Genomic DNA, 144,179 nt, shown 5'->3' with positions numbered 1-144,179 from the left:
ACTGGAGAAGGTATGGATAAGAACCAACACCATTAAACATTTTGCAACCAGATCCATGACTATGATATGAGAGCCAAAATGAAACCAAAAGGGATTAAAACACCTTCTTCCATGGTAATTTTTTATTTTACGTGCTGCACTTTAGGCCAAATGCTGTCTAGAGGTCTGTCTGCCTCCACTTTCTTTCTTTCCTTCCATGGTTGTGGAACTGAGCCAGTTGAACTAGCCACTGTATAAAGGAGTGATGCTTGTTTACCCCTCAGATAAACTACAGCAGCAGCCAGATTTGTTAAATCTTAGGTCTGCCCACAGGAGGCTGTCTTTTGCTCCTGTGCGGGTTTATGAGACTCTCTTAAAGAGACAGTAATTTACCTGGGAGGTTTTAGGGTTTAAGTTTTTTTTTTTTCCACTGGGAGCTTATTCCTCCACCAAATTATAATAAAGTGTGATATAAGGGGTGTGAATACTTTGATTTGTTTGACTATTAATATTTACTATTGATTTATCTCCTGGTAAAGCTGCTGTTAGTCCTAAACAGCTGTATAACCAAATCATCACACAGACTGCATTTGTTTACTTAACCTAGAACACAATGCTGGGCAATAGTTACTCCCTCCTAAATCTCCAAGCCCTCATAGTTTCCTAACATTTAGATTTTACCCCTTTTAATTACCCTTTGTGATATATTAGGTCCAGTCCATCTCTAGGTAGTTCCATGCTCTGTCCTCCAACTCTCTTTGCAAGCTCTCTCACCCTTTTCTCCCACTAATTTCTTGAACTCTGGCTCCTCTCCTCTTTCCTGTCCTCTGCCTCCTCCTTTGCACAACATTATGGCAAGGTTTTTTTTTTTTTTTTTTGTCATGTTTATCACAAGGCAATATTTTGATTGAACCCAGAGGCTGGGGGTGGGTGGGAGGTATAAATCAGCATTTGAATAAATAGGATATATACATTTCAAAAGAACATTATACCAAAAAAAAAGTTCCACCTGAAAGAGGGAGTGGAAACTGGAGGGAAGAAAGAGATGTGAAGAATGGAGACAATATAGATTCCTGGTCAAGTCCCAGTTTACTAAACAAGCAAACAACACTTATAAAGCAAAGGGTAAAAGCAAATTTTTTTTCACATTAGCAAAACATCTGTGACACTTGGCAAGGCATCAAGGAATTTACTCAAGGTTACACAAAGTTGGAAGTCTGGTTCACAATGTTGAAGGAAGCTTGCAATCTTCTTCTCAGACTCAGACCCTTTGCAAAGACCACCAAGGAAAGTGTCTGAGACATAGAACTTAGAGAAGACCTGCATCTTCCAAGACCAGGAGGCAGAACACCAATTACCAGACTCCAACAAGAAAATTCCTGATACTGGTTTGGCTGAAAATTGAAAATCTGTGAGTGTAAAGGGAGAAATGAAGGGGGAAAAAACCTATTTGACAGTTCGTTCTGTTCAATACTAGCATTGTAAAACCTCTATAAGCAGGGTTGCCTTCATTGACCTGGTTGGATTGGTAGCTATGTCCTACTCACTGGTAAGTGAGAAATCCTCCTTGTAAATTTAAATTTAAAATTGGGCCTTCAAGCCAGTGAAATGAGTCCATGTTATTCCCCTAGAAAATAAGAGCAGCAGTGTTTCCTGTTGTCTTCCTCCAAACAAAACCTTTGTTATGTTAGGGCCAGGACTGCTAGTTCAGTGGTACAGCATGAGCCCTTAGGGTCTGAGGTGGCTGAGTAACCACTAGTGCATGGACAGGATTCTCTGCTACATAATGAGTTCCTGGAAACCATGCCTTACACAGTCAAACTCTGCCCTCCTTTAGCTGAATTTTTGTCCATGTTAAAAGTCATTTTAAAAGTTGTCTACATATTATTTTTACTGATTATGTGGGAATTTCATAAAACAAACATTACACTCCATTTTTATTGCTCCAGGTTCAGAAACTTTCCTATGAGACATTCTAAATTTTTTTCTATAATATACTTCAATTGAAGTATGTGTGGTTCATATTATCATTGGAATTTATTCAGATTCTCAGTTCCAAGGCCGTTAAAGTAAAGGAGTTCATCCTTGCCGTACCCTGGCACCACCCCCTAGAAGGAGATATCAGTCATTAAGAGCTCATACTTCATCATCTTGATCACATTTTTCTTATATTTATTTATTATGATTTGTTCACATTGTATCTCCTCTGCTTCCCCCTTCCTCTTCTTCTTCCAGTCCTACACACATTCCTTCTTCTACCCCTATGCCCTTTCTTTACTTTCCTGCAGGGGAGGTCTTCCTCACCCTTCTAAATGATCCTAGCATATGAGGTCTAAACAAGGCTGGCTGCATCATCTACCTCTGAGGCCTGATTCTCAGGGCATTGTTTTCCTTGTGTCCTCAATTCCCCCTCTTTATGACAGCCTTTATGGCTCATCTTCTGCTGACATTGTAGAGCTCTGAAGGGAGGGAGAATTCCATAGGGAAATCCCATTTAGAGCTGGTTGTTTTAAGGTCTCTCTCTCTGACTATTATAGGACTGTGTGTCATCTCTGTAAGTAATCCCATTTGATGCAGAAGGAAGAATCTCTGTGGATAAAAGGACATGGCACTAATAGACCAAAGAGCAACATATTTTTAATAACAGCAGAATGTGTTGCTTTAAAAATTCTGTAGGATGCCCTGGCCCAACAACTCAATTAACTAACACCCAATTCCACTAGTGGAAGACTGATTTGTTTATAATTTATGGCCTTTTAGAACCTTATCCACACTGTTATGATACCTTCTAATAAATTAATACATACCATATTTGTCTTTCTTAATTTTAGTTACTTCAACCAAGATGATTTTCCTGGTTCCATCTATTTGCCTGAAAATAACTTGATGTCATTTTCTTAGCTGAATAATATTCTGTTATGGAAATATTCCACATTTTCCCCAAAGGAATATGTCAGTCCTGTTCTTTAGTCCTTGGAAGTTGTTGGGAATTTAATCTAATTTAAACTATGAGGACAATTATGTTCTTTTAGCCTAGAACTCCCTCCATCTTCTTCCATTACTGGTGATTTGAATTCCAAATTCCCTTGAAGCTCATCTATTTACATGTTTAGTCCCAGTGAAGAAATGTCTGGGAAGGGTTATGTGTATGGCCTTGTTAGATAACATAATTCCTTTTATTTCTCTACCTTTTTCCTCAGCCCTTTTTTCTTTTGTATACAGGAGGGCTATTGATTTTCTTTTTGAGTTAATTTTGTATCCAGTCATTTTGCCAAAGGTGTTTATCAGCTGTTGGAGTTCCCAGGCAGAATTTTTGGGGTCACTCAGGTAATATCATATCATTTGCAAATAGTGATACTTTGACTTCTTCATTTCACATTTCTATCTATTTGATTTCCTTCAATTGTCTTATTGTTCTAGCAAGGACTTCTAGAACTATGTTGAAGAGATATGGAGAGAGTGGGGAGTCTTGCCTTCTCCTGATTCCAGTGGAATTGCATTAAGTTTCTCTTGGTTTAGTTTGATTTTGGCTATATGCTTACTGTATAATGCCTTTATTATATTTATAAATATGTGCCTTGTATCCCTGATCTCTCCAATACTTTAAACATGAATGGATGTTGGATTTTGTCAAATTTTTTTTCAGCATCTAAGGAGATTATCATATGTTTTTTTTTCTTACATTTTTTTAATATGGTGAATCACATTGATGGATTTCTATATATTGAACCACCTCTGCATACATGGGATGAAGCCTACTTGTTCATAGTGGATGATATCTTTGATGTGTTCTGGTATTCAGTCAAAGACATAAAGTATCTTGGTGTGACTCTAACCAAGCAAGTCAAAGAATAGCATGAAAATAATTTCAAGTCTATGAAGAAAGAATTAGAAGAAGATATCAAAAAATGAAAGATCTACCATGCTCATGGATTGGCAATATTAACATAGTAAAATTGGCCATCTTACTCAAAGGATCTACAGATTCATTGCAATTCCCATCAAATTACCAACACAATTCTTTAAAGAAAAAAATTGAAAGAAAATTCCCCAACTTCTTATGGAAAAACAAGAAACCCAGAATTGCTAAAACAATTCTCTACAATAAAAGATTTTCTGGACGTATCTCCACCCCTGATCTCAGGCTGCAATATAGAGCAAGAATAATAAACATTACATGGTACTGGCATAGAAACAGAATGGTGGACCAATGGAACCAAACAGAAGACCCAAAATTAAACCCACACACTTATGGACACCTGATTTTTGACAAATATGCCAAAACCATACAGTGGAAAAAAGATACCATCTTCAACAAATGGTGCTGCTCTAACTGGATGTCTACATGTAGGAAAATACAAATAGATCCATACTTATCAGCCTGCACTAAACTAAAGTCCAAGTGGATCAAAGACGTCAACATAAAACCAGACACAATAAATAAGTTAGAAGAAAAAGTGGGGAAAATCCTTGAACTCATTTGTCACAGAAGACAACTTCCTGAACACAACACCAACAGCACAGGCTCTAAGACCAACAATCAGTAAATGGGTCCAGGTGAAATTGAAAAGCTTCTGTAAATCTAAGGTCACTGTCATCAAAACAAAACAAATGAATATAGGTTGGAAAAGAATCTTCACCAAGCCTATATGTGACATAGGGGTATTATCCAGTATCTATAAAGAACTAAGTGGGTTGAAAAGCACCACATGAAGTAATCCAATAAAAAAAAATGGGGAACAGAGCTAAACAAAGAATTCTCGATAGAGGGATATCAAATGGCAGAGAAACAGTTAAAGAAATGCTCAACATCATTGTCATTAGTCATCAGGGAAATGCAAATCAAAATGACCCTGAGATTTCACCTTACACCCATCAAAATGGCCAAGATCAAAAACTCAAGTGACAGTACATGCTGTAAAGGTCGTGGAGAAGGGGAATGCTCCTCTTCTGCTCATTAGAATGTAAACTTGAACCATTGCTTTTTGGAATGTAAACTTTTACAATCACTCTTGTAATCAATCTGTATCTTTATCATATACCTAGGAATAGTGCTCCGTCAAGTTCCAGTTATCCCAGTCCTAGGCATATCCAAAAGAGTTTCAAGTACAGAATAAGCACATTTGCTCATAATGTTTGTCGCAGTTTTATTTGCAATAGCCATAATCTGGAAACAACCCAGATATGACCCAACTGAAAAATGGATACAGAAATTGTTTAACATCTACATAATGGAATATTACTCAGCATTGAAAAACAAGGAAATCATGAAATTTCCAAGTAAATGGTGGGAACAGAGAGTCAGCTATCCCAGAGGCAGAAAGCTACACATGGTATACACTCACTCATATAAACAAGTAATACAGAATAAACATATTAAAATATGTACACTGAAAGAAAAGAATCAATAAGGAGGACTCTGGCTAAAATTCTCAATCCCCATCCCAAAAAGCAAAGAGGATGGATGTCAGAAGAAGAGGAAAACAGAGAAGAAGTTAGGAGCCTGCCACAGAGGGTGTCTGAAAGGTTCTGTCCTGCAGACTTTCAAAGCAGTTGCTGAGACTTATGGCCAACTGTTGGGAAGAGTGCATGGAATCTAATGAAAGAAGTGGGAAATAGTAAGATCTGGAGAGGACAGATGCTCCACAAGGAGAGCAACAGAAACAGAAAATCTGAGCACAGGGGACTTTCCTAGAACACTTACTCCAACCAAGTTTCATACATGGAGATAACTGAGAACCCCTACAAATATGTAGCCCATGGCAGTTCAGTGTCCAAGCAGGTTTCATAGTAATGGGAACAGGGACTGCCTGTGAAATGAACTGATTGGACTGCTCTTTGAAAACCACATCCTGATGGGGGAGCACCCTTACAAGGCTACAGAGGTATACAATGCAGACACTCCTGATGATTTGATAGACTAGCGTCAGAAGAAAGGACAAGAAAAACTCCCCTATCAGTGGACTTGGAGACAGGCATGCATGGACAGGTAGGAGGGATACTCGGATTGGGACTGTAGGAAAGAGGGGTTTGTGGGGGTATACAAAATGAATAAAGTATAATGAATAAAAATTAAAATAAAAATATTGACAATGTAATTCCTTTTGGTGTTATATTATACTAGGGTATGCTTGGAGGTTGTTATGCCAAAAAAAGTGACCAGATAGAACGGAGTTTCTGTCTCTTGATCTCTGTCAATTTATATTTTTGTTTCTGTTGGTCTTGGTCTTAAAATTACTGAATCAGTTTCTCTAGCTCTTTCACTCTGTTGCTCTCTCTGTAACCCTCTCTCTGCCAGCCACTTGTGGTTCAGTATGAAAATCCCTCAGTTCTGCTGAAGCACTACAACAAGCTGACTGCTTGCCTATGTGACATCATTGATGTTCTCTGTAAAAATATAAGCAAGGTCCCAATTAAATGGTTTTTGTTGAAAGATTTGCCTTTGTCAAGGAGCATTTCCCAGTTGGTGAATCAGTGACTAAGGACATATCTGTGCATTTAAAAAAATAATAATGGAATCTGTCATAATCTGAAAGTCACATGTCAAGGACACGTGACCTTATTAATGTCACTTGAAAGCAATATGTGACACCTTTCCTGAACTAAGAGTCTTAGACACAGAAACTGTCATCTCTTGGTTGTGTGATTTCAGCTGCTCAGACTGAGGCTTGTATTGCTTTTCAGCCTTTATCTCAAGCAGGCTGTCCACTGACCCTTTTAATAACTGGTTCCTGAAAAACTTACTGGCTTTAATATAATCCATAACATCATTCTATCTCTCAGCTGCTCCTGAGAGAATCTTAAGCTTTCTGTAGAGATGAGAAAACAAACTTTCCTCACTGTCCAGTATCTCTGATCCTGTGCACACAGAACTTTTTCTTGTGAAACCCAATAAGCCTTTTTCTCATCCCTTTATCCATAACCCACACCTTTAATCCTGTTTACTTCTGTGACAATATCAGGTAGAAAATGAAACTTTAATGTTTATTCAACTGGACAGCTTCCTAAGTATGCAAGCTTCAAAGTGATGTGGGATTAAGAGGAAGGTGCAGAATGACAAGGTTGTCTCAAAATGTGGTCTTGGTTCTGATATTTCCTAGTTTGTGACTTTGGACTGAGCAGTTACTCACATACTCACTAAATGTTCCTTCACAGGGTACAGGCTGTGTACCTGTTTAGGGTTCCCTGGGATTAGTGCAGCATTAAGAGCAGGGAAAACAGACAATTCCTGGCACTGGTTTGAGTGAAATAGAAAAAGATCTGTGTATGTAAAAGGAGAACTGAGGGGCTCTTTGACAGAACTCTTTGACAGTTGATGCTGTTCCACATGAGTGATGCCAGACCTCTATGAGCAGGATTGCCTTGGCTGACCTGGCTGGATTTGCAGCTGTGCCCAACTCAGTGGTCAGTGAACAATCCTCCTAGTCCTAGGGTTTACAATTAAAACTGATCATTTAGGCAGAGAAATGGGTCCATGTTATATGTCTAGGACACAAGAGCATTTTGATCTTGTCTTTCAGACAAAACATCTAATCATAGTGTTGGTGCCAGAACTGCTTGTTCAAAAGTGATATCTTAGCTCATGGGGTCTGAAGTAGCTGGGCAACCACTAGTTCATGGGTAGGATAATCTGCTACATAATAAATTCCTGGAAAGCATAACTTACAAAGTCAGAACTGGGCCATTCTTTAGCAGAATTTTTTCTTCATGTTAAAAGCCATTGTAAAAGTTGTCAACATATTATTTTTATTGATTATGTGTGAATTTCACATACTATACATTATACTCCTATTCCATTGCTCCTACATTCAAATTCCTACACATGAGTCACACTATTTTTTTTCTTTAAAATACATCAATTCTAGTATGTGTTTTGTATCTACTCATTGAAACATGATCAGAGTTTCAGGGCCAAGTCCCTGAAAGAAAAATGACTTCATCCATGTCACACCCTGCGCCACCCCCAAAAAGAAGCCATCAGTCCTGAAGAGCTTTATAATTCATCACCTTGTTCACAATATTTCTTATGTATTTATTTATTATGATTTGTTCACTTTGTATCCCCACTGCTGTCCCCTTCCACTTCTCTTTCCAGTCCCAACCACTCTCCTTCTTCTAACCGTATGCCCTCTCTCTAGTTCCCTGATAGGTGAGGCTCTTCTCCCCCTTCTATCTGACACTAGCTTAACAGGTCTCATCAAGGCTGGTTGCATGTTCTTCTTCTGTGGCCTGATTATCATGGCATTGTTCTCCTTGTGTCCTCAATTGCCTCTACTTATGACAGTCTTCCTGCCTCTTTTCCTGCAGGCTTTCCAGAGCTCTGAGTGGACAGACAATGTCATACAGGCATCCCATGTAGAGCTGGGTGTTTTAAGGTCTCTCTCTGCATGATATTGGACTGTGGATCTCTTTATGCAATCTCATTTGATGCAGAAGGAAGCATTTCTGCGGATCCAAGAACATGGCATTTATCTATCAGTTAAGGGGAGAGAGCAGCATATTTTAATAAAAACAGCCTGGGTTGCTTGAATTTACTGATGATGCCCTAGACCAAAAACTCATTTATCTGCCACCCAATCCTCATAGTGGAAGCCTGGTTTGGTCACAATAGATGGCCTGTTGGAACTTTATCCCCCACCTTTAGGAGAACTAAAATTAAGTGATTACATACCATATTTGTCTTTGTACATTTTAGTTACTTCACCCAGAATGATTTTTCCTGGTTCCATCCATTTGCCTGAAAATATTATGTCATTTTCTTAGCTGAATAATACTCTGTTATGGAAATATTCCACATTTTTTCCAAAGGAGATTGTCAGTCCTGTTATTTAGTCCTTGAAATTTGCTGGGACTTTACTCATTGTATTGAGTGACAAACTATGAGGATAAGTTTATTCTTTTAGCCCAGAAGTCCCTCCATCTTCTTCTACCTCCTGGTGATTTGAATTGCACTGTCCTTTTGAAGCTCATCTATTAACATGTGGAATCACCAGTAAGAAAATGTCTGGGAAGTGTTATGGCCTGGTTAGATAATATAATTCCCATTGGAGTTATATTGTAATAGGGTGTACTTTGAGGTTGATATGCCAATAAAAGTGACTTGACAGAATTGTGTCTATGTCCCTCAGCCTCTGTCAGTTTTCTTCTTTGCTTCTGTAGGTCTCAGTCTCTCTATTTCTCAATCTGTCTCTCCAGCTCTTTCTTGCTCTGTCTCTCTCTGTCTCGCTCTCTCTGCCTGACACTTTTCATTCAGTATGAAACTGTTTCAGCTCTTTTGAAGGACTACAACAAGATGACTGCTTGCTGACATGACATCCTGGATGATCTCTGTAAAAATATAAGCAAGATCCTAATTAAACGTTTTTTTGTTTAAAGATTTGCCTTGGTCGGGGATGATTTTCACAGTAAGTAATTCACCTACTGAGGACATATCTAAACATTTAACAAATGATAAAATAATTTGTGAAAGTCATTATGTGACTTTTATTAATGACCACTTGAAAGAAACAAGTGACACTTTTCCTAAACTAAGAGTCTTGGACACAGGAACTGCCATAATGGGTTTGTGTGCTTTCAGCTGCCCAGATTGAGGCATGTAGGGCTGCAAACCTTTCTCTCAAGCAGGCTATCCATTTGGCCCTTTTAATAACTGGCTTCTGAAACACTTACTGGATTTCACCTGTTTCATGAAATCATTCTTTCTCTCAGTCTATCAGCACCTGAGAGAATCTTGAGGTTTCCATGAAAACGAGTAAACAAACTATTCTCAGTGTCCAGTATCTCTGATCCTATGCACACATGTCTTTTTCTTCTGAAACCCAACAAGCCTTTATCTCATCCCTTTATCTAGAATCCACACCTTTACTCCTGTTTACCTCTATAACAATCTCAGGTAGGAAATGAAACTTTAATCTTGCTTTATTTAATTGGACACTTTCCTAAGTAAGGAAGCTTCAAACTGATGTGGCATTAAGTGGAATGTACCAAATGACAATACCTACTGTGGTATTGGATCTGAAATTTTCTAGGTTGTGACTTTGAACTGAGAAGTTACTCTCTTATTCACTAAATGGAACTTCACATTCTTATTGATATAATAGGATGGCAGGTTCTAGGGTTCCTGGGGTAATGAGTCTTTAAGAGCAGGGAAAAGAGAAGGAAACCAGATAATTCCTGGGATTGGTTTGGCTGAAATGGAGAAGATTGATGTCTGTAAAACGATAACTTAAAGCAAGATATTATATGACAGATGGTGCAATTCCACACTAGTTTATTCAACCCTCTATGAGTAGGGTTGCTTGGCTGACCTGGCTATATGGGAAGCTGTATCCTAATCAGTGATCAGTGAGTAAGTTTTCTGGTCCTGGGGTTTACAGTTAAAACTGAGATTTCAAGACAGAGAAATGTGTCCATGCTATATGCCTAGGATACAAGAGCAGCTGTGTTTCCTGCTGTGGTCTCCAGACAAACACCTTAAATGTAGTGTTATTGCCAGGACTGCTTGTTCAGAGGTATCACCTGAGCTCATTGGGTTCCAGGTAGTTGAGTAAACACTAGTTTATGGCTAGGATTCTCTGCTACATAATGAGTTCCTAGAAAGCATGCCTTACCCTTTTTGTGAATTCTTTTCTCCATATCAAAAGTCATTGTAAAGTTGTCAACATATTATTTTTCTTATTTGAATATTTCATATAATATACATTACACTAATTTTCCATTACTCCAGGTTCAAATTCCTACTCATTTGTCACACACAATATTTTTTCTCTGAAAGACATCAAGTGAAGTATGTGTTGTTCATATACTCATTAAAACATGATCAGAGTCTCAGTGCCAAGTTACTTTAAGAAAACTGAGTTCTTACTATTTCCGACTTCTTACATAAGATTTCATGCAGGAAACCCACAAGGAGAGCAACAGAACCAGAAAATTTGAACACAGGGAACTTCCTTGAAACTCATACTCCACCCAAGTACCAGGCATGAAGATACCTAGGACCCTTGCACAGATGTAGCCCATGGCAGTTTAGTGTCCAAATGGGTTACATAGTAATGGGAAGAGGGACTGACTCTGACATAATCTGATTGGCCTGCAATTTGATCACCTCCCCCTGACGGGGGTGGGGGGAGTAGCCTTACCAGGTCACAGAAGATGACAATGCAGCCACTCTTGATGAGATCTGATAGACTAAAATCAGAAGGAAGGAGAGGAGGACCTCCCTTATCAGTGGACTTGGGGAGGGATGAGGGATGAGAAAGGAAGGAGGGAGGAGCTTATGGGGGGGATACAAAGTTAATAAAGTGTAATTAATAAAATTAAATTAAATTTAAAAAAAGACAGAAAAGAAAACTGAGTTCATCCTTGCCACACCCCGGCACCCATAAAAAGACCATCAATCCTGAAGAGCTCTATACTTTATTACCTTGTTCACAGTTTTTCTTATGTATTTCTTTATTAAGATTTGTTTACATTTTATCCCTTACGCTGCCCCCTCCCTCTTCTCACTCCTATCCCAAACATCCTCCTTCTACTCCTATGCCCTTCTTCTAGTTCCCAGATAGGATTGGGTCCTCTCTCCCCTTCTATCTGACCCTAGCTAATCATGTCTCATCAAATCTGGCTGCATAATCTTCCTCTGAGGCCTTATTCTCAGGGAAATGTTCTCTTTGTGCCCTCAATATTCTCTACTTATGATCATCTTTCTGCAGGCTTTCCAGACTTTTGAGGGGAGGGAGAAATTCATAGGGAATTTCTATTTAGAGCTATGTGTTTTAAGGTCTCTCTGTGAGTGATATCAGACTGTGGGTCTCTGTATACATTCCCATTTAATGCAGAGGGAAGCATCTCTGTGGATCCAAGAACATGGCACTGTTCTATCAGTTGAGGGCAGAGAGCAACATATTTAAATAACAACAGCATGGGTTGCTTGAAAATCAACATAGGATGCCCTGGCCTTACAAATCAATTCACTGCAACCCAAACTCCCTACTGGAAGACTAGTTTGGTCACAATAGATGGCCTTTTGGAACTTTCTTCCCCACTATTAGGAAAACTAATAATAAGTGAATAAATACCACATTTGTTTTTCTGCACTTTAGTTACTTCAAACAGGATGATTTTTTTCCTGATTCCATACATTTGCCTGTTTACCTCTGTGACAATGTCATGTAGGAAATGAAACTTTAATGTTTATTTATTTGGACAGCTTCCTATGTAGGGATGCTATAAACTGATGTGGGATTAAGGGGAATGTACCAAATGACAAAGTGGTCCTCTACAATGTTCTTGAATCTGAAATTTCCTAGGTTGTGAATTTGAACTAAGTAGTTACTCCTGTAGTATAAATGTACCTTCAAATTCTTATTGATTTCATAACCTGGCAGAGCCTAGGGTTCTCTGGGGTATTGAGACTTTAAGAGCAGGGAACAGAGAAGACCAAACAATTCCTGGGACTGGTTTTGCTGAAACAGAGAAATATGGGTGTATGTAAATGGAGAACTGAGGAGCAATAAACTATTTGACAGCTAATGCTGTTCCAAACAAGTGTTGCCATCTCTCTCTGAGCAGGATAACCCTGGCTGACCTGGCTAGATTGGCAGCTGTGTCCTACTCATTGGTCTATGAAGAACCCTCCTTGTCCTGGTGTTTACAGTTCAAACAGGGCCTTCAGGACAGAAAAATATGTCTGAGTTATATGCCTACGATACAGGAGCATCTGTGTTTCCCTCTGTGTTCCTTCAGTCAAAATGTCTGAAAGCAGTGTTAGTATCAGGACTGCTTGTTCACAAGTGCCACCTGAGCTCACGGGGTCTGATGTACCTGGGTAAATACTAGTTCATGGCGAGGATTCTCTGCTACATAATGAGTTCCTGGAAAGCATGCTTTAAAAGTCAAACTCTGCTGTCTTTTAGCGTAATACTTTCCCCATATTAAATTTCATTGTTAAAGTTGTAAACATATTATTTTTATTGATCATGTGAGAATTGCATATAATACATATTACACTCCTTTTTCATTGCATCCAGGTTCAAATTCCTACCCATGTGTCAGAATAAAATTTGTTTTTCTTTAAAATACATTGATTGAAGTATATGTTGCTCATATACTCATTTGAATATAATCAGAGTCTCAGTACCAAATCTCTCCTTTTTTTTAGAGTTTAATTAGTTTCCTTTTTATTCCAAATCTTTATCAAAAGTAGCCGTTGGCTGTGGTTCTTGCCACCACAAGGATCACCTAAGACTTCATTGAAACTTGACTAATCAAAATGATTGTCTCTTTTATAGCACTCAAGTACAAGCTGTGTATTTAGCTGTCTTTTACATCCTTCACTCATTTCTGCATTTGGCAAACATTTAGTGAGCATATACTGTGTGCCAGGCACTGCTTCAGATATACATTTTCAGAACTGAACAACCTCCTGTTCCTACCTGGAACAAGTGGGCTCCTCGCCACCCCCACTGGTTCTTATCTGTTCGTAGCCCTGCTCCTTCTACAAGCTCCTGCAATTGCCACCATCGTGCCATGAGGGGAGGCAAAGCAGTGATGGATTCTATAGAAAGAGAAGGATGAGATTGCTTTACTGTTTCTCCGTGTTTAAAAAAAAAAATTTTAAGGCTGGTCTCTTGTCTTTCTTCATATATGGATCAGACTTCTTGATGGCTTTGACCATTGCTGTGCATCACGGTTCAAGCACAGTTGAACTTAGATGACAGTCTAAATTATTTTTTTTTCAATGCAGTTTATTCAGGAACATTGAACAATCCTCTGACACCGGGGAAAGCCAGCCCACAGCTTAAATAGCCTCTGGGTAGCCAACCCAGGCGTGCCACGGGGCAATGCAGATAGGTCCACATACATGGAAGCAAGCCAGATCCTCGGCCTTAGTCAAATGTGGAGTTGTTCGTGACAGAGAGCACTCACCATCGAGAAGGTGGGAGGCGGAAACCAGCTCCATCTTTAAGGCATAGCATTCCGCAGCTCTCTACAGTTCCCCCTTTTTGTTTTAGATGCATCATGCAAGAGTAGAGGTCTGATCTCTGATATTAGAAATAAATTGGGACTTTGTACAGATGTTCATTTAGGTGTCATCCACCCAAAGAGCATCAGACCCGTCCGATACCTTTTTCTCAGAGGCGGGACCTGGGGCATCAACCCGCATGCAATCAGACATGCTCTTCTCTGGGTCCAAAGCGGCTGACCCTGAGTGCAGTGCTTAGCCTCGCATCCTGAGCGTATCATTTTAGCTTTTTATGGTATCCAACCATGCTTGGGGAGAATGTCCTGCTTCAATGGCTGTAAAGGCCTGAATGATCATGGCTGCATCACACTGTTGTGAGACTCTAATCTTGCATATATACCACAGGCAAACCAAGGAGACCAACACCAGAAGGCCTGCTAACACTCCCATGCCCGCCCATTCCTTCAGATGATTCATGGCTGCAGCAATCCATGTTGATAATCCTGTGGCTAGTCCTGCGTCCACTCCGGTAGAATTTACTGTGACAATGGCCACTCTCAGCTGCTCCATCGTAGTATCGAGTTCTCCAGTCCAATTACCTAAAATTCCATTCTCCTGCCCAACAGTTGCCCATCCGGCTCAGCATCTGCTTTGATAGTCTGAAGGGCAGAGGCTTTCAGAGGCCCTCTGTGGTAGGTTCTTAGGTTGTTTCCTGTTTTCTTCTTCTTCTGATGTCCATCCTCTTTCCCTTTCTGGATGGGGATTGGACGTTTTAGTTAGGGTCCTCTCTGTTGCTTAGTTTCTTTAGATGCACAGGTTTTAGTGGGTTTGTCCTATGTTGTATGTCTATATGAGTGAGTTTATACCATGTGTGTCTTTTTGCTTCTGGGACAACTCACTCAGGATGATCCTTTCCAGATCCCACCATTTACCTGCAAATTTCATGATTTCCTTATTTTTCATTGCTGAGTAATATTCCATTGTGTAGATATACCACAATTTCTGCATCCATTCTTCAGTTGAGGGGCATCTGGGTTGTTTCCAGCTTCTGGCTATTACAAATAAAGCTGCTACAAACATGGTTGAGCAAATGTCCTTTTTGTGTACTTGAGCCTCTTTTGGATATATGCCCAGTAGTGATATGGCTGGATCTTGAGGAAGCACTATTCCTAGTTGTCTGAGAAAGTGCCAGATTGATTTCCAGAGTGGTTGTCCAAGTTTACATTCCCACCAGCAGTGGAGAAGGGTTCCCCTTTCTCCACAACCTCTCCAGCATGTGTTGTCACTTGAGTTTTTGATCTTGGCCATTCTCATGGGTGTAAGGTGAAATCTCAGGGTTGTTTTGATTTGCATTTCCCTAATGGCTAGTGAGGTTGAGCATTTCTTTAAGTGCTTCTCTGCCATTCGGTATTCCTCTACAGAGAATTCTCTGTTTAGCTCTGTTCCCCATTTTTTAAGTGGATTACTTGGTTTGCTGCTTTTCAGCTTCTTTAGTTCTTTACATATACTGGATATGAGTCCTCTGTCAGATAAAGGGTTGGTGAAGATTCTTTCCCAATCTGTAGGTGGTCGCTTTGTTTTGATGATGGTGTCCTTTGCTTTACAGAAGCTTTTCAGTTTCATGAGGTCCCATTTATTGGTTGTTGCTCTTAGAGCCTGTGCTGTGTGTGTTCTGTTCAGGAAGTTTCCCCCTGTACCAATGAGTTTTAGGGTATTTCCCACTTTTTTTTCAAGCCGATTTAATGTGTCTGGTTTTATGTTGAGGTCTTTGATCCACTTGGACTTAAGTTTTGTGCAGGGTGACAAGTATGGATCTATTTTCATTTTTCTACATGTAGACATCCAGTTGGACAAGCAACGTTTGTTGAAGATGCTATCTTTTTTCCATTGTATGGTTTTGGCATCTTTGTCAAAGATCAGGTGTCCATAAGTGTGTGGGTTTCTTTCTGGGTCCTCTGTTCGGGTTCCATTGATCCACCATTCTGTTTCTATGCCAGTACCATGCAATTTTTAAAACAGTTGCTCTATAGTACAACTTAAGATCAGGGATGGAGATACCTCCAGAAGATCTTTTATTGTAGACGATTGTTTTAGCAATTCTGGGTTTCTTGTTATTCCATATGAAGTTGAGAATTTTCCTTTCCAGGTCAGTAAAGAATTGTGTTGGTAATTTGATGGGCATTGCATTGAATCTGTAGATTGCTTTTGGTAAGATGGCCATTTTTACTATGTTAATCTTGCCAAGCCATGAGCATGGGAGATCTTTCCATCTTCTCATATCTTCTTCTAATTCTTTCTTCAGAGATTTGAAATTTTTTTCATACAAGTCTTTGACTTCCTTGGTTAGGGTTACTCCGAGGTACCTTATGTCATTTGTGGCTATTGTGAAGGGTGTTGTTTCCTTAATTTCTTTCTCAGCCCTTTTGTCTTTTGTATACAGGAGGGCTACTGATTTTTTTGAGTTAATTTTGTATCCTGCCACTTTGCTGAAGGTGTTTATCAGCTGTAGGAGTTCCCTGGTAGAGTTTTTGGGGTCACTCACGTATACTATCATATCATCTGCAAATAGTGATAATTTGACTTCTTCCTTTCCAATTTGTATCCCCTTGATCTCCTTAAACTGTCTTATTGCTCTAGCAAGGACTTCCAACACTATGTTGAAGAGATATGGAGAGAGTGGGCAGCCTTGTCTTGTCTCTGATTTCAGTGGGATTGCTTTAAGTTTCTCTCCATTCAATTTGATGTTGGCTATAGGCTTGCTGTATATTACCTTTATTATGTTTAGATATGTGCCTTGTATCCTTGATATCTCCAATATTTTAAACATGAATGGATGCTGGATTTTGTCAAATGCTTTTTCCACATCTAGGGAGATTATCATGTGTTTTTTTTTTTCTTTAAGTTTGTTAATATGATGGATCACATTGATGGATTTCCACATATTGGACCACCCATGCGTACCTGGGATGAAGCCTACTTGGTCATAGTGGATAATATATTTGATGTGTTCTTGGATTCGGTTTGCAAGTATTTTATTAAGTATTTTTGCATCAATGTTCATAAGGGAGATTGGCCAGAAATTCTCTTTCTTTGTTGAGTCTTTGTGAGGTTTAGGTACCAAGGTGACTGTGGCTTCATAGAATGAATTTGGTAATATTCCTTCTGTTTCTATTTTGTGGAATAGTTTGAAGAGAATTGGTGTTAGCTCTTCTTTGAAGGTCTGGTAGAATTCTGCGCTGAAGCCATCTGGACCTGGGCTTTTTTTTGGATGGGAGACTTTTGATGACCGCTTCTATTTCTTTGGGGGATATAGGTTTATTTAGTTGATTTACCTGGTCCTGGTTCAGCTTTGGTAAGTCAAATCGATCAAGAAAATTGTCCATTTCATTTAGATTTTCAAATTTTGTGGCATATAGACTTTTGAAGTAAGTCCTAATGATTGTTTGGATTTCCTCAGTGTCTGTAGTTATATCCCCCTTTTCATTTCTGATTTTGTTGATTTGGGTGGTGTCTCTCTGCCTTTTAGTTAGCCTGGCTAAGGGTTTGTCGATCTTGTTGATTTTCTCAAAGAACCAGCTCTTGGTTTCATTGATTCTTTGAATTGTTTTATTTGTTTCCAATTGATTGATTTCAGCCCTGAGTTTGATTATTTCCAGCTGTCTACTCCTTCTTGGTGTGTCTGCTTCTTCTTTTTCTAGGGTTTTTAAGTGAGCCATTAGGGTGCTTGAATGAGCTGTCTCGAATTTCTTCTTGAAGGCACTTAGTGCTATGAACTTTCCTCTTAGCACTGCTTTCATTGTGTCCCACAAGTTCGGGTATGTTGTGTCTTCATTTTCATTGATTTCTAGAAAGACTTTAATTTCTTTCTTTATTTCTTCCCTGACCCAGCTGTCATTTAGTAACAAGTTGTTCAGTTTCCATGTGTGTAGGCTTTTTGTTATTTCTGTTATTGTTGAGGTCCAGCTTTATTCCATGGTGATCAGACAAGATACATGGGATTATTTCAATCTTCTTGTATCTGTTGAGGCTTGCTTTGTGACCCACTATGTGGTCTATTTTGGAGAAGGTTCCATGAGGTGCTGAGAAGAAGGTAAATTCTTTTGTGTTTGGGTGTAAAGTTCTGTAAATGTCTGTTAGGTCCATTTGATTCAAGACCTCTATCAGAGACATTGTTTCTTTGTTTAATTTCTGTTTGGTTGACCTGTCCTTTGTTGAGAGTGGGGTGTTGAAGTCTCCCACTATTAATGTGTGTGGATCTATATGTGCTTTAAATTTTATCAATGTTTCTTTCACAAATGTGGGTGCCCTTGTATTTGGGGCATAGATGTTCAGGATTGTGCTGTCTTCCTGGTGGAATTTTCCCTTGATGAGTATGAAGTGTCCTTCCCCATCTCTTTTGATTAATTTTGGTTGAAAGTCTATTTTATCAGATAGTAGAATGGCTACTCCTGCTTGCTTCTTGGGTCCGTTTGCTTGGAAAGTCGTCTTCCAACCCTTCACCCTCAGGTAATGTCTATCTTTGTGTCTTAGGTGTGTTTCTTGTATGCAACAGATTGCTGGGTTTTGTTTACGTATCCATTCTGTTAATCTGTGTCTTTTTATTGGAGAGTTGAGTCCATTGATGTTGAGAGAGATTAATGACCATTGGCTGTTAGAACTCTTGATTTTGATGTTGGCTGTGGTCATCAGGTTGTGTGCTTGGTTGCTTTTGTTTTACTGAAGTGAGGTTATTTATTTCCTGTTTTTTCTTGAATGTAGCTAGCTTTCTTGGGTTGTATTTTCCCTTCCAGTGTCTTCTGTAATGCTGGATTTGTTTGTAGGTATTGTTGAAATTTGTTTTTGTCATTGAATATCTTGTTTTCTCCATCTATGAGGACTGAGAGTTTTGCTGGGTATAGTAGCCTGGGCTGACATCTGTGTTCTCTTAGGGTCTGCATGATATCCGTCCAGGCCCTTCTGGCTTTCATAGTCTCTGTTGAAAAGTCAGGTGTGATTCTAATGGGTTTGCCATTATATGTTACTTGGCCTTTTTCCCTTGCAGCTTTTAGTATTTTTTCTTTGTTCTGTATACTTACTGTTTTGATTATTATGTGGCGGGAGGACTTTCTTTTCTGGTCAAATTTGTTGGGTGTTCTGTAGGCCTCATGTATTCTAATTGGCCTCTCCTTTATCTTGGGGAAATTTTCTTCAATGATTTTGTTGAAAATATTTTCTGGGCCTTGGAGAAGGGAGTCCTCTTTTTCCTCTATACGTATTATTCTTAGGTTTTGTCTTTTCATATTGTCTTGCATTTCTTGGACGGTCTGTGTCAGGAATTTTTCGGATTTAACATTTTCTTTGACAGATACATCGATTTCTTCCATTGTATCTTCTACACCTGAGATTCTTTCTTCCATCTCTTTTAGTCTGTTGGTTATGCTTACCTCTGTAGTTCCTGTTTTCTTCCCTAGATTCTTCCTTTCCATTATTTCTTCCATTTGTGTTTTCTTTAATTTTTCCAATTCTATCTTCAGGTCTTGAGTTGTTTTGTTTACTTCCTTCACCTGTCTGATTGTACTTTCCTGTTTTTCTTTTAGTTCCTTCAACTCTGTTTCTATCATTTCATTCAGTGTTTTAAGCATTTCCTTTTTAAAGGCCATAAACTGTTTTGCTGCAGCTTCCTCTATTTCTTTACGGATGGCAATATTCTGTTTGAGTCTATCTTCCTCTATGTCTTTACGAATCTTATTTGTTTCCTCTGTTATCATCTTCATGAGCATACTTGTTAGGTCATCTTCTTGGATTTCAGTTATGGTGGGGTGTCCAGGGCTATTTGCCCCTGGGTAACTGGGTTCTGGAGATACCATATTGCTCTGTCTTTTGTTGCTTGAGCTTTTACGCTGGCCTCTACCCATTGTGTTATCTTAGGAGTTTGGGGTTATTTTCTGGTGGTTCCTGGGGATCATGTGGTGGAGAGAATCCCCTTTGCAGAAAGCTGGTTTTTCCTGAAGGATGTCTTCTCAGCTTTTTGGGTATAGTCCCTGGATGGCTGGTGTTTTTTCAGGAGTTGCTCACCTCAGGGATATAGACCTGAGTGGTAACTGTGGTCTTTGTTAGTCGAGAGGATTCTCCTCTCACCCAGGGAAGTCCTGAGGGCAGCTGCCCTGTTTCTGGGTTTCTTGTTGCAAATTTAATGATCAGCTGCTGTGATCCAGTTGGACATCAGGCGTGCATCAACTGTTTGTGCTTGTGTCTGGAGCACAGCTGAGTGCTGGCGCCTTGGCCCCACTAGACTGCTAGACTTTTTCTAGGGAAGGATTGGGTGATTTAGATCAGTACAGTTTCCTTCCTTCCCCGTGGATTCTCTGGAGACATGGACTCCTAGTGTCTTTTTTTGCCCTGGTGCACACTGCTCAGTGTCTGCCAGCTGGCTGGCCACAGAAATTTGCCTGTGCCTGGAGCACAGCTGTGTGATGGCGGCTCAGTCTCTGCCAGCTGTCTGGTGCGCAGAAACTGCCTGTGTCTGCCTTTGCGGCTTTTGGGAGCCCGAGTGGCTCCCTAAGCTGGGTAATTTTCCGGGGACCTTTTCAGTTTAGGGGTGAGCTGAGTGCTCTGAGATCAGACCCGCCGTTTCTATCTCCGGCGGCGAATCAGGTGCGCAGGCAGGCAGGGCTCTGTGCCGGAACCTGGGTCCCTGGCTCTGGCTCTGGGCTGGCTCCTGGGGAACCCGCCCGAGTCTTTTCCAGGGGATGTCTGGGTGACCTAAGGCCGGTCCCAATCGTTTCCTGTACCCTGGGGTTATCTCTCGACTGAAGATTCCAGTCTCTGATAGTTTGGTGCCCAAGGTTCAGTCTGGGACCATGACCAGAGACACTGGCTTGTGGCTCTGGGCTGGGGCTGGGGCTGGCGGCCGGCAGCCAAGCGTCTGGCGGAACTGGTATCTCTTCCGCGGCTTAGCCGGGTGAGTTAAAAGCTGATTGAATCCCCCACCGTGGGGTATCCTCTCACCTGGGAAACACAATGACTGTGTTTTATGGCCGAGAGTTCTGATTGTTGTTCACTGTGCTGATTCTGCTGTGCTGCTGCTCAGAATGAGAGTGCTCCCAGCGCTGCCATCTTGCCCCTCCCCCGACAGTCTTAGTACCAAATCTCTTAAAGAAAACTGAGTTGATCCTTGCTATACTGTTGTACCACCCCCAAGAAGAAGACATCACACCTGAAGAACTGTATACTTCATCACCTTGATCAGTTTTTCCTATGTATGTTTTATTATGATTTTTCACTTTGTATTCCCACTGCTGCTCCCTCCCTCTTCTCCTTCCAGTCCCAACCACAGTCCTTCTTGTACAACTATGAGCTTTCTCTAGTTCCCTGATAGGGGGGTCCTTCTCCTCCTTTTATCTGACCCTAGCCTATTAGGTGTCATCAAAGCTGGCTGCATCATCATCTTCTGTGTCCTGATACCCAGGGCATTGTTCTTGTGTACTAAATTCCCTCTACTTATAACACAAGTTATGGCCATGTTAGATAATATAATATCTTCTGTATCCCTTGTTCTTGTGTACTCAATTCCCTCTACTTATAACACAAGTTATGGCCATGTTAGATAATATAATATCTTCTGTATCCCTAAATTCTTTCTCAGCCCATTGGTCTTTTGTAGACAGGAGGGCTACTGATTTTTTTTCGAGTTAGTTTATTTTTTTTAATCCAGCCACTTTGTGAAGGTGTTCATCAGCTGTTGGAGTTCCCAGGTAGAATTCATGGGTTCACTCAGATTTACTATCATAAAATCTGCAAATAGTGATACTTTAATTTCTTACTTTTTGATTTCTATCCCCTTGATCTTGTTCAATTTTCTTCTTGTTCTAGCAAGGACTTCCAGAAGTATATTGAAGAGATATGGAGAGACTTGGCAGCTTTGCCATGTCCCTGATTTCAGTGGGATTTCTGTAAGTTTCTCTCTGTTGAGTTTGATTGAGTTTGAGTTTGGCTATAGGCTTGCTGCATATTGCCTTTAATATATTTAGATATGAGCCTTATATCCCTGATATCTCCAATTTTTTAAATTAAGGGAGGTTGGATTTTGTCAAATGTTTTTCAGCATCTAAGGAGATAATTGGGTGTGTGTTTTTTGTTTTTTTCTTTCTTTCATTTTTTTAATATGGTGGATGACATTGGTGGATTTCCATAGACTGAACCACCCCTGCATTCCTGGGATGAAGCCTACTTGATCATAGTAGATGATATCTAGGATGTGTTCTTGTATTTGTTCAAAGACATAAATTACCTTAGTGTGACCCTAACTAAGCAAGTCAAAGATTGGTATGAAAAAAAATTTTCAAGTCTCTGAAGAAGGAATTAGAAGAAGATATCAGAAGATGGAAAGAACTCCCATGGTCATGGTTTGGCAGGATTAACATAGTAAAAAATGGCTATCTTACCAAAAGCAATCTACAGATTCAATACAACTCTCATCCAATTACCAACACAATTCTTTACAGACCTTGAAAGAAAAATTCTCAAGTTCATATGGAAAAAAAAGAGACCCAGAATTGCTGAAACAATGCTCTACAATAAAAGATCGTGTGGCGGTATCTCCATCCCTGGTCTCAAGGTGTTTTAGAGAGAAAAATAATAAAAACTGTGAGAGGAGAACTTCCCCTATCAGTGGACTTGGGGAGTGGCATGCATGCAGAAAGGGGAGGGAGGGGGGGGTTGGGAGGGAAGAAGGACGGGGCTTATGGGGGGATACAAAATCAATAAAGTGTAATTAATAAAAAATTAAAAAACAAAAACAAAAACAAAAACTTCATGTTACTGACATAGAAACAGAATTGTGCATCAATGGAACCAAACAGAAGACATAGAAATAAACCCACATGCTTATGGACACCTGATTCTTGACAAAGATGCCAAAACCATAAAATGGAAAAATGATAGCACCTTCAACAAATGGTACTGGTTTAACTGGATGTCTACATGCTCTTTGAAAAGCACAACCTGATGAGGGAGCAGCCTTAACAGGCCACAGACGAATACAATAGAGCCAATCCTGATGAGATCTGATGGACTAGGATTGGAAGGAAGGAGAAGAAGAACTGCCCTCTCAGTAGACTTGGGGAGGGGCATGCATGTACAAATGGGAGGGACGGTGGGATTAAGAGAGGAGGGGGGAGGGTTTAATGGGGGATACAAAGTGAATACAATGTAATTAATAAAATTAAAATAAAAATTAAAAAAAATTAATTCCTGTGTGTGTTATATATAGGAAGGTATGCTTAGAGGTTGATATGCCAATAAAAATATCCAGACAGGATGGAGTCTTTGTCTCTCGGTCTCTGCCAATTTTTATCTTTGTTTCTGTAGATCTCAGTCTAAATATTTCTGAATCTGTTCCTCTAGATCTTTCACTCTCTGTCACCATCTCTCTGCTTGCTGCTTATGATTCAATATGAAAGCTCTCAGTTCTGCTGAAGGACTACAACAAGATGACTGCTTGTAGAAGTGACATCCTGGATAGCATCTGTAAAAATATAAGCAAGGCCCTAATTAAACAGTTTTTGTCGAAAGATTTTCCTTTGTCTGGGAGCATTTTCCCAGACAAACCTAGTGTTAGTGCCAGGACTGCTTATTCGGAGGTGCCACCTGAAGTCATGTGCTCTGCTTCGTAACTAGTAGTTCATGGCTAGGATTCTCTGCTACATAATGAATTCCTGGAAAGCATGCCTTAAAAAGACAAACTCTGCCCTGCTTTAGCAGAAATTATTCTCCATGTTAAAAGTCATTGTAAAAGTTGTCAACATATTATTTTTAATTTCTTATAACATACATTACACTTCGTTTTCCATTGCATCCAGGTTAAAATTCCAACCCATGTTTCACACTTATTATTATTTTTAAATACATCAATTGAAGTATGTGTCATTCATCTACTCATTGGAACATTATCAGAGTCTCAGTGCCAAGTCTCTGAAAGAAAACTGAGTTCTTCTTTACCATACCCTGGCCCCACCCCCAAGAAGAAGCCATTAGTCCTGAAGAGCTCAATACATTATCACCTGATCACAGTTTTTCTTATGTATTTTTTATAATTTGTTCACATCCTATCCCCTCTACTGCCCTCTTACTCTTCTCCTTCCAGTCTCAAAAACATTCCTTCTTCTACCCCTATGCCTTTGTCTAGTTTCCTGATCGTGGAGGTCCTCCTTCCCCTTCAATTTGACCCTAGAATATTAGGTCTCTTTAAGGCTGGCTCCATTATAATCCTCTGTGACATGATGCTCAGGGCATTGTTCTTGTGTTCTTAATTCCCTCTACTTATGACACTCTTCCTTCCTTTTCTCCTGCAGGCTTCCCAGAATTCTGAGGTGAGGGAGAATTTCATAGATAAATCCCACTTAGAGCTGGGTATTTTAAGGCCATTCTCTGCATGATATCACACTGTGGTTCTCTGTATACAATCCCATTTGATGCAGATGGAAGCATCTCTGTGGATGCAAGAATATAGCACTGATCTAACATTTGAGGGCAGAGAGCAATATATATTTAAGAACAACAGCCTGGGTTGCTTGAATTTTTCCATTTGATGCCCTGGCCCAACAACTCAATTAACTGTCACCCGTTCCCCCTAGTGGAAGACTGGTTTGGTCACAGCAGATGGCATATTTGAACTTTATTCCCCACTATGAGGAGACCTCCTAATAAGTGAATACATACATTATTTGTCTTTCTGTATTATAGTTGCTTCACACAACATTATTTTTCCCTTGGTTCATCCATTTACATGAAAATATCATGATTTCAGTTTCTTTGCTGAAGAATACTCTGTTATGGAAATTTTCCACATATTCCCCAAAGGAGATTTTAACTACTGTTTTTTAGAACTTTGAAGTTACTGGGGCTTTAATCATTATATTGAATGACAAACTAACAGGATAACTATGTTCTTTTAGCCCAGAAGTCCCTCCATCTTCTTCCAGTTCCTGGTGATTTGAAGTGAAATGTCCACATGAAGACATCTGTTTACATGTTGGAGTCCCCAATGAAGAAATGTCTGGTATGGGTTAGGAGGTATGGCCTATTGGAGTTATATTATAGTAGGGTGTGCTTTGAGGTTGATATGTCAATGAAAGTTACCAGATACAGTGAGTCTCTGTCTCTTGGAAAATTTCCAATTATGTATTTGTTTCTTTTGGTCTCCATCTCTCTATTTCTGAATCTGTGCCTCTAGCTCTTAGCTGTGTCACTCTCAGTCTCCTTCTTTCAGCCTGCCACTTGTGATTTAGTATGAAAAACTCTCAGTTCTGCTGAAGGACTACAACAAGATGACTGCTTGCTGATTTGACATCATGCATGATCTATGTAAAAATATTAGCAAGGTCTCAATTAAACGCTCTGTGTTCAGAGTTGCTTTAGTCACAGAGCATTTTACCAGTAAGTAACTCACTGACTGATGACATATCTGAGCATTTAACAAATAATAATGGAATCTGAGATAATGTAAAACTCACATGTTTAGGAAACATGACTTTATTAATGACCACTGAAATAAATATATGACAACTTTCCTGAATTAAGAGTCTTGTACACAGGAATTGTCATTTCTGGGCTGTGTGCTTTCAGAAGCCCAGACTGAGGCAAGTAGTTTTGCTCAGCCTTGCTCTCAAGCAGGTTGTCCGCTTGGCCCTTTTAAAAACTAGCTTCTGAAACTCTTACTGGCTTGAACTTTTGCATGGCATCATTTTTCCTCTCAGCTAATCAGCATCTGAGAGAATCTTGAGGTTTCCATGGAGATGAGTAAAAACGTTTTCTCAGTATACTGTTTCTCTGATCCTGTGCACACCTAATATTTTATTGTGAAACCCAACAAGCCATTATCTCATCCCATTGTCTACATCCTACACCTTTACTGCTGCTTACCTCTGTTGCAGTGTCTGCTAGGAAATGAAACTTTCATGTTTATTTAATTGGACAACTTCCTAAGTAGGGAAGCTTCAAAGTGAGGTAGGATTAAGGATAATGTACCCAATGAAAAGGTGGTCTCCTACTGTGGTCTTGTATCTGATATTTCCTAGGTTGTGACTTTGAAATGAAATGTTACAGCATACTAACTAAATGTACCTTCACATTTTTATTTATATAATAGGCTGGCTGAATCTAGAGTTCCCTGTGGTTTTGAGCAGGGAAAAGAGAAGGTAACCTGACCAGTCCAGTGGGCTAGTCAAACAAGGTCCTCCTGAAAGAGGGAAAGTAAATGGGGAGACAGAGATGCAAAGAATGGACATATGAGAGATTCTTGATCAAGTCTCAATGTACTGAACATGAAAACAAGACTTGTAAGGAGAGGGTACAATTATTTTCACAGTAGCAACACATTTGTGTCATCTGGCAAGGAACTCACTCAAGGTTACACAAAGTTGGATGTCTGATCCCAAGGATTTAGGGAGCTTGCTATCTACTTCTCAGAATGCCCCACTTGCACAGACCACCAAGGACAGTCTCTGAGATATGGAACTTAGATAAGACCAACATCTGGCAAGGACAGGAGGCAAAATTCCCATTACCAGACTCTTTCGGGTCCCCCTTCTTGGTTTTATGGAGAGCCTATCTTAGGTTGGCAAAGTTTTTTCTTACTCATCATCAAGGACTTGAATGGGATTTTTTTAAAGCCTCCGCCTTAGGTTGGAAAAATAAAAATTTTAATCTTACTCATCATTTACTTACCTACATATCAATTGGGGTTGTTAGAGATCTTTAATTTAAATTCTTGAAACTGAACTTGCATGTATTGGAGTTGTTGAAGAAGGAACTGAAACATACAAGGAAGACAGGCACAGACCAACTAAATCATACCTGCCAGGGTGGCAAGTGTCAGTCCCCACTTAAGCACAGAGTCAAAGGATGGAAAGAACCTCCTGAGGCAAGTAAATATATCCCAGGCTGTACTGTACAACTCTAACCTAGGTTTCTTGGTAGATTCTATGTCCTGGATCTTGATCTTATTTCTCATCGTTAACATGTCCATTGAGAAGTTTTTGCTATGACCAAATACCAGCAAGGTGATTCTGAACTTGAGTCTAATTAAATTCTGATTCATCATAACAAGAATCACAAACCCTAACAGGAATCATAACAAAAGCAGGTTGCTTAACAATTAATACTGAAAGAGCATTATTATCAGCACTAACACAATTGTAAGATTGGAATGTTCACATTCATTTGAATAGGTATTATTGTTCTTAAAATGTCTTACTACAATGTTTCCAATTAGCAGTCAACAAGGAGAATTAACACATGCCAAAACAGAAATATACTTGAAAACTTAGCAAAGCTACTTGCATTCCCAGAGAGAATGCCTATATATCCTAACACAGTCCAAAATTTCCATACATAGGTTTGCCAGTTTTTATTTGAAGTCCTCCAAAGTTGACCCCTTAAAGCTTTTTCTAAAATAAAGGAATTTTTACTGCATTTACCAGAAGCCAAGTTCTTAATACCCTTAACTATAGACTAGTCTAGTCCACAACTGTAAATGCAGTGTTATTGTCCCAGGTGTAGATAGTGGGCTTTTCCCTGATGTAACTTGTCCAAAGAACCATCAATCAAGGACAAGTATATTGATACCCTTTCTCACAGGGTGGGTAACTCATTGGAGATGTAAGACTTTCATTATTAACTCCTGTAGGAAAAGACAATAACATCCCTCCAATGTTCCACTTTGCCTGGTTGCAAAGGGAGGCTTGAGCTGCCAACCCAACTTTAGAGTAGTAGGCATTCCGACCTATGACCTGGATAGGGGAAACTGGTAAGCAGTCATGATGAATAATCTCTCTGGTAAAGCAAAGATGATGACCTTTTCCTATTCCTGAAAAGTTAAGAATCCATTTTACTTTAGTTCCTTCTGAAGCAGAAGACGCCAGCAACAAAGTGTTGTTGACATAAACAAGGACTTCTGGATCATCCTAAGAAAATGAATGTAGTAGAGATGGATTAGGAATGTAGTAGAGATGCCCAATAAACAGTCATGTTGACCACAGGGGTCTTCGTTGACATCATTATCATTGTCAGAAGAAAATTCCTCATCCATTTGTCACACCAGACCTTCAGGTAGCCATTGAGCTGCATTATTTTCCTGCAAAAAATCATAAACAGATCATCATACCATTATGAATACAGGGTCGGGTCCATGCCATTGATTTGTTAAAAGATCCCTCCATTTTACTGTAGCAGAATTTTTCTTGATTTCTGTATACCAAAATCTACCTGCTGCAGACTTACCATGCTTACTCAAATTTTAAAATTTCAGAATGAAAAGAACATGAGTAAGAGGATTTTTAGGTATCCAGTGAAGTAGCTCCCCTTTCTTTGAGATTTGCAAATAAATCTTAATTTTTTAGTGGGGATACTCTACCGTGCCTTGTTCTTGAGGATTGTAAGGTATTTTAGTTATATGAGAAACTTGAAACTTTTGACAAAATTTTTTAAAATTTAAGAGTTGCTAGTATAACCTGTTCCATTGTCAGTTTTAAATTGTTTAAGAACTCCTAGAACATTAAAAGCCTGTAGATAAGGAACAATAACATTCTTTGCAGCTTTTCCTGGTTGAGGAGTGGCAAAAATAAATTCAGAATAGTATCTATGCAAACATATACGTTTTTAAATTGTTTAAATTTAGGAATATGAATAATATTCATTTTCCAAATCTGATTTGGAGCCAATCCTTTAGTGTTGACGCCTAAAGGAACAGGCTGAAATTGAGGATAAGTACTGCAAGCCTTGACTATTCTATGGGCCTGTTCCTTAGTCAATCCATATTTAAGTCTCAAGGTTTGACTATTAAGATAATGCATACTATGGGCATCAAGGGCTCTTTTTATTGTGTATAATAAAATTTGGTGACATTATTTGCCAATGCTTTTCCTTTAGACAGGGGTCCAGAATGAGCACTCATATGTCCTTAAAAAAAAGGAAAAGGTTTGTTTTGTATCAAAGTTTGAATTTTTAAAAATAAAATTTCAGCAGAAGATGTCTGAATTTGACCTGCAGTCTCTAACCTAGAGAAAGACTGAGTTACATATGCACTAACTGTAAAAATGTTAAAAGACTTATTATTATAACTTTGAAACACAGCCAATACTGCAGATAACTCTGCTATTTGCGCAGAGGTGTTAGACACCTGAAAATATCGTTTTTCTTTTATAAACATAGGCAGCAACAGCAGATAATGAACCATCAGTAAATACTGCTGAAGTATCTACATTTGGGCTAACTTTGGTTTTAAATGGAAAAACTATTGGTTGTACCTAGAAAAATTGAATTAATTTTTTTTTATTTTTTGTGCCCCTACAGGTTGGACTCTGTCATAATAAGCTTACATATGTTAAAATATCATATTTATCAGATCTCTGACAAGTATGATGGCCAGCATATTTGAGTTATTCTTTGTCTACCTTTATCATCTGCTCTGAACTTCATCCTATAAAACATGATGTTATAAACTCAATTTAGGCCTTTTTTTAAATGTATATTTTAGAACAAAATTATAGTACATAGGTGAACTTTATGGTTACCCATTTTAGATTTAACCTTAAAAAAAAAAGCTAAACAAAAAAACCTCAATCTTGTACTCAACTTTAGCATAACTTTAAATCTGTTGTTTTAAACTAAAATCAAAACCAAACTTTTAATTAAACCTAATTTATAAAAGGGCTAGCAAATCTTAATAATCCTATCATATTTTGTTAAAACTTAATAGCCAAAAATTAAAGGACAAAAGTCTTATTTAACATTAAACAGAGAACTAAACTTAGCCTGTACCAAATCTATGGGACAAAAAGAAACAACATTTATGTACTGGCAGCCAGGCATATATTTTATATAATGGATGCCAATGCATAACCTGAGCTAATATGGAACTGTGATACTTTTTTCCTGTAAAAGAACTTTAGCAAAACATTTTGCATTGAAGTATCTCCAGCCATTTTAAACGAACAACAACATATATTATAGTTTTTTTTAACATGATATATTGTAATAACTGCAGTTTTTGATTGACTGGTTTTAACAGCATGGCTTGTTTTTATTTTGTAAAATTAATAAAATAAGTATCAAGGTTTTTTATTTCCCCCAAAAGTTTGAGAAACTGTTATAAGTTCTTTGTTAGACTGCCCAAGGCTTACTATTTTAAAATACCTGATAAATTTTTAAATGTTTTATAGAATTTAACTCTGATGGTCCAGGATCAAGTTCAGAGGTGTTGATTCAGATGGTCTCATGTCTAAAAATATCCAAGTCTACAGATAAACATACACACATACACACACACACACACACACACAAATACATAAGGAATGTAGAAATTGACATTGTCACCTTGGAGTAACAGAAAACCCAAATACCAGGACTTGACCAGCCCTTTAAGGACACAAGTCCCCCAGATTCCAGAAGGAGTGGACCCTCTCATGGATCCCCTCCATACACATAGATTCCAAAAGGAAGAGAGCCCCCATGGCCCTTTCCATAGCTTCCAGATGGAGAGCCAGCAACAGCAGCCCTATTACCACACAAAATAGGGTGCCAGAGACCCTCTCTCTTGGTCCCAAAAGAACCTTTAGGGGACTCTTTCCAGGAATTTGAGCATCCTCCAGATTCCCTTGATCAGATTGGAAACTCTCCAAGTTTTCCAGACCTCACAAGCAAAACAAAACCAGGAACCAAATCAGAAGCCAGCAGACAAAAACAAAGAAACAGAGACAAAGACAAAAAAACAATTGCAGTTACCTGCCTTTTCAACATTTAAATATTTTTTTAAAACCTGTTTTTGTAATATTAAAACAAAGCATCATTTTTAGGAGTGAAATCATAAAGCACATTTATAATTTAAAAAATTCAAAATCAGACTTTAAAATTTACCAGTGCAAACAATCCAATTTATTATTATTATTATTACTATTATTTTATTATTATTTTGTAATCTTAATTTTTCTAATTCCCTTAATATGTGAACTTGTTTCCTTTTTAATTGTACTTTGTCTCAGAGAACAGGAATATCCTCCTACAGTGGTCTCCTATCTCCTGTACATATCGCAGGGAAATCCATGGGGGCAGAGGGAGAAGGAGGACAGTCTGAATTATGAGACTTGAAGTTTTTTTTTTCCTCTGACTCAATTTCATCTTCACTATCTAGCTCCTAAATTATTTTCTGCTCTCAAATTACACAAATCTGTATGAGCTCCTTTACAAACATTTGAAGTAACTTTGGAAGTACTCTTTTTCTGCCTGTTTGGTTGCTCTAATTTCCCTAAGTAACTCCTTAGCTTGTGAGATTCCTTTTTCCAAGTCTCCAGGTTAATGGTACCCTCGGAACTAGGGACAAACTTCATTTACAAACTAAGGGGATAAGGGGATTTCTCCTAATTCCTCAGTTTTATTAGCATTGACTTTAAAGTCCTCATAAACATCTTCCTGATATTTCTCTGCCCCATAATTTCTCTGAATGCCTACCTTGTTGTCTTCCTCCATGCAATGGGCAGTAGTCAGGACGCACTTTTTTTTCATAGACATCTGGAGCACCAAAAACCAGCCTTTCTCACTTTGTCCCTAGTTTTCAAGTCCCTTTTTGGGTGCCAACAGACCTGTCCTGTGGGCTAGTTAAACAGGGTCCACCTGAAAGAGGGGATGGAAATGGGGGGATAGAGACATGAAGAATGAAGTCAAGACAGATTCCTGATCAAGAATCAGTTTACTGAATGTGCAAATAACATTTATAAAGCAAAGGGTTGCAAAATTTATTTCACAGTAGCCAAACATCTGTGCTACTTGGCAAGGCATCCAGGAATTCACTCAAGGTTACATGTTTTAGGTGATTATTAATATTTACTATTGATTTTTCTTCTGGTAATGCTGCTGTTAGTCCTAAACAGCTGTATACTCAAATCACCACACAGAGACTAGGTGTATTTGTTAGGCCCAGCAAGAGCCTAAATATAAGAAGGTATGAAGAGAACTCAGGAAACTAATCATCCATCGATGCAAAAATGCAAGAGACTCTTTTTAACCATTGTACAATGGGGTCACCCCTGCTGGTCAGCTAGGAGTGGCACTGGGAGACAAAGAGCTTAGGCTTTTAAAAGACACAAGGCTGAAATCTCCTGGGGTTGACTTCTTAGCAAGTTAGGATTGGATGAAGTGTCTAAATAAAATTATTTTATTTTAAAATAATTGGTTTTAATTGGTTTAATAATTATTTTAAAATAATTGGTTGGTTCTGGGCACCCTTAAGTCTAGTCAGCCTTGTCATAAATATCTGATCTTCAAGTCAGTTTGGAATTTCCTGCCATCCACAGTTAAATGTGGGGGGTGATTAACTCATCCCATGTCTGTTCTGAGGAGTGGGGGTTACAGGCTTTGGATCAAAGGTCAGGAGAAGGATTGGGGCCATTTGGCCCAGTTTCCAAACAAAGCCCATCTCACCTGCGCCAGCCGGTGATTTTTTCTCCATTTAGTAGAGATCTCTGCTTGTTCTCTTCCTTATCTCTGCCCTCACAGATGGCTAATGTCAGGAACTTTTACATTCCTTGGTTCTGTGGAGAAGCACTAAGAGGCTTTAATTAACATGGGCCTAAAACTTGCAAATGTAAGTTATAAGGCAATTAAAAGAAACATAGGTTACAAAGTTAGTCTGATTCTTTCATATTTAGTTAACCTAGAACACAAAGCTGGGCAGTAGTTACTCCATCCTAAACCTCCAAGCCCTCATAGTTTCCTAACATTTAGATTTCCCACATTGTACTTGCTTTTTAGTGTTATCTTCTGTCTGGTTCATGCTCCATATCTTCCAAGATCTCTCCACCAGCTCCCTCTCCAAGCTCTCCTTGCCCCTTCTCCTCCAACTCATTTCCTGCCCTGTAGCTCCTCTCCTCTTTTCTGTTCTTTGGCTCCTCCCTTTGCACAACATTGGGGCTAGTTGTTCTATTTTGGCCTGTTTACACACAGTTGTGACAGGATGCTTAGAGTAAGTATCACAATGCAATATCTGGATTGACTCCAGAGAGTGGGGGGAGAAATCTGCATGTGAATGAACAAGGGTATGATGTATACATTTCAAAAGAATGTTATACCAACAGTAACACAAAGTTTGCTGTCTTGTTTCCAAGGTTGCAGGAAGCTTGCTATCTACTTCTCTGGCTCTGAACATCCGACATGCAGAGACCACCAAGGACATGGAATTTAGATGAGACCTGCATCTGCCAAGGCCAGAAGGCAGAATTTGAATTACCAGACTCCTTCAGAAACCAGACTATTCCTGGGACTGGTTTGGGTGAAACAGAAAACCTGTGAGTGTAAAAGGAGAACTGAGGGGTAATAGACTATTTGACAGTTGATTCTATTCCACACTAGTGTTACCAACACTCTATGACCAGGGCAAAAAAAGACACTGGGAGTCTGTATCTCCAGAGAATCCACAGGGAAGGAAGGAAAATATACAGATTTAATCACCCAATCCTTCCCTGGAAAAAGTCTAGCAGACCGGTGGGGCTGAGGCACAATCACTCAGCTGTGCTCCAGACATAGGCACAAATAGTTGTTGCTCGCAAGATGTCCAACTGGGTCTCAGCAACTGATCATTAAATTTACAGCAAGAAACCCAGAAACAGAGCAGCTGTCTTCAGGACTTCCCCAGATGAGAGGAAAACCCTCTCGACTAACAAAGACCAAAGTTACTACTCAGGTCTATATCCCTGAGGTGAGCATCAGCAACTCCTGAAAAAACACCAGCAATCCAGGGACTATACCCAAAAAGCTGAGAAGACATCCGTCAGAAAAAAAACAGCTTTCTGCAAAGAGGATTCTCTCCACCACAGGATCCCCAGGAACCACCAGAAAGTAACCCCAAAAACCTAAGATAGCACAATGGGTAGAGGCCAGTGTAAAAGCTCAAGCAACAAAAGACAGAGCAATATGGCATCTCCAAACCCAGTTACCCAGGGGCAAGTAGCCCTGGATATCCCAGCATAACTGAAATCCAAGAAGATGACCTAACAACTATGCTCATGAAGATGATAACAGAGGAAACAAATAAGATACCTAAAGACATACAGGAAGATAAACTCAAACAGAATATTGCCATCCAAAAAGAAATGGAGGAAGCTTCAAGCCAAACAGTTTATGGCCTTTAGAAATGAAATGCTTAAAACACTGAATGAAATAAAAGAAACAGAGTTGAAGGAAATAAAAGAAAAACAGGAAAGTACAATCAGACAGGTGAAGGAAGTAAACAAAACAACTCAAGACCTGAAGATAGAATTGGAAAAATTAAAGAAAACACAAATGGAGGAAATAATGGAAAGGAAAAATCTAGGGAAGAAAACAGGAACTACAGAGGTAAGCATAACCAACAGACTACAAGAAATGGAAGAAAGAATCTCAGGTGTAGAAGATAAAATGGAGGAAATCGATGTATCTGTCAAAGAAAATGTTAAATCCAAAAAAATTCCTGATACAGACCGTCCAAGAAATCCAAGACAATATGAAAAGACAAAACCTAAGAATAACAGGTATAGAGGAAAAGGAAGACTCCCTTCTCCAAGGCCCAGAAAATGTTTTCAACAAAATCATTGAAGAAAATTTCACCAAATTAAAGGACAAGCCAATTAGAATACAAGAGGCCTACAGAACACCCAAAAAATTTGACCAGAAAAGAAAATCCTGCCACCACATGATAATCAAAACAGTAAATATACAAAACAAAGAAAAAATACTAAAAGCTGCAAGAGAAAAAGGCCAAGTAACAAATAATGGCAAACCCATTAGAATCACAAGTGACTTTTCAACAGAGACTATGAAAGCCAGAAGGGCCTGGACAGATATCATGCAGACCCTAAAAGAACACAAATGTCATCCCAGGCTACTATACCCCGCAAAATTTTCATTCCTCATAGATGGAGAAAACAAGATATTCAATGACAAAAACAAATTTCAACAATACCTACAAACAAAGACAGCATTATAGAAGATAGTGGCAGGGAAAATACAAACACAAAAATTTAGCCTCTTTCATGAATACACAGGAAATAATTAACCTTACTACAGTAAAACAAAAAGCAATCAAGCAAACAACCTGATGACCACAGCCAATATCAAAATCAAGGGATCTAACAGCCAGTGGTCATTAATCTCTCTCAACATCAGTGGACTCAACTCTCCAAAAAAAAAGACACAAATTAACAGAATGGATACATAAAAAAAAACCAGCAATCTGTTGCATACAAGAAACACACCTAAGACACAAAGACAGACATTACCTGAGGGTCAAGGGTTGGAAGACGACCTTCCAAGCAAAGGGATCCAAGAAGCAAACAGGAGTACCCATTCTAGTATCTGATAAAATAAACTTTCAACCAAAATTAATAAAAAGAGATGGGGAAGGACACTTCATACTCATGAAGGGAAAATTCCACCAGGAAGACATCACAATCCTGAACATCTATATCCCAAATACAAGAGCACCCACATTTGTCAAAGAAACATTGATGAAATTTAAACCACATATAGATCACCACACATTAATAGTGGGAGACTTCAACACCCCACTCTCAACAAAGGACAGTTCAACAAAACAGAAATTAAACAAAGAAACAATGTCTGACAGAGATCATTAATAAAATGGAACTAACAGACATTTACAGAAACATACACCCAAACACAAAAGAATTTAACTTCTTCTCAGCACCTCATGGAACCTTCTCCAAAATACACCATATAGTTGGTCACAAAGCAAGCCTCAACAGATACAAGAAGATTGAAACAATCCCTTGTATCTTGTCTGATCAACATGGAATACAGCTGGACCTCAACAATAACAGAAATAACAAAAAGCCTACACACACATGGAAACTGAACAATCTGTTACTAAATGACAGCTGGGTCAGGGAAGAAATAAAGAAAGAAATTAAAGTCTTTCTAGAAATCAATGAAAATGAAGACACAACATACCCAAACTCGTGGGACACAAAGAAAGCAGTGATAAGAGGAAAGTTCATAGCACTAAGTGCCTTCAAGAAGAAAATCGAGACAGCTCATTCAAGAAAATTAATGGCTCACTTAAAAACCCAAGAAAAAGAAGAAGCAGACACACCAAGAAGGAGTAGACAGCTGGAAATAATCAAACTCAGGGCTGAAATCAATCAATTGGAAACAAATAAAACAATTCAAAGAATCAATGAAACCAAGAGCTGGTTCTTTGAGAAAATCAACAAGATTGACAAACCCTTAGCCAAGCTAACTAAAAGGCAGAGAGACACCACCCAAATCAACAAAATCAGAAATGAAAAGAGGGACATAACTACAGACAATGAGGAAATCCAAACAATCATTAGGAGTTACTTCAAAAGTCTATATGCCACAAAATTTGAAAATCTAAATGAAATGGACAATATTCTTGATCAATTTGACTTACCAAAGCAGAACCAGGACCAGGTAAATCAACTAAATAGTTCTATATCCCCCAAAGAAATAGAAGTGGTCATCAAAAGTCTCCCATCCAAAAAAAGCCCAGGACCAGATGGCTTAAGCGCAGAATTCTGCCAGACCTTCAAAGAAGAGCTAACACCAATTCTCTTCAAACTATTCCACAAAATAGAAGCAGAAGGAACATTACCAAACTCATTCTATGAAGCCAAAGTCAACTTGGTACCTAAACCTCACAAAGACTCAACAAAGAAAGAATTTCAGGCCAATCTCCGTTATGAACATTGATGCAAAAATACTTGACAAAATACTTGCAAACCAAATCCAAAAACACATCAAAGATATTATCCATTATGACCAAGTAGGCTTCATCCCAGGTATGCATGGGTGGTCCAATATGTGGAAATCCATCAATGTGATCCACCATATTAACAAACAGAAAGAAAAAAAAAACACATCATAATCTCCCTAGATGTGGAAAAAGCATTTGACAAAATCCAACATCCATTCATGTTTAAAGTATTGGAGAGATCAGGAATACAAGGCACATATCTAAACATAGTAAAGGCGATATACAGCAAGCCTATAGCCAACATCAAACTGAACGGAGAGAAACTTAAAGCAATCCCACTAAAATCAGGGACAAGACAAGGCTGCCCATGCTCCCCATATCTGTTCAACATAGTGCTGGAAGTCCTTGTTAGAGCAATAAGACAGTTGAAGGAGATCAAGGGGATACAGATTGGAAAAGAAGAAGTAAAATCATCACTATTTGTAGATGATATGATAGTATACAGGAGTGACCCCAAAAACTCCACCAGGGAACTCCTACAGCTGATAAACACCTTCAGCAATGTGGCCAGATACAAAATTAACTCCAAAAAAAAAAATCAGTAGTCCTCCTGTATACAAAAAGACAAAAGGGCTGAGTAAGAAATTAGGGAAACAACACCCTTCACTATAGCCACTCATGACATAAGGTTCCTCAGAGTAACTCTAACCAAGGAAGTCAAAGACTTGTATGAAAAAAATTTCAAGTCTCTGAAGAAAGAATTAGAAGAAGAGATCAGAAGATGGAAAGATCTCCCATGCTCATGGCTTGGCAGGATTAACAGTAAAAATGGCCATCTTACCAAAAGCAATCTACAGATTCAGTGAAATTCCCATCAAATTAACAACACAATTCTTTACAGACCTGGAAAGAAAAATTCTCAACTTCATATGGAATAACAAGAAACCCAGAATTGCTAAAACAATACTCTACAATAAAAGATCTTCTGGAGGTATCTCCATCCCTGATCTTAAGTTGTACTAGAGAGCAACATTTTTAAAAACTGCATGGTATTGGCATAGAAACAGAATGGTGGATCAATAGAACCGAACAGAAGACCCAAAATTAAACCCACACACTTATGGACACCTGATCTTTGACAAAGATGCCAAAACCATACAATGGAAAAAAGATAACATCTTCAACAAATGGTGCTGGTCCAACTGGATGTCTACATGTAGAAAAATGAAAATAGATCCATACTTATCACCCAAACTGATGTCCAAGTGGATCAAAGACCTCAACATAAAACCAGACATATTAAATCGGCTTGAAAAAAAAAAAGTGGGAAATACCCTAGAACTCATTGGTAGAGGAGAAAACTTCCTGAACAGAACACAAACAGCACAGGCTCTAAGAGCAACAATCAATAAATGGGACCTCATGAAACTGAAAAGCTCCTGGAAAGCAAAGGACACAGTCATCAAAACAAAGTGACTGCCTACAGATTGGGAAAGAATCTTCACCAACCCTTTATCTGACAGAGGACACATATCTTGTATATATAAAGAACTAAAGAAGCTGAAAAGCAGCAAACCAAGTAATCCACTTAAAAAATGGGGAACAGAGCTAAACAGAGAATTCTCAATAGAGCAATGTTGAATGGCAGAGAAGCACTTAAAGAAATGTTCAACCTCACTAGTCATTAGGGAAATGCAAATCAAAACAACCCTGAGATTTCACCTTATACCCACGAGAATAGCCCAGATCAAAAACTCAAGTGACAACACATACTGGAGAGGTTGTGGAGAAAGGGGAACCCTTTTCCACTGCTGGTGGGAATATAAACTTGTACAACCACTCTGGAAATCAATCTGGTGCTTTCTCAGACAACTAGGAATAGTGCTTCCTCAAGATCCAGCCATACCACTCCTAGGCATATATCCAAAAGAGGCTCAAGTACACAAAAAGGACATTTGCTCAACCATGTTTGTAGCAGTTTTATTTGTAATAGCCAGAAGCTGGAAACAACTCAGATGCTGCTCAACTGAAGAATGGATGCAGAAATTGTGGTACATCTATACAATGGAGTTTTACTCAGCAATGAAAATAAGGAAATCCTGAAATTTGCTGGTAAATGGTGGGACCTGGAAAGGATCATCCTGAGTGAGTTGTCCCAGAAGCAGAAAGACACACATGGTGTATACTCACTCATATAGACATACAACGTCGGAAAAAACCCACTAAAATCTATGCATCTAAAGAATCCAAGCAAGAGAGAGGACCCTATATAAAATGTTCAATCCCCACCTGAAAAGCAAAGAGGATGGAGATCAGAAGAAGGAGAAAACAGGAAACAACCTAGAAACCTGCTAGAGAGGGCTTCTGAAAACCAGAAAAAGAGAGCAGGAAACAAACTAGGAACCTACCACAGAGGGCCTCTGAAAGCCTCTGCCCTGCAGACTATCAAAGCAGATGCTGAGCCTGATGGCCAACTGCCGGACAGAGTGAATGGAATTTTATGTAAGAAGTGGGAAATAGTAAGAGCTGGAGAGGACAGGAACTCCACAAGGAGAGCAACAGAACAAGATAATTTGAACACCGGGAACTTCTCTGAGACTCATACTCCAACCAAGGACTATTCATGGAGATAACCTAAAACTCCTGCACAGATGTAGCCCATGGCAAGTCAGTGTCCAAGTGGGTTACCTAGTAATGTGAAGAGGGACGGCCTCTGACATAATCTGATTGGACTGCTCTTTGATCACCTCCCCCTGAGGGGGAGCAGCCTTACCAGGCCACTGTAGAGGACAATGCAGCCACTTTTGATGAGAACTGATAGACTAAGATCAGAAAGGAGAGGAGAACTTCCCCTATTAGTGGACTTGGGGAGGGGCATGCAGGCAGAAATGGGAGGGAGGGTCGGATCTGGAGGGCAGGAGGGAGGGGCTTATGGGGTGATACAAAATGAATAAAGTGTAATAAATAAATAAATAAATACATAAATAATTTTTTTAAAAAAAGAACATTTTGACTTTTCTTGGATTTTTCAGGCAATCAAAATCTGAGTGGCCCTTACTCATTGTGCCCCATAATAGAGGCATTTTGGAGTGGAGTGTAATTGATACAGTGTATCTTTAGGGCTAACTATGCAGTTTGTTAAAATGCAAATGTGAGTACTCTCCTTTTGCCTAATAAGTTTGAAACAAAGCGCAGGGCCCTGGAGCTCTGGTTCAGCGGTTAACAGCTCTTGCTGTTCTTAAGGAATACTGGAGTTTAATTTCCTGTACAATGCTATAGGGCTCACAGCCATAAACCCATAAGGTTCCAGGGGGATCTGATAACCTTTTTTGACCTTCATAAGAAGCTGTATTCATGTGCAGATGGACAAGTGTGTGTGCTTATGCCCTTGCACATGCACACACACACGTTAATAAAAAAAAATCTTTAAATCAAGCATAGGATACTACTATGCATAGTGTGTCAATGTGGAGCTTGAGTTGGGAAAACCAGTCCTGACTGATATGATACTCTATTGTTGTAAGAAGGAAACAAGGCACAATCTTGGCTTCAAATTCTTCAGAGTATTATTTGTCAGTTAGTCTACATTGGTTCAGGGTAATTGCTCCATATATATGATAATTATGTTAGCTCTAATATCCTAATTATTTAATAAAAGAGGTAGGGTCTAATCCTTATATAGTAATTTTTTAAAATATCTTAGTACTAGTAGGTTTAATTACTGATCTTAGTGGGAAGGATTGTATTAAAATTTTCAAGTAGATCCAGCTAATGGCAGGAATGGTCATGTCAATATATAAGCCACCTACAGGAACAGAATAGAAATGTGTGTGTGTGTGTGTGTGTGTGTGTGTGTGTGTAGGGGCAATGGGAGATATGAGGTCTCAAAGTATTGGCACATCACTGTAACATCCTTTGTGTTTGGACCCACAGGTACCAGTCTGCAGCAATGGCTGCCAAAGTGATCGGACACACCCAGCCCCTGCCCCCTGACCAGAGGCTTTTGGGATGGATTGACCACATCCTGCTGACAGCGGATGCAGCACACCTGAAGCCATATGTTCTTCAGAGGCCATGGTAGGGGCTGTACTTCCTGGACGTCATCCTTTTCTTTTTAGGACTCTTTCTGGGAAGCTTATGGCTTTGTGAAAATGTTCTTGGCGCTGTGACCAGGTATCTGAGTGGAGCCAAGAAGATGAAGAAGATATGACATTAAGACGTGACTGATGGCACGGGGTGAAGCTGTTGTTGGGGGTACTCTGAACCATCAAAGGTTTCCCCACTACACCACAGAACTCTTTTTTCCCCAGCATAATATAACCCTTACATTTTTCTATACATCTGTAGAAATCCAGTGTGCCGCACTTGGTCATCTTGACCCTCTTGTAACTCAGGATTCCCTGCTCAGAAACAATTTCCAGAAAATCTTGCTCTCTAGATACTGTCTTTTAGACACAGTCTTGATGGTTTTGCCCTTCTCTGCAGAGGAATACTTTATTTCATTTATTCTACTACTTTGTGTGTGTATCCTGCCAGTAAATAGCAATTACCCCCACATTCTTTAAAATGTGTGATTTAATGACTGAGACAGGTTAAATTCAATATGAGCATCACGTACCAGCGAGAAGGGAAATGTTCTAAAATGATGAAGCATCTGCTGGGGCAACATGAAAAATAATTATAGCAGATTGTATTTTATTTACAATATGATTTTAAATGTAAATACTGGCTTATTATGAAAGACAAATGCTTTTAACCTGCTCAAATAAAGCACTGAAAATAATTTTCAGCTAAATTGTGCACATTGCACATCCTATACATGAGTTTTTGCAAAAATGTTTAAAGCATATTTTTTACAGGAAAAAAGACCAGAAACTAGGAATTTGGAGCAGCCCTGACAGGATTCATCCTGAAGGATGTTGAGACACTGAGACATGTTTGTTACATCCAGCATCCTGCTCAATAGATGTTTTCTCAAATATCTGCATCCAGAACAACTTTCAATGGCTAGCTGGATTGTTGAGTATCATTTACTGTTCCAGTAAGGGCTTCAAATAAGCCAGAACTTTCACAGCACACAAAGACTGTGCAACATATCATACAGCCAGCTCTTCACCATTGTGTCAATTTTCTTTGGGCCATCAAAAAGGAAATGGCATTCACAGACAGCAGGATGTAACTCTAAGAACACAATGACCCCATTCTCAAGAGGTGGAGTGGGTGTTTTTTGCTTTTGCTGTGCCTGATGAATGTTTGTTGCTTTTTAAAGGGGGATGGATGCAATTTTTTAATGGCTTTTGGTCAGGGAGAAAAAAAGGTACAGGAGCTTAGACTCAGGGATTTCTCTCTTGTTTTCTTCTATCATTCTTTCTCTCTTATCTAATGTTAAAGGGAAAAAAGGGAAATAGGAAGGATATAGGAATAATGGAGTAAAACGGTAAATCATTGAATCTACTCTTTAGCTAAGGAGTACTCTTAAGCTAAGCACTAATCTAAATATTGTTACGTTGGTATAGATTACTGAATACTGATACAAATTTAAAGTTATTTTTGTTACAACATACTATTTGAATGTTTCAACTCTTATATAAGGTATTTTGCCTATTCAACTCATTTAAAACGGCAATGTAAAGTGTCATTTAAAAGCTGCTTTTACAAAGTGTTAATAAAAGGATCTTTTGATAGAGAGACATGTTAACCCTGGCAGCATCCCCAACCTACCTTAATAAAGATGATGAGCTTCAAAGAACCTCCATATGGAGTTTGCTTCAAAAGTGGCAAGCCAGCCAGCCACTGGGCAAGAAACTGCTCTTGCTTCAACTACAGACAATATGCTGTCCAAAATTGGACAAACTATACAAGGAAGCCACCTCTGAACTTTGCCAAAACAAGGGAGGCAATCTTTCATAATTCCTGCTTCACAAAAAAAGTCTGTCATACACTGAGCTAGAAGGCTGAAGATTATGCCCCAGTGTTGCAGAGAAAATTTGGGTGACTGTCCAGGCAGCCAGGTATCTTTGTAATTTCTATATTTAAGAAGCTGCTCTCTACACACTTCCTATCTATTCATTTATTCATTCTATTATTTTTCTCAGATTCTCTGATAGAGTTGAAGACTAGATAGTCTCACAATTAAGCTTTAAGTTGTTTAAGATTTAAGAAAATATTTTAAATGGTGTTTGTAGGTTGATAAATGCAAGCTATGACAGAAAGTAGTTTGGCTAAAGAACTCTGAATTCACCAAGATAGGAAAGATAATGGAGTACTTTCTTCTAAGTTGTCAAATATGAATGGATTGGACATTGTGAATGTAATTCTTATATGATAGTTTTCATAATTGCTCTTCTTGTGTGTGGTTTATTAGTGTAAAATAAAGAGCCTTTTTATTTATAAAAATGTGGGGAAATGCTGGGAGTTGGTCTGTTGTTCTGTGTATATAGATGCCGATTTCTGTGCCCTGAGATCTGATTGCATTCCAGACATGGGCATTTTCAGGTACATTAATAAATGCTGTGTAAACTTTTCTCTCCAAAAAAAAAAAAGAAAAATAATTATAGCAGATTATATTTTATTAAAAATAATAGTGTATTCTTAGTACTGATATCAGGTAAACGTATGTCCATAAATGATGAGGAGGCAATGGAAGAATAATGCAGAAAATGCAATGGATTTAAATTATTCATCAGTCAACACCAAATTTGGAGCTATCTCAGTGAGGGAATTATGGCAAGATGAAAATGAAACCGGGTAAAGACAATTACTTGATACATAATAGTTCATGAGGGTTCAATATGGTACTATGGAAATTATTTACCGAGCATGGAAGGTTGCAAATTCTGTACACAAAATCAAACTTTAACGACAGTTAACACTATTGATAGAAAAATTGAAATGTACCCCCAGCTGTGAAGCACAATGCATAATCAATATTACACTCATAGAGCACAATGCATAAACAATATTATGCTCATAGTATTCCTGCCCAAACACTATAACCACATGGGTAGTGAGAAAATACCTGTCTTCACTTTATTGACCCCAGCTTCTGGACTTCCATTCTACTCACCAAAGTAATTTTGAGGCAACTTTCTTGCTTCATAGCACTTTTGTAATCATTGGGTTGTGTTTTTTAGTTCCCCTTTTTATTAATGGCCCACTGAATTGTTAGTATTGCTGGCATGAACATGAGTGCAGGGTTATTTACTAGACCATGGGCAACCTCCCAGTAGTTACACCGTGGAAGCTAGCAGCCATTAACCACCAACAGCTCCTCAGTTGTGGTGGAAGCTCCCTAAGCACCACCCCTGTGCATGTGGGAATGTTAATGTAATGGCCTGTCCATAAGACAATGTTTATGGCACTCTCACAGGACTCCTAGTTCTCTTCTGGCTCTTAAGTTCTTTCAGTCCTTTTATCCATCCCTGAGCGTGTTCTCTCTCTCTGTGGTTGATATAGGTCATTTAAAGTTGAGCACTCGGTACTCACTTATTTTCAGCATGTGACAAGTTACCAGTCCCTCTGCATTGATCATTTCTCATCAAACAAACTCTTTTATTGAACAAGTTTGATAACACCATTAATTTATAGAGTAAATTCTTGATATATTTTTAACATCTATCATTTTTAGAAAATAAACAAAGGTTAGGTGTTATAAGAGTTATTAATATTTACTATTGATTTATCTTCTAGTAATGCTTGCTGCTAATTTTCAGCAGCTGTATAACCAAATCACCACACAGAGACTGGGTCTTTAGTTAACCTAGAACACAATGCTGGGCAATATTTACTCCCTCCTAAACCTCCAAGCCCTCAGTTTCCTAACATTTAGATTTCCTAACATTTATACTTGCTTTTTGTGAAATCTTAGGTCTGGTTCATGCTCCACATCCTCCAAGATCTCTCCTCCAGCTCTGCTCTCCTTGCTCTCCCCTTGCCCCTTCTCCTCCCACCCTTTCCTGCTCTCTAGCTCCTCCCCTCTTTCCTCTCCTCTGGCTCCTCCCATTGCACAACATTGTATCTAGTTGCTTTATTTTGTCCCGTTTACACAAGAGTTGAGACAGGATGCTTATAATGAGTATCACAATGCAATATTTGGATTGAAACCAGAGAGTTGGTGGTGGGGAAATCAGCATTTGAATTAACAAGGGTAAGGCCTATATATTTTAAAAGAACATTATACCAACTGTTAGGATAACAAGGTCATAACATACAGGACTGACAGGTCTATGAGATTTTCTGACATGGGGACCAGAGGCTCTCTCTCATGTCTTAATACATTTCTAGGTTTGCTTTGGAAGAACGCACCCACTGAAATGTGTTTTGCTAGGAGGACCACCTGCTCCAGGCCTCCCAGATGAGATTCTTGAAAGGTCCAACGAAGGTGCCTCTCTAAGAAATTTAAAGCATGTCTCTGATTGTCTTCCTTCTCTCATGTTGGAAGCGGAGGTACTGAAGTTTTAAGTCTATATAATTCTGACACAAGCCTGTGTAATGGAGTCCCGAGAGCAGCTTAGAAAAAGGGAAATGGCTCCATTTTCTCGGGAACTTGCTCTACTTTCTGGCTTTTGTTGTTGGATTCACTGAGGCTTCCAGTCCCTTGAACGGCTTCCAGTCCAGTTCCCTGTAGACTCATTTTGCCCTCTGATACCTCATAAGCCAGGTGTGCACTGTCTGCATTCCTCGCTGACCTTCTGGTCTATACTTCCGGTATAATGGCCAGTTTAACTCTGCTTACAATATTGCAGAGATTCTCAAACTCTTTTATATCCCTCTTGAACACCAGTTGCAAAGTGGATGAATCACATAGCCAGGTTTTTATTATGTGCCTTGGCACTGCTTTCTGTAAACGGTTTGTTGCCGTGATAAAATATCTGACAGAACAACTCAGGAGAAGAAAGGGTGGTTATTTGGGTTCACAGTGTGAGGACTCTTTTAACATGGCCGGGAAGTCGTAGCTGCTGAACCTGATAGATTACATCTACAGTCAAGAGGCAAGAAAGGTGAATACTGTTGCTCAGTTCAGCCCATAGAATGGCGATGCCCACAGTTACGAGGAGTCTTCATACTGTAGTGAACCCAAACAAAAAAAGTCTTTCACAGAGATGCTCAGAGCCTTGTTTTTGTGGTGATTTTAGCTTCTATCAAGTTTTCAATAAATATTAGCTATTGCAGACACAGGTTAGAGCAATAATAAAGACTGCAAAGAAATGCTGCAAAAATGGTACGTGGACAAGTTAGACCACATAGAAGAAATGGAGAAGTTCTGAAGAGGACACATGCAAACACCACGACTCTGAGAACAATGACAACAACAACAAATCTGAATAAACACAATCAGAAGTAGATGGAATGAATCAATAATAAAAAACCTGTCCATAAAAATAGTCCAGATCACCCAGCTGAACTTGTGAGTTCTACTCAATATCTAAATAGTAATCGACACCAGTCATTCTGAGAACTTCTAATGAAATGAAAGATAGGCATGCTTCTTAACTCATGTGAAGCCTTCATTACCCTGCTGAGTAATGAGCTCAGTACTGTTATGAATAGAAAATAAAGCAAAAGCTGCTGAAAACTGGAGGTCAGTCAAAAACTTAAGGTTCATTTGCTATGTCACACAATCATTAAAGAAAGCAGTTTAGACAGGATCAAAAGGTATTCTATAAATGTGTGAAATTCTCAGAGAATAAATAAAATACATTTTAAATTTTATTTTATTATCTATATTTTGTTTGTATGTGTGTGGGCACCCTAGCTATGGGGAGCTCAAAGGACAATTTTGCAGAATCAATTCATTCTACTTTAACATGGGCTTCAGGGATAGAATTCAGGTCACCAGGCCTGTACAATAAGCAGCCTGGCTTACTGAACCATCTCACTGGCTCATCTCATAACTGTTCCGTCTTCAAGGATATACTTTCAGCAATTGGAGTTACTCAATTGCATACTTGTACACACATAATCATGGGACTATTATCATGTAGCTCAAAGACAGAAACAGCCTATATTTCATTGCTAAACAATTTCTATCATATATTGATTTTTTTTTAGCTATTTAAGAGGGGTAAAGAGGTAATGATACATTTTATAATTGGCTATATTTGAAAACACTCTGTTAAATGGAAAAAAAAGCAAACACAAAGGGCCATATAGTGTTGTCATTCTAATTACATGAAATTTTAAGAATGGATAAATAGGCCAAAGAAGCCAGTGGTTTCCAGGAAGATCAGTAGGGAAAGGCTGAGAGTGATATAGTGGTAATGGTTATACAGAATTATGAGAGTATTGAATGTAACCTCACTGTTTAAATTAAAATGGGTATACTTATGCTGTGTGGGTGCATTTCAGTTATGAGTCAGGAATCTGAGTGACATATGAATATCATGCTCAACTGAGGTTGTCTCTAATGTTTTGTGACTTTGGTGCCCTAATTTTGCACCACTTTTTAGAGCAGTAATGCTTTTAAACTCTTCGTTTAGATTGTTTTAATTACATTTAACTTTGTCTCTGTGTATGTGCCTGCCATGCTAGGTAGGTGATAGAATGACGACTTGCAGAAGTTGGTTCTTTTCTTCCACAGTGTGAGTCTTAGGGACTGAACACCAGCCAGCAGGCTCGGTGGTAGGCATCTTTATCTGCTGAGCCCTATCTCTGTCCTCCAAGATTTCTGGTAGTCATGATATAGCCAATTCTTGTTGTATCAGAATACCATTTGTATTCCTTCAGATACTGGTTTCTCTGGTCTGGATTCAGGAACCTTGCAGAACTTTATACCCTCTAGGACCTGAACTAGGCTTTGACGATGACCCTGACAGTAAGGCCACTATCTTAAATAAGAAGTTCTGCCCACTCACTCCTTCAGGATCTGGAACAGCTATTGGCAGGCACATTATACTATGAGTCCTGTGGGTAGAGAACGGTTCCTTATACCTGAAAGTCTCCTTTATGTTTATTTGTGATTATTCAAACATTCATTTGTGGAAATGTATATGGAACTACAAAAAAAAATTATTTATAGGCTATTCAGGTACAGTTCATATGACCAGAGTGCACAGAATACTGGCTGATACCAGAGGTCATGAAAAGTATTTCAGGATGCTTTGCAAAGGGTACAAATATTTAGAGCTGTTGCACATTGTGAGATTTTCATTGGGAGTAGCTTAACATCTCCTTCCCCTTCTCAGTGCTGGAATTCTGTCTGGCTCGAACCCATGCAGGTCTTGCGCACACACTGCTACAGTCTCTGCGAGTTCATATGCATATTAGTCCTGTTGTGTATGGAAGACACAACTACTGTTTCTTTAGAGTCATCCACCACCTCTGGCTCTGACAATCTTTTCACCTCTTCCTAGGTTTAGATTTTAGCCTTGAGGGGACGGGTTTGATGAAGATACCCCATGAAGGACTGAGTGCTCCGAAGTCTGTTACTCTCTACACATTGTGTAGTTGTGAGTCTTTTTGTTAGTTTCCAACTACTACAAGACAAAGCTTCTCTGATGATGGGTGAGTGAGACACTGATCTACATGTATAGCAATATGTCATAAGGAACCATTTTATTGCTGTGTTCCTTTAGCAGAATAATATAATATTATTAGATTTTTCCCTAGGTCCATGGTCTACCTAGTCTCAGATTCTTGGACATTTTAGCCAAGTATCAGATATGTGTTCTGTCTCTTGGAGTGATACTTAAATATAATAAAAACATTACTCTTTTTACATTTTTACCACTGCTACACAAATATTAGTTGTAGAAGATTGCTGTTGTAGGTCTCAGGTTTTGTAGCTGGGTAATATTGATGAAAACATTTCTCTCTGTTAATGTATCTTCAAGCACCATGAATGGTAGACAAGGTTTCATGTGGTGTGTGTGTGTGTGTGTGTGTGTGTGAGAGAGAGAGAGAGAGAGAGAGAGAATTACAAAAATTACAATCACAAAGTTGATTGTTTAAAATCAATTGAAAGTCTCAAGGATAAGGGCATTGAGAAGGACCATGTGTACCTTCTGGATAATCATTCCACTTGACTGTTTCTGTAAATCATTGCTGAACTTAAGAGGGACTGGTGAGTTTGGATTGACCTGTTTCTAGGAAATCTCCAACTCCAGACTTTGTCTCACACATCGCTCTGTTCCCTCATGAATCACTGTCCTTGCTATTTCAATTTGTAATTTCCTGCCAGCTGTTTTATCCTTTTAAAAATCTGAATTCAATTTTCTCCCTTGAGGGGAATGTCTGAGCAAATTTTAATACTTCCTCCATGATCTGATTTCTGAAAAGTAAGTCCAATTAGTACTGAGTGTCCTGTATTTCTTAATGAACAATATGTGATGAACTTTTCCTCCAGATAGTATTTCTGATTTTGTTTTTAGTCATTTAAAACACAAAGCAGATCTGTCTATTATTTCCTGAAGTGGAATTTCTGGTTTCCTTGAAGACTGGGTTTTGCCGTACGATGTTTTGCTTCAAGTTGGGCACCTAACATTTTGCCCAGGTTGGCTGGTGAGAGGGCATGTGATGTTTTGCTGTGAGCTCTCATGTTTGAGGGGTGTGACTTTGGCCAGTGGAGAACATCCACAGGTGACCTCTGAGGAGAGAACATAAATGGAGGCCCATGCACAGTGAGACATAATTTTTCAGATTGACATCACTGCCCTAATCTTCATACTTCAATATTTGATGCAGAGAGAAACGTTCCAGAGAGCATCACTAGACAATCCAACTGAATCTTGCAGCTTTCACTGACTTCATGTTGCTGTTTGGTGTTGGCCTTTAGACTGGAGTGCTGGCATTATGATGTCTAAGTCTGGTAATCCCCTAATGAGCTATCAACCCTGATCAGCAGGAAGAAGATAAAAGAGGACTACTGCCCTTTTCCCTATTAATCTCCTGCCTAAAACTGTGGGACTGAGGTTAAGATGCCTAAGATTAGAGGTAAAGATGCTTAAGAGCCCAAAATAAATTAGGTTTGGTGAAAAATCTAAGTCTACACTTTTCTTTTGGTCACATTTTTTTTTAGAAAATATTTTATTGGGTTATTATTAAGAAACTTATCATAATTAAAATCAGTAATTATACATATACAGATATCCATATCTGTCTATATTTATATATATCTGAATATAGTGAAGATTTATCATCACTATAGACTCACAGAAGATTTCTCCTTCCTAGTTCTTCATAATCTTTGCTGTTGGCCATCTTGCTTCCTAATAGCCACTGGTTGTCAATAAATAATGTTACTATTAATTTGTATTTTCCGGATTTTACATAAGGGAATCATTAGATATTTTTTTATTATGTTGTTTTAAACAAAGTTATTATATAAAGATTCATTCACACTGTTTGTGAATAATTCATTGTATTTCTTAGTCATATTCTATTGTGTGCATTATCACATTAACTTCTTTAGTTTCCTATTGATAGACTCCAGGCAAGTTATAGTTTTCTGTAGTTAAAAAAATAACCTGTTGTGAATGTTTTGTACATGCACATACATGTACAAATATATATTCACACAACTCATATATATGCGCACAAACATATATATGCACATACATACACATCTCTATATAAAAACTATTTTCTCTAGGTTGGTAGCTAGGAGTACAGTGCTGAAAATTTTTATAAACAATTTCATACACATACATAATGCATTTTGGTTACACTTACTCCTCCAACTCCTTCATCTTCCTCATCTACCTTCCTTCCTTTTTGTAACTCTTCCTTGCAGGAACTGGCTCTCCTTTCCAGTATCTGAGTCCTATGGATCAAACTCAGGCCATCAGACTTGGCAGTAGGTACCTTCAATGGCTGAGTCATCTCACTGGCCCTGTTAGGTTGTTTTTCTTTTTTGTCTCTCTTTTTAAAATTAGCTTTTAAAGTACCAGTCCACACAGGAAGAAAAAGAAGCCAGTCCTGATGAGACCTGATAGACTAGGGTCAGATGGAAGGAGAGGAGGACCTCCCCTATCATTGGACTGGAGGAGGGACATAGGAGAAGAGGGAGGGTGGGATTGGAAGGGGATGGGGGAGGGGTCTACAGCTGGGATACAAAGTGAATAAAATGTAATTAATAAAAATTTTAAAAGTAGTACATTTCCATATGGTTTCTATATAAGCTTTAGTTTTGGTTAGCCCCTCTAACACCTCTTTCCCAGTCTTCTTTTTTTGGTTATTGCTTTACTTCACTTGAGGATGATGGGTGTCTTTCTCAGTTTCTCATATTTACAATGTTCCCCAGAGAGACCTAACCTAACCAGCATCATCAAAATGAATGGCTGTATTCATGGCAACTTTGAGAGGTCTAACGCTAAAATCAAGTTTGAAATGAACCACTGATTGGGTTCCAATGATGTACGTGGGCGCTTTTCCACGAAACATCTTTTATAGGATATTTTCAGCTGTAGGCATGGAATTAGTAGGGAGAGAAAGGGCATTTCCCAAGATCCCATGTGATTGATATCTGTCTTGTGTGGGCATAAACATTCATTTTTATTTATTCATCTGGATATTAGGCTGTGTGGGGGAACCATACTAACACTCCACCATGAGCAATGCCTGCCAGACACACAGGTAGAGTACTTCCACTGAGGAGAGTCAGCCACAGTTTGTGCTGGAGTCTGCACTCCTGATTGAGTCTGAGACCCCAAGTTAGAGCTGGGCTGAGTTACACGATCCAGGAACAATGAAAGGGAGTTCCCAATCCTATAGTTTGTCTCCAAATACAAACTACAGAAACTCTCCAGTGAGGCTCACGTGAGGATTCTGGGTTGTTGTTTTTTTTGGGGGGTGTTTTGCAAAACACCATTGCATTGCTGTTTCAGACCTTCATTGAGGCATGGCTTCTATTTGCACTAGCATATTGATTTTTTTTTATTTAAAATTTTTAATACTTCCTTCACTTCAGATCCCTATTGTAGTTTCCTCCTCTGTCTCCTCCTGTACTCATACTTCCTCCCTCTTCCCCCCATTCACTACCTTCACCCCCGTTTCTCAGAAGGGTGGAGGCTTCCTCCCTTACTAGCTGACCCCAGCTTATCAAGTCTCATTAGAACTGCCTGCATCCTCTTTCTCTGTGGCCTGGGAAGCCTGCTCCCCCTGCAGCCAACCAGAGGGAAGGAATCAAAGAGCCTGCAACAGAGTACGTGTCAGAGACATCCCCTGTTCCCTTTACTAGGGAACTCACATGGAGACTGAGCTGCCTAATGGCTACATCTGAGCATGAGGTCTAGGTCCTCTCCATGCATGGTCCTTGGTTGGTACATCAGTTTCTACAGTCCCCCATTGGCCTTAGATTTGTTGGCTCTATTGGTTTTCTTATGGAGCTCCTCTCCCCTCCAGGTCCTTCTATTCCCCATCTCTTTCATACAACTCCCTGTGCTCTGCCCAAAGTTTGGTTGTGAGTCTCAGCATCTGCTTGAATACCCTGCTGGGTGGAACATCTTCTGTTCCCTCTCTTCAACTTCTTTCAGTGACTATTCCCTTTGCACTTCTGAATGAGAATTAAGCATCCTCCCTAGGGCCCTCCTTGTTGGTTAGATTCTTTAAGTATGTGGATTGTGGTATGGTTATCCTGTATTATATGGCTAATATCTGCTTATAAGTGGGTATATTCCATGCATGTCTTTTGGTTCTGGGTTATCTCACTCACGATGATCTTTTCTACTTCTATCCATTTGCCTGAAAATTTCATGATTTCCTTGTTTTCAATAGCTGAATAGTATTCCATTGTGCAGTTTCTGTATCCTTTCATCTGTTGAGAGACATCTTGGTTGTTTCCAGATTCTGGCTTTTACAAATAAAGCTGCTATGAACATAGTTGAGAAAATGTCCTTGTATGATTGAGCATCTTTCAGATACATGCCCAAGAGTGGAATAGTTGGATCTTTATTTATTTATTTAACATTTAAAAATTTTTTTAATAATATAATTTTTTATTTATTACAATTTATTTACTTTGTATCCCAGCTGTAGCCCCATCCTAGTCCCCTCCCAATCCTGCCCTCCCCCTCCCTCATCTGCTCCCATGTCCCTTCCCCAGTCCACTGATACAGGAGGTCCTCCTCCACTTCCATCTGACCCTAGACTATCAGGTCTCATCAGGACTGTCTTTCATAGTCTTCCTCTGTGGCCTGGTAAGGCTGCTCCCTCCTCCAGGGGAGGTGATCAAAGAGCCAGCCATTGAGCTCATGTCATAGACAACCCCTGTTCCCCTTACTAGAGAACCCACTTGGAGACTAAGCTGCCATGGGCCACATCTTTGCAGGGGTTCTAGGTTATCTCCCTGAATGGTCCTTGGTTGGAGTATAAGTCTCAGAAAACACCCCTGGGCCCAGATTTTTTTTGGTTCTGTTGTTCTCCTTATGGACTTCCTGTCCTCTGCAGGTCTTAATATCTCCCCCTCCTTTTATAAGATTCCCTGCACTCTGCCCAATGTTTGGCTATGAGTCTCTGCATCTGCTTTAATACCCTTCTGGGTAGTCTTTCAGAGGTCCTCTGTGTAGGCTCCTGTCTTGTTCCTTGTTTTCACCTCCTTCTGATGTCTATCCTGTTTGCCTTTCTGAATGAAGATTGATCATTTTACCCAGGGTCCTCCTCCTTGCTTAGCTTCTTTAGATGTACAGATTTTAGTATGATTAGCTGGATCTTGAGGTAGCACTCTTCCTAATTTTCTGAGAAAATGCATGATTGACTTCCAAAGTGGTTGTACAAATTTACATTCCCACCAGCAATGAAGGTAGGTTCTTCTTTCTCCACAACCTCTCCAGCGTTTGTCATTCCTTGAGTTTTTGATCTTAGCTATTCTGATGGGTATCAGATAGAATCTTAGAGTAGCTTTGATTTGCATTTTTCCCTAATGACTAAGGATGTTGAACATTGATTTAAATGCTTCCCTGCCTTTTGACATTCCTCTGTTGGGAATTCTCTGTTTAGTTCTGTATCCCATTTTTAATGGTTTGTTGGAGTTTAATTTCTTGAGTTCTTTATATATTTTGGACTGTGTTTGAGCTGTGCATGGTAGATAACTCACAGCTAGATAAATGATGGGCTAGAGCAATTCCCTCGAAAGTGGAAGAGGTACCTTTCAAGTTTCTTTCTTTCTTTCTTTCTTTCTTTCTTTCTTTCTTTCTTTCTTTCTTCCTTCCTTCCTTCCTTCTTTCCTTCCTTCTTTTCTTTTTTCTGTTTTTAATTTTTTTTATTTTATTATCATTCTTTTTTAAATTTTATTTTATTTTATTAATTACACTTTATTCACTTTGTATCCCCCATAAGCCCCTCCCTCCTCCCCTGCCAGTCCCACCCTCCCTCCCCTTTCTGCATGCATGCCCCAACCCAAGTCCACTGATAAGGAAGGTCTTCCTTCTGATCTTAGTCTATCTGCATTGTGACTGCATTGTCATCTTCTGTGGCCTGGTAAGGCTGCTCCCTCCTCAGGCAAAGGTGATCAAAGAGCAGGCCAATCAGATTATGTCAGAGGCAGTCCCTCTTCCCATTACTATGTAACCCACTTGGACACTAAACTGCCATGAGCTACATCTGTGCATGGGGTTCTCCATGCCTGGTACTTCTTTGGAGTATGAGTCTCTGGGAAGATCCCTGTGTTCAAATTTTCTGGTTCTGTTGCTCTCCTTGTGAGGTTCCTGTCCTCTCCAGATCTTACTATTTCCCACTTCTTACACAAGATTCCATGCACTCTGCCCAACAGTTGGCCATAAGTTTCAGCATCTGCTTTGATAATCTACAGGACCGAGCCTTTCAGAGGTCCTCTGTGGCAGGTGCTCAACCATGTTTGTAGCAGCTTTATTTGTAATAGCCAGAAGCTGGAAACAACACAGATGCCCCTCAACTGAAAAAATGGATGCAGAAGTTGTGGTACATCTACACAATGGAATATTACTCTGCAGCAAAAAATAAGGAAATCATGAAATGTGCAGGTAAATGGTGGACCTGGAAAGGATCATCCTGAGTGAGCTGTCCCAGAAGCAGAAAGACACACATGGTATATACTTACTCATATAGACATATAACATAGGATAAACCTACTAAAATCTGTACATCTAAAGAAACTAATCAAGAGAGAGGACCCTGACTAAAATGCTCAATCCCCATCCTGAAAGGCAAAGAGGATGGACATCAGAAGAAGAAGAAAACCGGAAACAACTTAATTTTTGGTTTTTGAAGCAGGGTTTCTCTGTGTAGCATTGCCTTCCTGGACTTGAATTGTAGAGCAGGCTGGCCTTAAACTCATAATGATCATGATCATCTTTCATCTGCCTCCCTGAGTGCTGGGATCACAGAAGTGCACTACCACACCGGCTTATGCCTTCTTTTCTACGTGTTTTCTTTCATCTGTACATGTCATCTCAATGAAACCAGTTCTGTCACTTCAACTTTTCTATTCAGACAAAGAGGAGCCACCTTCTTGAATGTACTTTGCCACCTTCTTATGTAAATCCACTAATGGAGGCTCCCTCCCATGTGGATGTGTCATTCTTCGGTTCTTTCCTATTGAACTCCTCTAGAGGCTTTCTTTTCCTCCATTGACATGGAAAGGATAGGAGCTCCACAAGAACCAAAAATATCTGGGCACAGGGTGTTTTCAGAGATTGACATTCAACCAAGGACCATGTATGGATACAACCTAGAACCTTTGCTCAGATGGAGCCTGTGGTAGCTCAGTAGCCAATTGATTTCCCATAGTAAGGGGAACAGGGACTATTTCTGACAGGAACTCAATGGCAGGCTCTTTGACCTCTCCCCCAAGGGAGGAGCAGTCCTGCTAGGCCACAGAGGAGGACTTTGCAGCCAGTCCTGAAGATACCTGATAAAACAGGGTCAGATGAAAGGGGAGGAGGTCCTCCCCAATCAGTGGACTTGGAAAGGGTCAGGGAGGAGATGAGGAAGGGAGGGAGGGAGGGCTTGGGAGGGAATGGGGGAGCAGGATACAGTGGGGATACAGAGTTAATAAAATGTAATTAATAAAAATTAAAAATAGAAAAAAATTTCTACACAATCTATTCTGATCACAGTTTCCCCTCCCTCTACTCCTCCCAGTACCTCCCTACCAGATCTACTCCCATTTTTCTCTCTTAGTAGAATACCAATTGGTTTCTAAGGTATAATAAAAATATGTCAAAACATAATATAATAAGATAAAACCAAAAGTATGACATCAGATTTAGACAAGAAAATCAAATGAAAGGAAAAGAGCCCAAGAGAAAGCACAAGAATCAGAGAACCATGTTGGTACAATGTTCTTGTGGAATGTATACAATTTACCCTTGATCATTCAAATGCTAATTTCTCTCCCCCACTATCTGGTTTCAATCAGGACACTGCATTGTGATGTTTGTTCTAAGCATCACCTGTCTCAAGTTTATACAAACATGCCACCATTTGTTTTCTGTAATTGCCAGCTAAACAACCAGCCAGTGCTGAGCAATGGAGAGAATAGGGTGGGACATCCTGGTCTGGAGGAGAGGTGAAAGAAGAGAGTGGGAGGGGTTTGGAGAAGAGAGATTGGAGAGCAGAGGACTTGGAAGCACTAGGAGAGATGAACCAGACCTAAGATATAACTAAAAGCAAGTATAATGTGGGAAATCTGAATAGGAGGAAGCTACTCAGGCTTAGAGGTTTAGGATGGAGTAATTTTTGCCCAGCATTGTGCTCGGGGTTAACTAAATACATCTTAGTCTCTGTGTGGTGACTTGGGGATACAGCTGGTTTGGTAATAACCTCTGTTTAACTAAAGGATAACTCAATAAGAAATATTAATAATCATCAATAAATGGTGCCCAACTTGGGGCACAATTTATAATAATCTAGCAAGAACTTACATAGAAAATAAAACTATAAAGCAGTGTTTAATTCTGTTCCTTAAAAACAAAGCAATAACAGCTTCTAAACTAGGAGCTCACAGACTCCGGATTAGGCAGACCCCCTGCAGAGCAGTAAGGCCTCCAGCAGTACTACAGAAAAACAAAAAATTGATACATACAAATCCCAGAGAGGCAATTTCTTTAGGTAGAGAAATGACAGAGGACAACCACCTGAAGATCTTGAAGATCACTGGAAGAGAGGAATCAAAAAGACTAAACAGAACAGGTAACATAAATTGATGATTCCTTCACATAGGAACAACTCAGAGATAAAAAATGTCTCCAGCCAGAACTTCAACAATACATGGCTAATAAATCCTTGACTACAATATCCTCAAAATTTATTATGCCATTCTTTCAATTGGCATAGATAAAATTGGCTTACAGTTTGGTTTCTTCCTGAACATCTCATACATTTATAATTTTAGGACTGTGTAATGCTTGTGAGAAATTATATGTTTGTAAATCAAAAGAACTGGACACCAGAAATGCTGGATCAAACCTGACTGTATTCATCTTTCAGCATGCTGAGACTGAGAAATGTGACCATCCCAAATTAAAAAGAAAAACAACTGGACCTTGAATAAGGGCCAGCTAAAAAGAAAGAGCAAGTCAGGCAATTTAGGGGAGGACTGTCCTTGAAGCTGTAAGCGGCTACAGAACCGAGAGATGGGAGAAGAGGGGAGGACTGTCCTTGGAGGTGTGAGCTCCCTGCTACAGCTGCCAACCGCATAACTGCTATCTTTTCTGCTAACTAATCAATGTAAAGGCCTGATTTTTTAGGAATAAAAACTCTGTGCTTTGTATGCTCTGAAAGCTGTATCTTTCATAGATCAGTCAGCTTGGGATATTCGTCTCTTGCTTTGAAGGGACGACCCCCATCGCGATCGGAATAAACTGCCTCTTGCTTTTGCATCGAACCTCGGTCTGTGAGTCACTTTGGGGGAGGGAGCGGTATGGACCCTGCACCGGGAGTGCAGGTTTTGTATGTGGTGCGTTGCCCGGGAAACCGACGCAACCCTTCCCCAATCCTCACCAGACCGAGTTCGGAGGTCAGGATGAAACAGGTTAGTCATTTTGTTGGTTTGACCTCAGGTTTCTGCAGATTCTGTTTTGTTCTGTTTTTCTGGTTAGGCACCTGTCTGAACTGTCTTGGTTGTCTGATTAAGCTATTTCGATTGACGGACACGTCAGATAATCAAAAAGCCAGGAAGCTGGAGGACGCTCCAGGTTCCGTTTGTTGGGAGGTTGGATCAGAGTACGGTCCTCCTCCCGTCTGAGTCTGATTTTTGTAGAGACCGGGGAGACATTCCGTTAGGGCACTGTGGTATCACCCGCAATGGCGTCCTTGTCTGATTGCTTGTTTGGTTCTTTTTGTCTCTGTTCTTGTTGCCTCTCTGACTTTTTTTTTGCTCCTCAGAATGGCCTGCTTTTCAGGTTGGATGGCCACTGGAGGGCACCTTTCACCTTGACACAATTCTTGCTGTTAAGACTAAGACTCTCCAAGTGCAGGGGGACCATCCTGATCAGGTACCTTATGTCCTAACCTGGGAGGATATTGTTCGCCATCCACCCGCCCTGGGTGCGCCCCTTTGTTCTCCCCACAGAGACTCCATCGACAACTGTTTGTGCCATTAAGGAAGAGGAGAAAAAGAAAGTGCTCACTTCTCCAGAAGCAGACCTCCTCCTTTTTGACCGTCCGCCCCCTTATCCGCCAGCCACGGCCCCTACCCCTGCCAGTTCCCTGGCCGGTTCTCCTGCCAGACCTCCGACCATTTCCCCTATCAGTCTCCCGGAGGCTGTCAATCCTCTCTCGGGGCCTAAGGCGGGGCTAGCATGCAACTTTCCTAGTCCCCTCACAGGTCCCTCAGCAGGAGCTGTCGGTCCCTCAGCGCTGCCTCTGCAGACACCGCCAGAGGTACCGCTGCACTCACCAGCTGACACTTCTCAGAATGAATGGGGCCCAGCAGCTGGAACACGAAGCCGCAGAGCAACCCAGCTGGACTCCGTGGCTCTCCCGTTGCGAGCCTATGGATTTCCAGAGGGGGATGGGGAATACCCCCTTCAGTACTGGTCTTTTTCCACAGCTGATCTCTACAATTGGAAGGCTCACAATCCCCCTTTTTCTGAGAACCCCCAAGCCTTGACTGACTTGTTTGAATCTGTCCTTTTCTCTCACCAGCCCACTTGGGATGATTGCCAACAGCTTTTACAGACACTCCTGACTACCGAGGAGAGGGGATGAGTTCTTCTAGAAGCAAGGAAAAATGTCCCGGGGGTGGATGGGAGGCCTACAGTTCTCCCCGATGAGATTAATAGTGGGTTTCCTCTCTCTCATCCTGATTGGAATTACAATACACCAGAGGGTAGGCAGCACTTGAAGGTTTACCGCCAGACTCTAATGGCGGGTCTCTGTGGGGCTGCTCGAAGACCCACCAATTTGACTAAGGTAAGAGAAGTGGTCCAGGGGCCGGAGGAATCTCCTGCAGCCTACTTAGAATGGCTGATGGATGCATTCCGCCGGTTTACTCCCTATGACCCTGCTTCAGATGAGCACAGGGCAACAGTAGCTGTATCTTTCATAGATCAGTCAGCTAGGGATATTCGTAGGAAACTTCAGAAATTAGAAGGTCTGCAGGATAAGTTGTTGAAGGATTTAGTGCAAGTAGCAAAGAAAGTCTTCTATAGTCGAGAAACCGAAGAAGAAAAAGAAGAAAGGAAAGAGAAAGAACAGGAGATAAGAAAGAGAGAGAGAGAGAGAGAGAGAGAGAGAGAGAGAGAGAGAGAGAGACAAGAGGCAGAATAAAAAAATGACTAAGATTCTGGCCACCATAGTTCAGGAAAGTCGTACTGAAAGGGAGAGAGTTCCTGGCAACCATAAGGGCTCTTTGTCTAAGGACCAGTGTGCCTACTGCAAGGAGATGGGACACTGGAGGAGGGATTACCCCAAAAGGAAGAAGAAGCAGCTGAATTCTCGAGCCACAGGGACCAGGGTCCTGACCTTAAACAATGACAGCGATTAGGGAGGACGGGGTTCTGTTCCCCTCCCCGAACCCAGGGTAATCCTCAAGGTAGAGGGGAAGCCAATCCATTTTCGAGTGGATACTGGCGCTCAGCATTCAGTTCTGTTGCAAGACTCAGGGGCTAAGAAAGAAAAATAAAATCATGGGTTCAAGGGGCCACTGGATGTAAGCAATATACATCGACTACCTGAAGAACAGTGGACCTTGGAGTGGGCCGGGTATCCCACTCGTTCTTAGTCATGCCTGACTGCCCATACCCATTGCTGGGACGGGATATCCTGACCAAAATAGGAGCCCACATCTATTTTAACCCAGAAGGCCCACAGGTTACAGTAAAAGAGGGGATCCTATTCACGTGCTTACAATTCACTTGGAAGATGAATACCGGCTATTTGAAAATTTAAAAGAGGGGGAAAAAGACATTGACTGGTGGGTAAAAAAATACCCTGAGGCCTGGGCTGAAACAGCTGGCTTAGGGAAAGCAAGAAAGCAACCGCCAGTCCAGATAGAGCTAAAACCTCAGGCAGCCCCAGTTGCAGTGCAGCAGTATCCAATGTCTAAGGAAGCCCATGATGGGATTCGCCCTCATATACAGTGACTCCTTGACCTAGGGGATTTGAAAAGGTGTCAATCTGCTTGGAATACTCCATTACTGCCATTCCGGAAGCCTGGGAGCAACGATTATCGGCCTGTACAAGACCTGAGGGAAGTTAACAAACATCTTATGGACTTGCATCCAACAGTCCCCAACCCATATAACCTGCTGAGCTCCCTTCCCCCTGACAGAGCCTGGTATACTGTTCTACACCTTAAAGATGCATTCTTTTGTCTTCAACTTAGCCCTGCCAGCCAAGACATTTTCGCTTTTGAATGGAAAGATCCCAACTCCTGGGTCTTGGGCCAACTAACATGGACTCGACTTCCCAAAGGATTTAAGAATTCTCCTACCATATTTGATGAAGCCCTGCACCGAGACCTGGCACACTTCCGGGCCACAAATACTCAGGTAACTCTTTTCCAGTACGTGGATGACATCTTACTAGCTGCAGATTGTCAGAAAACCTGTCTCAAAGCCACTGGCCAACTGTTACAAGAATTGGGCGAACTTGGCTATAGAGCATCAGCAAGGAAGGCCCAGATATGCCGGAAACAGGTCAGTTACCTGGGGTATTTACTAAAGGAAGGAAAAAGATGGTTATCGGAGGCTAGAAAAGAGACTGTGTTTCATATTCCCCCTCCACGAACTACAAAACAACTGAGGGAATTACTTGGTACAGCGGGGTTTTGCCGATTATGGATTCCTGGGTTTGCTGAAATGGCAGCCCCTCTGTATGCCCTTACAAAGGGTAATGACTCTTTCCTGGGGAAAGATAAACAGGTTGCATTTGATAATATTAAACAGGCTTTAATGTCAGCTCCAGCCTTGGGACTTCCTGATGTCACTAAACCTTTTCATCTCTATGTGGCCGAGAACCAGGAAATGGCTAAAGGGGTATTAACTCAAAAGATTGGACCCTTGAAGAGACCAGTAGCTTATCTATCTAAAAAGCTTGATCCAGTAGCAGCAGGATGGACGACCTGCCTTCGGATAATAGCAGCAGTCGCCGCATTGGTAAAGGATCCTGACAAGCTGACCTTGGGACAAGATCTTACTGTTTATACCCCTCATGCCCTTGAGAATGTTGTCAGACAGCCACCTGATCACTGGCTCACGAATGCGCGCATGACTCATTATCAAACTTTGCTTTTGAATAATGACAGGATTACTTTTGCCCCAGCAACGGGGCTAACCCCTGCCACCCTGTTACCAGATCCAGAGATTCAGCCCCCAGAGCATGATTGCTTGCAGGTGTTGGCGGAAAAACAGGGATGGTGAAAGGACTTAAAAGACCAGCCTCTGCCAGATGCTGAGATAACATATTACACAGATGTGAGTAGCTTTTTGAAAAATGGAAAAAGAAAAGCGGGAGCAGCGGTGGTGGATGGACACAAGGTAATATGGGCCCAAGCGCTGCCTGAAGGCACCTCTGCTCAACGAGCAGAACTAATTGCCTTAACTCAAGCATTAACTTTGGTGAAAGACAAAAAGATAAACATCTACACTGACAGCAGATATGCCTTTGCTATGGCCCATGTGCACGGGGCCAGCTACCAGCAGAGAGGCCTATTGATGTTAGCCGGTAAAGAAATTTAAAATAAAAATAAAATCTTGGCCTTGCTCAATGCCTTACTACTGCCCACCAATGTAAGCATAATTCACTGCATGGGACATACATCAGAAGAGAAATTCCAAGGCAGCAAAGGGAAATAACATGGCTGATCAGGAGGCTAAAGCAGCTGCTAGAGGAAGTCCTGCTCCAATGATATTAACTACTGAATTGCCAGAGAAGAAACAGCTAAAATACTCAGAGGATGACCTAGAACAAATACAGAGAAAACAAGGGACATTCGATGCTAATGTGGGAGCATGGATTGACTCCAAAGGTAAGGTCATTTTACCACAGGAAGATGCTAAGAGACTAATAGTGCATATGCATCAATGGACTCATTTAGGGGCAAGGAAATTGACTGAAATTGTTCTCCAATCTCCTTACCAAATACTAAACCTCACTGCTCTAACCGAAAAAGTAACTCAGACATGTATCCCTTGCCAAAAGGCAAACGTAGGGAAAAATTTCCAAAGCTCGGAAAAACGGTTAAGGGAAACTAGACCTGAAATGCATTGGGAAGTGGACTTTACCGAGATCAAGCCAGCCAGGTATGGAAATAAATATCTTCTAGTCTTTGTAGATACCTTCTCAGGATGGGTGGAAGCTTTTCCCAACAAGAAAGAGACTGCTCTGGTTGTAGCCAAGAAGATTTTAGAAGACATTTTTCCCTGGTTTGGAGTTCCAAAGGTAATTGGGTCAGACAATGGGCTGGCCTTCTTTGCTCAGGTAAGTCAGGAGGTGGCCAGATTTTTGGGGACTAATTGGAAATTACATTGTGCATATAGACCCCAAAGTTCAAGACAGGTAGAAAGAATGAATAGAACTCTAAAAGAGACCCTTACTAAATTGACCATGGAGACTGGCGGTGACTGGGTGGTACTCCTCCCTCTGGCTCTTTTTAGGGTCAGCAATACTCCTTCCTTGTTGAATCTCATGCCTTTTAAACTATTGTATGGAGTTCCTGCTCCCTTGACTCTGCTGGGAGACCCTCTTGACATAACTAGTGGTAACTCTGACTTGTTGTCCAGGTTAAAGGGACTGCAGTTTATTAAAAAAAAAATCCGAAACAAGGTTGGCAGTGCATATGCGCCAGGATCCTTAGAGGTGCCACATCAGTTCCAAGTTGGAGACTTGGTTTATGTATGGCGACACTGTAGTCAAAATTTGGAACCCCAGTGGAAAGGTCCTTACTGCATCCTGCTCACCACCCCAACGGCTGTGAAGGTAGAAGGCATTGCTGCTTGGATCCACGCATCACACGTCAAACCCGCTCCAGAGGACTCCACTTCTGACTGGAAAATCCAGCCCAGTGACAATCCCTTAAAACGTAAACTTGTTAAGAATGTTAGCTGTTGGTGATATCCACAAACTGCTGGTGCTTTTGGCTCTGTTAAGCACTTACAATACTTGCTTGGGCTCCAGTCCTTGCCAGCCCAAACTTTTGACTTGCGAAGTAACTAATCAGAGACATATTATAATTTGGTCTGTTTCAAAGATAGCCCCACCCTTCACATGGTGGCCGGACTTGTACCCTGACCTTTGTAAAATGGCTGTAGGAGCACCTGCTAACTGGGATTTGCAAAGTCACCTAGACCCCAACGTGGTTCCTGGGGTCCATAGATGTGGGTCTTTTAGTGAGAGAAGGGACTTAGATCCCTGGGGGGGGGGGGGGCTGCGGGACCACCAACCACCACAGTATGCTGCGAGTCCTAACCTTTTATGTATGTCCAGGACCTCACCAGCAACCTAAAATGGTAAACAAATGTGGGGGGAGAAATGACTTCTACTGCAAGAATTGGGGGTGTGAAACCACTGGCGATACTTACTGGAAGCCTACCTCCAGTTGGGATTACGTTGTTGTTAAAGCTAATTACAGTCATGCCCAGCCCCCAGACTGGGGACCAAACAATAGGTGGACTAATCAGCCAATATGTACCACCTGGTGCCACCCCCTGCTAGTCCAGTTCACAGATGCTGGAATACAGATTTCAACTAACTGGGTGACAGGGTTCACTTGGGGCCTACAAATATATAAGGAAAGATATGATGATGGGTTACTTTTCACCATCAAATTAAAAATAACAGCCCCATCTGCTGAAATAGGGCCAAATAAAGCTGGCCCTCACCTGGTTCCCCCAGTGAAAGTGGACCCCCAGATATAGCCCCACGTCCAGCAACCCTCTCACTGACTCCTAACTCAAAAATGGGTAAAGATTCTTCTTCCCCTAAGCCTCCTGGACCATATTACTTCCCTAGCACAGGGGGCCTTTCAGGCCCTAAATAACACCAACCCCAAGGTTACTGAGTCTTGTTGGTTATGCTTTGGAATTGGTCCCCCATATTATGAAGGAATTGCCTTTACAGATGAGATAAGTAACTCCCAAGAGGCAACAGCCTGCCGTTGGACGCAAAGGGAGGCTAGACTTTTCCTGTCTGCCGTTTCAGGGCAAGGACTCTGTGTAGGTAAAGTCCCTCCCAGTCATCAGTTTTTATGCAACCAAACCTATGATGTTGCAGGTCTGTCTGGGTACCTCATACCACCAATCGATGGATGGTGGGCCTGTGCGACAGGGATCACTACTTGTGTCAGTACTCAGGTGCTTGTCAATTCATCTGACTACTGTGCCCTGGTCCAGGTAATCCCCCGAGTCACCTATCACAGTATGAAGAGCCCTTCCAATACTGGGACTCTGTGGGGGAACCGCTGATATGAACAAAAAGAGACCTGGTAACTTCCTTAGCCATAATGCTTGGGGTCGGGATAGGAGCAGTAGGGACAGCAGCTGGAGGGTCGGCTATAGCCCTCCGACATAGTGGGTTAAGTGAGCTTAGGACAGCTGTTGATGAGGACATAGAAAGATTAGAAAGCACAATTAGAGAGCTCAAAGATTCCTTACAGTCATTATCAGAGATGGTGTTACAAAACAGAAGGGGCTTAGATTTATTGTTTTTGCAACAAGGAGGTTTATATGCTGCTCTAAAAGAAGAATGCTGTTTCTATGTCGACCATACTGGAGTTGTCACTGAGACCCTAGATGAGGTCAAAGAGGGCTTAGAAAAGAGAAAGCGAGAATGAGCCCAAAGCCTAGGATAGTTTGAAGGATGGTTTAATTCCTCTCCAAGGATGACTACTTTAATCTCCACCTTGCTAGGCCATTTGCTAATTCTTCTCCTGATTGTAACTCTTGGCCCCTGCATTCTTAATAAGCTAATCAATTTTGTGAGAGAACATATCAGTACCGTTCAGGTCCTTATGCTTCGACAGCAGTATCAGCAATTAGAGATGCAGGCTGAATCTAGCCTGTAATTTTAGGGTTAAAATTATGCCAAAGAAAAAGGGGGGAATGAGAAATGGGACCATCCCAAATTAGAAAGAAAAACAACTGGACCTTGAATAAGGGCCAGCTAAAAAGAAAGAGCAAGTCAGGCAATTTAGGGGAGGACTGTCCTTGAAGCTGTAAGCGGCCTGCTACAGAACCGAGAGATGGGAGAAGAGGGGAGGACTGTCCTTGGAGGTGTGAGCTCCCTGCTACAGCTGCCAACCGCATAACTGCTATCTTTTCTGCTAACTAATCAATGTAAAGGCCTGATTTTTTAGGAATAAAAACTCTGTGCTTTGTATGCTCGGGGTCGTCTCCTGCTTTGAAGGGACGACCCCCATCGCGATTGGAATAAACTGCCTCTTGCTTTTGCATCGAACCTCGGTCTGTGAGTCACTTTGGGGAGGGAGCGGTACAGACCTTGCACCGGGAGTGCAGGTTTTGCAAGACATTGACACATCTGTTCCAACATCTTGCATGTTCCAGCATTCTGCTTGTTCCTGCCTCAACTGTCTTAATTTCTGTTTCTGATCAAAGCCTCCTCCCAAGAGAGCTTTGAAGAAAGCTACTAATCTCAATTGGTCCAGCATTTTAGACTTTTCCAAACAGGACTTCTATTAAGCCTGAAATTTCTCAACATTCAAAGACTGGACCACTAATGCTTGCTTAATTAACCATTTTTCCCAATTTCCTTAGGCCCTCCTAAGAGGATTTCTGTGTGTCAAAAAGTCAATTAGAAAAAATTCATGAAAAGGATGTCCAATTTCCTATAAAGGGGGTTGGGTAGGTTTTTAGTTGTTTTCTGCAGCTATGAATGTTTATTGTCATTGGGAGATGGTTATAAGTTGTTAATGATCTTATTCAGAGAGAGCATAAGATTAGGATACTAGGTAATAAAAGTTAATGGCTAGTTAATTAACTCATAGTCATATCAGACATTAGTCTAATTTATCATAGGAGTATACATTTTAGGTTTAACAGATAGATATTATTATATATGGATAAGTCTTCAAAAACTTGAGACCTACAGAATATGGCATTTAAAATGTTTTTATTATTTTAAAGGTTCTTTGATAATAAGACAGACCCACTTGTTTGCCCACTCAGAACCCCCCCCAACTCCAACCAAGGTCCTTGCATGGAGATAACCTAGAACCTAAATGTAGCCCATGGCAGCTCAATGTCCAAGTGGCTTCCCTTGTAAGGGAAACAGGGACTGCCTCTGACATAAACTCAGTGTCTGGCTCTTTGACCTCCCAACCTCGAGTGGTGAGCAGCCTTGCTAGGCCACAGAGGAGGACATTGCAACCAGTCCTGATGAGACCTGATAAGCTAGGGTCAGATAGAAGGGAGGAGGACCTCCCCTATCAGTGGATTTAGAGAGGGGCAGGGAGGATATGAGTGAAGGAGGGTGGGATTAGGAGGGAGTGAGGGAGGGGCTACAGCTGGGATACAAAGTAAATAAGCTGTAATTAATATAAAAAATAAAATTTTAATTTAAAAAAGAAAAAATCCCCCCAAAACACTAAACTGCATCTCTCTCTATATATATTCATATTAATTCATACATATGTAAATGACCTGGTGCAGACTCATGCAGGCCCTATGCATGCTGCCTTAGTCAGTCTCTGTGAGTTCCTATGAGTTTTGTTCATATATAGAGGCCTTGCTTTCTTGGTGTCCACCACCCTCTCTGGCTCTTATATCCTTTCTGCCACTTCTTCCTCAGGGTTCCTGAAGCCCTGCAGAGAGGGAGGGATTTGATGGAGACATCCCATTTATGGCTGAGCATTCCAAGGTCTCTTACTTTCTGCATAATGCCTGGCTGTGGGTTTTTATACTTGTTCCCATCTGCTGCAGGAGGAAGCTTTTGTGATGATGACTGGACAAGGCACTGATCTCTGAGTATAGCAGAATGTCATTAAACTCATTTTATTCTTGCTTATGTTTTTTTTTTTTTTTAGACCAACAGCATTTGATTAGACACTAGGCCTCTGGGTTATCCAGTCTCAGGGTCTTTGTCACCCAAGCAGTATTGTGTATGGGTTTCATCTCATGGAGTGAGTCTAAAGTCAAATCAGTTGTTGGTTGGTTCACCCTAGTTACAATACTATCATTGGGAAGTTCTCCTTGTGGGGTAAAACAGCCAAGCCAAGATAATACAGGATTTAAAAAAATGACTTTCTCACTGAGGTTTATAAAAGCTGTGATCATGCTGCTTACACAGATTGACAGGGGAGCAAACCTGTTACTCAAAAACTCATTATATAATGTGAGTTAAACAGCATGATATACCTGCTCATGGAGACCAGTGCTCTGATATCTACTATAATCAGTGTCAGCTTCTAAAACAGAAGAAATCAAACTTATATTGATGATGAATGGGAATTAGATCCTTAGAGGCAATGTGATGGAACTGGGAACATTTTGGAGGAGCAGAAATATCTACATCAGAATGATTAAAGCTGAAGTTTTTGTTGAACAGTTATAATTCAGGGAGAAGGGTGATGCTGTGTTGTCACTTGTCTCTCTCTCTCTCTATCTCACTCCCTGTGTGTCCATCTCTGATAAGCAAAGATTACTACAAAGTAAAGAAATATCTCCCTGTAGAAGGTAGGAGATTGGAAAAATGGCTTTCTATGGGTCTCTTTTGCTTTTAATTAAAAATCATACTTTATTCTATGAAAAGCAACATGGTTTACATATTAAGAAACACTAATGATTTTGTAGCTTTAAATGTAAGAAAAGAAAAAATATTCAGGCTGCAGAGCCTCTATCCATAAGACATATTAAAAATATATTTTTTTTCTAAGTGAATCAGGGTTTTATTTAGGTCAGCAATGCTAGCCTCAAAATCACAAGTCTAAGGCTGGCCTTGAACTCCTGATCCTCTTGTCTCTATTCCAGAGTGTTGGGACATAGGCTGTGTTTGTCTAGTTGTAGAATATTTTCATTGAATATAACATTCTTCCAAGTAGTGTGAAACAGATTCTCCAAAAAAAATTTTTTTACAGGTTCAAACATCATACCCTTGTAAAGTTTCGTGGACAGTTTGGGAACTTATGAAGTCATTCAGCACAAAGGACATCATGGACCCCTTAAAAATGAGAACTTTATTCTAATACTTCTGAATTTGTTAGATTTCTGTTTTATTTTTCCTGATTGCTGAAAAGCTTGATGAGATATGATCAGTTATGAACATAACTGATAAAGCTCAGCGGTATCTAACATTAAACAGGGCCTTTTCAACACAATCTTGCACAATATGTGAACTATAACTACTCCCCGAGTGGCTGTCACTATTTGTTGCCATTATTTTCACAACGATGTGAGATCTCTCCATCAGTTTTAAGACACAAATGTGAATGTGAGCATGTAGACACATATTGGTTGCTGTTTAAGAGTTGAAAAGTCACTTACAACATCAATATTGGGGGTTTGAGAACTTGGGCCACTATTTGAGTGCCAACCTGAGCAACCTCACAAGGTCATATGGGCAGCAGAGAATTCCTGAAAGCCACCTCCCCTCAAATTATTTATTTCTGTGTGGCTTTTTGGAGACCTATCCCCTTTACACTCAATGGCTGAATCTGAATTTTGTACTTAAAACAGTGACTCGAAATAAGCTGAGAAATTTTGTATATAGATCTCTGTTCAGTAAAACCACAGGCTGCACAATAGGGAAAAACTCACTTTGCAGAAAACATGGGTCAATTTTGTGTGAGGTATAGTGTGGGATGGTTTCTTTATGATCGTAAGAAATACTTGATTGCTTTTAAGATGGAGCAACAGACAAGGCCTGTAAATCCAGAAGTATCTGTTCTACCACCCACTTAGAAAGCTTCTCTTGAAATAAAGGAGTTAACATACAGATAAGCTTCATAAGAGAGCAGATATACAAAGCAAGAGAAGGCAGGGGTGAGAAAAGTGAAGAAGAAAACATCAATGGAAGAGACAAGGACAAATGCCAGGACAGGAAAACTTGCCTGACATGTCACTCTCACTGTAGCTGTCCCTGGGTTGTAGGTCCCAAAAGGTTTTGAAGTATGTCACCTGTCTGCAGAGGGAAGTCAGAGTATCATATCCTGAAACTCTGTAAATCTCAAAAGCAAAATCAATAAATTGATTCTCTTCAGCACATTGGTATTTCTTGGGTCTGCTGCATTACCTGGTATTTTTTTTGTAGTGAAATATTGAAACTTTCATAGTGAAATATTGGACCGTCTTTCTCTTTTGCAGCAGCCCACCCTAGCATTCATCTTTTTGTCACCCATGGAGGACATAATAGCATAACGGAGGCCAGCCAGCATGATGGTGGGGATTACTGTTTATGGAAACCAACTTGAAAACATGGTCCTAGCAGAAGCAAAGAAAATGGGTGTCTTTATTCAGCCACAGACACTAAAGGCAGAGACATTTGCATGTACAATGGAAGAAGTCGTAGATGATGAGAGGTGTGCAGCTCTTCCAGTTTGTGGTTCCTTGGGCTGAATGCTGGCCTAACACTAATGGATCTGTATGTGCTCTTTTCCAGTGAAACCAGAATTTTGTGGCATGTGATATAAACCTGTGTGTGATTCTCTCTTTTTTTAAATTCTTTATTAATTACCCTTTATTCACTTTGTATCCCCCCTGTGGTTCCCATTCTCCTTCCGTCCCAATCCCTCCCTTCCTCCACCCTCTGCATGCATGCCCCTCCCCAAGTCCACTGATAGGGGAGGACCCCTTTTCCTTCCTTCTGATCCTAGTCATTTAGGTCTCATCAGGAGTGGCTGCCTTGTCCTCTTCTGTGGCCTGGTAATGCTGCTTCCCCCTCAAGGGGAGGTAAATAAAGAGCAGGCCAATCAGTTCATGTCAGAGACAGTCCTTGTTCCTATCACAGTGGGACCCACTTGGATACTGAACTGCCATGGGCTACATCTGTGCAGGGGTCTTAGGTTATCTCCATGCATTGTCCTTGTTGGAGTATCAGTCTCAGGAAAGATGCCTGTGCTCAGATTTTTTGATGTCTGTGTGATTCTTGAAGCTACTGCTTTTGCTTTGCTATTAATCTTAATTTCAGGAGGGGTGCTGAGAATATGCTTCTAGCTGCAGACTTGTACCTATGGGCTAACACAGAGGGAATGTGTTATCAAAATGCTGTGCAAATACTTGAGACTGTATAATACACACACACACACACGCACGCACGCACACATGTGCGGCAACACACTTTTTTCCCCCAGGGCATATCCTTAGGTCAGGTACAGACAAAATTGTTGGCATATCTTTGACACTATGTACCTAAGTCCCAACTAAAAGTTCAATGAAAAGCAAAAAGAAAAACCTTATACAGAAGGATTAAAATTAATTCTGGAGGAAAATTTTAAAAAATGACTGTAATTGTAAGGATTGCACAGATGGTGCTGAAGGTATGCTCACATTAAATAAAGTTGAAGATATGGACAGGATGTACATGTGATTACGTGATTAGGACATTGATACTTGAGTATTTGCTCCTGTTTGGTTGTAAAATCATTGAGCAAATGGGCAAAGGGCATCTGAGTCACCTGTCCTTATCTCTGCTTTTGTCTCACTTGTGCTAGATTCAGGAAAAGTGCCTTTATAACAGACCTTGTCCTTGGCCCTAGGAACAGGGAGGAAACTGGTACACATTGCTTCCTCATGGTACATGCTTTCTTTATGTTAGTGTGGGACAGACAATAATGACATGTGTGATGGAAATACTGCAGATCTTACAAAATGTCAAAGAGTTGTATAGATTATCATTTGAGATTTCATTATCTTTGCATAGGATTGAGAATATGAGTAAATAATTTGATAACACTGAGATGTTTCATAGCTACTGAAAAGAGAATCAGAAATGTTGATTTGAGAAGAACAACAGTATTACCTTACTAACTTATATTTCAACTTAAGGGCTGACCAAGAATTCATAATTTTATGTAATAAAAACAGGAAAAGCTCAACACAAAGGTACAGATAGCCAACCTATTCCATAGATCTGACCAATAAAAAGATTAAAAAAAAAAAACAACACAACAGTCTTTTACTAGCAGGAAGTGTGCCTAAGTACCACATTCTAGTCTCCAAATCCATTTTCCATGAACAGGAACCATGATTCTTTGAAAATATGCTATTTGAAGGAGCCATTTCCTGCACATCAGCCCCGGCTTCTTTGTTTACCTGACTTCAATCCACCCAAGCCACATTTAACTCTGAGAGCCAACCATTCTCTGCCCATTCTTCTCTGCTCACATCTATCACAGAATTGACTGTGTAAGTCCACGTGCTAATATTTATTTCCTCACAAAACACCAATGATAGGAAAGATACAGGTGCTCTCTCATCCCTCAACCTAACAGGCCTATAGGAATATTTGCCAGTGAGAATCACCTAGATCAACTCCAGGATGCAGAAATTAAAAGAAAAAATGATTAACTTCATCAAAATTCATGGAGTTTTAAGAAAACAGAAAGAGCAGTTTAATGGAGTTGGATTCAGCAAGGGAGATCTTGGGGTCCACCCTACTTCTGGGACATGTTTGAGCAGGGAAAAAAATGCTCTCTTGGGTTGGAAAAAGAATGGCTTGGGGTTGGGGAGGATGGATGTAAAAAATATGCATATATTAAATCTTTTGGTTTTGATTTGGTTTGGTTTTGATTTTGTTTTTCTGAGACAGGGTCTCTCTGTGTGGCCCTGGCTGTCCTGGACTCGCTTTGCAGACCAGGCTGGACTCAAACTCACAGAGATCCCCTTGCCTCCGCCTTCCCATAGCACTGGGACTACAGGCCACTGAGCCTGGCTGGCCCAGCTTCTGTGATCATTCAGCTGGCACTTGAAGGGGGATGGGTAGTTCTTTTTCAACTTGGAAGTAGGCTCCCTGCAGGAGTCCAAAGAGGACTTAGCTGTGGGGTGAGGGGGGGCCAGAAGGAGTATTTCAGATGGGAGTTACACCTGGGACACCGCCTGATAATTTACTCTTCTAACTTTGCTTCCAAAAGACCTGCTCAGAGCCAAGAAACCTGGGCCCAGCGGGTCCTGCAGAGACCTATACTCCAACCAAGGACCATGATAACCTAGACTCCCTACTCAGATGTAGCCCATGGCAATTCAGTGTCCAAGTGGGTACCCTAGTAATGGGAACAAGGACTGTCTCTGACATGAACTCTGTGGCTGGCTCTTTGCTCACCTCCCCCTGATGGGGGAGCAGCCTTACCAGGCCACAGAGGAGGACAATGCAGCCACTCCTGATGAAACCTGATAGGCCAGGGTCAAATGGAGGGGAGGAGGACCTCCCCTATCAGTGGACTGGGGGAGGGACAGGGAGGAGAGAGAGGGAGACTGGGGGAGAGAGGGTGGGATTGGGAAGGAATGAGGGAAGGGGCCACAGCCTGATACAAAGTGAATAAACTGTAATAAATAAATAAAAAGAAAAAAAAAACAAAAAGAAATAAAACTAAGTAGAAAGAACTTAAGGAGAATAGACACCTGAGTGATGCCTAAGAAAATACAAATGTAAGGCTCATGGAAAAGATAAAGAAGATGTGGGACTTGAGAATGGAATTCAATAGGGAGATAAAAAACATTGAAGAGGGTTCAAGATGAAATGGGGATGGGATTGTAAATCCCAATAACCCAACCAGAAAGCTGAAGGGAAGAGTTGCAAAGTAGGAAAAGTCAAGCAAAAGATGAAATGTCAGGACTCAAAGATAAAATAGGAATTTAGAGCAAATGAAAAAAGAATATGAAAGACTGAAAAAAATCAGGAAAAGATCATACAGAAAATGTGAGACACTATGAAAAAAGAATCTTCAATTTGTAGGAATAGATGAGAGAGAAGGTCAATGGCATAGACTAATCTTCAACAAGATCATAAAAACAAACTTTCCCACACTAAGGAAAGACATATCATACAGATGCAAGAAGCATACAGAACATCAAATATACAAAACCAGAAAAATACCCCAGTTTATCATAGTTAAAACACTAAGTATACAGAACAAAGAAATAATTTTGAAAGCTTCAAGAAAAGACAAAAACAAAAACCCAAGTCACATGCAGAGGATAACAACAGATTTCTTACTGGAAACTTTGAAAGCCCAAAGAGCCTGAAGCAATGCATTGCAATGCCAAAAAGACCAGGATGCACACCTAAGAAAGCTAATCAAGGAGGATTCTGGCTAAGATGCTCAGTCCCCATTCAGAAAGGCAAAAAGGATGGACATCAGAGAAGGGAGAAAACAGGGAACAGGACAGGAGCCTACCACAGAGAGCCTCTGTAAGGCTCTACCCTGCAGGGTATCAAAGCAGGTGCTAAGACTCATAGCCAAACTGTTGGGCAGAATGCAGGGAATCTTATGAAATAAGTGGGAAATAGTAAGACCTGGAGAGGACAAGAGGTCCACAAGGTAAGCAACAGATCCAGAAAGTCTGTGCATAGGGTTTTTTTCTGAGATTGATAGTGTTAGGAATTGTAAAAAGAGATGTAGAGGTTACAGAGGTTACACGCGGGTCCACAAATCACACCACGAGATTGGTTCCACGCGGGAGGTTTATTAGGTAGAGGGGGGTTACAGAGAGGGAGATAGATAGAGATGGAGAGGGAGAGAGAGAGAGAGAGAGAAAGAGAGAGAGACAGACAGCCAGAGAGAGAGAGAAGAAGAAGCAAGAAGGAGAGAGAGAGAGAACGAGAGAAAGAGAGAGAGACAGACAGCCAGAGAGAAAGAGAGAAGAAGAAGCGAGAAGGAGAGAGAGGGAGAGAGAGAGAAAGAGAGAGAGACAGACAGCCAGAGAGAAAGAGAGAAGAAGAAGCGAGAAGGAGAGAGAGAGAGAGAGAGAGAGAGAAAGAAAGAGAGACAGACAGCCAGAGAGAGAAGAAGCGAGGAGAGAGAAAGAGAGAGAGAGAGCCAAGGGGAGGGGCCCCAATTCTCTTATAGGGTGGTCCAGGGCATGCGCAGGTGGTTCCAGGTGGTCAGCAGTGGTCTGGGTGTCTTTCCAAATGCCTGATACCTGCCGGGTCTGCCGGGCTCCAGGGGCTGCCTGTAGAAATGCCTGCTTGCTGATCCCAACATTCCCCCCTTTTTCTATAATTAAAAATAGGGAGCTTGGGCTGCCTTTTATAAGGTAAGTTAAAGTATATAAATTTAGGCTTATTGGAAGCAGCTCTTGGTTGTCATGTAAGAGGTTGAGAGAGAGGGGAATTATAGCAACAAATGGTCAGGTTGTAAGGTTAAGAATAAGAGAAGTCTCTGCCCTGGAAAATTTAGGGCAGAGGGTTTAGGGTAGAGGGTTTTTAACAGAGAGAGTTGCCAGCCATGCAAGGCAGCGGAGAAGGACTGGGGAACACTGGGAGAACTTGGAGCTGCTTGTCCTGGTCCTGAAGCACACCACTTCAGCCTTTTGTTAACAACAGGTGGATAACGGGCGTAGTTTCTCTTCTGGCTACTTCCTGCTGACACTGGGGGCGACGTAGGGAGGTCAAAAGGCTGAAGTGTTGACCAAGTCCAGGAAGAATAGGCTGCCTTGATGCTTTTCCAGGTCTGTGAGAACACCCATGGCTGGGAGGGAAGGTGCAGGTCTAGCTTGTTGGAAGTCTGTAAGGTCAGAGCTGAACACCTGTATCTTGTTGGAAGTCCGTGAGGTCAGAGCTGAACACCTGTAGCTGCTTTGGCGCTGTTGCGGCTGTAGGAGACATCTCCTTGTTTAAGTTTTTTTTAAGGTTAAGCCTAGGATGGGTAACTATGAGGTTTGCCTATTTGTCTCAAAATATATACTTCTAGGACATGCTAAAATTAGAGATGATGGCATTCTGTTTTATAGGACACAGTTTAGAGCAGATTATAAAGATACACAAAGAGTAATTCGGATGTGCTGGCCCTCAAGCTTATCAGAGATCTGATGAATATGGCATTATAACATGTGTAAGCTTATTGTGACAGGAAGTCCCAAAATCCTGACAGTAGCTTCCCCAAGGTCTCTGAGAAGATTTGGGCACAACGACAGATGACTGCAACTCTGGATTGTGGTATGCTAACCACTAGGCAATACTGCCTCAACTGGCCCACTGCTAAGGTCCAGCCTAAACTGTGGACAAAACTGTGGACACCTGGAGTCAATGTTTCACGTTGCTAAGGGCGAGGTGAGGCCATTCTCTTGTTTCTTTCTCCACAGAAACAGTCTCTCATCTTTTGTGCCTGGCTGGACTGCCTCTGTTCAGGATGCTGTGAGACACAGGAGCCAGGGACACTGCCTAGGTGATGGACTAACTAGTCATCCCTGTCATTTTGATTGACACATGGATTGGTATTTATTTAGCTTATAATTTATCCTTCTCAGGTCTCTGAACACCTTGACGGCTATGCTAAGCTTACGGTAGCTTTGCAGCTAGAGAGATGATTAGATCGACTGTTAGCTCATTGATCAGTTCATTAGCTAAAACCACAGGGTACTAGATCTCTTATTTAAAAAAAAAGAAAGGTTTGCCTTACTCACAGGACAAATGTTAGTTGTCTGTGTCTTAAGATAAATAAATGGAGCTTATATAGAGTCTGAGGATACAGGAGTTTAGGTGGTAAAAATCTAGAGTGTTGTTATTTGGTCTGAGAAAATGTTTCAGGGTTGATAAATGCAAAAGATTAGAGAGTCTAAATAGGTGTTTTAAGGTATATGAGTTATATTATAAGATTTTAAAAGTTCAGAGTTTTGACATTGATCAATAGAGTTCTGATAAGTTGATGGAGCAATAACTGCTTATTCAGTCACCAGGTTGAGATTTTAATTTCCTTTGTTGGCTTCTAGAGATAGACTTAAAGGTGCTTCTCGTTATGTTAAAAACATCTGTTTAATGTGTATATCTGACCCAAAAGTCATAGCTTTTAGTATGGTATTCTTAATATCTGCCATTTCTGGGGTAGATTTTAACACAGGAATATCTTAAACCTATTCCTTCTAGTTGCTTTCAGTAAGTTTCCCTTTTATTTCATAAAAGGCTTTTGCCCTTTCAGAGTTCACCTTAAAAAGTACTTATGCCGTTAACACATATGTATGTCTACTGCCTTTTTCTCAATACACAGTACAATTATGATACTAACATGTTTAAGGTTTTATCTCTTTCTTAAAACTTAAAAGTAATTCCTGGTTTGGAATTTCCTTTCCTGGCTACCAGACTGCCATTTACTACATACAACCACTGGCTGGATTGGTGAGTTCACTCCATTTTCTCAGCATGCATGCCTCTGGTAGGGGAAGCTTGACCACAGAGCTCTGGCAGCTTCCTACTATCTTTTGAGACGGGGGGACGCCCCCCTCAGCTGTAGCCTTAATTGTCTAGGTTTGACTCTCTATGTTGACTTCCATTTTAGGGCCACACTCTCCCTTGGGAGGTACACCCCCTCTACGGGTTCCTTCTCCCTACTCGCTCGTGCACGCGCTGGCTCGCTGGCTCATGGAAAGGTCCCCTCTCTCCCATACGGCTCTTCTCTTCTCATTTTTCCTTGGGAGCCTTCTACACGCGCTTCTCTCTACGTGCTCCTGCACTCGTCCTAGCTAGGCAAGAAGTGTGTTCTCTCAGGCTGTGCCACGGGGCAATTGGCCCTCGATCGTGGGCCAATATCTGACGAGATTTGGACCAGATCGGATCGTTCTCTACAAAGACTCGCCTTCTCCTGGGACGCCATTAGAAGGCCTCCGTCTCTCTTGGCTCCCAATGGATAACACCCATCACCACATCCCTACATAGAGACTTATCTACCCCCAATGGGAGATGCCCAGACGCCCATCCCTCCAGACAAGCTGGAGAATTTCAGGTTTCTATCCCTAGTGCCAGCTGGCACCAGGGCCTCTTAAGTTTACAGGCTCCTGTAACTAAATGTCACCTCAATGACAGATCAAAAACAAAGCCTTCTTTAATATTGCCAGTGATTGGGTAAATAAAGTCACGTTCAGGTAGACAGAGGTTCCCATGTACACACCTCATCGATCCAAACCTTTCAATGCCTACCTACAGAATTTTCTCTGTTTCAGTGTCCTGCCAGACACAGATGTCTCCTACAGCCACAACAGTGCCAAAGCAGCTACAGGTGTTCAGCTCTGACCTCACGGACTTCCAACAAGATACAGGTGTTGGTAAGGTGCTCTGCTCTGACCTTACCAACAATCTAGACCTGCACCTTCCCTCCCAGCCATGGGTGTTCTCACAGACCTGGAAAAGCATCAAAGCTATTCTTAACCTTACAACCTGACCATTTGTTGTTATTCCCCTCTCAACCTCTTACATGACAACCAAGAGCTGCTTCCAATAAGCCTAAATTTATATACTTTAACTTACATTATAAAAGGCAACCCAAGCTCCCTATTTTTAATTATAGAAAAAGGGGGGGATGTTGGGATCAGCAAGCAGGCATTTCTACAGGCAGCCCCTGGGGCCCGGCAGACCCGGCAGGTATCAGGCATTTGGAAAGACACCCAGACCACCTGCTGACCACCTGGAACCACCTGCGCATGCTCTGGATCATGCTATAAGAGAATTGGGGCCCCTCCCCTTGGTCTCTCTCTCCTTCTCGCTCCTTCTTCTCCCTCTCTCTCCTTCTTCTCTCTCTCTCTGTCTGTCTTTCTGTCTCTCTCTCCCTCTCTCTGTCTCTCTATCTCTATCTACCTCCCTCTCTGTAACCCCCTCTACCTAATAAACCTCCCGCGTGGAACCAATCTCGTGGTGTGATCTGTGGACCCGCGTGTAACCTCTGTAACCTCTACATCTCTTTTTTACAATTCCTAACAGATACTCCAGCCAAGGACCACTCATGGAGATGGAACCCCTGCACAGAGGTAGCCCTTGGCAGTTCAGTGTCCAAGTGGGTTCCATAGTAATGGGAACAGGGACTGTCTCTGACATGAACTCAGTGGCCTGCTCTTTGATCACCTTCCCCTGAGTGGGGAGCAGCCTTACCAGGCCACAGAAGATGACAATGCAGCCACTCCTGATGAGACCTGATAGACTAGGATCAGAGGGAAGGGGAGGAGGACCTCCCTTACCAATAGACTGGGGGAGGGGCACAGGTGGGGAGAGGGAGGGAGGGAAGGATTGGGAGAGGAGGAGGGAGGTAGGTACAGAGCAGCTACAAAGTGAATAAACTGTAATTAATAAAAATAAAATATTTTTTAAAGAAGACCAGGCTGGCAACCTGGATTTATATACCCAATAAACCCATCTCCCATAGTTGAAAAGCAAAAAAGCTCTCCATGATATAACAGTCTAATAAAACCTATATGCAACAAACAAAACCTAAACTATTAGAGGCAATATTTCAGGCTAAAGAGAGAAATGAGTCAAAAGCTGCTAAGTCAAAGGAACACTACTTACCAATCCAGATAACTACTCAACGAGACAGTGCCAGGACTCACTGTAAAGGCAAGAACCCACTTCCAGAGCCACTTCCAGACATCATGCCAGAAACAGAACAAGTCCTGATCAAGAACTGAGGCCAGAGCTGGAACAGGAACCACATGCTTGTCAGACTAGTCCTCAGAATCAGAGAAGACTGGAAGGAGACTGATCCTGGTGGTGAAACAGCTTTTGAGGAACTGAGAAAGGAACAGGAGAGACCTCAGGTGGCAGCCAGTAATCAGGGGTTTCCACTTCTATAGTTTGTTGCTATAGCCAGAAGGTTTAGGGATGGTTGAGCGTCCATTTCTAAAACACCTTATGTACTGTATCCCCTAAGGGTTCAAGCAATTCTGGGGAAGAAGAGGCAGAAAGACTATGAGTTAAAAGCTAGGGAGAAGGACTTCAAAATGGCGTCTTCTGGGCAAAACACAGCTATTGCAATGGGAAGCTCACTGAGGATGCCTGACCTGGCTCAGCACAAGAATTATGCCCATTAGCAGCCTGGCATGAAAGGAGGAGGGACTTAGGAGCCCTATCCTTCAGTGCTGAACTATTTGCTGATGATACATCCTGGGGGAGGGGAGTGGTTGATTGTCACAGCCATGTGTCCACCAGGCTCCAATGGGTGGTTCCAATCCAGTGGTCCCACAGATAGCCCTCATTAAACTAAACCCATCACAAAACAAGACTACCCAAGGCCCTGAATCTTAGAAAACGGCTGATTGGGGAAGGGATGATTGGAGAGAAATAAAGGAAGGGTAACAAGTAATCAGAATGCATTATGTACATGTATGAAGTTGTTAAAAAACTAATTTAATTGTTTACAGAAGTTGCTTGGTGTAAGGAAGCAGCCCTTTATGGAAAGTAGACTTCCATTTTAAACGTCCTGAGTACGAATGCATTTTATTTGGTTCAACAAGGTTGATTGGCCAACCTTGATGAATTTCAAGGTTGTACAGAGTGCTGTGCCAGGAAGAAACATTAGGAGATACAATGATGAATGACACTCCCTCCTGGTCCTGGGAGAGCTCCCAACAGCCTCACTGTCTTACTGATCAATAAAGGCAAGATTTATCTGTGCTTGGAGGTGCTTCTTGCTTAAGTGACATACTGACAAACTGACTTGGTGAAAGTGAAATGACACATCTCCACACCACTGTGCCCAGGTGCTTTAAGTGAGATACCTTATTCTGTGGGAAGACAAACTACGGTGCGATGGATCTGCTGTGTCTCCACTTACTCTTGTTCTCCCGGAGAGGACGCCCTGAAATGGTGTCCCATCCAGAAAGAGACAAAAAAGCAGATTTGGAGCAGGTGGTTGTTTTCTTGCTTCTCGTATCATGTCAGAAACCACCTCAACTAACGTTGATTTAAAAAAAAAATCTTATATGATGTTTATGTCAAATCTTAAGAATTATACTGTTTATTTTAATGATTTAAAAAACCAACTACCACACTTGTCTGAATAAAATACATAACAGAAGGTGGAAAGGAGGCCTTTCTAGAAAGTTCTAATCCTAGCCCTTTGTGTGATTCCAAGATAGAGGGAGCCTTGGGGTAAGAGTGTGAGGGGAGGTAATGTCATAGAAACTCAATGCAGGAAATGTGACTTAGATATTTCCCCTCCCCCCACAGCAAATAATTAGTTGGCTTTTGCTCTGACAAACGTATCGCTAAGAAGTGTGGCGGGAATGGAGAATAAAGGGTAAAAATACAAAAGCCAGAAAACGGCAGAAACGGTATTTTCTGGTGTGTGAATGTACACAATTATAGGGCATTGCCTGTCATCGACGCTGCTTGCTCTTAAGGGTTGTGGTTTCCCGTCTCACCTGGCAATAAGCCTTCTGGGAGTCAGCGTGGTAAGGTCTGGAGCGAGCCGCAGAGAGCACTAAGACAATTCACCGAACATTTCCTTTTAAAACGTGGTTTACCAGTTTTGATGTTGTTTTAGAAACCAAACAAGTGCCAGCAGAACTTCCGCCCATCCTTTCTTCCAGAACAAACAGCTTGGGCTTTCAGTAGTCCCTAGGATTTCCTAGGTAACAGGAGCCTAAATTTGAGAAAAGGCAGGCCAAGTGTACGAAAGAGCGAGTTGAGCCAATCAGACCACGAGTCTGCGGCAGTGTTTCTAGGCCATCCAGTTAGAGCTGAAAGCTTTGAAGGGCGGGGACAGCAAAGGAAGACAGGTAAGGGAGGAGACTGGGGCCGTGGGAGGAGACTACAGTCCCGGGTGCAGAAGTCCGCGTTCAGAGTTTCAGCTTGGAGCATCCCGTGACTACAAATTACTGTTACCATTTCAGGTAATTAAGTATTCTTATTTAGTCTATTAACTGTCACAACTGTCACACTTATTTCTTTTTTCTTTTTTCTTTTTTTTTTAATGGTGAGGATCTATTATCTAAAAAGAAAAGTTAAAAGGTGTGAGAATTCATGTTCAGATGAAGCCATCCATCCCTAGGCTGTCAGTGCGCAGAGGAAATACCTTGACCAAAGATCTTTCTTAGGCTGGCTTCCTGGATGCGATGTTTTTTGATGACTTGCTGTAACTATACCGACAGCCATTGATGAAGCAGAGCTTAGAATTCCGCCTCTAATTCCCAAAGCAGTCAACAGATTTAGCTTCATCATTCCTATTTATTCTGTGAGGTAGTTTTTTTTTTTTTTTTCTGATTACATTACTGACGAGATTCATAATCAAAAACAGAGTTTTAGTTTAGTTTTTTCTTGTTTGAGAATTGTTTTACACGAGTACTGCACTTATTTAATGCCCCTCCCACTTTTCCTTTGTTCCCCTCAGTCCTTCTCAAATACATGGCCTCTTGTTTTTTAACCCTTTCTCTCTCACACACACACACATTAAGTGAATTCGCTTAGAAATGCCCATAAATCCACATGTTTATGGCTGACCACTTCGTATTGGACAACTTATAACTGTATCATGCCCCCATTTCCCTTCCCCCCTTCCCACGTACCCCCTATGCTCCATGTAAGATAGATGATGTATTTCTAATGCAACAGCACATGAGGATTTGATTTCGTCTACGAACACTAAGGGTATTTTGGCAGCTCTGAGTGTGCTATCCTTGTACAGTATTATGAGAAGAGATTACAGGCTCACAGCGCTGTGGCATGTGCACACAATTTCAAGCATCTTGTGAACTTGAACCTTCAGAGGGGTTAAGTGTAGAGGCTCACTTTATGACTCTGACACAGACTTGCAGCAGAGACATTTTTCTCCTTCACTTCTGTTAAGGCAGCAGCATTTTAGTGCTGGTTTCTATGGTGGCGGTGGACAAGGCAGTGGGCACATTTGTGACAGGAAGGCATCAGTGCTTCTGGTAACATAAAAGCTGGTCCTCAGGGAGGAGACTCTCACTTTCCCTGCAGCTCAGGGGCCACTAGGCCTTATGTCTAAAGTTCGTGGTGTCCTTAACAATAGGGCTTACCCTTCTACCTCTGGGGTGCAGTGAAGGGCAAAATGGCCTACAATGTTTTTAAGATTTTCTTGGTCAGAGGGTTTCTTATGCTTATTGTTGGTTTTTCTTTTCTTAGATGGCCTTTCATTTTCAGCTCAGATGAGAAAGTCAAACTATATGTATACTCCCACCCCAGGGAGGAGCAGCCTTACTAGGACACAGAGGAGGACATTGCAACCAGTCTTTTTTCTGTTTTAAAGATTTATTTATTTATCATTTATACAATATCCTGCCTGCAGGCCAGAAGAGGTCACCAGACCTCACTATAGATGGTTGTTAGCCACTATGTGGTTGCTGGGAATTGAACTCGGGACCTTTGGAAGAACATCCAGTGCTATTAACCTCTGAGCCATCTCTCCAGCTCTGCAGCCAGTCTTGATGAGACATGATAACCCAGGATCTCCCCTATCGGTGGAGAGAGGCATGGGAGGAGATGAGAGAGAGAAGGAGTGGGATTGGAAAGGAACAAGGGAGGGGGCTATACTGGGATGCAAAGTGAATAAAATGTAATTAATGTAAAAAAATTTAACTCAAAAATGTCAATGCCTTTGCTTTAGATTTCCATGTCCCAGAATTCTAGAAAATATATTTATTTTCTTTATAGATGATCTTTATAGATGGTACTTTTTAGAGAAAAGGGAAGGGGGGAGGGCAGGGCAGAGGGAGGAAGAGAGAGACCACTAGCATATATACAGGTCCCTATAGAACAGAATTTAGATGAAGCATTGGGTCTTGTCAGCCAGAAGCACAGGTGCCTTTAAGCTCTCCTCTCTGATCTCAACTTGAGCCATTTGCTAAACCAAAGAACCCATCATAGTGACTGAACCCTGCTTCTGGAAACAGAAAGCCAAATAAGCTTGTACTGAAGTGGAGGTAAAGGCAACAGGAGGTGTGTTCATGCTTCTTGGGATGAAGTCTGAGCTAACAGAGACAGGGGGAGAACTGGAGAGAAGGCAGGCATGTTTTCTTCCTCAAAACCACTCCAAGCACCCCTGTCATAATCAGTAGCCATCTGCTATGTAGACTGGTTTTTACTCTATTCTTTTCATACAGAACTGTGCTTGAAAAGTGCAGGGACTAGGGAACTATTACATCAACACTGGTGCCTTTTGCCTTTGTAAAAAAATCCAATGTGATGGCACGGATACTTAACAATTGCAGAAATATCTGATAATGCTTAGTGTAGCAGTGGCAACAATAGGCTTGTTGACATTTAAAAAAGGGAATGACCTTGGGAGAATCTGTATGGCTCTGCAGGCACTTGCTGTTCAGGCGGCTGCCGCCCCGCAGGATTGTTTTCTTGCAGTACCGTGTTCCCCTGAGTCTCTGCACACCAAGCACTGGGGTGGGGGTGGGGCAGAGTAAGGCTTGCAGAAACCAAATGACACCAAGCCTTGTCACCACGGTGCACATCCTTGCCATTCAGGAGAGCAGGCATTTTCCTCCTTGGAACTTGTTCCTTGGCCCCACCCCTACATGTCCTTTGTTCTGCCATCCATTATATAATCGTGCCCTCTCTCTCCTCTGCATCTTCACAGATTGACCCCTTTGTCATAGTTTTATTTGAGCAGACCAAAGCAGCTCCAGTTCCCTTGACTACTTGTTAGGGAAACCATGGGCAGGGTTTCATTTTTGAGGATACAGTAAGACATTTCGTTGCACATAATAATACAGTGGATGTGGAAGAATTTGATGATGTGTGGGTTATTATGCTAGAGAGAGCTCTTTTGTGTTTATAGGTTGTTGGCTATATAGGAGAGGAGAGAGGGAGGAAGAGAGGGAGGGAGGAAAAGAGGAGGGAGAGTATGAGAAGGGGAAAGAAGGAGGGAGGGACGGGTAATTCAATAGGTAGCACTATACAACCCAATGGAGAGCAGAAGTGCAGGTCATGGCCTTAGTGAATCTCTCTTTTCCTAAGGGGCAGCCTTAATAGAACATTTAAGAAATGCTCCCAGAGGCATATCTCTGCATTTGAGACTTTCCACAAGCTACCTGACAAGAATGATGGAGACCCAGGCTGGGAACTCTGTCAGGAGAAGTCAATTATACAGCAGATCTGTGGAGAGAGGCAGCTGGCATGGGAATGTTGCAGTTCCCCAAGTCCATGCCTTCTGCTGCCCTGTGAATGTCCCTTCACTTGCCATTGTGGATGTGGCAACCAAAAACAGCTTTGGATATTGTTCTAGTCCTCCCTCCCCTTCACACCTCAAGCTCAGTCACCTGCCATTTTAAGTGAATCCATCAGTGTCCATAAGGACAAGGTGGCATCAGGCAGCACATTAGATACAATGGGCCTATCCTGGCTGCATGTCCTGTCTCCTGTGCCTTCTCCACACTGTACCCATAGGGTTCTTACACATCACTGTTCTTTCCTTTTTATAACCACTGTGGTCCACTCTCATCCCACACCCTAGTCCTAGCTCTTTTTGATCAGATGTCACTTACATGGCTGGTCTTATCCTTCCAATATTCCCTTTAACTCTCCACAAGTGTTCCATGGTTCAGCAGTTAAGGCCATTTGCCGCACTTCTAGAAGACTCAAGTTCAGATCTCAGCACTCGTATCAGGCAGTTCACACCTTCCCATAACTGGATTCAGAGTACCCAACTCACTCTTCAGTCCTCCTTGTATACACTCACACACATGACATACAAATACACAGACACACACACACAAATGAAATAAAAATAAAAATGGTGTGTTTCTCTACTTAGATTATTTACTCTTTTGCTTTGACCAAAGCATGTGGTACAGCAGCCGTCTAAAATATATAGTGGTCTTCCTTGTTGCACACTCACAGCTGTAGCCTTAATAATCTTTTACCTTCTATGATGAGTAAAATGTAGAGATCATTTCTTCTCTGATGTCTCAGGGAGTCCCCATGCCAAGCTGTGGTACCTGGGTCCTTCTTGTGGAGATGAACTGTAGCTCAGTAATGGAGCTAGAGCATACATTCCAAGCTGTGTCCTCTGTTGCCCCAAACCTAGCAGTCTGGGCAGAGCTAAGGAATCTCTTAGACTTTTGCTGAGGGCAGGAACTAAGTGAACTATGCCTCTGACAAGGGAACTGTACATGTGAGGAGCCAACAAATGGTGGTGCTGTGGCCACATGAATTGAGAAGGACTGCATCCTAAGGCAAGTCCCGCCTGACAGGTTATACTGTTCTGACCAAAGAGGAAAAGGGCATCTTCTGGAGTCAGAACACTTCAATGGGGGCTGTGACATCAGTGACATCATGACATCACATTCAGACAGCTGGACATGTTTCACAAATCTCAGAGTTCTAAGTATGTGTTGAATCAGAAACATCACCCTATCCCACCTTCCTCTCAAAAGCCAGGTATTGCAAACTTTTTCCCCCATTCTGCTTTAATATGAGACTTCAGAATTCAAATTAAGAGTCTATACTATTCAGTAGCTCAAACCTCTGCATTACCCTTCCTACTTTCTATCCTAACATGGTACATTGAAAAGAGGACATAGTTATTATTTGGCTGTTTGTTGATGAATTAAGTGACTAAATGATGAAAAGGGATGGTGAATGTTGGCATTTCAAGTAACATGCTTGGCTGTATTCTCCTCCTGAACTTATCAAGTCATATTTAGAAATATCCTACATCATCTCTGGTAGAACTGGCCTCAGAAGGCAGAAGTGGGTGGAGTCTCAATTCCCAGTATTCAGTCTTCCCAAATTCTATTTTGATTTTTCACAAGAAAGTGTCAGCAAATTACACTTTGAAATTCTTACCTATTGTTACATATGGTGGAGAAGAAAGAACCAAGGTAGGACTCAAAAGCCCAGTGTCTGCTGGTTGGCAGGACTTACAGGAAAGTCATTTTACCAATCCACACTTTGGTTCCTGCTGTGATTCTCATGTGAATCCACTTAAAAAATGGGGAACATAGCTAAACAGAGAACTCTCTTTAGAGGAATATGGAACAACAGAGAAACATTTAAAGAAATGCTCAACCTGATTAGCCATTAGGGAAATGCAAATCAAAACAACCCTGAGATTTCACCTTACACCCATCAGAATGGCCAAGATAAAAAACTCAAGTAACAGCACATGCTGGAGAGGTTGTGGAGAAATGGTAACCCTCCTCCACTGCTGCTGGGAGTGTAAACTTGTACAACCACTCTGGAAATCAATCTGGTGCTTTCTCAGACAACTAGGAATAGTGCTTCCTCAAGATCCAGCCATACCACTCCTAGGCATATATCCAAAAGAGGCTCAAGTACACAAAAAGGACATTTGCTCAACCATGTTTGTAGCAGCTTTATTTGTAATAGCCAGAAGCTGGAAACAACACAGATGCCCCTCAACTGAAGAATGGATGCAGAAATTGTGGTACATCTATACAATGGAGTATTATTCAGCAATGAAAAATAAGAAAATCATGAAATTTGCAGGTAAATGGTGGGATCTGGAAAGGATCATCCTGAGTGAGTTGTCCCAGAAGCAAAAAGACACACACGGTATATACTCACTCATATAAACATACAACATAGGATAAACCCACTACAATCGGTACATCTAAACAAACTAAGCAAGCGAGGACCCTTACTAAAACACTCAATCCCCATCCTGAAAGGCAAAGAGGATGGACATCAGAAGAAGAAGAAAACAGGAAAGAACCTAGGAACCTACCACAGAGGGCATCTGAAAGCCTCTGCCCTGAAAACTATCAAAACAGATGCTGAGCCTGATGGCCAACTGACGGGCATACTGAATGGAATTTTATGTTAGAAGTGGGAAATAGCAAGAGCTGGAGAGGACAGGAACTCCACAAGGAGAGCAACAGAACAAGAAAATTTGAACACAGGGAACTGCCCAAAGACTCATACTCCAACCAAGGACTATTCATGGAGATAACTTAGAACGCCTGCACAGATGTAGCCCATGGCAGTTTAGTATCCAAGTGGCTTACATAGTGATGGGAAGAGGGACTGCCTCTGACATAAACTGATTGGCCTGCTCTTTGATCACCTCCCCCTGAGGGGGTAGCAGCCTTACCAGGCCACAGAAGAAGACAATGCAGCCATTCTGTGATGTGATCTGATAGACTAAGATCAGAAGGAAGGAGAGAAGGACCTCCCCTATCAGTGGACGTGGGAAGGAGCATGCATGCAGAAAGGTGGGAGCAGGAGGGGGAGGAAGGAGGGGCTTATGGGGGTATACAAAATGAATAAAGTATAATTAATAATAATAATAAGAAAGAAAAAATGTAAAAAAAAAGAAAGAAAGCATCTCTGGTTACACAAACATGACATTGATCTAATATTTCAGGTCAGACAGTGACACATTTTAATAAAAACAGCCTGGGTAGCTTTAAAATTTCTGTAGGAGGCCCTGGCACCAACTCAATTAACTGCACCCAATCACCCTAGTCGAAGCAGTTTGGTCAAAATACATGGCCTATTGGAATTTTATCTGTCCCTATTAGGAGACCAAATAATAAGGAAATATACAAAATATTTTTCTTTCTGCATTTTAGTTACTTCACACAGGTTGATTTTTCCTGGTTACATCCATTTGCCTAAAAACATCATGATGTCATTTTCTTAGCTGAATAATACTCCATTATGAAAATATTCCACATTTTCCCCAAAGGAGATTGTCAGCCCTATTCTTTAGTCCTTTGATGTTATTTGGACTTTAATCATTGTATTGAATGCCAAACTATCAGGATAACTATGTTCTTTTAGCCTAGAAGTCTCTCCATCTTCTTCCACTTCCTGGTCACTTGAATTGCAATGTGTCCTTGAGGCTCCTCTATTTACATGAGGAATCATGAGTGAGGAAAAGTCTGGGAAGTTTTAGGAGGTATGGCCTTGTTAAATAATATAAATCCTATTGAGATTATATTATATTATAGGACTTAGTGCTTTGAGGTTGATATGAAAATGAAAATGACCAGACAAAATGGAGTCTCTGTCTTTTGGTCTATGTCAATTCATAATTTTGTTTCTGTTGGTGTCAGTCTTTTTATTTTTGAATCTCTCTCTAACTCTCTCTCTGTCTTTGTCAGACTCCCTCTCTCTTCATTTCCACTTATGGTTCAGTAGGAAAGCTCTCAGTTCTGCTAAAGGACTACAATAAGATGACTGCTTGCAGATGTGACATTCAAGATGGTCTCTGTAAAAATATAAGCAAGGTCCAAATTAAATGCTTTTAGTTCAAAGAGTTGCCTTGGTCAGGGAACATTTTTCCAGTAAGTATTTCACTGACTGAGGACATATCTGTGCATTTAACTAATAATAATGGAATCTGTGATGAAGTTAAACTCACATGTAAAGGACATGTGATTTTATTAATGACCACTTAAAAGAAATATGAGACACTTTTCCTGAACTAAAAGTCTTGGACATGTGAACTGACATTTCTGGGTTGTGTGCTTTCAGGTGCCCAGATTAAGGCATTTAGGGCTGCTCAGCTTTTCTCTCAAGCAGGCTGTCACTTGATCCTTTTAATAACTGGCTACTGAAACACTTACTGGCTTTAAATTTAACCTTTCAGCTAATCAGCAACTGAGAGAATCTTGAGATGAGTAAACAAACTTTACTCAGTGTCCAGTATCTCTGATCCTGTGAACACGTGATTTTTCTTGTGAAACCCAACAAACCTTTCTCTCATCCCTTTATCCAGTAGACACACCTTTACTACTGTTTACCTCTGTGACAAACTCAGGTAGGAAATGAAACTTTAATGTTTATTTAACTGAACATCTTCCTAAGTAGGATAGCTTCAATATGATGTGAGATTAAGGGGAATGTACCAAATGATAAGGTAGTACCTACTGTAGTCTTGGATCTGAAATTCCCTAGGTTGTGACTTTGAACTGAGCAGTTACTCATGTACTCAATAAATGTACCTTCACTATATTATTGATAATATAAGCTGGCAGGGCCTAGGATTTCCTGGGATATTGAGTCTTTACGAGGAGGGAAACACAATTTCTGGTATTCTTTTGGCTGAAACAGAAAGGTATGTGAGTGTAAGAGAAGAACTGAGGGGCAATAAACATTTTGACAGCTGAGGCTGTACAACACTATGTTTAGCAATCCTGTATGAGAGGGTTTCCTTGACTGCCCTGTCCAGTTCAGCAGCTGTGTCCTACTCAGTGGACAGTGAGTAATCCTCCCGGTCCTGGGGCTTACAGTTAGAACTTGGCCTTCAGGATAGAGAAATGAGTCACTGTTATATGCCTAGATCACAAGACCTGCTTTGTTTTCTGCTGTGGCTATTTAGACAAAACCTCTAAACTTAGTTTTAGTACCAGGACTGCTTTTTTAGAGTGCCACCTGAGCTCTTGGTGTGTGAGGTAGCTGTGTAAGCACTAGTCCATCACTAGTATTCTCTGCTACATAGTAAGCTCCTGAAGCATGCCTTCCAAAGTTGAACTCTGCCCTCCTTTAGCAGAATCTTTTCTCCATGTTAAAAGTCATTGTAAAGTTGTTGACATATTGGTTTTATTGACTATGTGGAAATAGTATATAATATACATTACATTCCTTTTCCATTGCTCCCAGATTCAAATTCCTACCCATGTATCACACTAAATTCTGTATTCTTTAAAATACATCAATTGAAGTATGTATTTTTCTTATATTCATTGGAACATAATCAGAGAGTCAGTGACAAGTCCCTTAAAGAAAACTGAGTTCATCCTTGCTGCAATCTGAAACCACCCCCAATAAAAAGCTATAAGTCCTGAAGAGCTCTATACTTCATCACCTTAATCACGGTTTTTCTTCTGTGTTTATTAATTAAGATTTGTTCATTTTGTATCCATTCTGCTGCTGCCTACTCTCTCTTACCATTCCAGTCCAACCCACTTTCCTTAATCTACCAATATTCCCATTCTCTAATTCCCTTAAAGGGAGGCCCTCTTCGGCCTTCTGTCTGAGCCTAGCTTATCAGGTCTCATCAAGGCTCTCTGTATCATTCCTCTGTGGCCTGATTGTCAGAGCATTGTTCTCCTTGTGTCCAGAATTGCCTCTACTTATGACACTCTTCCTGCCTCCTCTATTGCAGGTTTTCCAGAGCTCTCAGGGGAGGAAGAATTTCATAAAGAAATCCAATTTAGGGATGGGTGTTTTAAGGTCTCTCTGTGAATAATATCGTACTGTGGGTCTCTGTATGCAATCCGAGTTGATGCTTAAGGATCTATGTGGGTATAAGATCATGGCACTGATCTATCAGTTGAGGGCAGAGGGCAAATATGTTAATAAAAATAGCCTGGGTTGCTTGAATTTACTCAGGATGCCCTGGCCCAAAACCTCAACTGTCACCCATTCCCCTTAGTGAAACACTGGTTTCTTCACAATAGATGGCCTATTGGTACATTATACTCCTTTTCCATTGCTCCCAGGTACAAAGAACTTCCCATGTGTCTCACTAATTTTTTTTTCTTTAAAATACATCAATTATTCAGACACTTAAAGGTTTTTGTTGTTGTTGTTTTTTGTTGTTGTTTTTGTTGTTGTTTTCAAACAGGTCTTTCACTTCTTTGGTTAAAGTCACCCCAAGATACTTTATACTATTAGTGGCTATTGTGAAGGGTGTTGTTTCCATGATTTCATTCTTAGCCCTTTTGTCTTTGGAATACAGGAGGGCTTCTGAGTTTTTTGAGTTGATTTTGTATCCTGCCACTTTGCTGAAGGTGTTTATCCATTGAAGAAGTTCTCTGGTTGAATTTTTGGGGTCGCTCATGTATACTATCCTATCCTCTGTGAATGGTGACACTTTGAGCTCTTCATTTCTGATTTGTATCCCCTTGATCTCCTTTAGTTGTCTTGTTGCTTTAGCTAGGACTTCAAGTAATATGTTGAAGAGATATGGAGAGAGTGGGCAGCCTTGTCCCTGATTTCAGTGGGATTGATTTAAGTTTCTCTCCATTGAGTTTGATGTTGGCTATAGGCTTGCTGTATATTGCCTTTATTATGTTTAGGTATGTGCCTTGTATCTCTGATCTCTCCAAGACTTTAAACTTGAATGGGTATTGGACTTTGTCAAATGCTATTTTTGCATTTAAGGAGAAGAGCATGTGTTTTTTTTTTTCTCCTTCAGTTTGTTTATGTGGTGGATTACATTGATTGATTTCCATATATTGAACCACCCTTGCATGCCTGGGATGAATCCTGCTTGGTCATGGTGGATGGTATCTTAGATGTGTTCTTGGATTCAGTTTGCAAGGATTTAATTGAGTATATTTGCATCAGTGTTCATAAGAGAGATAGGTCTGAAGTTCTGTTTTTTTGTTGGGTCTGTGTGTTTTAGGTATCAAGGTGAATGTGGCTTCATAGAATGAGTTTGGTAATGTTCCTTCTGTTTCTATTTTGTGGAATAGTTTGGAGAGAATTGGAATTAGCACTTCTTTGACAGTCTGGTAGAGTTCTGCACTGAATCCATCTGGCCCAGGGCTTTTTTTCAAAGGAAGACTGTTGAAGACTGCTTCTATTTCCTTGGGGAACATAGGACTATTCAATCTTTCTACCTGATCTTGACTTAATTTTGGTAGATGGACTCTATCTATAGAATTGTCCATTTCTTTTAGAATATCAAATTCTGTGGCATATAGGCTTTTGTAGTACAACCTAATGGTTGTGTGGATTTCCTCAGTGTCTGTAGTTATGTGTTGTAAGTGGTAATTAATATTTACTACCGGTTTATCTTTTAGTAATGCTGCTGTTAATCCTCAGCAGCTGTATAACCAAATCACCACACAGAGACTGGGTTTTTAGTTAACCTAGAACACAATGCTGGGCAATATTTACTCCCTCCTAAACCTCCAAGCCCTCAGTTTCCTAACATTTAGATTTCCCACATTATACTTGCTTTTTGTGAAATCTTAGGTCTGGTTCATGCTCCAAGTCCTCCAAGCTCTCTCCTCTTGCTCTACTGGTGCTCCTTTCCTGGAGCTCCTCCTCCTTCTGGCCCCTTCCTGTTTTCTAGCTCCTCCCCTCTTTCCTGTCCTCTGGCGCCTACCATTGCACAACATTGTATCTAGTTGCTTTATTTGTGTCCTGTTTACACAAGAGTTGAGACAGGATGCTTATAATAAGTATCACAATGCAATATCCAGATTGAAACCAGAGAGTTGGGGGTGGGGAAATCAGCATTTGAATTAACAAAGGTAAGGCATATATATTTTAAAAGAACATTATACCAACAGTTATGTCCCCCTTTTCATTTCTGATTTTTCTGATTTGGATATTTTCTCCCTGGGTTTCTCTATCTTGCTCATTTTCTCAAAGAACCTGCTCTTGGTTTCATTGATTCTTTGAATAGTTGTATTTGTTTCTAATTAATTGTTTTCAGCTCTCAGTTTGATTATTTCCAGCTGTCTGCTAGTCTTCAGTATATTTGCTTCTTTATTTTTTCCTAGGGCTTTCAGTTGGGCAATTAAGTTGCTTGTATGTCACAAATTTCTTCTTGAAGGCACTTATGGTTATGAATTTTTCTTTAAAGGCTGCTTTCATTGTGTCTCATAAAGTAGGGTATGCTGTACCTTCATTTTAATTTAATTCTAGGAAGTCTTTAATTTCTTTTTTCTTTCTTCCTTAACCCAACTGTCATTGAGCAGCAAGTTGTTCAGTTTCCATGTGCTTGTAGGCTTTTTCTAATTCCATTGTTGTTGAGGTGCAGCCTTAGTAAATGTTCAACAGATGGAAAATAGGGGATTACTTTAATCCTCTTGTATCTGTTGAGGCTTGCTTTGTGACCAACTGTATGGTCTATTTTAGAGAAGGTTCCAAGAGGTGCAGAAAAGAAAGCATACTCTTTGGAGTTTGGGAGAAAAGTTCTGTAGACATCTATTAGGGCCATTTCATTTAGAACCTCTGTAAGTATGCTTATTTCTTTATTAGGCTTCTGTCCCTTGGTGAAAGTTGGGGGTTGAAGTCTTCCTTTATTAAGGTAGATATGTGATTTGAGTTTTAATAATTTTTCCTTTATGGATGTAGGTGCTCTTGTATTTGGGCCATAGATATTCAGAATTGTGATGTCCTCTTGGTGGATTTTTTCTTTGATGAGAATGTAATGCCTTTCCACATCTTTTTTGATTAATTTTAATTGAAAGTCTATTTTACTAAATATTAGGATACACAGCTTGTTTTCTAGGTCCATTTGCCTGAAAGACACTTTTCCAGCCCTTTACTCTGAGGTAGTGTCTGTCTTTGTGGCAGAGGTCCATTTCTTGGGTGCAGCAGATCTTGGATCCTGATTTAGCACCCATTTTGTTAGTCTGTGTATTTTTATTGGAGAGTTGAGTCCTTTGATGTTTATAGATAATAGTGACCAATGAACATTATAGTAGTTGGTGGTCATACTGTGTTCCATCGCTAGTTTTCTTTTAATTGTCAGTGGGATATTATCTGTATGCTGTGTTTTCTTGGGTGAAGTTGTTTTCATTGGATTGGAGTTTTCCTTCTAGTATTTTCTGTAGGGCTGGTTTGCTTTGTAGATATTGCATAAATTTAGTTTTGTCCTGGAATGTTTTGTTTTCTCCATCTATGTTGATTGAAAGCTTTGCAGAGTATAGTAGTACTACAGAGCAATAATAATAAAAGCTGTTTGGTATTGGCAAAGAAACACAAAGGAGGACCAATGGACCTGAATAGAAGACACAGAAATAAACCCACATACCTATGAATATTTGATTTTTCACCAAAAAAGTCAAAACCATTCAATGGAAAAAAGACAGAATCTTCAACAAATGATGCTGGTCCATCTGGATGTCTACTGGCAGAAAAATGAAAACAGATCGATATTTATCACCGTGCACAAAACTGAAGTCCAAGTGGAACAAAGACCTCAATATAAAACCAGATACACTAAATCAGTTAGAAGAAGAATTGAGGAAGATACTAGAACTCATTGGCACAGGAGACAACTTCCTGAACAGAACCCCAACAGCAAAGGGTCTAAGAGCAACAATCAAGAAATGTGACCTCATGAAACTGAAAAACTTTTGTAAAGCAAAAGTTTCTGTTGTCAGAACAAAATGACAAGCTACAGACTGGGAAAGGATCTTCCACAACCCTATATCTGATGAAGGGCTGATATTAAGCATATATAAAGAACTAAAGAAGTTAAAAAGCAATAAATCAAGTGATCCAATTTAAAAAAATGGGGTACATAGATAAACAGAGAATTCTCTGTAGAGTAATATAGAATGGCAGAGAAACACTTAAAGAGATGCTCATCATTCTTAGCCATCAGAGATGCAAATCAAAACTACCCTGACATTTTACCTTATATCAATTAAAATGGCTAAAATAAAACACTCAAAGGACAACACATGCTGGAGAGGTTGGGGAGAAAGTGGAATCCTCCTCCATTATGGGTGGGAATGTAAACTGGTACAACCACTTTGGAAGTCAAACTGGCACTTTCTCAGAAAATTGGGAATAGTGCTTCCACAAGACCCAGCTATACCACTGCTAGGCATATACCCAAAATTTGCTCAAGTAGACAATAAGGACATTTGCTCAACCATGTTTATAGCAGCTTTATTTGTAAAAGTCAGAACCTGGAAACAAACCAGATATTTACCAACAGAGGAACGGATATAGAAATTGTGGTATTTTTACACAATGGAATACTACTCAGCAATCAAAACCAAGGAAATTATGAAACTTGTATGCAAATGGGATCTAAAAAAGATCATTCTGAGTGAGGTATCCCAGAAGGAGAAAGACACACATAGTATATGCTCACTCATATAAACCCATAAGATATGATAAACATAATGACATCTATACACCTAAAGAAGATAAACAAGAAAGAGAACCCACAATAACATGATCAATCCTCACTTAGAAAGACAAATGGGATGTGCATTGGACATAGGAGAAAACAAGTAACAGGACAGGAGCCTACCACAGAGGGCCTCTGACTCTACCTAGCAGTGTATCAAAGCAGATACTAAGGCTCAAAACCAAACCTTCAGCAAGGTGCAGAGATTCATCTGAAAGAAGGGGGAGTTGATGTTGAAAGGATAGGAGCTCCACAAGTACCAAATATATCTGGGCACAGGGGTCTTTTCTGAGATGGACACTCCACCAAAGAACATGTATTTCTATAACCTAGAACCTCTGCTTGGATGTAGCTCGTGGTAGCTCAGTAACCAATTGTTTTCCCATAGTAAGGGAACAGGGACTGTATCTGACAGGAACTCAATGGCAGGCTCTTTGATATTCCCAACCCCCTAGGGGGACTAGTCGTGCTAGGCCACAGAGGAGGACTTTGCAGCCAGTCCTGAAGATACCTGATAAAACAGGGCCAGATGAAAGGAAAGGAAGTCCTCCCCAATCAGTGGAATGGTAAGGTGCAGGGAGGAGATGAGGGAGGGAGGAAGGGAGGGAGAGAGAGAGGGAGGAAGGGAGGGAAAGATTGTGAGGGAATGAGAGGTTAGGATACAGCTGGGATACAGAGTTAATAAAATGTAACTAATAAAAATAAATAAATAAAATGAGAAGAAGAAAACATACATCAACTGAATTGTGTGTTGTTCATATACTCATCAGTCTCCATGAAAAGTCTCTTAAAAAAAGTGAATTCATCCTTGCCTCATCCTGGTACCACCACAAACAAGAATCCATCAGTCCTGAAGAGCTCTATATTTCATCACCTTGATCACAATTTTTCTTATGCATTTATTTATTACAATGGTTCACTTTGTATTTCCTCTGCTGCCCACTCCATCTTCTCCTTCCATTCCACCCACCCTCCTTCTTCTAAACCTATGAACTTTCTATAGTTCCCTGATTGGTGAGGTCTTCCTCCCCCTTCTATCTGTCCCTAAATCAAGTTTCATCAAGCCTGGTTGCATAATCTTTCTCTGTGACCTGATTATCGGCACATTGTTATCCTGTGTCTTAATTCCATCTACTTATGACACTCTTCATGCCTCCTATCCTGCAGGCTTCCCAGAGCTCTGAGAGGATCTGGAATTTCATAGGGAAATCCCATTTAGAGCTGGAAGTTTTAAGGTCTTTTCTGAATAATATTGGAATGTGGGTCTCTATATTTAATCCCATTTCATGAAGAAAGAAGCATCTCTGTGGATCCAAGAACATGACACTGATCTATCAGTTGAAGGCAGAGAGCAACATATTTTAATAACAACAGACTGGGTGGCTTGACAATTCCATAGGATGCCCTCTCCCAACAATTCATTTAACTGCCACCTAATCCCCCTGGTACAACAGTTTGGTCACAGTAGATGCCCTGTTGGAACTTTATCCCCCACTATTAGGAGATTTTCTAATAAGTGAACACATACCATATTTGTTTTTGATGCATTTTAGTTACTTCACCCAGCATGATATTTCCTAGTCCCATCCATTTGTCTGAAATATCATGATGTCATTTTCTTATCTGATACTTACCACAATACTGGTTTTCTCATCTGATTTCTTACCATAACACTCCATTACGGAAATATTCCACATTTTCTCCAAAGGAGATTGTTCAGTCCTGTTCTTTGGACCTTGGAAGTGATTTGGTCTTTAAACATTGTATTGAATGACAAAATTTCAGAATAACTATGTTCCTTTAGCATAGAAGTCCCCCCAACTTCTTTTACATCCAGGTGATTTGATTTGCAATATCTGCTTGGAGCTCATCTGTTTACATTTTTAGTTACACTGAGGAAATGTCTCATTGAGGTTTGGAGGTATGGCCTTATTACATAATATTATTTCTTCTGTTTCCCGAATTTCTCTCTCAGACCTTTTGTCTTTCATATACAGAAGGGCTACTGATTTTTTAATTAATTTTCTATCTAGGCACTTTGCTGAAGGTATTTACCAGCTGTAGGAGTTTCCTGATAGAACTTTTGGGGTCACTCAGGTATACTATCATACCTTCTACAAATAGTGATACTTTGAATTATTCCTTTCTGATTTCTATCCCCTTGATCTAGTTCAATTTTCTTATTGCTGTAGCAAGGACTTCCAGAACTATGTTGAAAAAATATGGAGAAAGGGTACAGCCTTGTCTTGTTTCTGATTTCATTACAATTGCTTCAAGTTTCTCTCTGTTTAGTTTGATGTTGGCTATAGGCTTGCTGCATATTGCCTTTACTATATTTAGATATGTGCCTTTGCATACCTGATCTCTCCAATACTTTAAACATGAATGGATGTTGGATTTTGTCACATGCTTTTTCAGCATCTGAGGAGATTATCATGTGGAATTTTCTTTCAGTTTATTAATATGTTGGATCACATTGATGAATTTTCACATATTGTACCACCTCTGCATACCTGGATTGAAGCTTACTTGGTCATAGTGGATGATATCTTTGATGTGTTCTTGTATTGGTCAAAGACATAAAGTATATTGTTGTGACCGTAACCAACAAGTCAAAGACTTTCATGAAAAGAAATTCAAGATTCTGAAGAAAGAATCAGAAGCAGTTATCAGAAGAGGGAAAGATCTCCCATGCTCTTGCCAGGGCAGGATTAACATAGTAAAAATGGCCATCTTACCAAAAGCAATCTACAGCTTTCATGCAACTCCCATGAAATTAACAACAGAATTCTTTACAGACCTTGAAGAAAAAAATTCTCAACTTCATATGGAAAATTAAGAAACAGAATTCCTAAAAGAATCCTCTACAATAAAAGATCTTGTGTAGGTATCACCATACCTGATATCAACCTATACTATAGAGCAATAGTAATAAAAACTGCATGGTAGTAGCATAGAAACAGAATAGTGGATCAATAGAACTGGAGAGAAGCCCCACAAATAAATCCATACACTATGCACAACTGAGTTTTGACAAAGATGCCAAAACTATACAATGGAAAAAAGATAGCATCTTCAACAATTTGTGCTGGTCCAACAGCATGTCTACATGTACAAAAATGCAAATAGATCCATGCTTATTACCCTGCACAAATATAAAGTCCAAGTAGGTCAAAGACATCAACAAAAAAACAGATACTCTAAATCAGTTAGAAGAAAATTGGAAAATAACCTTGAACTCATTGGCACAGGAGACAAATTCCTGAACAGAATATCAACAGCATAGCCTCTAAGAGTAAAAATCAATAAATGGGAACTCATGTAACTGAAAATTTTCTGTGAGTCCTGATCAGACTAATTTACATAATAAAAGTCAGGGTGGAAAATCCTGCTGTTTAGCCATTTGCAGAGATAATCTAAGATTCCAAATGACAAAATTTTCCTTAAGGTTACCATGTAAAGTCTTTTTTTCTTAATAATAGATTTTATGTCCTTACTGATCTAAAGGTAGGATTCACACCATTTTTTAGGTTTATGAAAAAAGAAATAGTGTTACACTGCTCTGAAAACTGCCTTATTCGTTTAAACATGAGACATTGTCATGGGGGAAAAATGCTGATCATGCGTATATAAAAAAAGACACAGGAGGCTTAAAGATGGCAAAGTATGGGGGACGGAGCCAAGATGGCGACTAGCACACACAGTTTCTAAGCGGTGGGATACCTGATCTTCTGAGTTGGTGAATGGAAGGACTCCTAACCCAGGAAAACCACGGTGAGGCTTTCTGAACAACAAGGGACATCGCAGGAGTTGAAAACTTTGGTCTCCGGTCACCCGGGGACTTGTTTGGGGAAGGAGAGAAACGATCCTTTGTTCTTGTGGCACTCCCTTCCCCCCAGACCTCCTTCCTCCTCGGCACAGCGGCACAGCAGACTCATCTTTCTCAGCACAGACCTAACTGCCTGGGGTCTACAGCTGCTGAGATGGAGCCTCAAGTACTTTAGCAGCAGACAAAAGCCAGCAGTACATGTCCCAGAGTCCCAGATTCGCCCAGCAGCTACACCATCCTCCTAGGGAGCAAATCTGCTAGACGCCATACTAGCTCCACAGGATCGCCATCACTGACTGTATGGCCCGCCCAATCCCACAGTGACAGAGAATATGCTATATACTCACCAAAACCAGGCAGAAACGTCATACAACCTGGACAAACCAGGCGCTGGGCATCCCGAGCTTGGAAAGCATAGTGAAGAGACTCCAGGACTTCCCAGAAAGCATTGGGACTAGCAAGCCAGTCTCCAGTTACAGCAGGACGAGGCAGCGGAGCAGCACTGAACTGGCGGAGCACCACAGCCCTCCAGTTGAAGACTAACCAGGGCCAAACCAGAGAACAGAGAGCCTGGTTACACCATCCCTGCTGAAGTGACCACCCTGAAATCTCCAGCTGCAGCAAGACCTCAGAACCTGACAGTGACAGCAGCACAGAACTGGCAGAGCACATCAAAGAAGCAGGGCCAAACCAGAGAGAAGAGAGTCCCAGATACCACGATCTCTGCCAAAAGACCTGCCTGTAAGTGAGTGCACCCTTGAGAATCTGCAGTTCCCCAGATCCTGGGTCCTTCTAAATCAGAAGCCAGGCATCGAACCCCCCTCCCACCCACATACCCACTTTGGGAAACAGAGGGTCACTAGGGACATTGAAGTTCCTGCCCTGTGGGCCTGATTGAGGAGCTAAGACAGTTAATGCCAGAAATTGCGCTGCAATCATCATTAGCGCCTGCGACATATACAGTGCAGAGCCCCTCCCACACACTCAAAAGTTCAACATTAGCTATCACTCTGTCCCTCGAGAAACACATCCACGCACACTTACACACACAGACACACACACATGCGCACGCACACACGCTTGCATTTGCCCCGTTTGCACCTGCGTACTTTCCTCCCACAGGTACAGCTAGTCCTTAGCACACACTGAGAGTGCTCAGCTTCTTGAAGAACTCTCCAGATACCAGAGAGAAACAGCACCAGTCTGATCTGCAGAATCCAAAAACAAACAGGGAAGGTTTCAGATAAGCCAATGGCCAGGGGTAGGCGAAAGAACACTTCCAACATAAATCAGGACATCATGACTTCACCAGCAAACCCCAAAATCGATGGATACTCCAATTAAGCAGAAGCACAGGAAAATGATTTTAAAGCCATGCTTGCCCAATTATTTGAGGCTAATAAGGAGGAAATGAACAAGTCTTTCAAAGAGATGGCCAGTCAATTGGAGGCAAAGAAAGAAGAAATAGACAATATCCTTAAAGAAACACAGGCAAACATACCCGTGATTGGGGGCGGCAAATGGCGGCGCCGGGAGGACTCTCATTCTGAGCAGCAGCACAGCAGAATCAGCACAGTGACCAGCAATCAGAACATTTTTACAGATTCCATTATCATTTTGAAATGCAAAGATATGTACTTAGTGAATTATTTACCAGGAAAATGCTTCCTGACCAAGGCAACTCTTTGAATAAAAAAAAAATTTAATTGAAGTGAGGCTTATATTTTCATAGAGACCATCCATGATGTCAAGCCAACAAGCAATCATCTTGTTGTAGTCTTTCAGCAGAATTGGGAGCTTTTCATAGTAATCCACAAGTGGTAGGCCAAAAAGTGAAACTGAGAGAGACAGAGAACTAGAGAGACATATTCAGAAATAGATGGAGACCAACATAAGCAAATATATAAAGTTACATTGACCAAAAACAAAGATGCCATTATGTCAGGTCATTTTCATTGGCATATCAGCCTGAAAGAACATCCTCCTATAAGATAACTACAAAAGGAAATATATTATCTAACAAAGGCCTTGCCTCCTAACCCTAACCACACATTTCTTCACTGGGGTCTCCACATCTAAATAGATGAGCTTCAAGGGGACTTTGCAATTCAAATCACCAGGAAGTAAAAGAAGATGATGGGAATTCTAGGCTAAAAGAAAATAATTATCCTGATAGTTTGTCATTCAATACAATGGTTAAAGTCCCAGCAACTTCCAAGTTCTGAAGAAGAGGACTGGCAACATCCTTTGGGAAAAACATGGAATATTACCATAACTGATTGTTCTTCAGCTAAGATAACGACATCATCATATTTTCAAGAAAATGAATGGACCCAGGAAAAATAATACTTGTATACAAACTAAAATGCAGAAAGAAACTATGGTATGTATTCACTTACTAGGAGGACTCCTTATAGTGGGGGATAAAGTTCCAATAGGCTATCTACTGTGACCAAACAAGTCTTCAAAACAAAGGATTGAGTGGCAGTTAAATGAATTGCTGGGTTGGGGCATCCAATGTAAATTTTCAAGCAAACCAGGACTGTGTTATTGAAATATGTTTTCTGCCCTCAACTGATAGATGAGTGCCATGTTCTTGGATCCACAGAGATGCTTCCTTTTGCATCAAATGGGATTACATACAGAGACCCACAGTCTGATACTTTGCAGAGAGAAACTTTAAAATACCCATCTCTAAATGGGATTTCTTCACTCAGAGCTCTGGGAAGCCTGTACAAGAGGAGGCAGGAAGGGTGTCATAAATAGAAGGAATTGAGGACACAAGGAGAACAATACCCTGAGAATCAGGCCCCAAAGGAAGATGATGCAGCCAGACATGATGAAACCTGTTAAGCTAGGGTGAGATAGAATGGGGAGGAGAACCTCCCCTATGAGAGAAGTAGAGGAATGGCATAGGGTTCAAAAAAGGAGGGTGGGTTTGACTGTAAGGAGAGGAGGAAGGGAGCAGTGGAGGGGATACAAAGTGAACAAATCATGAAAAATTAATACATAAGGAAAACTGTAATCAGGGTGATGAAGTATAGAGATCTACAGGCCTGATGGCTTCTTCCTGAGGGTGGTGCCAGGGAATGACAAGAATGGAATTAGTTTCCTTTAAGAGACTTGGCATTGGAACTGATCATGTTCCAATGTGTATATACACAACACATACTTCAACTGATGTATTTTATAGGGAAAAAAATTAGTGTGAGAAATGTGTAAGAATTTGAACCTGAGTGCAATGGAATAGGAGTGTAATGGACATTAAACGAAACTCCCAAATTATCAATAAAAATAACATGTTGACAACTTTTATAATATCTTTTAACATGGAGAAAAGATTCCAAAAAAGGAGTACAGAGTTTGATTGTGTAAGGCATGCTTTCCAGGAACTCCTTATGTAGTTGAGAATCCTAGCCATTAACAAGTAGTTACCCACCTACCTCAGAGCACATGAGCTCAGGTGGCACCACTGTAGAAGCAGTCCTGGCACTAACAATAAATTTAGAATGTTTTTCTGGAGGACCACTGAAGGAAACAATGCTGCTCTTGTGTCCTAGGCATATAACACGGACCCATTTCTCTGTTCTGAAGGCTCAGTTTTAACTGTAAACCCCAGGACCATGAGGGTTCCTTACTGACCAATTAATATGACACAGTTGCCAATCCAGCCATGTCAGCCATGGCAATTGGGCTCATAGAGGTTTGGCAACCCTAGTGTGGAACAGCATCAGTTGCCAAAGATTTTTTTGGCTCTCAGTTCTCCTTTTACACTCACCTATATTTCTCTGTTTCAGGCAAACCAGTCACAGATATTGTCTGGATTCATTACCCCAGGTAACCCTATAACCTGCCAACCTATTATATCAATAAGAATGTGAACATACATAGAGTGAGTACGTGAACACTGCTCAGTTCAAAGTCACTACCTAGGAAATTTCAGATCCAAGACACCAGTAGGAGACCACCTTGTCATTCAGTACATTTCCCTTAATTCCACACTGCTTTAAAACTTCCCGACTTGGGCGGCACCAGGAAAACAGCGCATTTGAGGAGCAGGACAGCACTTTCCATGCAGAGACCGGGAGACTGAACCCGGGGCCCTGAATGAAACTACATCGATCGTGTTTCCCAGGTGAGGGGAGGCTCCGACAGCTTGGGAATCGGTCGGGTCCACTCATGGCTACCCAGCCAGAACCCGGAAGAAATCCCGGGTAACACAGGCTTTGGGTCTCCTGGCTGGAGCCACAAGCGGGCGTGTCCCAGCCACTTTCCCAGGCTGATCCGTGGGCACAAGGGTACCTGAGACTGGGAGTCCCAGTCCCTGGGGGACCCCACGGGGAAGCAGGGTTGTGGGTCTGATCGCAGATCACCCAGTCTTTCACCAGAAGGTCTCTGCCGCCATCACAGCCGAGCTCTCGCCGCGCGCAGAGAGCTTTGCACTCAGCTCTGCAGTACAGACAAGCTGCGCGCCCCAGCACAACAGGGACTGGGAACCCCTGTCTGGAGAGGACCCCACAGAGAAGGAAGAAACCGTGTTGCTGGGGTCGCCTAGGGAAAGTCTAGCAGACTGCAGATTGCAAACAGACAGAAGTGAGTGCCCCAAGACACCAGAGCAGTACTCACCCGCCACACATTACCACAGCTGATCACTAAATTTACAGCAAGAAACCCAGAAGGAGGGCAGCTGCCCCCAGGACTTCTCCCGGTGAGAGGAGAGCCCTCTTGACTAATCAGGACCATAGTTACCACCCAGGTCTCTATGCCTCAGGTGAGCTGTAGCAACTCCTGAAAAACAACAGACATCCAGGGACCATACCCAAAAAGCTGGGAAGGCTTCCTTGGAGAAAAACCATCTTCCTTCCAAAGGGATTCTCTCCACTACAACAGTCCAGGAACAACCAGAAACTAAATTCAAACAACTAAAATAGCCCAATGGGTATAAGACAGCATAAAAGTTCAACCAACAAAAGCCAGAGCTATATGGGATCTCCAGAACCCAGTTATCCAGGGGCAAATAGCCCTAGACACCCCAGCATAAATGAAATTCAAGGAGACGACCTAACATCTATGCTCAAGAAGATGACAACAGAGGAAACAAATAAAATACGAAAAGAAATAGAAGAAGCTGAAGCCAAAAAGTATGTGGCCTTTAGAGAGGAAATGCTTAAATCACAGAATGAAATAAAAGAAACAGTGGATTGTTCAAACAAACAGCTGAAGGAATTGACGGAAAAACATGAAAATACAGTCAAACAGGGGAAGGAAACGAACAAAATAGCTCAAGACCTGAAGATAGAATTGGAAAAATTAAAAAAAAAACATAAATGAAAGAAATTGTGGAGAGAAAGAAATTAGGGAAGAAAGCAGGAACTACAGAGGTTAGCATAACCAATAGGCTACAAGAAATGGAAGAAAGAATCTCAGGTGTGGAAGATACAATGGAAGAAATAAATGTATCTGCCAAAGAAAATGTAAAATCTAAAAAATTCCTAACACAAACCGTCCAAGAAATTCAAGACAACATAAAAAGACAAAAGCTAAGAATAATAGGAATAGAGGAAAAAGAAGATTCCCTGCACAAAGACCCAGAAAATATTTTCAACAAAATCATTGAAGAAAATTTCCCCAACTTAAAGGAGAGGCCAATAAGAATACAAGAGGCCTATAGAACACTCAATAAATTAGACCAGAAAAGAAAAACCTCCCGCCACATAATAATCAAAACTGTAAGTATACAGAACAAAGAAAAAATACTAAAAGCTGCAAGAGAAAAAGGCCAAGTAACATATAATGGCAAACCCATTAGAATCACACCTGACTTTTCAACAGAGACTAAGAAAGCCAGAAGGGCCTGGACTGATATCATGCAGACCCTAAGAGAACACATATGTCAGCCCAGGCTACTATACCCAGCAAAACTCTCAGTCCTCATAGACAGAGAAAACAAGATATTCATTGACAAAAACAAATTTCAACAATACCTACAAACAAAGCCAGCATTACAGAAGACACTGGAAGGGAAAATCCAACCCAAGAAAGCTAGCTACATTCAAGAAAACACAGAAAATAAATAACCCCACTACAGTAAAACAAAAAGCAACCAAGCACACAACCATATGACCACAGCCAACATCAAATTAAAAGGATCTAACAGCCACTAGTCATTACTCTCTCTCAATATCAATGGACTTAATTCTCCAATAAAAAGACACAGACTAACAGAATGGATGCGTGAACAAAACCCAGCAATCTGTTGTATGCAAGAAACACACCTAAGTCACAAAGATAGACATGGCCTGAGGGTAAAGGGATGGAAGACGGCTTTTCAAGCAAATGGACCCAAGAAGCAAGCAGGAGTAGCCATTCTAATATCTGATAAAATAGTCTTTCAACCAAAATTAATAAAAAGACATGGGGAAGGACACTTCATACTCATCAAGGGAAAATTCCACCAAGAAGACATCACAATCCTGAAAAATCTTTGCCCCAAGGCAAAGGCACCCACATTTGTGAAAGAAACATTGATAAAACTTAAAGCACATATAGATCCACACACACTAATAGTGGGAGACTTCAACACCCCACTCTCAACAAAGGACAGGTCAACAAAACAGAAATTAAACAAAGAAACATTGTCTCTGACAGAGGTCATGAATCAAATGGAACTAACAGACATTTACAGAACCTTACACCCAAACACAAAAGAATTTACCTTCTTCTCAGAACCTCATGGAACCTTCTCCAAAATAGACTACATAGTTGGTCACAAAGCAAGCCTCAACAAATACAGGAAGATTGAAATAATCCCTTGTATCCTGTCTGATCACCATGGAATAAAGCTGGACCTCAGTAGCAACAGAAATAGCAAAAAGCCTACACATACATGGAAACTGAACAACTTGCTACTAAATGACAGCTGGGTCAGGGAAGAAATAAAGACAGAAATTAAAATCTTCCTAGAACTCAATGAAAAGGAAGACACAACATACCCAAACTTGTGGGAGAGAATGAAAGCAGTGCTAAGAGGAAAGTTCATAGCACTAAGTGCCTTCAAGAAGAATTTTGACACAGTGCATCCAAGCAACTTAATGGCTCACTTAAAAACCCTAGAAAAGAAGCAGCAGACACACCAAGAAGGAGCAGACGGCTGTAAATAATCAAACTCAGGGCTGAAATCAATCAATTAGAAATAAATAAAACAATTCAAAGAATCAATGAAACCAAGAGCTGGTTCTTTGAGAAAATCAACAAGATTGACAAACCCTTAGCCAACGTACCTAAAAGGCAGCGAGACACCACCCAAATCAACAAAATTAGAAATGAAAATGGGGACATAACGACAGACACTGAGGAAATCCAAGCAATCATTAGGACTTGCTTCAAAAGTCTATACGGAACAAAATTTGAAAATTTAAATGAAATGGACAATTTTCTTGATCGATTCCACTTACCAAAGCTAAATCACGACCAGGTAAATCAATTAAATAGTCCTATATCCCCCAAGGAAATAGAAGCGGTCATCAAAAGTCTCCCATCCAAAAAAAGCCCAGGACCAGATGGCTTCAGCGCAGAATTCTACCAGACATTCAAAGAAGAGATAACCCCAATTCTCTTCAAACTATTCCACGAAATAGAAACAGAAGGAACATTACTAAACTCATTCTATGAAGCCACAGTCACCTTGGTACCTAAACCTCACAAAGACTCAACAAAGAAAGAGAATTTCAGGCCAATCTCCCATTATGAACATTGATGCAAAAATACTCAACGAAATATTCGCAAACCAAATACAAGAACACATCAAAGATATCATCCGGGAGGGGCAAGATGGCGGTGCCGGGAGGACTCTCATTCTGAGCAGCAGCAGCAGGATCAGCACAGTGACCAGCAATCAGAACTCCTGGCCATAAAACACAGTCATTGTGTTTCACAGGTGAGAGGATACCCCATGGTGGGGGATTCAATCAGCTTTTAACTCACCCAGCTAAACCACGGAAGAGATCCAGGTTCCGCCAGACTCTTGGCTGCCGGCCGCCAGCCCCAGCCCCAGCCCAGAGCCACAAGCCAGTGTCTCTGGTCATGGTCCCAGACTGAACCTTGCGCACCACACCATCAGAGACTGGAATTTTCAGTCAAGAGATAACCCCAGGGTACAGGAAATGACTGGGACCGGCCTTAGGTTACCCAGACATCCCCTGGAAAAGACTCTGGGTCCACGGGCACCCCAGCCCGGAGCCAGAGCAGGGGACCCAGGTTCTGGCACTGAGCCCTGCCTGCCTTCGCGCCTGACTCGACACCTGAGATAGAACTGTGGGCACCAGGGCACCAGCGAATGAGTTTCACTGTCAGGTGCAAACACACAGGGAGAGAAATGGCTGGTCTGATCTCAGAGCACTCAGCCAACATCCCCAACCTGAAAAGGTCCCCGGAAAATTACCCAGCTTAGGGAGGCACCCAGGATCCCAAAGGCTGCAAAGGCAGACACAGGCAGTTTCTGGGCACCAGACAGCTGGCAGAGACTGAGCCGCCATCAAACAGCTGTGCTCCAGGCACAGGCAGTTTCTGCGGCCAGCCAGCTGGCGAACACCAAGTAGTGTGCACCAGGGCAAAAAAAGACACTAGGAGTCCGTGTCTCCAGAGAATCCACAGGGAAGAAAGGAAAATGTACTGACCTAAATCACCCAATCCTTCCCTAGAAAAAGTCTAGCAGACTAGTGGAGCAGAGGCGCCAGCACTCAGCTGTGCTCCAGACACAGGCACAAACAGTTGATGCACGCCTGATGTCCAACTGGGTCACAGCAGCTGATCATTAAATGTACAACAAGATACCCAGAAACAGGGCAGCTGCCCTCAGGACTTCCCTGGTGATAGGAGAACCCTCTCGACTAACAAAGACCACAGTTACCACTCAGGTCCATATCCCTGAGGTGAGCAACTCCTGGAAAAACACCAGCCATCAGGGACTATACCCAAAAAGCTGAAAAGACACCCTTCAGGAAAAACCAGCTTTCTGCAAAGGGGATTCTCTCCACCACAGGATCCCCAGGAACCACCAGAAAATAACCCCAAACTCCTAAGATAGCATAATGGGTAGAGGCCAGCGTAAAAGCTCAAGCAACAAAAGACAGAGCAATATGGCATCTCCAGAACCCAGTTACCCAGGGGCAAGTAGCCCTGGACACCCCACCATAACTGAAATCCAAGAAGATGACCTAACATGTATGCTCATGAAGATGATAACAGAGGAAACAAAAAAGATTCATAAAGACATAGAGGAAAATAAACTCAAACAGAATATTGCCATCTGTAAATAAATAGAGGAAGCTGCAGCCAAACAGTTTATGGCCTTTAGAAAGGAAATGCTTAAAACATTGAAGGAAATGAAAGAAACAGAGTTGAAGGAACTAAAAGAAAAACAGGAAAGTAAAATCAGACAGGTGAAGGAAGTAAACAAAACAACTCATGACCTGAAGATAGAATTGGAAAAATTAAAAAAAACACAAATGGAAGAAATAATGGAAAAGAAGAATCTAGGGAAGAAAACAGGAACTACAGAGGTAAGCATAACCAAAAGACTACAAGAGATGGAAGAAAGAATCTCAGGTGTAAAGATACAATGGAAGAAATCAATGTATCTGTCAAAGAAAATGTAAAATCCGAAAAGTTCCTGACACAGACCGTCCAAGAAATCCAAGACAATATGAAAAGACAAAACCTAAGAATAATAGGTATAGAGGAAAAAGAAGACTCCCTTCTCCAAGGCCCAGAAAATATTTTCAACAAAATCATTGAAGAAAATATCCCCAAGCTAAAGGAGAGGCCAATTAGATAACATAAGCCCTACAGAACACCCAATAAAATTGACCAGAAAAGAAAATCCACCCGCCACATATTAATGAAAACAGTAAGTATACAGAACAAAGAAAAAATACTAAAAGCTGCAAGGGAAAAAGGCCAAGTAACATATAATGGCAAACCCATTAGAATCACACCTGACTTTTCAACAGAGACTATGAACGCCAGAAGGGCCTGGACGGATATCATGCAGACCCTAAGAGAACACAGATGTCAGCCCAGGCTACTATGCCCCGCAAAACTCTCAGTCCTCATAGATGGAGAAAACAAGATATTCAATGACAAAAACAAATTTCAACAATACCTACAAACAAATGCAGCATTACAGAAGACACTGGAAGAGAAAATACAAACTTAGCTACATTCAAGAAAACACAGGAAATAAATAACCTCACTTCAGTAAAACAAAAAGCAACCAAGCACACAACCTGATGACCACAGCCAACATCAAAATCAAGAGATCTAACAGCCACTGGTCATTAATCTCTCTCAACATCAATGGACTCAACTCTTCAATAAAAAGACACAGATAAACAGAATGGATGCGTAAACAAAACCCAGCCATCTGTTGCATACAAGAAACACACCTAAGACACAAAGATAGACATTACCTGAGGGTAAAGGGTTGGAAGACGACTTTCCAAGCAAAGGGAACCAAGAAGCAAACAGGAGTAGCCATTCTACTATCTGATAAAATAGACTTTCAACCAAAATTAATCAAAAGAGATGGGGAAGGACACTTCATACTCATCAAGGGAAAATTCCACCAGGAAGACATCACAATCCTGAACATCTATGCCCCAAATACAAGGGCACCCACATTTGTGAAAGAAACATTGATAAAATTTAAAGCACATATAGATCCCCATACATTAATAGTGGGGGACTTCAACACCCCACTCTCAACAAAGGACAGGTCAACAAAACAGAAATTAAACAAAGAAACATTGTCTCTGACAGAGGTCATGAATCAAATGGACCTAACAGACATTTACAGAACCTTACACCCAAACACAAAAGAATTTAACTTCTTCTCAGAACCTCATGGAACCTTCTCCAAAATAGACCATATAGTGGGTCACAAAGCAAGCCTCAACAGATACAAGAAGATTGAAATAATCCCATGTATCTTGTCTGATCACCATGCAAAAAAGCTGGACCTTAACAATAACAGAAATAACAAAAAGCCTACACACACATGGAACCTGAACAACGTCTTACTAAATGACAGCTGTGTCAGGGAAGAAATGAAGAAAAAAATTAAAGTCTTTCTAGAAATCAATGAAAATGAAGACACAACATACCCAAACTTGTGGAACACAATGAAAGCAGTGCTAAGAGGAAAGTTCATAGCACTAAGTGCCTTCAAGAAGAAAATCGAGACAGCTCATTCAAACACCCTACTGGCTCACTTAAAAACCCTAGAAAAAGAAGAAGCAGACACACCAAGAAGGAATAGATGGCTGGAAATAATCAAACTCAGGGCTGAAATCAATCAATTGGAAACAAATAAAACAATTCAAAGAATCAATGAAACCAAGAGCTGGTTCTCTGAGAACATCAACAAGATTGACAAACCCTTAGCCAAGCTAACTAAAAGGCAGAGAGACACCACCCAAATCAAGAAAAACAGAAATGAAAAGGGGAATATAACTACAGACACCGAGGAAATCCAAACAATCATTAGGACTTACTTCAAAAGTATATATGCCACAAAATTTGAGAATCTAAATGAAATGGACAATTATATTGATCGATTTGACTTACCAAAGCTGAATCAGGACCAGGTAAATCAACTAAATAGTCCAATACCCCCCAAAGAAATAGAAGCGGTCATCAAAAGTCTCCCATCCAAAAAAAGCCCAGGACCAGATGGCTTCAGCGCAGAATTCTACCAGACCTTCAAAGAAGAGCTAACACCAATTCTCTTCAAACTATTCCACAAAATAGAAACAGAAGGAATATTACCAAATTCATTCTATGAAGCCACAGTCACCTTGGTACCTAAACCTCACAAAGGCTCAACAAAGAAAGATAATTTCCGGCCAATCTCCCTTATGAACATTGATACAAAAATACTTAATAAAATACTTGCAAACCGAATCCAAGAACACATCAAAGATGTTATCCACTACGACCAAGTAGGCTTCATCCCAGGTATGCAGGGGTGGTTCAATATATGGAAATCCATCAATGTGATCCACCATATTAACAAACTGAAAGAAAAAAAACCACATGATAATCTCCCTAGATGCTGAAAAAGCCTTTGAAAAAATCCAACATCCATTCATGTTCAAAGTATTGGAAAGATCAGGGATACAAGGCACATATCTAAACATAGTAAAGGCGATATACAGTAAGCTTATAGCCAACATCAAACTGAACGGAGAGAAACTTAAAGCAATCCCACTAAAATCAGTGACAAGACAAGGCTGCCCAATCTCTCCATATCTCTTCAACATAGTGCTGGAAGTCCTTGATAGAGAAATAAGACAGTTGAAGAAGATGAAGGGGATACAAATTGGAAAAGAATTCAAATTATCAATATCTGCAGATGATATGTTAGTATAAGTAAGTGACCCCAAAAACTCTACCAAGGAACTGCTACAGCTGATAAACACCTTCAGCAAAGTGGCCGGATACAAAATTAACTCAAAAAAAAAAAAATCAGTAGCCCTCCTGTATACAAAAGACAAAAGGGCTGAGAAAGAAATTAGGGAAACAACACCCTTCACAATAGCCACAAATGACATAAGGTACCTCGGAGTAACCCTAACCAAGGAAGTCAAAGACTTGTATGAAAAAAATTTCAAATCTCTGAAGAAATAACTAGAAGAAGATATGAGAAGATGGAAAGACCTCCCATGTTCATGGCTTGGCAAGATTAACATAGTAAAAATGGCCATCATACCAAAAGCAATCTACAGATTCAATGCAGTGCCCATCAAATTACCAACACAATTCTTTACAGACCTGGAAAGAAAAATTCTCAACTTCATATGGAATAACAAGAAACCCAGAATTGCTAAAACAATCCTCTACAATAAAAGATCTTCCGGAGGTATCTCCATCCCTGATCTTAAGTTGTACTATAGAGCAACAGTTTTAAAAACTACATGGTACTGGCGTAGAAACAGAATGGTGGATCAATAGAACCGAACAGAGGACCCAGAAATAAACCCACACAAATATGGTCACCTGATATTTGACAAAGACGCCAAGACCATACAATGGAAAAAAGATAGCATCTTCAACAAATGATGCTGGTCCAACTGGATGTCAACATGGAGAAAAATGAAAATAGATCCATACTTATCACCCTGCACAAAACTGAAGTCAAAGTGGATCAAAGACCTCAACATAAAACCAGACACATTAAATCGGCTTGAAATAAAAGTGGGGAACACCGTAGAACTCATTGATACAGGGAAAAACTTCCTGAACAGAACTCCAACAGCACAGGCTCTAAGAGCAACAATCAATAAATGGGACCTCATGCAAAGCAAAGGACATCGTCTTCAAAATAATTTGACCTCCTACAGATTGGGAAAGAATCTTCACCAACCCTGTATCTGACAGAGGACTCATATCAAGTATATATAAAAAACTAAAGAAGCTGAAAAGCAGCAAACCAAGTAATCCACTTAATAAATGGGGAACAGAGCTAAACAGAGAATTCTCTGTAGAGGAATACCGAATGGCAGAGAAGCACTTAAAGAAATGCTCAACCTCACTAGCCATTAGGGAAATACAAATCAAAACAATCCTGAGATTTCACCCTACACCCATGAGAATGGCCAAGATAAAAACTCAAGTGACAACACATGCTGGAGAGGTTGTGGAGAAAGAGGAACCCTTCTCCACTGCTGGTGGGAATGTAAACTGGTACAACCACTCTGGAAATCAATCTGGCATTTTCTCAGACAACTAGGAATAGTGCTTCCCCAAGATCCAGCCATACCACTCTTAGGCATATATCCAAAAAAGCTCAAGCACACAAAAAGGACATTTGCTCAACCATGTTTGTAGCAGCTTTATTTGTAATAGCCAGAAGCTGGAAACAACCCAGATGCCCCTCAACTGAAGAATGGATGCAGAAATTGTGGTACATCTACACAACGGAATATTACTCAGCAATGAAAAATAAGGAAATCCTGAAATTTGCAGGTAAATGGTGGGATCTGGAAAGGATCATCCTGAGTGAGTTGTCCCAGAAGCAAAAAGACACACATGGTATATACTCACTCATATAGACATACAACATAGGACAAACCCACTAAAACCTGTGCATCTAAAGAAACTAAGCAAGAGAGAGGACCCTAACTAAAATGTCCAATCCCATCTGGAAAGGCAAAGAGGATGGACATCAGAAGAAGAAGAAAACAGGAAACAACCTAGGAACCTACCACAGAGGGCCTCTGAAAGCCTCTGTCCTACAGACTATCAAAGCAGATGCTGAGCCTGATGGGCAACTGTTGGGCAGAGTGAATGGAATTTTAGGTAAGAACTGGGAAATAGTAAGAGCTGGAGAGGACAGCACAAGGAGAGCAACAGAACAAGAAAATTTGAACACAGGGAACTTCCCAGAGACTCATACTCCAACCAAGGATTATTCATAGAGATAACCCAGAACCCCTGTGCAGATGTAGCCCAGGGCAGTTCAGAGTCCAATTGGGTTACATAGTAATGTGAAGAGGGACTGTCTCTGACATGAACTGACTGGCCTGCTCTTTAGTCACCTCCTCCTGAGGGGGAGCAGCCTTACCAGGCCATAGTAGAGGACAATGCAGCCACTTTTGATGTGAACTGAAGGAATACGATCAGAAAGGTGAGAAGAACGCCCCTATCAGTGGACTTTGGAAATGGCATGCATGCAGAGGGAGGAGGGAGGGTGGTTTTGGGAGGGGAGGGAGGGGCTTATGGGGGGATGCAGAATGAATAAAGTATAATTGATGAAAAATTTAAAAAAAAAGGGGAAAAATAATTTAAGAACCTTAAATGACTTTCAAAAGTGGAGGAAAACATGGAGTTACTCAATTGGCATGGAGCATGTCTCGCCCCTGGGAGCAATGGTCTCCTGAACCTACTCAGACCTCGGACACCAAAACTGCTAGTTCTAGAACTGATGCAGGATTTACAACGAGGGGGTTAAGGCTTCTCATAATATTTCTTATAAGCCCAGACCTGTTTGTTTATATCCCCCATTTTTATTCATTATTAGCCAGATAGAGCCAAGTAATTGTGGTAATGATACTTGCTTTTTTGCCCAATGCTGCAATGCTAGTAAATTTACTAGCTGATTACTCGCATGCCTCGCTGGGTGCCGGTGCCCGCTTATGCCCCTCACGCCATGTCTCTCTTCAGACAGAAAAGGGATCTTGGAATTACAGCTGCCATTGTTACTGCCATCTCATTGGCGGCTATTGGAGCTACCACTGCGGCATTAGCAATGAGTCATACTGTGCAGACTGCTCAGACCCTGAATAACCTTTTAGCCAATGTAGCTCATGCCTTAGATGTACAAAAAGGAATTAATGCTCAACTAAAAGGAGGCTTGATGGTGTTCCATCAGAGGATTGACCTCGTGCACGAGCAAATTGATACCCTTTGGCAAATCGCTCAACTTGGCTGTCAATGAAAGTATGCTGGACTTTGAGTCACTAGCATACAACACGAGAATTTTCCCTGTGCTGAAAATCTGTCTAAACAATTGTCTATCTATATTTTAGGTAATTGGACTGGAGAATTCGATACTAGGATGGAGCAGCTGAGAGTGGCCATTGTCATGGTAAATTCTATCAGAGTGGACGCAGGACTAGCCACAGGATTATCATCGTGAATTGCTGCAGCCATGAATCATCTGAAGGAATGGGGCATGGGAGCATTAGCAGGCCTTCTGGTGATGGTCTCCTTGGTTTGCCTGTGGTATATATGCAAGATTAGAGTCTCACAACAGCGTAATGCAGCCATGACCATTTAGGCCTTTACAGCCATTGAAGCAGGACACAGTCTCCCCAAGCATGGTTGGCTACCATAAAAAGCTAAAATGTTACGCTCAGGATGCGAGGATAAGTGCCACACTCAGGGTCAGCCGCTTTGGACCCAGAGAAGAGCATGTCTGATTGCATGCGGGTTGATGCCCCAGGTCCTGCCTCTGAGCAAAAGGTATCAGCGGGTCTGATGCTCTTTGGGTGGATGACATCTAAATGAACATCAGTACAAAGTCCCAATTTATTTCTAATATCAGAGATCAGACCTCTACTCTTGCCTGATGCGTCTAAAACAAAAAGGGGGAACTGTAGACAGCTGCGTAATGCCGTGCCTTAAAGATGGAGCTGGTTTCTGCCTTCCACCTTCCTGATGGTGAATGTTCTCTATCACGAACAACTCCACATTTGGCTAAGGCCGAGGATCTGGCTTGCTTCCATGTATGTGGACCTATCTGCATTGCCCACGTGGCATGCTGGGGTTGGCTACCCAGAGGCTATTTAAGCTGTGGGCTGGCTTTCCTCAGGGTCAGATGATTGTTCAAGGTTCCTGAATAAACTGCATTGAAAAAAAAACAACAACTTCCCGACTTAGGAAGCTGTCCAATTAAATAAACATTAAAGTTTCATTTCCTACCTGACATTGTCACAGAAGTAAACAGCAGTAAAGGTGCAGGATCAGGATGAGGTAAAGGCTTGTTGGGTTTCATAAGAAAACGTCATGTGTGCACAGAATCAGAGATACTGGACACTGAGGAAATCTCAATGGAAATTTCAAGATTATCTTAGGTGTTGATTGGCTGAGAAGGAGAATGATGTCATGAAACAGGTGAAAACCAGTATGAGTTTCCCAGCCAGTTACTAAAAGGGCCAAGAAGACAGCCTGCTTGAGAGAAAGACTGAGCAGCCCTATAAGCCTCAATCAGGGCAGCTGAAAGCACACAACCCACAGATGTCACTTCCTGTGTCCAAGAAACTTAGTTTAGTAAAAGTGTCAAATATTTCTTTCAAATGATCATTAATAATGTCATGTGTCTATTACATGTGACTTTCACATTATCACAGATTCTATTTTTATTTGTTAAATGCACTGATATGTCCTCAGTCAGTGAATTACTTTCTGTGAATGTGCTCCCTTACCAAGGCAAATCTTTGAACAAAAAGCAACTAATTGGGACATTGCTTACATTTTTTACAGAGATGATCCATGATGTCATGTCAGCAAGCAGTAATCTTGTTATATTTCTTCCACAGAAATGAGATCATTTCATAATACAGAACAAGTGGCAGGCAGAGTGTGGGAGGCAGATAGCTACAGAGAGAAAGAGCTAGAGAGTCAGGTTCAGAAGTAGAGAGAGTGAGACCGACAGAAACAAAGCTATAAAGTGACAGAGACCAAGAGACAGAGACTCCATTATTTCTGGTGACTTCCATTGGCATATCAAACTCAAAGCACAACCTCCCATAATATAATTCCAAAACGAATAATCTTATCTAACAAGGCCATGCCTCCTAACACTTCTCAGAATCTTCCTCATGGACCTCAACATGTAAATTGATGAGCTTTAAGGGGATATTTCAATTCAAATCATCAAGAAAAAGAAGATGATGGGGGGACTTCTAGGCTAAAAGAACATACTTATCCTGGTAGTTATCATTCAATACAATAATTAATGTTCCAGCAACTTCCAAGTTCTACAGAGTAGGAGTGACATTCTCCTTTGGGGAAAATGTGGTAAATTTCCATACCAGAGTATTATTCAGCTAAGAATTTACATCAATATTCAGGCATATTTATGGTACCAGGAAAAATCATCCTCAGTGAAGTGATTAAATGCAAAAAGACAAACATGGTATGTATTAATTTATTAAGAGGTGTCCTAATTGTGGGGCATAAAGGACATCTATGGTGACCAAATCAGTCTTCTACTAGGAATTGCATGGAAGTGAAATGAGCTGTAAGACATATTACAAAAATTGTCAAGCAAGCCAGGCTGTTGATTTTAAAATAGATTGCTCTCTTTGCTTGGCTGATAGGTCAGTGCCATGTTCTTGTACACACAGAGATGCTTCCTTCAGCATCAAATGGGAACAGAAATGCATAGAGACCCATAGTCTGATATTATGGAGAGAGAGACCTTGAAACACCCAGCTCTAAATGGGATTGCATTATAAAATTCTCCCTCCCCTCAGAGCTTTGGGAAGCCTGCAGGAGAGGAGGCAGGAAGAATGTCATGAGCAGAGGACAAAAGAACAATGCCCTGAGTATCAGACTGCAGAGGAAGATGATAAAGCCAGCCTTGATGACATCTGATTTGCTAGGGTCAGATAGAATGGGGAGGACGACCTTTCAAATCAGGGAAATAGAGAACATGCTTAGGGGCTTAAAAGGGGGTGGATGGGACTTGATGAAGAAGAGGGAGGGGGCAGCAGAGGGGATACAAAGTGAACAAATTGGGACAAATACATACATAAGAAAAACTGTGATCAAGGTGATGAAATATAGAGCTCATCAAAACTGATGGCTTCTTGGGGGTGGTGTCAGTTTGTGCCAAAGATTAACTCAGTTCCTTTAAGGAACTTGGCATTGAGACTCTGATCATGTTCAATGAGTATATGAACAACACATACTGCAACTGAGGTATTTTAAAGAAAAAAAAAATGTGACACATGGGTAGGAATTTGAACCTCAGATCTTTGGAAAAAGATTGTAATGTATATAATATGGAATTTGCACATAATCAGTAAAAATAAGTTGATCACTTTTACAATGACTTTTAACATGGAGAAAAGATCCCACTAAAAGAAGGCAAAGTTTGACTTTGTAAGGCATGCTTTCCAGGAACTCATTACATACCAGAGAATCCTAGCCATGAACTAGTAGTTCCCCAGTCTACCTCAGTCTCCATGACATCAGATGGCACATCAGATCAAGGAGTCCTGGCACTAACTATATTTTTAGACAGTTTGTCTTGAGGACACAGATGCTATTGTGTCCTAGTCATATAACATGGACCAATTTCTCTGTCCAGACGATGAACTCAGTTTTCTTTAAGGGACTTGGCACTCATGTTCCAATGAGTAAATGAACAACTCATATTTCAATTCATGTATTTTAAAGATAAAGAATTTTTATTGTGACACATGGATAGGAATTTGAACCAGGGAGCAATGGAAAAGGAATGTAATGGATATTATATGAAATTCCCACATAATCAATAAAAATAATATGTTGACAACTTTGATAATGGCTTATAACATGGAGAAAAGATACTGCTAAAGGAGGGCAGAGTTTTTCATTGTAAGGCATGCTTTCCAGGAATTCATTATGTAGCAGAGATCCTATCCATGAACTAGTAGTTACCCAGACACCTCATACCTCATGATTTCAGATGGTACCTCTGAATAAGCTGTTTTGACTGTAACACTATGTTTAGAGGGTTTGTCTAGAGGACCACAGCAGGAAACAACACTGTTCTTGTGTCCTAGCCATATAACAGGGATTAATTTCTCTGTACTGAAGGCAAAGTTTAAACTGTAAGCCCCAAGAACTGCAATATTGCTCACTGACCACTTAGTAGTACATATCTGCTGAACCAACTAAGTCAGCCGAGGCAACCTTGCTCATACAGGATTGTCACCCCTAGTGTGGAACAACATCATCTGTCAAATAGTTTATTGCCCCACTGTACTCCATGTACATACATGATCTTTCTCTCTTTCAGCAAAGCATTCCCTAGAATTGTTTGGTTTCCTTGACTTTTCTGTGCTCTTAAAGACTCAAGAGCTTAGGGAACCCTGGACCCTGCCAGCCTATTATATCAGTAGAATGAGAAGGTACATGTAGTGACAAGCAAGTACTACTTGGTGCAAAGTCATAACCTGGGAAATTTCAGATCCACGACCACAGTAGGAGACTATTTCATCATTTGATATATTCCCTTCATTCCACATCACTTTGAAACTTCACTTCTTAGGAAGAATTCCAACTAAATAAACATTAAAGTATCATTTCCTACCTGACATTGTCTCAGAGGAAAATAGGAATAAAGATGTGGAATCTGGATAAAGGGATAAGATAAAGGTTTGTTGGGTTTCACAAGAAAAAGTCACATGTGCACATGATCAGGGATACTGGACACTGAGGAAAGTTTGTTTACTAGTCTCAATGGAAACCTCAAGATTTTCTCAGGTGCTGATTGACTGAGAGGGAATATGATGTCATGAAACAGGTGAAAGCCTGTAAGAGTTTCAGGTGACAGTTATTAAAATGGCCAAGTGAACAGCATGCTTGAGAGAAAGGCTGAGGACCCCTACATGCCTCAATCCAGGCAGCTGAAAGCACACAACCCAGAGGTGACAGTTCCTATGTCCAAGACTAGTTCAGAAAAAGTGTCACATATTTCTTTTTTTTTTTTCCTTTTTTTGATTTTAATTTTTATTAATTACTCTCTGTCTCCACCCATAAAATCCTTCAGATTCCCTTCCAAATCAAATCTTCTCTTCCCTATCTACACTCATGCCTCTCCTCAAGTCCACTGAGGGGAGGTCTTCCTCTCTTTCCTTCTGAACATAGGGTATCAGATCTCAACATGAGTGGCTGTATTTTCATCTTCTGTGGCCTGGTAAGGCTGCTCCCCCATTAGGGTAATGTGATCAAAATCATGTCAGATGCAGTCCCTGTTGCCATTACTTCTACAGAACCCACTGGGACACTGAACTTCCATATGCTACATCTGTGCAGGGATTCTAGGTTATTTCAATGGGTGTTATAAGGTTGGAGCATGGGTCTCAGGAATAAACCCTGTGCTCAAATTTTTGGTTCTATTGCTCTCCTTGTGGAGCTCCTGTCCTGTCCAGATCTTACTAATTCCCACTTATTTAATTAGATTCCATGCACTCTTCCCAACAGTTGGCCATAAGTCTTAGCATCTGCTCTGAGAGTCTGCAGGGCAGAGCCTTTCAGAGGCCCTCTGTGGCAGGCTCTTAACTTGTTCCCTGTTTTCTCCTTCTTTTGATGTCTATCCTTTTTGGGATGGGGTATGAGCATGTCAGTGAGAGTCCTCCTTCTTGATTAGCTTCTTTATGTGTACAGATTTTAGTAGGTTTATTCTATATTATATGTCTATATGAGTGAGTATATACCATATCTGTCTATCTGATTCTGGAATAGATCACGCAGGATGATCTCAACCAGTTCCTACCATTGATCAGCAAATTTCATTATTTCCTCTTTTTTTTTTATTGCTCAGTAATATTCCATTGTGTAAATGTACCAAATTTTCTGTATCCATTTTTCAGTTGGTGGGCATCTGAGTTGTGTCTGGACTTTAGCTATTATAAATAAAGCTGCTACAAACATGGATGAGCTAATGTCTTTATAGTGTACTTGAGCCACCTTTGGATATATGCCTAGGAGTGGTATAGTTGGATCTTGAGGAAGCGATAATTACTAGTTGTCTGATAAAACGCAAGATTGATTTTCAGAGTGGTTGTGCAAGTTTACATTCCCACCAACAGTGGAGGAGGTTTATCCTTTGTCTACAATCTCTCTAGCATGTGTTGTCACTTGAGTTTTCGATCTTGGCCATTCTGATCAGTGTAAGGTGAAATCTCAGTGTTGTTTGGATTTCCATTGCCCTGATAGCTAATGATGTCTAACATTTCTTTAAGTGTTTTTTTTTTTTTGTTTGCTTTGTTTTGTTTTTGTTTTTGTTTTATTTGCCGTTCATATTCCTCTATTGAGAATTCTCTTTTTAGCTCTATTCCCCACTTTTTAATTGGATTACATGATTTATTGTTTCTCAACATCTTTAGTTCTTTATATATACAGGATATTAGCCCTCTGTCACATAGAGGGTTGGTGAAAATTCTTTCTCAATCTGTTGGCATTTGTTTTGCTTTGATGACAGTGTCCTTTGCTTTACAGAAGCTTTTCAGTTTCATGAGGTCCCACTTACTGATTGTTGCTCTTAGAGCCTTTACATTGGGATTCTATTCAGGAATTTGTCTCCCGTGTCATTGAGTTCAAGGCTCTTCCCAATTTTTTCTTCAAACCAATTTAATTTGCCTGGTTTTATATGGAGGTCTTTGATCCACTTGGACTTTAGTTTTGTGCAGCGTGATAAGTATGGCTCAATTTACATTTTTTTTTCTACATGGAGACATCCAGTTAGACCAGCACCACTTGTTAATTGTATGGTTTCAGCATTATTGTCAAAATTCAGGTGTCCATGAGTGTGTGTTTTTATTTCTGGGTTGTTTCTTAGGTTTCATTGATCCAATATTGGGTTTCTGTGTCAGTACCACACAGTTTTTATTACTGTTTCTCTGTAGCACACCTTGAGATCAGGGATGGAGCTACCTCTATAAGACCTTTTATTGTAGAACATAGTTTTAGCAATTCTGGGCTTTATGTTTTACCATATAAAGTTGAGAATTTTTTATTCAAAGTTTGTAAAGATGTGCATCAGTGATTTGATAGAAATTGCATTGAATCTGTAGAATGCATTTGGTAAGATGGCCATTTTTACAATGATAATCTCGCCAAGGCATGACAATGGGAGATTTTTCAATCTTCTTCTAATTCTTTCTTCAGAGACTTCAATTTTTTTCTTACTAATCTTTGACTTGTTAGTGTTACCAAGGTTCTTTATGTCTTTAACCAAATACAAGAACACACCAAAGATATCATCCACTATGACCAAGTAGGCTTCATCTCAGTTATCCAGGGGTAATTCATTATACAGAAATCCATCAATGTTATCCAACATATTAACAAACTGGAAGAAAAAAAAACATGATAATCTCCCTAGATGCTGAAAAAGCATTTGACAAAATCCAACCTCCATTCATATTTAAAGTATTGGAGAGATCAGGGATACAAGGCACATATCTAAATATAGTGAAGGCCATATACAACAAGCCTGTAGCCAACATCACAATAAACTGAGAGAAACTTAAATCATTTTCATAGACATCAGATACAGGGCAAGGTTGCCCACTTTCTCCATATCTCTTAAATAGTTCTGGATGTCCTTGCTAGAGCAATAAGTCAACTGAAGGAGATCAAGGGGATAGAAAATGAAAAGAAAGAAATCAAAGAATCAATATTTGCAGATTTTATGATAGATTACCTGAGTGACCCCAAAAATTCTTCCAGGAAACTCCTATATTTGATAAACACCTTAAGCAAAGTAGCCTTGCTGTATACAAAAGATAAAAAGGCTTAGAAAGAAATTAGGGAAACAAAAAAATTATATTGTCTAACAAGGGCATACCTCTTAACCCTTTCTAGACATTTCTTCACTGAGGACTAATCAAGTAAATTGATGAGCTTCCAGTGGACATTGCAATTCAAATCACCAGGACCTGGAAGAAGATGGAGGGATTTCTTGGCTAAAAGATCATAGTTATCCTGATAGTCTGTCAGTTAATAAAATGATTAAATTCCCAGCAAATTCCAAGGACTAAAGAACAGAATGACAATCTCTTTTGGGGGAAATGTGGAATATTTCCAGAACGGAGTATTATTCACCTAAGAAAATGACATTATGTTATTTTTAGCCAAATGGATGGCACCAGGAAAAAAAAAATCATTCTGGGTGAAGTAACTAAAATGCAGAAAGACAAATATGGTATGTATTCACTTATTAAGAGGTGTCTTTATAGTGGGGGATGAAGTTCTAATAGGCCATCTATTGTGACCTAACCAGTGTTCCACTAGGGGAATGGGTGGCCAAGCAATCCAGGCTGTTATAATTAAAAATATGTTGCTCGCTGCCCTCAAGAGATCAGTGTCATGTTCTTGGATCCAAAGAGATGCTTCCTTGTATAGCAAATCTGATTGCATACAGTGGCCCACAGTTGGTATTATGCAGAATGAGATGTTAAAATGCCCAGGTATAATGGGATTTCTCTATAAAATTATACTTTACCTCAGAGCTTTGGAAACCCAGCAGGAGAGGAGGCAGGAGGAATGTCATAAGTAGAGGAAATTGAGGACATAAGAAGAACAATGCCCTGAGAATCAGGCCACAGAGAAAGAGCATGCTGCCAGACTTGATGAAATCTGATAAGCTAGGGTAAGTAAAAAAGGGTGAGGAGGACTTCCACTATCAGGAAAGTAGAAAAAGGGCATAGGGATAGAAGAAGGAGGGTGACTGGGACTGGAAGGAGAAAGGGAGGAAACAGCAGAGGGAATACAAATTGACCAAATCTTAATAAATTAAAAAAAATATGTGAGCAAGTTGCTGAAAGATAGATCTCTACAGGACAGAGAGCTTCTACTTGGGGGTCTTGAAGGTGTGTGGCAATGGTGAACTGAGTTTTCTTTAAGGGACTTGGCACTGAGACTCTGATCATGCTCCAATAAGTATATGAACAACACTTACTCCAAGTGATGTATTTTAAAGAAAAAAAAATTAGTGTGACACACAGGTAGGAATTTGAACCTGGGAGCAATAGAATAGAGGGTAATATATGTAATTTGACATTAGCACATAATGAATAAAAATAATATGTTGACAAATTTTACAATTATTTTTAACCTTGAGAAATGATTCTGCTAAAGGAAGGAATAGTTTGACTTTGTAAGGCATTCTTTCCAGGATCTCATTATGTAGCAGAGAATCCTTGCCATGAACTAAAGGTTACATAGTTATGTCAGATACCATGATCTCAGTTGGCACCTCTGAACAAGCAGTACTGGCGCTAAGACTACACTTAGAGGGTTTGTCTGGAGGACCACAGCAAGTAACACAGCTGCTCTTGTATCCTATGCAGATAACACCAACCCATTTCACTGTCCTGAAAACCAAGTTTTAACTGTAAACCTCAGGACGAGGAAACTTGCTCACTGATCACTGAGTATGATACAGCTGCCCATCCAGCCAGGTCAGCCAAGGCAACCTTTCTCATAGAGGGTTGCCACACTAATGTGGAATAACACCAGCTGTCATACAATATCCTGCCCTTCAGTTCTCCTTTACAGATACCAATCTTTCTCTCTTTCAGCCAAACCAGGCCCAGGAATTATTCAGTTTCTTAAGGAGTGTGATAACTGGAATTCTACTTCCTGATCTTGGCAGATGCGGGTCTCATCTATATTCCATATCTCAGAGTGGTCTCTGCATGCAGGGTGTTCTGATCCTAAGAAGTAGATAGCAAGCTAACTGCATACATTGTGTAACCTTGAGTGAAACCTGGATGCCTTGCTGGCACAGATGTGTTGCCATTGTGAAAAAAAAAAATGCTTGTACCCATTGCTTTATTTTTTTAACCTTTATTAATTACACTTTATTCACTTTGTGTCATCCCATAAACTCCTCCCTCCTCCCCTTCCAACCCTTCCCTTCCTCTCCATTTTTCATGCATGCCTCTCCCCAAGTACACTGAGAGGGGAGGTCCTCCTCTCCTTCCTTGTGATCTTAGTCTATTGGATCTCATCACGAGTGCCTACATTTTCATCTTCTGTGGCCTGGTAAGGCTGCTCCCAACTCAGGGGGAGGTGATCAAAGAGCAGACCAATCAGATTATGTCAGAGGCAGTCCCTCTTCCCATTACTATGGAACCTACTTGGACACTAAACTGCCACTGCCTACTGGCCTACATCTGTACAGGGGTTCTAGGTTATCGTCATGCATGGTACTTGGTTGGAGTATGAGTCTCTGGAAAGACCCCTGTGTTCACATTTTTTGGTTCTGTTCTCCTTGTGGAGTTCCTGTCCTCTCCAGATCTTACTATTTTCCACTTCTTACATAAGATTCCCTGCACTCTGCCCAACTGTTGGTCATAAGTCTCAGCGTTTGCTTTGATAGTTTGCAGGACCCTTTGCTTTATAAGTATTGTTTGTTCAGTACACTGAGGCTTGATCAGGAATCTCTCTTGTCTCCATTATTTGTGTCTTTCTATTCCCATTTGTGCTCCCTCTTTCAGGTGGACCCTGTTCGACTAGACCAGGGGAGGGGTCAGTTAGTGCCAGAACAAGGGACCTTGAAAAGGAGGAGCAACATGAGAAAGGCTGGTTTTGGAGCTCTGGATGCCTTTGGAAAAAAAAAAAAAAATGTGCGTCCTGATGAGATCCCATTACATGGAGGAAACAAGGTAGGCAGGCAGCAAAATCACAGGGCAAAAAAAAAAAAAAATACCAGGGAGATGTTAATTGGACTTTAAAGACAATGCTAATAAAAGCAAGGAATTGGGGGAAACACCTTATCCCCTTTAGTTTGTAAATGAAGTTTGTCTTTGGTTTTCAGTTGATGGTACCATCAATCTGGAAACTTGATAAAAGGAATCTCACAAGCTAAAGAGTTACTTGGGGAAATTAGAGCAACCAAACAGGCTGGAAAAAAAGTGCTTCTAAAGTTATTTCAAATGTTCATAACACGCTCAAATTACACAAATAAAACAGATTTGTGTAATTTGAAAGCAGAAAATAATTTAGGAAATAGACAGTGAGGATGAAACAGAGTCAGAGGAAGAAACTGCCAAGTCTCATAATTCAGACTGACCTCCTGAGCCCTCTGCCTCAGTGGCTTTCCTGCTACATGTGCAGGAGATATGGGACGACTGCAGGAGTATAATACTGTTCTCCCAGAGAAAGTCCAATTAGAAAGGGAAAAAGTTCATTCATTAAGGGAATTAGAGAAATTAAAATTAAAAAATAATAATATTAATAGTAATAATAAAAAAATTGGATTGTTTGCACTGTTCAATTTTAAAGTCTGGTTTTCACTTTTAAAATTATAAATGTGCTCTTTGGTTTCACTCCTTAAAGAGGATGATTTGTTTTAATATTACAAAATCAGGTTTTTTGTTTGTTTGTTTGTTTGTTTTTTTGATGGCCCCACTGGGAAGCTTGGCAACTTTAATGGGGTTTCTATGTTAGATATTTTTTCAACTTTTATTAATTATACTTTATTCATTTTGTATCACCCCATAAGCCCCTCCTGAAAGGATTAGACTAACTTTGTAACCTATATGTCTTCTAAAGCCTATAGTTTTGAGTTTTAGGTCCAGGTTAAGCTAAAGCCTCTTAGTACCTTTCCAGAGGGTGAAGGAATGTGACTCTATCTGTGAGGACAGATATAAAAAAAGGGCAAGCAAGCAATGACCTTCACTCAGCAAAAGAAGGACCAGACCCTTGTCCTTGAGATAGCGTTTCTTAGCAACGAACCTAGACTTCTTCTGAGTAGCTTTTGACCTCCAGCCAAAAGTCTATAGCCCCTAATCTTCAAGGATGAGCTAACCACCCCCACCTTAAATTGCAGCTGCATCGACACTTGGCAGGACTGGCCAAGCTTGAACCTAAGACTAACCAAATATCTTACTTTATAACTTCCTCATCCAATCCTAAATTGCCAAAACTGCAACTTTAAATTTCAGATGTCCATCCTCTTTGCCTTTCAAGATCGGCATTGAACATTTTAGTTAGGGTCCTCTCTTTTGCTTAGTATGTTTAGATGTACAGATTTTAGTGGGTTTATCCTATGTTGTATGTTTATATGAGTGAGTATATACCGTGTGTGTCTTTTTGCTTCTGGGACAACTCACTCAGGATGATCCTTTCCAGGTCCCACCATTTACCTGCAAATTTCATGATTTCCTTATTTTTCATTGCTGAGTAATACTCCATTGTACAGATGTACCACAGTTTCTGCATCCATTCTTCAGTTGAGGGGCATCTGGGCTGTTTCCAACTTCTGCCTATTACAATAAAGCTGCTACAAAAATGGCTGAGCAAATGTCCTTTTTGTGTACTTGAGCCTCTTTTGGGTATAAGCCTAGGAGTGGTATGCTTGGATCTTGAGGAAGCACTATTCCTAGTTGTCTGAGAAAGCACCAGATTGATTTCCAGAGTGGTTGTACAAGTTTACACTCCCACCAGCAGTGGAGAAGGGTTCCCGTTTCTCCACAACCTCTCCAGCATGTGTTATCACTTGAGTTTTTCATCTTGGCCATTCTCATGGGTGTAAGGTGAAATCTCAGGGTTGTTTTGATTTGAATTTCCCTAATGGCTAATGAGGTTGAGCATTTCTATAAGTGCTTCTCTGCCATTCGATATTCCTCTGCAGAGAATTCTCTGTTTAGCTCTGTTCCCCATTTTTTAAGTGGATTACTTGGTTTGATGCTTTTCTGCTTCTTTAGTTCTTAATATATACTGGATACGAATCCTTTGTCAGAAAAAAGGTTGGTGATTATTCTTTCCCAATCTGTAGGCAGTCGCTTCGTTTTGATGACTGTGTCCTTTGCTTTACAGAAACTTTTCAGTTTCATGAGGTCCCATTTATTGATTGTTGCTCTTAGAGCCTGTGCTGTTGGTGTTCTGTTCAGGAAGTTTTCTTCTGTACCAATGAGTACTATGGTATTCCCCACTATTTTTTCTAGCCAATTTAATGTGTCTGGTTTTATGTTGAGGTCTTTGATCCACTTGGACTTCAGTTTTGTGCAGGGTGATAAGTATGGATCTATTTTCATTTTTCTACATGTAGACATCCAGTTGGACCAGCACCATTTGTTGAAGATGAAATCTTTTTTCCATTGTATGGTTTTGGCATCTTTGTCAAAAATCAGGTGTCCATAAGTGTGTGAGTTTATTTCTGGGTCTTCTGTTTGGTTCCATTGATCCATCATTCTGTTTCTATGCCAGTACCATGCAGTTTTTATAACTGTTGCTCTATAGCACAGCTTGAGATCAGGAATGGAGATACCTCCAGAAGACCTTTAATTGTAGAGGATTGTTTTAGCAATTCTTGTTTTCTTGTTATTTCATACGAAGTTGAGAATTTTTCTTTCTAGGTCTATAATGAACTGTGTTGGAAATTTGATGGGAATTGCATTAAATATGTAGATTGCTTTTGGTAAGATGGCCGTTTTTACTATGTTAATCCTGCCAAGCCATGAGCATGGGAGATCTTTCCATCTTCTCATATCTTCTAATTCTTTCTTCAGAGACACGAAATTTTTTTATACAAGTCTTTGATTTGCTTGGTTAGGGTTACACCAAGGTACTTTATGTCATTTGTGGCTATTGTGAAGGGTGTTGCTTCTCTAATTTCTTTCTCAGTCCTTTTGTCTTTTGTATACAGGAGTGCTACTGATTTTTTTTTTCCAAGTTAATTTTGTATCCAGCCACCTGGCTGAAGGTGTTTATCAGCTTTAGGAGTTCCCTTGTAGAGTTTTTGGGGTCAGTCATGTATACTATTATATCATCTGCAAATAGTGATAATTTGACTTCTTCCTTTCTCATCTGTATCCCCTTGATCTCCTTCAACTGTCTTATTGCTCTAGCAAGTACTTCCAGCACTATGATAAAGAGATATGGAGAGAGTGGGCAGCCTTGTCTTGTCCCTGATTTCAGTGGGATTGCTTTAAGTTTCTCTCCGTTCAGTTTGATGTTGGCTGTAGGCTTGCTGTATATTGCCTTTACTATGTTTAGATATGTGCCTTGTATCTCTGATCTCTCCAATACTTTAAACATGAATGGATGTTGGATTTTGTCAAATGCTTTTTCCTCATCTAGGGAGATTATCATATTTTTCTTTTCTTTCAGTTTGTTAATATGGTGGATCACATTAATGGATTTCCATATATCGAACCACCCCTGCATACCTGGGGTAAAGCCTACTTGGTCATAATGGATAATATCTTTGATGTGTTCTTGGATTCAGTTTGCAAGTATTTTATTAATATTTTTGCATCAATGTTCATAAGGAAGATTGGCCTGAAACTCTGTTTCTTTGTTGAGTCTTTGTGAGGTTTAGACACCAAGGTGACTGTGGCTTCATAGAATGAGTTTGGTAATGTTCCTTCTGTTTCTATTTTGTGGAATATTTTGAAAATAATTGGAGTTAGCTCTTCTTTAAAGGTCTAGTAGAATTCTGCACTGAAGCCATTTGGTCCTGGCTTTTTTTTAATGGGAGACTTTTGATGATCACCTCTATTTCTTTGGTGAATATAGGACTATTTAACTGATTTACCTGGTCCTCATTCAGCTTTGGTAAGTCAAATCGATCAAGAAAATTGTCCATTTCTTTTAGATTTTCAAATTTTGTGGCATATAGACTTTTGAAGTAAGTCCTAATGATTGTTTGGATTTCCTCATTGTCTGTAGTTAGGTCCCCCTTTTCATTTCTGATTTTGTTGATTTGGGTGGTGTCTCTCTGCCTTTTAGTTAGCTTGGCTAAGGGTTTGTCAATCTTGTTGATATTCTCAAAGAACCAGCTCTTGGTTTCATTGATTCTTTGAATTGCCAACAATATTTTTGGATGCCACCAGCTGTGAAATAATATTTTGCCCCTCAGTTCTCTTTTTACACTTATCTATATTCTCTCTTTCAGCCAAACCAGTCCCAGGAGTTGTCTGATTTCCTGCTCTTATCCCTGCTCTGAAAGACATAATAAGCCAGGGAAACCTAGACCCTGCCAGCTTATTATATAAATAAGAATATGAAGGTATATTTAGTGAGTACATGAATAACAGCTCAGTCTAAGTCAAAACCTAGGATATTTCAGATCCAAGACCACAAAAGAAAACCACGTTGTCATTCAGTACAACCCCCTTATCCCACTCCACATTGAAGCTTACTACTTTGGAAGCTGTCTTATTAAAAAAACACAAATGTTTCATTTCCTACCTGAGATTGTCACAGATGTGAACAGGAATAAGTGTGTGGGATCTGGATAAAGGGATGAGATAAAGACCTTTCTAGTGCAATAAGACAATTGAATGAGATCAAGGGGATAGAAATCAGAAAGGAAGAATTCAAAGTATCACAATTTGCAGATTTTATGATAGTATCTGGGTGACCCCAAAAATTCTACATATGAAATCCTACAGCTGATAAACACCTTCAGCAAAGTGGCTGGATACAAAATTAACTCACAAAAAAAATAATTCAGTAGCCCTTCTGTAAACAAAAGACAAAAGGGCTGAGAAAGAGATTAGGGAAACAAAAGAAATTATATTATGTAACAAGGCCATAACTCCTAACCCTTCCCAGACCTTTCCTCACTGGGGGAAAGATTATCTACATGTAAATAGACAATCTTCAAGGGGACATTGCAATTCAAATCATCAGGAAGTACAAGATGGAGGGACATCTAGGATAAAAGAAAATAAACATCCTGATAGTTTGTCATTCAATACAATGATTAAAGTCCCAGCAAATTTCAAGTTCTAAAGTACGCTACTGACAATGTCCTTTGGGAAAAATGTGGAGTATTTTCATAACAGAATATTCTTCAGCTAAGAAAAAAATGGCATTGTGATATATTCAGGCAAATGGATGGAAGCAAGAAAAATCATCCTGGTTGAAATAACTAAAATGCAGAAGAGACATATAGTATATATTCACTTATAAGGAGTTTTCCAAATAGTAGGGAGAAAAGTTGTGTTGTGACCAAGCTAGTGTTCCACTAAGGGCGTGTAGTGTCAGTTAATTGAATTGTTAGGCTAGGGTATGCTATGGAAATTTTCAAGTAACCCAGGATGTTGTCATTACAATATATTGCTTTCTGCCCTGAACTGATAGATTGGTGCCATGTTCTTGGAACCTCAGAGATGCTTCCTTCTGCATCAAGTGAGATTGCATACAGGGAACCACACTATGCTATAAAGAGAGAGACCTTAAAACACACAGCTCTGAATGGGATTTCCATATGAAATTCTCCTTTTGCTAAGAGCTCAGAAACACATGCAGGAAAGGAGGTAGGAAGAGTGTCATAAGCAGAGGGAATTGAGGACACAAGGAAAACAATGCCCTGAGAATCAGACCATGGAGAAAGATGATGTTTCCAGCCTTCATGAGACCTGATAAGCTATGTTCAGATAGAAGTGGAGGAGGGATTCCCCTATCAGGGACCTAGAGAAAGGACATAGGGGGAGATGAAGAATCCTGGGGTTAATGTGAAGGAGAAGGTGAGTGGGCAGCAGAGGGGATAAAAATGATCAAATTGTAGTAAATATATATATATATATAAGAAAAACTGTTATCAAGGTGATAAAGTATCGAGCTTTTCGGGACTGATGGCTTCTTCTTGGGGATGGTACCAGGATGCAGCAAGTATAAACTCAATTTTCTTTAAGGGACTGGCACTGATACTCTGATCATACTCCAATGAATAGATGAATAATACATACTTCAATTGAAGCATTTTAAAGGAAAAAAAATACTCTGACATATGGGTAGGATTTTGAACCTGGGAGCAATGGAAAAGGAGTGTAATTATATCATATGAAATTGCCACATAATTAAAAAAATGTGTTGACAACTTTTATAATGCCTTTTAACATGAAGAACAGACTCCACTAATGGAGTGAAGAATTTGACTTTGTAAGGCATGCTTTCCAGGAACTCATTACATAGCAGAGAATCCTAGCCATGAACTATTCGTTACCCATCTACATGAGGCACCATGAACAAGCAGTCCTGGCACTAACACTATTTTTGGATGTTTGCTTGGAGGACCACCTCAGGAAACACTGATGTTTTTGTGCTAGGCATATAACACAGACTTATTTCTTGTCCTGAAGACAAAAGAATTGAGGACACAAGAAGAACAATGCCCTAAGAATCAGGTCTCAGAGGAAGAGGATGATGCCAGACTTAAAGAAACCTGATAAACTAGGGTCAGATAGAAGGGGGAGGAGAAACTACCCTACCAGAGAAATAGAGAAAGGGCAAAATGGTAGAAAAGGAGTGTGGGTGAGACTGGAATGAGAAGAGGGAGGAGAAAGCAGAGGGGAAACAAAGTGAACAAATCATAATAAATAAATACATAAAAAAACTGTGATCAAGGTGATGAAGGATAGAGCTCTTCTAGACTGATGGCATCCTTTGGGGGTAGTGACAGGTGCTACAAGAATGAACTTAGTTTTCTTTAAGGGACTTAGCATGGAGACTGTGATGATATTTCAATGATTATATGAACAAAACATACTTCAGTTAATGTATTTTAAAGATACAAATTATTAGTGTGACCCACGGGTAGGAATTTGAACCTGGGAGCAATAGAAAATGATTGTAACATATATAATGTGAAATTACATAATCAATAAAAATAATATATTTTCATCTTTTACAATGACTTTTGAGATGGAGAAATGATTCCGCTAAAGGAGGACAGATTTTTTACATTGTACAGCATATTTCCAGCAACTCATTATGGAGCAGAGAATCCTGGTCATGAACAAGTGGTTACTCAGCTACTCAGGCACCATGAACTCAGGTGGCACTAATGAACAAGCAGTTCTGGCACTAATCATACTTTTAGAGAGTTTGTCTTGAGGACACATATACTATTGTGTCTTAGGCATATAACATGGATGAATTTCTCTGTCCAGAAGGTCCAGTTTTTTTATTTTTATTTGTATTTATTAAATACACATTATTCACTTTGTACCCCACAGAAGTTCAGTTCTAATTGTAAAAACCAGGAATAGGAAGGTGCCTCACTGACCACTCAGTAGGACACAGCTGCTGATCCAGACAGGTCAACCAAGGCAATCATGCTCATAGAGGGTTAGCAACTATAGTGTCGAAGAGCACTACCTGTCAAAAAGTTTATTGCTGCTCAGTTCTCCTTTTACATACACCGATCATTCTCTGTTTCACACAAACCAGTCCCAGGAATTGTCTGGTTTCCTTCTAATTATCGTACTCACAAAGACTCAATACCCCAAGGAACCCTAGACCTGCCAGCCTATTATAGCATTTAGAATGTGAAAGATCATATACTGAGTAGCCAGGAACTCCTCAGTTCAAAGTCATAACTTAGGAAATTTCAGATCCATGATGACAGTAGGAGACCACCTTGTCTTTTTCCCCTTAATCCCACATCACATTGATGCTTCCCTACTTAGGAATCTGTCCTATTTAATGAATATTAAAGTTTCATTTCCTACCTGACATTGTCTCAGAGGTAAACAGGAGTAAGTGTGTGGGCTCTGGATAAAGGGATGAGATAAAGGCTTGTTGCATTTCACAAGAAAATGTCAAAAGTGCACAGAATCAGAGTTACTGGACACTGAGAAAAGTTTATTTATTCATCTCCATGGAAACCTCAAGATTATCTCAGGTGCTGATTGGCAGAGAGGCAGAATGATGTCATGAAACATGAGAGCCTGTGAAGTGTTTTAGGAGCCAGTTATTAAAAGGGCCAAGTGGACAGCTTGCTTGAGAAATAGGTTGAGCAGCCCTAAATGCCTCAATCAGGGCAGCTGAAATCACGCAACAAAGAGATGACAGTTCCTGTGTCCAAGACTCTTAGTTGTGTAATATTGTGACATATTTCTTTCAAGTGTTCATTAATGACACATGTCAATGTGACTTTCACATTATAAAAGATTCCATTATTATTTGTTAAATGCACAGATGTGTCCTTAGTCAGTAAATTACATACTGGGTAAATGCTCCCTGAACTAGGCAACCCTTTGAACAAAAAGCATTTAATTGAGACCTTGCTTATATTTTTCAGAGAGACCATCCAGTATGTCATGTCATGTCTGCATGCAATTATCTTGTAGTCTTCAACAGAACTGAGAGGTTTTCATACTGATCCACAAGTTGTAGGCAGAGAGAGCGTGACTGAGAGATACAGAGAGAGAAAGAGCTAGAGAGACAGATTTAGAAATAGAGACCCTAGACCAACAGAAACAAAGTGACAGAGAATGTGAGACAGAGATTCCATTCTGTCTGGTCACTGTTAATGGCATATCAACTTCATTGCACACCTCATATAATGAAACTCCAAAAGGATTATGTATATTTTTTAATGTTTTTATTTTAATTAATTACTGTTTATTTACTTTGTATCACCCCACAAATCTCCCTCCTCCCCTCCTAATCCCACCTTCCCTCTCCCATCTCCTCATATGTTCTTCACCAAATCCACTGAAAGGGGAGATCTTCTCCTTCTAATACTAGTCCCACAGATCTCATCAGGAGTGGCTGCATTGTCTTACTCTGTGGCCTGGAAAGGCTGCTCCCCCATCAGTGTGAGGGGATCAAAGAGCAGGCCAAGCAGTTAGTGTCAGAGGCAGTCCTTATTACCATTAATATGGAAGCCCCTTGGACACTGAACTGCCATGGGCTACATCTAGGGAGGGCTTCTAGACTATCTCCATGCATTGTACTTGGTTAGAGTATGGTCTAAGGAAAGACCCCCATGCTCAGATTCTTTTGGTTTTGTTGCTCTCCTAGTGGAGCTCCTGTTCTCTCCAGATCTTACTATTTCTTACTTCTTTCATTATATTTCATGCACTCTGCCCAACAGTTGGCCATAAGTCTCAGCATCTGCTTTGATGTTCTGCAGGGCAGAGCATTACAAAGGCCCTCTATGGCAGGCTCCTAACTTGTTCCCTGTTTTCTCCTTCTTCTGATGTCAATCCTCTTTTCTTTCGGGATGGGAATTGAGCATATTAGCCAGAGTCCTCCCTCTTGATTAGATTCTTTAGGTATACAGAATTTAATAGGTTTATTTTATATTTTATGTTTGTTAGTGAGTATATTCCATGTGTGTCTTTCTTCTTCTGGGAATAGCTTGCTCAGATGATCTTTTCCTGTTCACATTATTTACCTGCAAATTTTATGATTTCCTTTTTCTTTTATTGCTGAGTAATATTCTATTGTGTAGATGTACCACAATTTCTGTATCCATTTTTCAGTTAGGGGGCATCTGGGTTGTTTCCATGTGCTGGCTATTACAAATAAAACTGCTAGAAACATGGTTGTGTAAATGTCCTTATTGTGTACTTGAGCTTCTTTTGGATATATGCCAAAAGGTGGATAGTTGAATCTTGGGGAAGCACTATTCCCAGTTGTCCTAGAAAGCAGAGATTGATTTCCAGAGTGGTTATACAAGTTTACATTCACACCAGCAATGGAGGAGGGTTTCTTTTGTCCACAACCTTGCCAGCTTGCATTGTCATTTAAGTTTTTGATCTTGGACATTCTGATGTGTGTTAGATAAAATCTCAGGGTCGTTTTGATTTGCATTTCCCTGATGGCTAATGATGATAAGCATTTCTTTCAGTATTTCTCTGCTAGTTAATATTCCTTTATCAAGAATTCTATGTTTAGCTCTGTTCTCCATTTTTTAAATTGGATTACTTGATTTGTTGCTGTTTATATTCTTGAGTTCTTTATATATATTGGATATTAGTCTTCTGGCAGATATAGGGTTGGTGAAGATACTTTCCCAATCTGTAGCCATTCATTTTGTTTTGATAACAGTGTTCTTTGCTTTACAGAAGCTTTTCAGTTTCATGTAATCCCACTTACTAATTGTTGCTCTTAGAGCCTGTGCTGTTTGTGTTCTGTTCAGGAATTTGTCTCTTGTGCCAATAAGTTCAAGGCTCTTCTCCACCTTTTCTTTTAACTGATTTTATGCGTATTTTTTTTATGTTGAGGGCTTTGATCTACCTGGACTTTAGTTTTTGTAGGGTGATGAGTATGAATCTATTTGCTTTTTTCTTCATGTAGACATCCACTTAGACCAGCTCCATTTTGTAAAGATGCTATCTATTTTCCAATGTATGATTTTTGGCATTTTTTTCAAAAATCAGGTGTCCATCACTGTGTGGGTTTATATCTTGGTCTTCTATTTGGGTCCACTGATCCACCATTCTGTTTCTATACCATTACCATGCAATTTTTATTACCATTGCTCTATAATACAGCTAAAGTCAGGGATGTAAATACCTCCAGAATATCTTTTATTATGGAGGATTGTTTTAGCAATTCTGGGTTTCTTGTTTTTCCATGTGAAGTTGAAAAATTTTCCTTCAAAGTCTGTAAAGAATTGTGTTGGTAATTTGATGGGAATGGCATTGAATCTGTAGATTGCTTTTGGTGAGATGGCCATGTTTAAAATGTTAATTCATATATTGATCCAAGCCATGAGCATGTGAGATCTTTCCATCTTCTGTTATCTTCTTCAAATTCTTCCTTCAGAGATTTGAAATTTTTTTTTCATACAAATCTTTGACTTGCTTGGTTAGGGTCACACCAAGGTACTTTATGTCTTTGACTGAATACAAGAACACATCAAATATATCATCTACTATGACCAAGTAGGCTTCATCCCATGTATGGAGGGTTGGATCAATATATGAAAATCCATCAATGTTATCCACCATATTAAAAAAAATAAAATAAAATAAACCACATCATAATCTCCTTAGATGCTGAAGAAGTATTAGAAAAAATCAAACATTCATTCAATTTTAAAGTACAGGAGAGTTCAGAGATAAAAGCCACATATCTAAATATAGTACAGGCAATATACATCAAACCTATAGCCAACATCAAACTAACCTGAGAGAAAATTAAAGCAATCCCACTGAAATCAGAGACAAGGCAAGGCTGCCCATCCTCTCCATATCTCCAAATAGTTCTCAAAGTCCTCGAGCAATAAGAAAATTGAACCAGATCAAGGGTGTACAAATCAGAAAAAAAGAAGTCTAAGTATCCCTGTTTGCAGATGATATTGGACCTGAGTGACCCCAAAAATTCTACCAGGGAAGGCCTACAACTCATTAACATCTTCAGCAAAGTGGCTGGATACAAAATTACCTCAAAAAAAAAAATAGTAGCCCTCCTATATACAAAAGATATAGAAAGAAAGAGAAAGAAATCGGGGAAACAAAAGGAATTATATCATTGAACAAGGCCTAACTCCTAATTCTAAACAGACATATCCTCACTGGGGACTCCACATGTAAATAGATGGCTTTGAGTGGACATTACAATTCAAATCACCAGGAAGTAGAAGACGATGGAGGGATTGAATGCTGGGCTAACATAATATTGTTACCCTCAATGTTTGTCATTCAATACGATTATTAAAATCCCAGCAACTTCCAAAGACTAAAGAACAGGACTGACAATCTCCTTAGGGGAAAACATGGAATATTTCCATAATGGAGTATTAGTCAGCTAAGACAATGACAACAAGTTATTTTCAGGCAAATGTATAGAACCAGGAAAAAATCATCCTGGTTGAAGTAATAAATTGCAGAAAGACAAATGTGGGTGATAAAGTTGCAATAGGTCATCTATTGTGACCAAACCAGTCTTCCACTAGGGGGATTGGTTGGCAATTAATTGGATTATTGGACTAGGACATCCTATGGAAAATTTCAGGCAATCCAGGCTGTTGTTAATAAAATATTTTTATCTCTGCCCTCAACTGATAGATCAGTGCCATGTTCTTTTACTCACAGGGATGCTACCTTTTGCATCAAATGGAATTATATACAGAGACCCACAGTTTGATATTATGCTTATCTTAAAACACCCAGCTCTAAATGGGACTTCCTTATGAAATTGTGCCTCCCCTCAGATCTCTGGTAAGCCTGCAGGAGAGGAGAGTGTCATAAGTAGAGAGAATTGAGAACACAAGGAGAACAATGCCCTGAGAATGAGGCCTCAAAGAAAGATGATGCAGCCAGCCTTAATTGGACCTGATGACCTAGGTTCAGATAGTAGAGGGAGGAGGACCTCCCCTATCAAGGAGCTAGAGAAATGGCATAGTATTAGAAGAATTAGTAGACATGGAAGTGGGTAGAAATGGAAATAGAAGAGGGAGAAGACAGCAGAGGGGATACAAATAAAAAATGGTAATAAATAAATACATAAGAAAAACTGTGATAAAGAGAATGAAGTAGAGAGCTCTTAAGACTGATGGCTACTTTTTGGGTTAGTTCCAGAGTGCTGCAAGGATGAACTCAGTTCACTTGAAGGGACTTGGCCCTGGGGTTCTCATCATGTTCCAATGAGTATATGCACAACACATACTTGAATTGTAGTATTGTTAAACAATTTATTTTTTTAGTGTGACATGGGTAGGAAGTTGAACTTGGAGCAATGGAAATGGAGTATAATGTGTATTATGTGAAATTTCCTCATAAGCAACAAAAATAGCATGTTCACAAACTTTTTCAAAGGTTTTTAACATGGAGAAAAGATTCTGCTAATGGAGGGCAGAGTTTGACTTTGTAAGGCATGCTTTATGGGAACTCACTATGTAGGAGAGAATCCTAACCATCAACTAGCTACCTCAAACCCCATGAGTTCAGGTGGCACTTCTGAACAAGCATTCCTGGTACTAACAAATTTAGAGGGTTTGTTCAGAGGACCGCTGAAGGAAACAGCTGCTCTTGTGTCCTAGTTGTATAACATGTCCCTGTCCTGAATGCTCAGTTTTAACTGAATGCTCAGTTTAAACCCCAGGACCAGGAGGATTGCTCCCTGACCACTGAGTTGGACACAGCTACCAATCCAGCCAGGTCAGCTAAGGCAACCCTGCTTATAGAGGTTTGGCATCACTAGTGTGGAACATAATTAGCTTTCAAATAGTTTATTTCCCCTCAGTTCTCCTTTTACATTCACAGATCTTTCTCTGTTTCAGCCAAATGAATCACAGGAATTGTCAGGTTTCTATCTATTTTCCCTGCTTTTAAAGACTCAATAAACCAGCCTATCATATCAATAAGAATGTGAAAGTACTTCTAGTCAGTATACCAGTAACTGTTCAGTTCAAAGTCACAACCTAGGAAATTTTAGATCCAAGAGCACAGTTGAATACCACCTTGTGATTCTGTACATTCCACTTAATCCCTACTCAGGAAGCTGTCTAACTAAATAAACATTAAAGTTCATTTCCTACCTGACATTGTCACAGAGGTAAACAGGACTAAAGGTATGGGATCTGGATTAAGGGATAAGATAAAAGCTGGTTTGGTTTCACAAGAAAAAGCCATGCCTGCACAGGACCAGAGATAATGGACACTGAGGAAAGTTTGTCTACTCATTTCCATGGAAACCTCAAAATTCTCTCAGATGTTGATTGGCTGAAAGAGAGAATGATGTCATGAAATAGGTGAGAGCCAGTAAGAGTTTCAGGAGCCAATTATTATTAAAATGGTCAACAGTACAGCCTGCGTGAGAGAAAGACTGAACAGCTCTACAAGCCTCAATTTGAGCAGCTGAAAGCACACAACCCAGAGATGACAGTTGTTATGAGTAAGAGAAAAACTGTCACTTATTTTTTTCAAGTGGTCATTAATAATGTCATGTGTCCTTGACATGTGACTTTCACATTATCACAGATTCCATTATTATTTGTTAAATGCACTGATATGAATTACTTACTGGGAAAATGCTCCCTGACCAAGGAAACTCTTTGAAAAAACTATTTAATTGGGACTTTACTTATATTATTTACAGAGACTATCCAGGATATCATGTCAGCAAGCAGTCATCCTGTTGTAGTCCTTCAGCAAAACTGAGAGATTTTCATACTGAACCACAGCTGGCAGTCAGAGAGAGAGACTGAGAGATACAGAGAAAAAAGCTAGAGAGGTAGATTTAGAAAGAGACAAAGACAAACAAAATATAAAATGACAGAATTCAAGAGAAAGAGACTCCATTCTGCCTGGTCACTTTCATTGGCATATCAAACTCAAAGCACAACTTCCTATAATGTAACTAAAATGGGAATTATATTATCTAACTAGGTCATACTTCTTATCCCTTCCCAGACATTTCCACCCTGGGGAATAAACAAGTAAACAGATGAGCTTCAGTTGAACATTATAATTCAAAGCACCAGAAAGTTGAAGAAGATGGAGGGACTTATAGGCTAAAAGAATGTAGTTAACCTGATAGATTGTCATGCAATACAATGATTAAAGTCCCAGCAACTTCCAATTTTTTTAAAATTCTTTATTAATTACACTTTATTCACTTTGTATCTCCCCTGTGGTTCCCTCACTCCTCCCATCCCAATCCCTCCCTTCCTCTACCCTCTGCATGCATGCCCCTCCCCAAGTCCACTGATAGGGGAGGTCTTCTTTTCCTTCCTTCTGATCCTAGTCAATTAGGTTTCAACAGGAGTGGCTACATTATCTTCTTCTGTGGCCTGGTTGAGAGACCAAAAAAAAAAAATAAGGTAGCAGAGATTGCTAAGACACAGAGTAGGCGCAGTATAGAAGTAAGTTCCCTGAGGGGAGAGCTACCTCGCTGCATTCTTTCCCCACCCACTAGAAATACAGTTGCTAGGAAACTGGACCCTCCCCCTAGGGAGGGACACCTGGTCATTAATAGTCTGGGAACCTTCCTATAGCCAATTGATTCAAAATGTAACACCTTGACCAATAGATGCTTGCCAGGCAGGAATTGCCCCTGCCTTGGGCATGCTGGGATGGACCAGAATCTATAAATCACCCCACTAACCTGGGCGCGGCACGCTCAGTTCCCACCGCTTCGGCGGTGGGTGCTGTGTAGGCCCGAGCTGCAGCTTGTAATTTTCAATAAAAAGACCCTCATGTGTTTTGCAACGGAGTTGATTCCTGGAGATCTTTTGGGGGCTCGAGAACTACATGGTAAGGCTGCTTCCCCCTCAGGGGAGGCCAATCAGTTCATGTCTGAGACAGTCCCTGTTCCTATTATAATGGAACCCACTTGGGTACTGAACTGCCATGGGCTACAAATGGTGGGACCTGGAAAAGATCATCCTGAGTGAGCTATCCCAGAAGCTGAAAGATGCATGTGGTATATACTCACTCATATAGACCTATAATATCGAATAAACCTACTAAAATCTGTACACTGAAAGAAACTAATCAAGATGGAGGACTCTTGCTAAAAAGGGTCTTCCAATTTTAAAGAACAGAACAGATAACCTCCTTTGGGGAATATGTGGAAAATTTCTATAATGGATAGTATTCAGCTAAGAAAATGGCAAGAAGATAATTTCAGATTCAAATGGATGGAACCAGTAAATATCAACATAGGAGAAGTAACTAAAATGCAGAAAGTAAAATATGGTATATATGCACTTATTAGAAGATCTCCTAATATTGGGGAAAGAGTTCAATAGGAGATCTATTGTGACCAAACCAATTTTCCACTAGAAAGATTGAGTGGCAGTGAACTTAGTTGTTGGTTCAGGGCATTGTTCAGAACTTTTCAAGCAACCCAGGGTATTGTTAATAGAATATGTTGGTCTGAAATATTAGAGTTAATTCCTGGGGCTGAGGCAAAATCACAAGACCACATTCCTTTCAGAGCAGAGGGCTAGCCCAGAGGCTAAAACAGAATCACAAGACCACATTCCTTTCAGATAATGGGCCAACAACAGTCCCCACCCAGATAAACCTCAGGGTATGACTGGAGTCACATGGCCCCTAAGAACTAGAGGTCAGATGTCCCCCAGGTAGTTAGACCCTACCATTTGCAGTCCTGGTGCCTAAAAATAGACCAATCATTTTAAAGGTCAGCTTCCCTAGAGACCACCCCACCCTTGTTTTGTTCCTCTTACCCAATCCTGTAATGCCAAAGCTTGTACTACCCCACTGGCATTTTTGTTCCTTTAAAAACCTTGATCTCCCAGAGCCGATGGTCGCTTGCCCGTATGTCTTTGTAAAGGGCAGCCACCCGGCTCGAGCTTGTAATAATAAAGACCCTCGTGTTTTGCAACGGAGTTGATTCCTGTAGATCTTGTGGGGGCTCTTGAACTGGGTATAACAAGTCTCTGACCTCAAATGATAGATCAGTACCATATTCTATTACTCACAGATTGCCTTTTTCTTGTATCCACAGAGATGGTTCCTTCTGCTGCAAATGGGATTCCTTGAAGAAACCCTGTTGTATTAATAATTACTATTGATTTATCTTCAGGTAATGCTGCTATTAGTCTTAAACACCTGTATACCCAAATCACAATACAGAGACTGGGTTTATTTGGTTAACCTAGAACACAATGCTGGGCAATAGTTACTCCATCTTAAACCTCCAAGTGCTCATAGTTTCCTAACCTTTAGATTTTGCCATATTATACTTCCTTTTAGTGATATTTTAGGTCCAGTCCATTACTATAGATGTCATTGTTCCAAGATATGACCTCTAACTCTCACCTAGTTCTTCCTCTCATATCTTCCTCTGGCTCCTCCCTTTGCACAAAATTGTGGCTAGTTGCTTTCTTTTGGCCTGTTTACACACAGTTGAGACAGAAGGCTTAGAATAAGTATCACAATGCAATATACAGATTACATTCCTCAATAACCTTGAGGAAAATTTTGTCATTTTGAATCTAAGACTATCTCTGTAAGCGGTTAAACAGCAGGAGTTAACATCCTAGCTTTTATTATGTAAATTAGTGCCCCGACCCGTGCACCTAGTTATTCGTGGGGGTGAAGGGGGTCAATCCTGGAAAAGATGGGTGAGAGAGAGAAAGGACACAAGCAGACGGTTGCCAGTCAAGTGTCAGCTTTATTGAGCTTCAGTGTTTCTTTTTAAAGCATGGTTCTGGCAGGGCGGGGGAGAGGGGCGAGAAAAGGGGAGTAGTAGTGGAAAAATACCAAGGCCCTTGTTGGGGAGGTGGGAAGTTCCCAAGGCTAAGAAGGTGGGTTAAAGAGTTACAAGGCCCAAAGATAATATCTGTGGTCAGGGATGTGTCCCAAAGCAAACAGTTTCGGGAACAATGGTTCATTAGAAACTATGGCCTGCTGGCATCCGGTGCTTATCTGGCAGGCCAGGCCCTTAGGAAGGGTCCCAGGGCTAGTTCCCAACATCTCCTCCCTTTTTATCTCTTTAAAATGAGGGGGCCCTTTAGGATTCTCAATGAGCATAAAAAAGGCATTTTGGAAGAGCCAATTTGTATAGTCTACTCGGGGTTATCCACACAAGCAAGTTTTGGAGGCCGCATTCCCCAAAGCAGTTCGTCACCACCATTGTCGACAGTCTATGCCACTTCTGGTGCAATGAGACAAAACCCTCAGAGTGCCAGGGCCATAGACAGCGTATATCAACAAGTATGGTGGGCATAAGTCCTCATTATGATCAGGGGCACAAACGGGGTCTGAGCCTGGTGGAAGGCAATGCTTACCTGTCATTGGAGCAACCTCCTCTTATTGAGAGGCTGTCCTGTCTTAGGTGGGCGAAGACTGACTTGCACACAACCGTCACTGACTTACCAGACTGCGCAGTTTGTGAAACTGTAACTCATTAACTCTCCTCAGAAAGAATGAGAGCCAACCCCGAGTTAAGAGCTACAAGACATTTGTTAAATATGTTTGAATTAATTTTAACAAAATTGGTCAGCCAATTGTGAGAATCGTAAAGGGTCCAGATCTAGTTGGGAGAGCGGCCCCAGAACTTCCATCTTGGGCCAGGGGATATTAGGGTTGAGAAATCGATGGGGCGGGAAGCTGGGGCATCAGGTGGAAGCTCTACCGCAGATTCTTCTTCTCCAGCCAGGCAATGGTAATGGACTCCGATGGGCTTGATTGCGGAGCTTACCTGGTTCTTAACAAAGTTTGTGAGACGATTAAAGGCCCAAGGGCCAAAAGAGAGGAGCAAGAATAGGCCCATGAGGGGGCCCAAGAGACTGGGAAGGAGGGTGGAAAGCCACGGAGAGGTGGCAAACCAATTTTGATACCAGGATTCTTGTTGTTCTTGAGCCTGTTTGTATTCTTCTAGGCTCTTTTTGACCTTATCTAAGCTGTTTTGTACCAATCCAGTCTTATCAGAATAAAAAGAGCATTCCTCTTTAAGGGCAGCACAGAGGCCTCCCTCTTTTAGAAAAACTAAGTCAAGGCCTTGCCGGTTTTGAAGAACTACTTCTGAAAGGGAAGCCACAGAATCTTTAAGATTTTGAACTCCCTCTCGGAGCTCACTCAAGTCTTTGTCAATAGTCGATTGGAGCTGGGAGAAATGTTGTTGAGAGGTGACCATAGAGGCAATACCAGTTCCAGCTCCTGCAGTACTCAAACCCAGAAGTACCGTAAGGGCAACAGCAGTTACGGGCTCTCTGTTTTTTATAGATATGCCATTATCATAGAAAAATAAAAAAATTATCGGGGTCATGGACAAAAAATCGGGGAAGAATAACAACAACAGCACAATAGTCTTTTTTATCTATAAAATCCTTATTAATAATATAGGTAGTAAGTCCTGTGGTGCAAGCAAAGTAAGTATTATTTGGAGCTTTTGTATAAGAAAATGTTTGATTGACAACAATTGTCTGATTACAGACCGATTGTAATGGTCGTGGGGGGAGCATGTTGGGCCCAACAAGGCAGTAGCTGAATCCCGAAACCAAACTAAGGGTAAGGCCTCCCTCAGGGGGGGCATGCCAAAGTAAGTCAGCAGTTTCATTGGTGGGGACAGGGCTATTTATCATGGCTATCCCCTCATAGAATGGTGGAGTAGGAGAAAAACAGATCCAACATTCATCATAGGCAGGGTTACTAAGTGACTAGAAATCACAGGATGGCCCACCAAGATGTGTTAATAATGTTAATTTGGAAAGTTCCTCAGAAGAGTTACTTAGGAAGCCCTGAGGGAGATTAGGATTTAAGGTATTTCAGGAAGATGATCTTATCGAAAGCTCCAGGTCAGCCAGGAATGCACTATTGTATCCGGGCAGTAGTCCGGTCAAGCAAGATGCCAAAATTTAGGGGGCAGCAAGGTGCCAGAAGGTCCCCCTTTATTTTATTTTTACAAGGCCATAATCCCAAGGGAACTGTGCCTGTGTTAGGTGAGAATCTGGGGTCTTCAACCCTTGCTAAGCTCCTCACTGGATACATCAGCAGCAATTGGCTGAGCTCCTGTCTTATGTGGCAAAAAAAGGGGGGGGGGACAGAAGACCACTGAGGATTCTCTCACCCGTCACTGGCTAACCAGTTCAGCTCACTGGGATGATTAGCATTAGGCCTATTCATAGTCTTGGCTGACCATCTCTAGCCTTTGATAGTGCACCTGGATGGTG

Source organism: Meriones unguiculatus (assembly GCF_030254825.1).
Source record: "Meriones unguiculatus strain TT.TT164.6M chromosome Y unlocalized genomic scaffold, Bangor_MerUng_6.1 ChrY_unordered_Scaffold_32, whole genome shotgun sequence".
NCBI lineage: Eukaryota > Metazoa > Chordata > Mammalia > Rodentia > Muridae > Meriones > Meriones unguiculatus.
The sequence above is the reverse complement of the archived record's forward strand: the minus strand, read 5'-3'. Positions refer to the sequence as shown.